The sequence below is a fragment of the Ranitomeya imitator genome, chromosome 2 (assembly GCF_032444005.1).
Source record: "Ranitomeya imitator isolate aRanImi1 chromosome 2, aRanImi1.pri, whole genome shotgun sequence".
NCBI classification, from domain to species: Eukaryota; Metazoa; Chordata; class Amphibia; order Anura; family Dendrobatidae; genus Ranitomeya; species Ranitomeya imitator.
Window position 1 is genome coordinate 158,922,884 of NC_091283.1, and position 144,179 is coordinate 159,067,062.

The following is a 144,179-nucleotide window of genomic DNA, read 5'->3' on the forward strand; positions in this document are numbered from 1 at the left end:
GATCGACCATGTAACACAAATACAGGATCGTATTGCCGCTGTCATGCCCATTGTTAGGGACCATATGTTACAGGCCCAGGGAGCCCAGAGGCAAAGTTATGATAGAGGCGCTAAGGTCCATACATTTGCACCCGGCGATATGGTGTTGGTCCTAATCCCTACGGTGGATAGTAAATTCCTGACGAAATGGCAGGGCCCATTTGAGGTCCGAGAAAGAGTTGGTGAAGTGAACTATAAAGTGTACCAGCCGGGTAAGAGAAAACCGGAACAGATTTATCATGTGAATCTGATAAAATCCTGGAAAGACCTCTCTGCCCTAACAGCGGATCTGCCCCGTCCGGTTTGTTCACCTACTGTACCGGAGGTGCAGGTTGCCGAGACTCTCTCAGAACGACAAAAATCTGAGGTTAAGCAATTTTTGTTACAGAACCGACAGTTTTTCTCCGAAAAACCTGGCCGGACTAAGTTGGTGAAACATGAGATTGTCACAGAGCCTGGCGTCACTGTTCATGTGAAGCCCTACCGGATTCCGGAAGCCCGCCGTGAAGCCGTCTCCTGGGAAGTGATGGCAATGTTGGACTTAGGAGTCATTGAAGAGTCGCACAGCGCCTGGTCCAGTCCAATTGTGTTGATACCTAAACCGGATGGCTCCATCCGGTTTTGTAATGACTTTAGGAAACTGAATGCAGTTTCTAAATTTGATGCGTACCCTATGCCCCGGGTCGATGAGTTGATCGACCGGCTTGGTAAAGCCCGATACATTACGACCCTGGATTTAACAAAGGGGTACTGGCAGATTTCTCTGGCCGAGGCGGCCAGAGAGAAGATGGCATTTGCTACACCGGAAGGTCTGTTCCAGTATGTCTATATGCCGTTTGGACTTCACGGAGCTCCCGCAACGTTCCAGAGACTGATGGATCGAGTCTTGAGGCCTCACAGACAGTACGCTTCTGCCTACCTGGATGACATCGTAATTTACAGCATGGACTGGGAAACTCATCTCCAGAAGGTACAAGCGGTGATTGATGACCTGCGAGATGCAGGTTTAACAGCAAACCCCAAGAAATGCCACATCGGGCTTGAAGAAGCCCGATACTTGGGCTACGTGATTGGCCGAGGAGTGGTTAAACCCCAGATTGACAAAATACAGGCAATTCAGGGCTGGCCACAACCAGTGAACAAAAAACAAGTACAGGCTTTCCTGGGGATTGCCGGCTATTATCGCCGGTTCATACCCAATTTTGCAGCCATGGCTACTCCCTTGACGGATCTTACCAAGGGGAAGGGTTCCGTCATGGTAAAATGGACCTCAGCTGCTGAAGAGGCCTTCCACAGCCTGAAACGGGCTTTGTGCTCTCAGCCCGTACTAGTGACTCCTGATTTCAGCAGCGAGTTTGTGGTGCAAACTGATGCCTCTGATACTGGTGTCGGAGCTGTACTTTCCCAGGTGAGGGACGGAGTCGAACACCCGGTCCTCTATCTCAGTCGGAAACTGAATGTACATGAGCAGAGGTATGCTGTGGTTGAAAAAGAGTGCCTAGCCATTAAATGGGCTCTCGACACCCTCAAGTATTACCTGGCCGGTAGGAAGTTTAGGCTGGTCACAGACCATTCCCCTCTCAAGTGGATGCACCTCCACAAAGACCGTAATAGTCGGGTAACCCGGTGGTTCCTTGCCCTGCAGGCTTACTCTTTTACGGTGGAGCACCGACCTGGGGTGCAGATGGGGAACGCCGATGCCCTATCCCGAGTGCACTGTTTCAAGAGTGTTCTTGCTCGACCGGAGTGGTATGAGCAAGGGGGGGGAAATGTAAGACTCATGCTGGTGTGGTAGTTGGAGGCAGGTATATCTCGCCCAGGTGTTTATCCTATGTGAATTAGGCCACTCAGTATCTTCAGGGTGCTAATGGGTTAATGATTGCAGGAATAAAAGATGACCAGCTGGGGGTTTCCAGCGTCAGCCTGGGGCACACAGATTGCCTGTCTGTGTGAGACAAACGTGAGTGAGAGCTCTGCTCAAGAATTGTGTGATGTTAGCTGGGTGGGAGAAGCCCCCCCAGTTGTTAAGTTAGCAACGTGTTGGTTTAGTTAGTGCCGGACAGGCTAGGATTTATTTTTATGTTTTGTTTTTCTGTGTTGCTTTCACTTTAATAAATCTGACCTGAGGTCAGCCTACTTGGAAACCTGCTGTACGCCTCAGAAATTCAATGCACAAACCACGTGACCTTTGACCCCAGCAAAGGCGATCCCGGAGTGTTTTGTCACAGGGTCCTAGAACAGAGCCTTGGGGGACTCCAACAGAGAGAGGGTGGGATGAGGAAGTAGTGTGGGAGAAGCTGAATGTGTAGGTGGAAAGGAATGAGGAGTTTCAGATAAGGGCGAGGTCTTTGATGCCAAAGGTGGCAGTGGTCAACTGTGTCAAAAGCAGAGGACAGGTCTAGAAGGAGGAGTGTAGAGTATTGTCCGTTAGCTTTGGCTGTAAGTAGGTAGTCATTTTGGTCAGGGCTGTCTTAGTAGAGTGATGGGGGCAAAACAGATTGGAGATGGTCAAAGAGCATGTTAGATGAGAGGTGGGAGGAAAGTTCAGCGTGGACGTGCTGCTCCAGGAGTTTGGAAGCAAATGAGAGCAGCGATATTGGGCAATAGCTGGACATAGCGGTTGGGTCGAGGGTTGGCTTTTAAGGATAGGCGTGATTGTGGCATGTTGGAAAGCAGAAAGGAAGGTACCAGAAGTTAGTGATAGGTTGAAGAGTTGGGTTAGAGATGGGATGAGTGGTGGTGAGGTTGGGGAGGAGGTAGGATGGGATGGGGTCGAATGTACAGGTGGTGAGGTGTGATTTGGAGAGGAGACAATTAAGCTCCCCTTCAGTGATCTTGGAGAGAGAGGTTATGGGGTTTTGACATTGGTCTGGTATACAAAGGGGTTGTGGTTGAACAATGAAAACTTGCCTTGTTTGCCACATACTTCAAAAATAAGATTGACCAAAGTCCTCAGCAGAGATGAGGGAGGATGGAGGGGGCAGTGGGGGTGGAGGAGGGAGTTAAAGGTTTTGAATAACTGTTTGGGTTTGTAGGATAGGGAAGATACGAGGGTTGTGAAGTAGGCCTGCTTAGCAGAGGTGAGAGCAGATTTGAAAGAGTGTTGCCTGTTTGAAAGCAGTGAAATAGTCTTGCGAATGTGTTTTCTTCCAACGAAACTCTACAAACCTGGACACTTGCCGGAGCTTTTTGGTGGTGTTATTGTGACAGGGTTGTCTATTGAAACGTCGCACTCGGCCATGAACGAGAGGGGCGACCGTGTCAATAGCTGATGCAAGAGTGGCATTGTAGAAAGCAGTGGCACTGTGTGTTATGGAGTGAGTACAAAGGAGGGCAACAAAATTAATAAAGGGGATGGGAGAACTACAATACCCAGATAGATTAGCGAAATTAGGATTATTTTGTCTAGAAAAAAGACGACTGAGGGGCGATCTAATAACCATGTATAAGTATATAAGGGGACAATACAAATATCTCGCTGAGTATCTGTTTATACCAAGGAAGGTGACAGGCACAAGGGGGCATTCTTTGCGTCTGGAGGAGAGAAGGTTTTTCCACCAACATAGAAGAGGATTCTTTACTGTTAGGGCAGTGAGAATCTGGAATTGCTTGCCTGAGGAGGTGGTGATGGCGAACTCAGTCGAGGGGTTCAAGAGAGGTCTGGATGTCTTCCTGGAGCAGAACAATGTTGTATCATATAATTATTAGTTCTGTAGAAGGACGTAGATCTGGGGATTTATTATGATGGAATATAGGCTGAACTGGATGGGCAAATGTCTTTTTTCGGCCTTACTAACTATGTTACTATGTTTGTTATTATGAGTGAGGATATGGATGCCAGTGGTAGAATAGAGTCAGAGAGCCTGTGGGTGTCTAGGTGTGCAAGGTTCCTGCGGGGGTGCACTTGTTGCTGGACATGGGTGACCAGTAACGAGGACAGGGACATTTTCCCCACAAAAATGTTATGTTAGCCCCAAACTTTGCATTTTCATAAGGGTAACCGGAGAAACTGCACCATACAGTTCGTTGTGCAATTTATTCCGAGTACACAGTTACCCCATATGTAGGGGAATGCTACTTTTGAGGCACAGTGCAAAGCTCAGAAAGGTAGAGGCGCCATATTGGAGTTCAAATTTTGCTGGAATGGTTTGAGGGTGCCATGTCACATTGGAAGAGCCCCTGAGGTACCAGAACCCCGCCCTCCCCCCCCCCCCCCCCCCCCCCAATATGTGAACTTATTTTACAAACTACACTCCCCAATGAATTCATCTAGTGGTGCAGTGACCATATTGACACCACATGTTACAGAGCTTGGTTTTAACCTGCGAGACTCGGCCGTATCTCGCTGAGTGTGATCCCAGCCTTAGATGCACTGTTGGGCTCAGAAGGGAGGGGCATTTGGATTTGGGAGCGGAGAATTTGATGAATTTCTTTTGGCGGGTGAAGAGCCATTTCTCTTTTCCAGAGCCTTTGTGTTACCAGTTACGTGGAAGCCCCCTATATTTCCATTAACAGATGATAGACCTGAGTGGGGCATGTTTTTTTGTGGATTGAGTTGAAGCTTTTATTGTGAACATTTTACATAACGTTTTGGAACAGATCTCCAGCGTGCTACGCTGAGCACTTTGGGGTTTCCATCTAAATCTGAGTGACGTGATTCAGATGAAACCCCTGAGGTATCCATTTGCTATGAGGCAGCAGAGTTAGGCCGGCTTCACACTTGCGAGTTTTACGGACGTAAGAGCGCAGAAACTATGTCCGTAAACCTCGCAAAACATACGGCACAATTCTCTATGCCCCTGCTCCTATCTGCCGTATTAAACTGATCAGTATTATACGGCTTTCTACAGCCGTAGAAAATCGCAGCATGCTGCGTTTGTCACCGTATTGCGCAAATAAAACGTCAATGAAAGTCTATGGAAGCCCCAAAAATACGGATCACACACGGACCAGCAGTGTGACTTGCGAGAAATACACAGCGGTGTTAGCGAGAAAAGCCGGTAATTCAGTGCGGTGTACAGTAAAATCACACTGATAGCTTCCAGTAGAATAGGTAGAATAAATGTGTACACGTAGAATAGAGAATATATATATATATTTCTTCCAGCGCTAGACAGCTTTAAAGCCGGTAATTCAATTACCGGCTTTTGCTTTCTCCTTCCTAAAACCAGACATGATATGAGACCTGGTTTACATACAGTAAACCAGCTCATATCACAATTGTTTTTGCATATTCCTCACTACTAATGTTAGTAGTGTGTCTATGCAAAATTTGTCCGTTCTAGCTAGTAAATTAAGGGGTTAAATGGCGGAAAAAATTGGCGTGGGCTCCTGCACAATTTTCTCCGCCAGAGTAGTAAAGCCAGTGACTGAGGGCAGATATTAATAGCCTGGAGAGAATCCACAGTTATTGGCCCCCCCCCCCTGGCTAAAAACACCTGCCCCCAGCCACCCCAGAAAAGGCACATCTGGAAGATGCGCCTATTCTGGCACTTGGCCACTCTCTTCTCATTCCCGTGTAGCGGTGGGATATGGGATAATGAAGGGTTAATGCCACCTTGCTATTGTAAGGTGACATTAAGCCAGATTAATAATGGAGAGGCGTCAATTATGACACCTATCCATTATTAATCCAATACTAGCAAAGGGTTAAAAAAATACACAAACACATTATTAAAAATTATTTTAATGAAATAAAAACAAAGGTTGTTTTAATATTTTATTGAACGCCCAATCCAATCACTGAAGACCGTCGTTCTGTAACAAAAAAAACATAATAAACCAACAATATCCTTACCTTCCGCAGATCTGTAAAGTCCAACGATGTAAATCCATCTGAAGGGGTTAAAATATTTTGCAGACACGAGCTTTGCTAATGCAACGTTGCTCATGTCTGCAAAACCCCGGAGAATGTAGGTAAAGTAGGTCATTGACCTATATTTACCTGCATTTGCGGTGAGGCACCCTCTGCTGGCTGTTCCTAGATCGTGGGAACTTTCCTAGAAAGCTCCCTGGCTCGAGTTCATATGAGGACAACCAGCAGAGGGTGCCTCACCGCAAATGCAGGTAAATATAGGTCAATGACCTACTTTACCTACATTCTCCGGGGTTTTGCAGACATGAGCAACGTTGCATTAGCAAAGCTCGTGTCTGCAAAATATTTTAACCCCTTCAGATGGATTTACATCGTTGGACTTTACAGATCTGCGGAAGGTAAGGATATTGTTGGTTTATTGTTTTTTTTTGTTACAGAACGAGGGTCTTTAGTGATTGGATTGGGCGTTCAATAAAATATTAAAACAACCTTTGTTTTTATTTCATTAAAATAATTTTTAATAATGTGTTTGTGTATTTTTTTAACCCTTTACTAGTATTGGATTAATAATGGATAGGTGTCATAATTGACGCCTCTCCATTATTAATCTGGCTTAATGTCACCTTACAATAGCAAGGTGGCATTAACCCTTCATTACGCCATATCCCACCGCTACACGGGAATGGGAAGAGAGTGGCCAAGTGCCAGAATAGGCGCATCTTCCAGATGTGCCTTTTCTGGGGTGGCTGGGGGCAGGTGTTTTTAGCCAGGGGGGGGGGGGGGGCCAATAACCGTGGACCCTCTCCAGGCTATTAATATCTGCCCTCAGTCACTGGCTTTACTACTCTGGCGGAGAAAATTGTGCGGGAGCCCACGCCAATTTTTTCCGCCATTTAACCCCTTAATTTACTAGCTAAAACGGCCAAATTTTGCATAGACACACTACTAACATTAGTAGTGAGGAATATGCAAAAAAAAATGGTGATATGAGATGGTTTACTGTATGTAAACCAGGTCTCATATCATGTCGGGTTTTAGGAAGGAGAAAGCAAAAGCCGGTAATTGAATTACCGGCTTTCTGCTATATCGCGCTGGATGAAATATTAATATATATACATGTGTGTCTACTGCCTTACTCTGGACTCAGTCTGGCCTCTGTTCAGCAGTGTCCTTTTCCTTTCATGCAATCCTAAAAAGACGGACACCACCGGATCACATGTCAGACTGCATTCCTCAGTGCCTCATTATAGGGAATCTTCCGCCGGTGTTACGACTGAATCACGTATTACAAAGACTTAGGCTGTGTGCACATGTTGCATTTTTTTTTTGCTATAAAAATGCATAAAAAATGCATACTTTATGCATCCCATCATTTAGAATGCATTCTGCAATTTTTGTGCACATGATGCTTTTATTTTCCCGCGAAAAAAACGCATTGCAGTAAAAAAATGCAGCATGTTCATTAATTTTGCGGATTTTGGGGGGTTTTCCAGCTATTTAATGCATTGGGAAGCTCCGGAAAATAAAGCGTCAAACGGGCAAAAACCGCATGTGGATTTCTTGCAGAAAATGTCCGGTTTTGCTCAGGAAATTTCTGCAAGAAATCCTGAACATGTGCACATAGCCTTACACAAACCCCGATGCAAGCGCTCAGCGCTGGATAAATGTGCGCCACGCCTTACTGCTATCTTTGAGAGGCAGAATAAAAAAAAAAAGTCAATAACCGGTGAAGAATTGGTTTTATTTTTTTCTGCCGTTACTCATGCGGTATAAGCGATTAGGCGGCTTTATTCTTTGGGTCGGTGTGATTACAGCAATACCAGATTTATATCGGGTTTTTATGTATGGCTGCTTTCACACTAAAATGTGCTTTTTATTGCAAAAAATAGTTTTTGCATCACCATATTTTGAGAGCTATAATTTTCCATATTTTGTCCCACAGAGTCATAGGAGGGGTTGTTTTTTTGCAGGACGAGTTGACATTTTTATTGGTACCATTTTTCGGCACATGAGATTTTTTGATTGCTTTCTATTCCAATTTTTGGGAAGCAGAAGGAACAAAAACCAGCATTTCAGTAATTTTTTTTTTCTTTTTTTCTCTTTGGGGGGTTGGGGGGGCTTTGAGTGTTTTGGTCGTTCCATGTGTGGTAAAATTTATAGGGTAGTTTTATTCTTCGGATCAGTACGATTACAGTGATACCTCACTTATCTTTTTTATATTTTGGCGCTTTTAGACAAAATTATAATTTTTGCATCCCTTTATTCTGAGAGCTATAACTATTTTTCTGCTGAAGGAGCTGTATGGCAGCTTGTTTTTTTGCAGGACATGATGATGTTTTCAGTGGTACCAGCAGGGTCTGCTCCAGGTTTTTGAGGGCCCCGGGCGAAAGAGTCTCAGTGGGCCCCCCCTTTAACACATACCACGATTCATGATCGCATATAAACACAGCCATTTAGTATATAACACAGCCACGTAGTATATAGCACAGCCCATATAGTATATAGCACAGCCACATAGTATATAACACGGCCCACGTAGTTTATAGAACAGCCATCTAGTATATAGCACAGCCCATGTAGCATATAACAGCCCATGTAGTATATAACACGGCCCACATAGTATATAGAACAGCCATGTAGTATATAGAGACACTTGCCCCATATAGTGCTGCACAAACGTTATGGCCCCATAGATGCTCCATACAGACACTTGCCCCATATAGAGCTGCACAAACATTATGGCCCCATACAGACACTTGCCCCATATAGTGCTGCACAAACGTTATTGCCCCATAAAATGCTCCATACAGACACTTGCCCCATTTGCTGTTGCTGCGATAGAAAAAAAATATATAAAATCAGATACTCACCTCTCAGTCACTCAGGCCCCCGGCACTTTCAATATTCACCTGCTCCTCGTTCCAGCCGCCGCTCCATCTTCTTCAGTGTCTTCTGCACTAGCGCTCACGCAGAGGGCGCACACTAACCACGTCACCGTGCCCTCTGACCTGAGCGTCACTGCTGAAGACGAAGCTGTGGCTGGAACGAGCAGGTGAATATCGCGCATCGATGCGCTCCCCTCCCCGTTATACTCACCTGCTCCTGGCGCTGTGCAGTCCCTGCTTCCCGGTGCCGGCAGCTTCTTCCTGTATTGAGCCGTCATAGTTGCCGCTCATTACAGTAATGAATATGCGGCTCCACCCTTATGGGAGGTGGAGCCGCATATTCATTACTGTAATGAGCGGTACCATGTGACCGCTCAGTACAGGAGGAAGCTGGGGAGCCGGGGACCTGCAGGGACCGCGCCAGCCACCAGGAGTAGGTGAGTATAATTAGACAGCCCCCGGCTGCTCCCCTGTTGTGAATTCTGTGGCAGAGCTCCCTCCTGTGGTCACAAGTGGTACTTCGGCTGATTCTCTCTGGGAGCTTCCGTTTGTGGAGGAAACTGGTACTGCTGCTTCTGAGTTTCCTCCCTCAGGTGATCTGATGAGGTCGTTAGGTGCTTCTCTACTTAACCCCACCTAATGCTTTGATTCATGCTTCCTGTCAATATTCCAGTGTTGGACTTGTGTTTCTCTGGATCATTCCTGTGGCCTGCTGCTCTGCATAGCTAAGTGCTTCTTTGCTATTTGTTGCTATTTTTTCTGTCCAGCTTGTCTATTTGTTTTGCTGGAAGCTCTGGGACGCAAAGGGTGTACCTCCGTGCCGTTAGTTCGGTACGGAGGGTCTTTTTGCCCCTTTGCGTGGTTTTCTTTAGGGTTTTGTGTAGACCGCAAAGTTATCTTTCCTATCCTCGTTCTGTCTAGAATATCGGGCCTCACTTTGCTGAATCTATTTCATCCCTACGTTTGTCTTTTCATCTTACTCACAGTCATTATACGTGGGGGGCTGCCTTTTCCTTTGGGGTATTTCTCTGAGGCAAGGTAGGCTTATTTTTTCTATCTTCAGGCTAGTTAGTTTCTCAGGCTGTGCCGAGTTGCATAGGTAGCGTTAGGCGCAATCCACGGCTGCCTCTAGTTGTGTTTGGAGAGGATCAGGGATTGCGGTCTGCAGAGTTCCCACGTCTCAGAGCTCATTCTATGATTTTGGGTTGTTGTCAGATCACTGTATGTGCTCTGACCTCCATGTCCATTGTGATACTGAATTGCCTTTCAGAACACTCCCCCTCCCCTGCCGAGTCAGCTCCGTGATGTGCCGCTAGCTGAGGGCCCCTGGGGGAGCGGTGGTCCTAGGCACTGGCCTGCCTTAACGCAAACCTTGAATGGACCCCCCCGTCTCGCCAGGGCCCCGGCACTTGCCCGGGTACCAGGTTTGTGTTTATCTTTTTAATCACGTTTTATTCCACGTTTTGTTCAGTGGTATGATAAAGCATTGTTTTTTTTGCCTTATTTTATGGTGTTCACTAAAGGGGTCAACTAGTGGGACAATTTTATAGAATGGGTTGTTGCGGATGCAGCGATGCCAAATCTGTACTTTTATTGTTGTTTATATTTTTTTTCAAATATTTATTTATGGATACAATATATTTTGATATGATTTTTTTTTATTTACATTTAATTTTAAATTTTTTTTTACCTAGTCCCATCCCCATGCTGTAGAAACTGTCAGCTCTGCACTGTCACGAAAACTTGCTGATCAAGGCACTGCGCATGATCAGCAAGTTTCCTAGCTCTGGATGATATCGGGTCACCATGGCAACGATCGGGACTCCGCGTCATGCCGCGAAGTCTCTGATCCAAAAGCAGAGGGGCCGTCAGCCCTCTGCCAGCTCCCGTTGGATCGCAGCATATCAGGGGTTAAAGTGCAGGGAGCCATGCATGACCGCTCCTGGCACTTAGTGCTGGGTGTCAGCTGTCAGAATCGACACCCAGCTGTGATTGCCCACACACCACCTGTGTGTGCGGGCAATTGTACGGATGTAATTATCCGTCCCTGGTCAGATTATTATGTCTGATGTCAGCAAGGGGTTAAACAAGTTTTTGATTTTTTTTCTTCACCACTTAAATAAAAAAGAACCTATACATATTTGGTATCTGAACTCGTAATGACCTGGAGAATCATAGTGGCAGGTCAGTTTAGCAAAAAATGTGCAAGAGAAGAAAAAAAATGCAGCACTCACCCATGAGCTGTTTCAACGAAGTCCTTTATTAAACCATTGTGGATCTGTGGACATAGTTCATGGGACAGGCAGGTGCTGGAGGAATGCAGGAAAGGACGACGGCCGTTTCGCGTCCAAGACGCTTCTACGGGTTCATTTAGTGAACATGGTAAAAAAAAAAAAAAAAAACACTGGAATTGCACTTTTGCAGTTTCACCGAACTTGGATTTTTTTTCACGTTTTCCAGTACATGATATGTTCAACCAATGGTGGTGTTCTTTGCGAGACAAGTTGTACTTTTGAACAAGCCCTCACATGGCCATATTGACTGAAAGTTTTTTTTTTTTTTTTTTAAAGCTATGGCTCTGGGAAGAAGGGGAGCAAAAATGGAAAATGGCCCCGGGGGTTAAGGGGTTAATTGAAAAATGAATTTGGTAGGAGTGAAACGCAAACACCACACAAAAAGGTGTGCAGCAAGTGTCTCGTTCTGGAGATGACCGGCCGGGCGACAAGTCAGCGATATCACTCGGCATGAGAAGTTTGTCGCCGAGATTCACTGCGCTTTCACTTCTCATTGACCAAAAGTATGTAAAATCCAAATTTCAGTACGGTCAACTGTCTTTCAGTAGTTACAGCAATCTTTCCAGGCAATGTAGCAACTGAATCACCTGTATAATTAAATATTCGGCAATTCCTTACCATTTAAGATCCCTGCATGCCGTCAGTGAACAGAAACATTCCAGATCTTGACAATTTGTCACAAATCAGTCCTGCAGACACCGCTGTATCGCTAATCGTATTAGTACTTTTTTTGTGACGTGATTTGCACCTGTGCGACCAGGACACTTTACCAATCTGAATGAAAATGACATTTTTTCCATTCACTGACCACAATCAGATCTTCATACAATAGATAGTGTTAAAAAAACAACAACAATCTATTCACCCTGTAGCTTTCTAACATAATACATGCAATTTAAATAATCATAACGCAGCACATAATTAGAACTAGAGTAGATGCACAGTTTTATGACCTTTAATGCCATTCAATAATAACCAACAGTTATAACATTGCTCATGCCCATTTGTTAGAACACTAAAATCATCGGGTAGGAAGACCTGACATAAGCCATGGTCAGCAACCACTGCCCTAATGATAATAAATCTGATATACAGTCTCCATAAAGGGCTGGATTGATGCCACTGGTCAGAGGGTTGCGTCATTCAAAACCTATAAACAGATCCAGATGTAATAATACAGTGTTACAGTAGGTGGCAGTGTTGCACAACAACATAAAAAAAAATCATCCATGTATAGTTAGTTACATTGTGTGGGTATATATAACTAAGTAATGTTATATGCCCTTTATAATCGTGCAGTAAACTTCTTACTACATAAAAATGTGTATTACATTCAGTCCATATGTGGCCTAGACTTCACAATTGCCTCGGTAACAGCATAAGGCTTGGGGGGAAAAAAAAAAAAAAATCACTAAACTAGTATACATATATACATAGGTCAACTATGCGGACTGTAGATGAACCATCTACCCTTAATTTGGCGTTGGTCTACATGGCCTCCCCCATCATTTTATGATCAGATGCCTATTATCACCATGACTATGGCAAAACTTAGGGTATGTGCGCACAGCGTATCCTTCCCAAAACGCTTGCTATTGTAAATCCATTTTGCTGCTGATATGTGGATCTTTACAAGGCTATCTTTTTTCCAGAAGAGATTTAGAAGAACAAAATTGTACGTCACTTCTCTGAGGAATCTCCTGAGGGAGATGTCTCCAGACAAACAGATGCAGAGAAGCTTCAGAAAAAACAAAAATGAAAACTACTTCATAAAAATAACGCTTCCCCCGCACCCCCCTCAAAAAAAAAGTGCACATATAACCTAAGTAAACAATAGTATTCATATACAGGTGCTTCTCATAACATTAGAATATCAAAAAGTTAAACTTCAATACCAAAAGTGAAACTCCTATTCATTACAAACAGTGATCCATTTTGAGTGTTTATTTCTGTTTATGTTGATGATTATGGCTTTCAGCCAATGAAAACTCAAGTAATCTCAGAAAATTAGATTAATAAAAAAAATAAAAAAAAACACCTGCAAAGGCTTCCTAAGCATTTAAAAAAGGTCCCATAGTCTGTTTCAGTAGCTCCACAATCATGGGGAAGACTGCTGACTTGACAGATGTCCAGAAGGCAGTCATTGACACACTCCACAAGGATGGTAAGCCACAAAAGGTCATTGCTAAAGAAGCTGGCTGGTCACAGAGTGCTGTATCCAAGCATATTAATGGAAAGTTGAGTGAAAGGAAAAAGCGTGGTAGAGAAAGGTGCACAAGCAACTGGGATAACCGCAGCCTTGAATGGATTGCTAAGAAAAGGCCATTCACAAATTGGGGGAGATTTACAAGGAGATTACTGCTGCTAGGGTCATTACTTCAAGAGCCACCACACAGACATATCCAGGACATGGGCTACAAGTGTCACATTCCTTGTGTTAAACCACTCATGGCCTATAGACAACGCCAGAAGCAACTTACCTGGGCCAAGGAGAAAAAGAACTGGACTGTTGCTCAGTGGTCCAAGGTGTTGTTTTCAGATGAAAGTAAATTCTGCATTTCATTTGGAAATCAAGGTCCCAGAATCTGGAGGAAGAGTGGAGAGGCCACAATCCAAGCTGTTGGAGGTCTAGTGTGAAGTTTCCACAATCAGTGATGGTTTGGGGAGACATTTCATTCTCCAGCAGGACTTAGCACCTGTCCACACTGACAAAAGTACCAATTCCTGATTTAAAAACAACAGTATCACTGTGCTTGATTGGCCAGCAAACTTGCCTGACCTTAACCCCATAGAGAATCTATGATGTATTGTCAAGAGGAAGATGAGAGACTCAAGAGCCAACAATACAGACGAGCTGAAGGCTGCAATCAAAGCAACCTGGGCTTCCATAACCCCTCAGCAGTGCCACAGGCTGATCGCCTCCATGCCATGCCGCATTGATGCAATAATTAATGCAAAAGGAGCCCCGACCAAGTATTGAGTGCATTTACAGAACATACATTTCAGTAGGCCAACATTTTGTATTTTAAAATCATTTTTCAAGCTGCTGGTGTTATAAAATATTCTAATTTACTGATATAACGACTTTTGGGTTTTCATTGGCTGTAAGCCATAATCATCAACATTAACAGAAATTAACACGTGAAATAGATCACTCTGTTTGCAATGACTCTATAATATACGAGTTTCACTTTTTGTACTCAAGAACTGAAATAAATTAACTTTTTGATGATATTCTAATTTTGTGAGAAGCACCTGTAGATGTAATATACAGCTGCCCTGATATACAAAAAGTCTTCAATGGGGAGAATTGTAATATCCATTGTCCTTATGTACCCATGTAAATAAAATAAGAAAGAATTTAAATCTTGTGAATTAGAGCTATTTTGTGCATTTCCAGGTCCATCTTGGACTCTAGACACATTATAAAACATACCAGCAGCAGAATATAGGATTTTCCAGCTGCCATGCTTTTTTTTATTATTTTTTTTTTTTCTTTAACTTATTTCAAGCATAAATATTTAGCAGGATATGCAAATCTGGATATAGACGGATTTTGGAATGTGTGAACCTATGCACGGGCAGCTTTATTACTCCTCTCCTGTGAGCAGCCATACTTATTAAAAGCCCAAAATACTACCATCAATAGAAGGGCTGTATCCTAACACTTAACACCCAAAACTTGTAGAAATATTTGCACCATAAAAAAAAAAGAAAAAAAATGATGCTTATGTTAGCAACTGATCACATTAACATTGGAAAAGAAATACAATAAAAAAATGTCAATTAAAAGCCTTCTTCCTTCGTAAAACTTATACACATCATTATGGATCTTCCTTGTGGGTGCGGTATAGACATCCGTTGTCACATTCCATGCATGAGCTTCAAATTAAAATATATGAAGTTATCAAACCCAGTTTGGATTATATAGGAACTCAATTAGATATGCAATAATCCTCTCTGTTGGGCAGAGAAAACTAATAAGACGTGACCCATCCATCGTTGTCTGACATCATATAGTTTGCTGCTGTTTACTGGATCTGAAGGTGCTGAAGAAGATAATCAGACCCACAAGAATGATTATCACGAACAGAAAGATGAGAGCAGCCCAGGAGCTAAAGTTGGTGGCTTTGAGAACAGAAGCCTCTTCTGCAGGTATCATGTTGGTGAGGTTCAGCATGTATCCCAGGGCCCAGCCAATGGAAGTGTCACCAGCCTTGTAGAAAACAAGCACAAAATCAATCAGATCAGTAAATAAAAATTGCATATAAAAGTCAGCTTCCGGTAAATCAGGGTTCTCAAACAAGCGGCACGCCGATGTCAGCTGCTGGCATTGGTATTGCTGTTGTACCAATAAAAGTAAAATTAATTGAGATATCAGTAGGTTAAGGGTTTTTGAATATCCATATTGAAGAAGGAGCCCCATATAATGCTCCATACAGTTCATGATGGACCCCATAAGATATTCCATACAAAATCTGGCCGCATAAAGTTTATGATGGGCCCCATAAGATGTTCCATATTAAAATATGCCTCATATAATGCTGCACAAAAGGTTAATAATGGCCCCATAAGATGCTCTATAGAGATATTTACCTCATATGCTGTTGCTGCGATTTAAAAAAAAAAAAAAAAAAGACACTCACCTTTCGTCGCTCAGGCCTCCGGCACTTGCAATATTCACCTGTCCTCGTTCCACCTCCAGGCGCCGGTCCGTCTTCCGCGTCCTCTGCACTGACGTTCAGGCAGAGGGCGCGCACTAACCACGTCATCGCACCCTCCGACCTGAGCGTCACAGCAGAGGACGCGGAAGACGGAGCGGCGCCGGAACGAGGACAGGTGATTATCGCGCAATACTGCTCCCCCCCCTTATTATACTCACCTGCTCCCGATGCGGTCCTTGGCAGCTTCCCTGATGGTCTTCGCCGGGTGCTGACAGCTTCTTCCAGCGTTGAGCGGTCACCGGTACCGCTCATTATAGTAATGAATGTGCAGCTCCACTCCTATGCAAATGAAGTCGCGTCCATATTCATTACTGTAATGAGAGGTACCATGTGACCGCTCAACGCTGGAAGAAGCGGTCAGCGCCCAGAGACCATCGAAGATGCAGGGACCACGCCAGGAGCAGGTGAGTATGTCACAGCCGCCGCTCCCCCTTCCCCGCCGACTTCCCCTGGGGACAATGACTAGAGTATAAGCCAAGAGGGGCACTTTCAGTCTAAAAAAAAAAATGGGCTGAAAATCTCGGCTTATACTCGAGTATATACGGCAACTACAATATGGGGACATGGATGGAGACAAGTATGGGGCAAATTACGACAAGATTGCGTTTAAAAAAAAATAAAATAAAAACTAAAATATAAAACTAAAGTATGCAAAAAAAAAAAAAAAAACTGCGCTGATAGACTCAAAAGCCAGGTGAATAGTGCCAATTTAGGAGACCCGTGTCACCTTAATAAAGAGAATACCCACCTTCTTCTGAAAGCTGATGTCGGGGAAGGTTTCATTATCAAATTTGTATCCGTTGCTGATCAGCAGATATACGAAGTTAGCGGTGGTGCAGTAACCGTTGAGATGCTTTTGCACGCTTGCAGGAGCTTTGCTGGAAAGCTATAGAGGAGAAAAATAAATAAATAAATGGTGATTCCCAGGGTTATATCTTTGATAATACGTACCACACCTAAAATTTTCCTTTTTAGCAAGTTGGAGTTATTGGACCAATACTGGGAGCACCACAAAATCACATGTGACTAGCTAGCCTCCGCATCACTTATACATGGGTTAAATACAGTCCTGCTCATAGGATATTGGCACCCATGAAGTTTAAAGTACATAATTTGGAATATCTCCTGAAAAAAAAATGAATCAGTGATTTTTTTTTTTGTATAGAGCACTTGTGTTAAATACAAGATAGCAAATGATAAGCAATAATTTAAAAAATAAAAAACAACCATGAAAGGGAAACAAAAAAAAAAACCTTGCTGTGGGCACTCTTTACATTAAATTAGTATAGAAACATTTTGACTCGGCTATGGTAAATCACAAATGATAATCACCTGCGATTGTCTGTGCCCGTTTGACATGAATTAGCCAATGAATGGTGATTTCAGTGTTTTAAAAAGCCACATAGTACGCCCTGTTCCTTTGTCAGAATGATGAAGACCAAAGGAGCTGTCCGAGGACATCAGAACTGCTTTATTAGCAAACGCAAAACATCCAAAGGGTATAAAGCCATCCCACAAAGACTTTGGTATCCCAATTTCAGCAGTGTTCAATGGTAAAGAAGTTTGCAAACCATGGGACCGTTAAAAACCTCCCCGGACGGTGTGGGGGTGGGGGAGAATGTAAAATTGGTAAGAGATGTCATTGAAGGTTGGTGCAAAAGCTGAAAAAAAAAAAAAACAACAAAACACTGCTTCAAACATCCAAAGACCTGAAGGCCCACCATGGTTTCAACAAGTACCATACGCTGCACACTAAACCAAGTAGAGCTTTATGGGCAAAGGCCAAGGAAGAAACCATTGATGACGAAAAGACAAAAAGGAATGACCGTTCTTTGCCAAAGAGTACCTTGACAAACCACAATCGTTCTGGGAAAATGTTCTGAGGACAGCTTTTTGGCAATGCAAAGCAACAGTTTGTTTACAGACAGCGCAACAAAGCTTATAAGGAAAATAACACCCTACCAACAGTTAAGCATGGTGGAGGATCCATAATACTGTGGGGTTGTTTTGTTGTGTCTGGTACTGGAGGCCTTGACCGTTATCACAGGAATGATGAAGATCAATGAAATATCAGATATTAGAGCGAAATGTCCTACCCAGTGTAAGAAAACTTAGTTTGAGTCAAAGATCATGGGTCCTCCAGCAAGACTTACAAAAGCACACATCCAAAAGTACACAGGAATGGTTAAAAAAAACAAAAAAAAAAACGAACCTCAATCCCATTGAAAAATCTTTGGGGTGAGGTGAAATCTGATATTGGGAAAAAGAACCCTGCAAACATTTTAAGAGCTTGAACAAACTGCAAGAGAGTGGGCGAAAATACCAGCTGGGCAGTGCAAGAAGCTTATAGATGGCTACAAGAAACGTTTGGAGGCTGTTATCAGTGCCAAAGGGTGCGCAACCAAGTATTAATTAGGGGTGACTATTGCTGCACATGCTGCATATTTTGTTTCTTCTTTGAAATTGCAACATGTAAGCTGAAAAACAATGTTTTATTGTATTACTTTGGACCACTAATTAAAAAATCCCAAGGATATAACTTTGGCACATTTCCATTTATTTCTGAAGATATTGCACAGTCTATGAAAAAAATTAAGGGGTGCCAATAATGATGAGCAGCACTGTACATACTTAGGAATTATTTCACGTAAAAAGTTGAACACCTTAGTCCAGCAAGAAGAACTCCGTAGCTAAGCCAGCGTATCCAAGCCATGGGTGTATGTGCAATACAGCAGCTGCTTTATTATATATTTTAGCACTAAACCCCAGTGCATTTGCAGAAAAAAGGATTTCTACAATTACAGTAAATATGAGTGCTTGCGCATCAAGATTTTCCATAGGGATATTGAGTGACTGAGCTGAGTGGGTTTACAGTGACTCACTTCATTGAAACTGGAGGAGCAGATGGCATCGGTCGCTGTCCGCAGATCATCTAGAGAGTTAACTGGCATGTTCATCACAGATTTTATGAAGTCTACGGTGTAAAAAAAAGCTGCAAAAGCCTGAAAGAGAACAATAACTATTATTGTACTAAGTTGTGAGTTCACAGAATGGACTTTAATACATGATAAAATGCGACTATAAAAGTTTCCATGACAATAGCAGGCTACTCCACTAATTGTATTATTTGTTAAGAATTCAGTATATGGTAACTTTTGAATCAAATATTATTCCTAGTAAATGCTAATTCTCAGAAACAGCCCCACAAAACACTTTCCTATATTTATGCTGGGCTAGGACCCCAGGGGGTAGGGGGCTGTTGTAGCTGCATTGATAGTCAACCAGCTTTCCCGAGATCATACAGAATTAGAACCTCAGAAGTAGATAACTTTTTATAACTTACAATAAAATTCCCAGACACTTTGGGCTGGAAGATTTTATCAAAGGAGCAGGAGGAAAATGGACAGTCAGAAAATTCGAAAAGGGTTTCTACAAGTCTTCGGCACTGTTCTGCGTCCCCGATGCCATTCATTAACAAGGACTTTGATGGGTCATAGTTCGGAGGCCTCTCACTCGCCGTGCATGGACTGTCATACACATCCTCAAATGTTAACGACTTGTTAAAATTCTTTGGCCAGCATGGATTCTGAACATTGGATGAGTAACCTTGTTCCTGAAAGACAAAAACAAACAAAACAAAAACACCACAACTTAATTTGGTGCTAAGTATTATTTACATATAGTCTAGTTTAGCCCCTTAGTGACAGAGCCAATTTGGTACTTAATGACCGAGCCAATTTTTACAATTCTGACCACTGTCCCTTTATGAGGTTATAACTCTGGAACGCTTTAAAGGATCCCGGTGATTCCGAGGCTGTTTTTTCGTGACATATTGCACTTCATGTTAGTCGTAACATTTCTTCGATATTTCTCACGATTATTTATGAAAAAAAATGGAAATCTGGCGAAAGTTTAAAATTTAGCAATTTTCAAACTTTGAATTTTTATGCCCTTAAATCAGAGAGATATGTCACACAAAATAGTTAATAAATAACATTTCCCAAATGTCTACTTTACATCAGCACAATTTTGGAAACAAAATTTTTTTTTGTTAGGAAGTTGTAAGGGTTAAAAGTTGACCAGCAATTTCTCATTTTTACAACAAAATTTACAAAACATTTTTTTTTGGACCATCTCACATTTAAAGTCGCTTTGAGGGGTGTACATGACAGAAGATACCCAAACTTGACACCATTCTAAAAACTACACCCCTCAAGGTGCTCAAAACCACATTCAAGAAGTTTATTAACCCTTTACGTGCTTCACAGGAACTGAAACAATGTGGGAGGAAAAAAAATGAACATTTACCTTTTTTTTCCAGACATTCTACTTCAGAACCATTTTTTTTTTATTTTCACAAGTGTAAAAAGAGAAAGTGAAACGCAAAATTTGTTGTGCAGTTTCTCCTGAATACGCAGATACCCCATATGTGGGGGTAAACCACTGTGTAGGTGCACGGCAGAGCTTGGAAGAGAAGGAGCGCAGTTTGACTTTATCAATGCAGAATTTGCTGGAATTGAGATCGGACGCCATGTCACGTTTGGAGAGTCCCTGATGTGCCTAAACAGTGGAAACCCCCCACAAGTGACACCATTTTGGAAACTAGACCCTTTAAGGAACCTTTTTGTAGATGTGTGGTGAGCACTTTAAACCCCCAGGTGCTTCACAGAAGTTTAAAACGTAGAGCCATGAAATTATAAAATCACATTTTTTTTTTTTTTTTTACAAAAATGATGTTTTCGCCCCCAAATTTTTAATTTTCACAAGGTTAACAGGAGAAATTAGACCACAGAAGTTGTTGAGCAATTTGTCCTGAGTACGTCGATACCCCATATGTGGGGGTAAACCACAGTTTGGGCGCATGGCAGAGCTTGGAAGAGAAGGAGTTCCGTTTGACTTTTTCAATGCAGAATTGGCTGGAATTGAGATCTGACACCATGTCGCATTTAGAGAGCCCCTGATGTGCCTAAACAGTAAAAAAAAGACCAGCAATGACACCATTTTGGAAACTAGACCCATTATGGAACTTATCTAGATGTGTGGTGAGCACTTTGAACCACCAAGTGCTTCACAGAAATTTATAACGCCGTGAAAATAAACAATCCTTTTTTTTCCCCTCAAAAATGATTTTTAGCTCGCAATTTTTTATTTTCTTAAGGGTAACATGAGAAATTGGACCACAAAATTTATTGGGCAATTTATGATAATACCCCATATGTGGGGGATGGGCACTGTTTGGGTGCATGGCAGAGATCGGAAGGGAAGGAGCGCAGTTTTGGAATGCAGATTTTGATAGAATGGTCTGCGGACGTTCTGTTGCGTTTGCAGAGCCCCTGATGTACCTAAACCGTAGAAACCCCCCCACAAGTGACCCAATTTTGGAAATTAGACCCCCCAAGGAACTTATCTAGATGTGTGGTGAGCACTTTGAACACCGAAGTGCTTCACAGAAGTGTGTAATGCAGAGTCGTGAAAATAAAAAAAAAATTTTTTCCACAAAAATTATTATTTTAGCCCCTAATTTTTTATTTTCCGAAGGGTAACAGGAGAAATTGGACCCCAAAAGTTGTTGTCCAATTTGTCCTGAGTACGCTGATACCCCATGTGTTGGGGGGACCACTGTTTGGGCACACATTGGGGCTCGAAAGGGAAGTAGTGATGTTTTCAAATGCAGACTTTGATGGAATGGTCTGCGGGCGTCATGTTGCATTTGCAGAGCTCCTGATGTACCTAAACAGTAGAAATCCCCCACAAGTGACCCCATTGTGGAAACTAGACCCCCCAAAGAGCTTATCTAGATGTGTGGTGAGCACTATGAACCCGCAACTGCTTCACAGGAGGTTTATAATGTAGAGCCAGGAAAATAAAAAATCATTTTTCCACAAAAATGATCTTTTCACCCCCAAAGTTTTACTTTCACAAGGGTAACAGGATAAATTGGCCAATAAATTTTGGGGTCCAATTTCTCCTGAGTACTCCAATAGCCCATATGTGGGGGGGGAGGGACCACTGTTTAGGCTCATGGCAGAGCTCGGAAGGGAAGGAGCGCAGTTTTGGAATGCAGACTTTGATAGAATGGTCTGCGGGCGTTATGTTGCGTTTGCAGAGCCCCTAATGTACCTAAACAGTAGAAACCCCCCACAAGTGACCCTATTTTCGAAACTAGACCCCCCAAGGAACTTATCTAGATGTGTGGTGAGCATTTTGAATGCCCAAGTGCTTCGCAGAAGTTTGACGCAGAGCCGTGAACATAAAAAAATCATTGTTTTTCCCACAAAAATTATTTTTTAGCCCCCAATTTTTTTTATTTTCGTAAGGGTAACAGGAGAAACTGGACCCCAAAAGTTGTTGTCCAGCTAGTACTTAGTACGCTGATGCCCCATATGTGGGGGTAAACCACTGTTTTTGGGTGCACGGCAGAGCTCAGAAGGGAGAGAGCACCATTTGACTTTTTGAGCGCAAAATTGGCTGTCTCGTTTGGAGACCCCCTGATGTACCTAAACAGTTGAAACCCCCCAATTCTAACTCCAACCCTAACATGATCCATAATCCTAATCACAACCCTAACCCCAAAACACCCCTAACCCTAATTACAACCCTACTCAAAACCCTAAACCCAACACACCCCTAATCCTAATCTCAACCCTAACCTCAAACCTAACACTAACCTTAACCCTAATCAAAACCCTAAACCCAACACACGCCTAATCCTAATCTCAACCCCAAACCTAACCCTAATCCCAAACGTAACCCTAATGCCAACCCTAACCCTAATCCAAACCCTAATCTCAACCCGAATCCCAACTCTAACCCTAACTTTAGCCCAAACCCTAGCCCCAACCCTAGCCCTAACCCGAACTTTAGCCCCAACCCTAACCTGAACTTTAGCCCCAACCCTAGCCCCAACTCTAACCGGAAAATGGAAATACATACTTTTTTTAAATTTTATTATTTTTTCCTACCTAAGGGGGTGATAAAGGGGGGGTTATTTACTATTTTTTTTTAGTTTGATCACTGTGATAGGATCTCACAGTGACCAAAATAAAACGAGGAAGAATCTTCATCTGCAGGCTGGCCGATCACGGCGCGCGCACTGCGCATGCGCCCGCCATTTTCTTCCCGGAGGAAGATGCCGGCGGCCAGGAGAAGAAGCAGAAGGACCCAGGGACACCGGTAAGTATAACAGGGTCCCCGATCCCCCCCCCCCCCATTTCTCGTTCCTCTGATGTGCGATCACATCAGAGGACAGAACACCACCACATTTTTTTGGCGGTTGCTGGTAAACGGTTAATTACCGGCGATCACAAAATAGGGGTCGGTAAAAACCGACCCCGATCATGTTCTTTGGGGTCTCGGCTACCCCTGGCAGTGAGTATTGGGGGGCGATCGGGGACCCCATTTCTCTGTCCTCTAATGTGCGATCACATCAGAGGACAGAGAAATTAAATGGCAAATCGTTTTTTTTTGCGACCTGCCGCTAAACGGTTAATTACCGGCGATTGTAACTCGGGGGTCAGTAAAAACCAACCCGAATCATGTTCTCTGGGGAGGGGCGCTATACACTTTTCCCACAGCACGGTAAAAGGCGTATTGGCGGTCGTTAAGGGGTTAAAGGATACCGAGGCTCTACCAGCATGGACTACGTTACTGCACACAAGAGGATTCCCATGTTAAAGGAAATTTGTCAATAAGATCAACCCTTCTAAGCTGTCCATTTGGCCGTGTAGGTCTAGGAAGATAAATAAATTGATAAATTGTCGGCGATCTGACGTTTTATTCCAGATAAATCCACATTTTAATACGTAAATCCGCTGTTAAGATCTATGGGCAGGTCATCGCTCAATCTTAGAATTTTCCTCCAGAGCTTGTACTGAATGAAAGGGTGAATTACCAGTGAGAGACATGTAATGACTGACCGTGATCTACTGTAGCCAATTTCCATGTTAAGAAAAATGTAGATTTTTCTGGAAGGATTCATCAAATCACATGTAAAGATATTTTTATTCAGCTTCCAATGCCCTACATGCCCATATAGACGGTTAGGAGAATTGATCCCACTCTCAGATTTTATTTATTTTATGATAAAGATTCATAACCTTAAACAGGTTGTGGGGGATTCATTTTTATTTTGACACAAGATGGATGCCCAATGCCATCCCATCGGGAGGGCGGTAATGTCACGATGGGGGCAGGCATGTGGCGCTGTTGTTGCCTAATGGCATCCTGTGATAATCTAATGACTTTTGCATCAGGGGACTCATGTGCTTGACGCCTGCGCTTATATGCATTGTTTTTGTCCCAGCGATGCTGTTGCTCTTCAAGAGTCTCATTTGCCTTTTGTGGTCTTCGACGTTGTGCCTTTGCAGCTTTCCTTTCATGGTCATACTTTTTAGGAGGAGCCATGTTGGTGTTAATATTTGCTATTTAAAAGGGGTTTTCCCACGAACAAAAGTTCATTTTAAAAATTGTCTGTGTCTGACCGTGTACCGAACATACCACAGCTCCTGGGAGGAAGCAAAAGACAATACTGACAGTACAGCAGGAGATCGCAGAGGATACATTTTGTGAGGTAAAATATTGTTTAAAAACAGTCAATGCAATATTTTACATCACAAAATGAATCCACTGTGATCCCCTGCTGTAATGTCAGTATTGTCTTTTGCTTCCTCCCCTGGCCAGGAGATGTGGTATGCTCCGTACATGGTCAGACACAGTAAATTTTTAAAATGAACTTTCGTTCGTGGCAAAACCCCTTTAATGTGACCGACTTCCTCTGCCTGTAGACACGTCGCGCATCTGCCGCCGGGATCAGCCGAATGATTCACTGCACCTGCGCGTAATTTGCGCAGTAAATCAGAACGCCGCCATCTTTGTGCAGACAGATTCGCAGCCGTTTTCCATGAGTTTACAGTACCATGTAAACCTATGGAAAACAAAATCCGCAGTGCACATGCTGCGGAAAAAAAAGCTCGGAAACGCTGTGTTGTTTATTCCGCAGTATGTTCATTCTTTGTGCGGATTCCGCAGCGGTTTACACCTGCTCCATTATAGGAATCCGCAGGTGTAAAAATGCAGGTGGAATCTGCACAAAGACTGCATAAAATCTGCGGTAAATCCGCAGGTAAAACGCAGTGCTTTTTACCTGCGGATTTCTCAAAACCGGTGCGGAAAAATCCACAGAAGCTACTTCTACGTGTGCACATACCCTGAGTGTGTGAGTGTGGTGTGTGTGAGGTGCGACTGTTCCGCTGGTGGTACCGCGCAATAGGTTGGTACCAGCAGTAGTTTCCATATTGAGACCCCCATCACTTGGGTGTCCCAATATGGCGGTCGGTGAACTTCCTCCGTTTGGAATTCTGGGATACGGTGACATCTGGACAGAACAGGAAATTAAAACATTACAAGGCAATTATATAAATAGATAGGCTTGCAATTGTAGAACATAATAAGTGCAGACATAGTAATCCTCCCTGGGTCTAGTGCTGCCTCTCCACCCCTGCATCACTCTTCGTGCTGTAGTCACAACATCACCACTGCAGTCTGTCAACAATTGACAGCTGCAGCAAATCACTGGACTCCCACAGTGATGCCGACAAACAGAATGAGCTACCAGTGATTGGATGTAGTGGTCAAGCGTTCTGTAGATGCGACGTCACCAATGCAGCCCGTCAACAAAGACTGGGACAATTCTTGACCTGTGGAGGGCTGCTATAGAGTTGTTTGGAAATTTCTACATCTGACAAAAATCTCACACAATCCCTTTAAAGGGAAGGTGCCATCAAAAAAAAATTTTTTTCAGAAATTGTAAAAATGTAAAGAATTAATGATTACATTTTCTTAAAAAATATTATCATTTGTTTATAATTTAGTAAAATATGAAAAATAATTTGAAAAGTTTTGGAATTTCCACTTTTCAACACTAGGGGGAGCAGCTGCTGAAATTTCAGAAAAACCTAGTGTAGAAATAGCTCACATTACAGCACTGCAGTAATTATGGGCGGAGTCTGCTGACGTGTGATGTCTCCTCTCCTCTCCTTCTGGGTGTTTGCTAAGGGATTAGAGAGGATGAGATTCAGGAACCCAGTGAGCAGCCATTTTGTTTGTGACTGCAGAGTATGGCTGCCGTCACACTATCAGTATTTGGTCACTATTTTACCTCAGTATTTGTAAGCCAAAACCAGGAGTGGAACAATTAGAGGAAAAGTATAATAGAAACATATGCACCACTTCTGCATTTATCACCCACTCCTGGTTTTGGCTACAAATACTGAGGTAAAATACTGACCAAATACTGATAGTGGACGGCAGCCTTAGGCTACTTTCACACTAGCGTTGTTGGCTGTACGTTGCAATGCGTCATTCAGGAGAAAAAACGCATCCTGCAAAGTTGTCTGCAGGATGCGTTTTTTCCCCATAGACTAACATTACCGACGCATTGCGACGTATTGCCACACGTCACAACTGTCGTGCGACGGTTGCGTCATGTTTTGGTGGACCGCCGCCACAAAAAAAGTTACATGTAACGTTTGTGCGTCGAGTCCACCATTTTCGACCGCGTATGCACGGCCGAAACTCCGCCCCCTCATGCCCAGATCTAACAATGGGGCAGCGGAAGCGTCGTAAGACTGCTTCTGCTGCCCACGTCGGACATTTCTTTCACAGCATACGTCGGTACGACGCACTGCGAAAGGCTCGTACCGACGCTAGTGTGAAAGCAGCCTTATACTGACAAGTAGACAGTCACCGAGGATGGCAGGCAGCAAGGATTCTGGGAGATATGTGGTGGAGGGAGCAGGGTGACAGCAGCACAGAGTATTTCAGGAGAGCAGTGTGCTGGTCTATGGGGGCCCCTTGTTTGGTGCGCGGAGCAGCCAGGGATTGTACATAGAGCGCTGTCTTTTATACACATGGATGGACCGTCTGCTCCACAGAAATCCAGGAAACATTTCTGCGGATTGATGGCCTGGTCTGATCCAGACTTTGCATGCAGACCCCATTCCCTCCTCAGATCTTGTCTTCTCCATCCTGTCCTGGCGATGTGTGAAAGCGAGGCGACAGGCGCAGTCCGGGGTGACACTGGGAAGGAAATGTAGCCATATAGTAACGATAAAAATGAGACCCCTCTCTTCAGCTACCTCACCAGCCTTCCCCTGACTACACCTAACTAGAGGTCATGCTGCCCCCTCTATTACCCCAGACCCGCGTGCAGGTGCTCAGCCAGAACCACCATAGAATGGGTCCGCTTTCTGAAGATAATACTGCCATAGTGTTCTCACATAATACCGCCATATAGATCACACACAATACTATCAAATAGATCACACAATACGGTCATACAGTTCTCACATAATACCACCATATAGATCACACATAATACGGCCAGTGTTCTCACATACCGCCATATAGATCACACATAATACTGCCATAGTGTTCTCACATAATACCGCCATATAGATCACACATACCGCCAGTGTTCTCACATACCACCATATAGATCACACATAATACTGCCAGTGTTCTCACATACACCATATAGATCACACATAATACTGCCAGTGTGCTCACATAATACCGCCATATAGATCACACATAATGCTGCCAGTGTTCTCACATAATACCGCCATATAGATCACACACAATACCACCATATAATTCTCACAATACTGATCAAGCATAATACCACCATACAGATCACATAATACCGTCATATAGATCTCACATAATGCCATAATACAGCATGACGCTCGCAGCTCCTGTTATCGTACACATTGAGTTGCGTGTGCAATGGGGAAAGATATGCAGGGGGGAGAGGAGTGCATAGAAGTGGATTAGATACACGGTTCACCAGACAGTATCACACAGGAGAGGATTAGATACACGGCTCAGCAGTCAGTATTTCACAGGATTAGGCTATGTGCACACGTCAGGATTTTTTCCTGACATAATCCTGAGAATTCTGCCAGAAATCCGCATGCTTTTTTTGCGCGGATTTCTTGCGGAATTTGCGCGTTTTTTGCGCGGATTTTTTGCGTTTTTTTTGCTTTTTTTTTTATTTTCCGGAATGTCCTTTTTGATAGGAAATCCGCAAAAAGATAGAGCATGTCCGGATTTTTTGCGGTATGCGTTTTTTTTTGCGGAAAAAACCGCTAACATCTGCACAAAAAATGCGGAATGCATTCTAAATGATAGGATGCATAATGTTAGCGTTTTTTTAGTGGATTTATAGCGTTTTTATGGCGAAATTCCGCAAAAAAAAAACGCTAAAAATCCGGACGTGTGCACATAGCCTTAGATACACAGGTCAGCACAGGATAGGATTAGATACATGGCTCACCAGACAGTATCACACAGGAGAGGATTAGATACACGGCTCAGCAGACAGTATCACACAGGAGAGGATTAGATACACGGCTCAGCAGTCAGTATTCCACAGGATTAGATACACGGCTCAGCACAGGATAGGATTAGATACACGGCTCAGCAGACAGTATCACACAGGATAGGATTAGATACACGGCTCACCAGACAGTATCACACAGGAGAGGATTAGATACACGGCTCAGCAGACACTATCACACAGGAGAGGATTAGATACACGGCTCAGCAGACAGTATAGGATTAGATACACGGCTCAGCAGACAGTATCACACAGGAGAGGATTAGATACACGGCTCAGCAGACAGTATAGGATTAGATACACGGCTCAGCAGACAGTATCACACAGGAGAGGATTAGATACACGGCTCAGCACAGTATTACACAGGAGAGGATTAGATACACGGCTCAGCAGACAGTATCACACAGGAGAGGATTAGATACACGGCTCAGCACACAGTATAGGATTAGATACACGGCTCAGCAGACCGTATCACACAGGAGAGGATTAGATACACGGCTCAGCAGACAGTATAGGATTAGATACACGGCTCAGCAGACAGTATAGGATTAGATACACGGCTCAGCAGACAGTATCACACAGGAGAGGATTAGATACACGGCTCAGCAGACAGTATAGGATTAGATACACGGCTCAGCAGACAGTATCACACAGGAGAGGATTAGATACACGGCTCAGCAGACAGTATAGGATTAGATACACGGCTCAGCAGACAGTATAGGATTAGATACACGGCTCAGCAGACAGTATCACACAGGAGAGGATTAGATACACGGCTCAGCAGACAGTATAGGATTAGATACACGGCTCAGCAGACAGTATCACACAGGAGAGGATTAGATACACGGCTCAGCACACAGTATCACACAGGAGAGGATTAGATACACGGCTCAGCAGACAGTATAGGATTAGATACACGGCTCAGCACACAGTATAGGATTAGATACACGGCTCAGCAGACAGTATCACACAGGAGAGGATTAGATACACGGCTCAGCAGACAGTATCACACAGGAGAGGATTAGATACACAGGTCAGCACAGGAGAGGATTAGATACTTGGCTCACCACAGTATAGTGATAGATGCAGGGTCTGATGTCCTGTGAGGAGCTACAGTGAGGTTGGAGCAGCACAGAGCCTCCCCCATCCCCCTCTGTTACCTCTCTGCAGCTCCAGATAAGAGGACATCAGACCACAGCACTTCACCCTCTCTAGCGATTCTAGAGATTACAGGCAGCAGAGGACAGGGAATGGCCGCTGAGTGTGAGAGGAGACAGATGGAGCTGCTCCTCCAACAGCACGGCTCTCAGTCACAGTGGAGCTCACAGGTACACTCCACTGTGGGCTAAAGCAAGATGGCGCCGACCTCCTGCCTCTGCTGTGATGTGGAGACCGCCCAGGGGGCGTGGCCACATCAGAGCAGAGAAGCTTATAATGATAGCTATGGGGTCGGACGCCGACTGCTGAGTCCTATGCCCAGGGCAGCCGTATGTGAAGACTGTAAGTGTCGTGCAGCTACACTTACAGTCCTGCAAATGAAAATGGCGGCGCCCAGTGGCAGAAAAAAAAATGAATAAAAAAAAAACAATAAATACTATGCACTTGAAAATAACTTATGAAAATAAGGAATTAAAGAGGTTTTTTTTTTTTACAATATTAAAACGCGGCACCTTCCCTTTAAATAGAAACGGTTTATGTAGTGTTCTATTTGCAGCTTATTTTCACCTAGTGTCTGAAAAAATTTACTGTGGTGCATTTACACAGTTTCCACTAGATGGTGCTATAAATCTTATAACTGTTGGTAGCCTGCCATAAACCTAATCTCAATCATTGTCCAACAGTCATAACCATCCTTCTACAAGAAAAATCAGACAGCCCTTGGTTTTTATCCCCTTCCTACCGTAGACAATTTTTGCTATCATTTTTCCCTCCCTTTCTTCCAAAGGTCATGATTTTTAGGACTTTTTTAAAATTTTCAGGCTAAAGCTATACAAATGAGGTTTTTTTTGAGAACACCATTAATTTTATATAATCAAGTACTGGAAATTGAAAATAAAAAAAATCCAAGTGCTGTGAAACAAAAAGCAATTCAACTTCTTGTGTTTCTTCTTTTTTAAAGACTTTATCCTTTGATTGTTTGATCCTTTGTTCGGCAATACTATGGCATCACAATTTACAGTATATGCTGAAAACAATGGCCTATTAGCAGTTACAGGTGTAGGATTGTAGCCATGGGGGCCTTCAGCATGTCACCAACTACCAGGTTAACTCAGCGGCATGCCATCACTGCGTTGCGTGTGGTGGGGTGGTCGATTGGTGCAAGAATTGGAGCAAATGGATTGACAGCAATTTAAGAAATTAAACATCAGCAATTGGTGCTCCCTCACATTCACACGTTCAGTATTTTACTTCAGTATTTGTAAGCCAAAACCAGAACTGGGTGATAAATACAGAAGTGGTGACGTGTTTCTTATAATTTTTCCGCTGATTGTAAGCCGAAATCAGGAGGGGAACAAATACAGGAGATAAAATACTGACCAGGAAACGCCAATACAGCCATTCACAATCACAATATGACGGGGTAGTTTTAGACACTGGCTGGCCTCAGTCTTGGCACAAAAAACATGGACGAAGGCCAAACAGACATGCATAAAAAATGTCCTTGTTTTAAGTGAAAAAAAAAAAAATGCCAAGATGGAGACCATTGTCTAAAATAACTGTAGGCCTCAATAGTGAAAGGCTTCAGCGGGGCCTAGTCTGGGTTACTATTGGAATCCTGGTTTGTTTATAGAGATTTTTTTTTTTGCGACTCCAATGGGAACCACGATACAGTGCTCAGTGGAGATCACTATGTGTGAACCTAACCTTACAGTGTATTAAATATATAGTACCAAATTAGCCCTGAACCTATTTTTGCTATTACTGTGTAAGGATAACCACGTCAGTTAAGGATACAACGTATATTACCTTTACAACATATATTACCTTTAGCACTTTTGACAGGACCCTCCTGAGGACCTGATCTCGCCCGTAGCACAGGAAGCTGTGGGTGTACAGGCGATAGGACTGGCCATACAATCGCAGGTTTACCAAATTCTCCGGATTGTCAATCTTGTCTGAGGTTTCAAAAGTAATTTGTGTTGATGCTCCACCCAGATCCATGGCTCCCAGTGTCCCCTTCTTTGGCCGGAGCCACTGTCCAATCCAGCTGTACTGCAGGACCAATGAAAGAAGAAGGTAGTTCTCACTGTACTTCTGAAGTGTATATATCAGCAGAAACATGTCGAATGTACAAGCCAGCCATCTTACAGGTTTACATTATTATAAACTGGTCCTATAGACAGTGCCACTTCCTCAAAAAAAAAAAAAAAAAAAAAAAAGGGGGGAGGCATATAGTTCCTTCTCTATAGCCTAAATATTTGTAAGGGGTTGCAGCATTAATTGCTCCTCAGTAACAAAAAAGGTCTATGGCATGTTAAGTGGGTTAAATATATAAAATATGCTTTATTTGTAAAGCATTAAAAACAGCACAAGGTAAAGTAAAAGCACCCAACTCCTTTCTGCTGTGTTACGCATGTAGTCAATCACATAGGATCATAGAAACAACATTTGAGATCCATTAAAACCAATCCGCAAATCTGTATACAAGTATTTGAATATGTTGCATTGGTGATTATATGTGCTAGAAGAGAAGGGTCTTGGAAAAGTTATAATGCAATTTTTAAAATAAAACCAAAAACACATGGGCTCCTTGCACAGTGAACAAGTCTGTAGAAACCTGTTCACACCGCCAAAGAATTTGAAGACACAAAAGCGCACAGAGAGGTAAAAAAATACTCTGTTGTAAAAAAGTCACAGTAAATAAGCAAGTGCTAGTCAAAAAAATGAAAAAATACAGGGTATTTAGTTAATACGTTTTTTTGCCAAAAAAAAGTATGTTAAGCTGCTCCACCAATCGCCAAGGTATACCCATAATAGAGCAGTCCTATCTAATGTATATAATCCCTATCTGATGTATTTAAAAACCTGATCATCTGTATAGTACCTGTATGAGCAGGGTTCAGAGAGAAAATATCCATGTAGAACATGCAGGATGGAACAGCTACAATGCAAATGACCCACAGAGGAGTGGTGGACTCCCTAATCTTGTAGAAACAAGAGAACAATTATAAAACCAAAAACACATGGGCTACTTGCACAGTGAACAAGTCTGTAGAAACCTGTTCACACCACCACAGAACTTGAAGACACAAAAGCGCACAGAGGTCAAAAAATACTCTGTTGTAAAAAAAGTCACAGTAAATAAGCAAGTGCTAGTCAAAAAATGAAAAAATGGTAAACAAGGTAAAGTAAAAGCACCCAACTCCTTTCTGCTGTGTTACGCATGTAGTCAATCACAAAGGATCATAGAAACAACATTTGAGATCCATTAAAACCAATCAGCAAATCTGTATACAAGTATTTAAATATTTTGCATTGGTGATTGTATGTGCTAGAAGAGAAATGTCTTGGAAAAGTTATAATGCAATTATTAAAATAGTATTTTTCAATAAATACATCATTTTTGAGATTCATACCATTGGTGTATTTTGTATCCAAAAAACATACAAAATGCCTCCCTTGAAAAGGGCACTTAACTATTTCAATACCTAAATTCCTGATCATTAAATGTTTGACCGCAGCAGAATAAGACTAATTCGCACAAAACTATATTAATTTGGACTTATGTTTCACTATAAATCTGTCTCATTTATATCAAAGAGAATCTGTCCATTAGAGTGTCTATAGAAGCGCATCCCTCACTCCAGAGGACCCAAGACTATTGTGCATTACATTGACAATCCACTATTATACCGGTAAGTAAGAACTGTGGAATGCTGAATTTGTCCTGTGGTGTTGGTGTTGCTGCAGGGAAAACTAACACTTAGGCCGGTTTCACATGTTCGTATATATTTCCGGTCCCGGAGATATCCATGTCCGTGTGTTCACTACGTGTGGCACACGAGTAGCAGTCGTGTGCCACCCATGTGTCCCCTCAGTACCACACGGACAGCCACCGGGGGAAGTAGTAAGCGCTGTTCCCCGGCGGCTGGTGCTGAAGCCGGCTATCAACATTCTCCCCTACAATGTTGGTGAGCAGAAGAGAATGATGAGCGTTATAATAAAGTCCTAACGACAGCAGGTGGTGGCTTTTGGGACTGTTTTTGATGTCACCGCTGGTGAATGACACTGCGCTCTCAGCAGGCTCATTCACCAGTGGTTTTCAGCCGGGAAGGTTGCATCTTGGCACCGTGGGACACAACGATGGACACATATGCTATATTGTTGAATTACTTTATTTTTATTACAGGAGATCAAAGGCGTTTGGGAATTAGGTGTTACAGTAAGTATGGTTTAAATTTAGAATATTAAAGGAGTCTAATTTTTTCAAATAGAGGACTTTATTTTGGCAGTGTCTTTATATAACATTATAACTGTAGGATTAGTAATGGATAGGTGTCTTATACACACCTCTCCATTACAAAGCCGTGGGCTTGATGTCACCTAAAAGGTGACATAATCTTCACAAATATTACCCCACTTGGCACCACTATAGGGCAAGTGGGAAGAGCCGGGCAAAGCGCCAGACAAGGCGTATCTAATAGATGCGCCTTTTCTAGGCAGCTGTTTTTAGGCTGGGGGGGGGGGGCTATATCAATGGCCCCTTACCAGTCTCAGAATAGCATCCCCCAGCTGTGAGCTTCAGCAAGGCTGGTTGTCAAAAATGAGGGGGATCACATGCTTTTTTTTTTTTAAATTTAAAATAATTGGAAAAACAAAAAAACAGCGTGGGGACCCCTCTATCCTTGATAACCAACCTTGCAGAAGCTGGTGGTTGCAGCCCCCAGCTGTGAGTTTTGTCTGGTTGGTTAATAAAATAGGGGGGAACCTACGTCGGGTTTTTCATTCATTTATTTCCGAACGATTGCAGCCGGTGGCTGTGGAGTACCCCCATCCTCCGCACCTACTGCCACTGTTCTTAGTGACAGCAGGTGTCGGATGATGGGGTTAACAGTCCCAAAATCCCACACCTGCTGTCGTTGGGTCTTTTATATATTGCTCATCATTCTCCAGAGCAGAGGAGAATGATGACAGCAGGCTTCAGCACCAGCCGCTGAGGAACAGCGCTTATAGTAGCTCTTCTTCCCCGGCGGCTGTCCGTGTCACACAGAGGACATGAAAGTGTGTTCTCTGTGTGGGACATTTTGCCGTCTGCGCTGAAGGTAAAAAACGGACATGTCAGCGTGTTTTGCCCACGGACACATGGTCCGTGGAAACACACTGACATGTGCATAGACCCATTTATTTGAATGTGTGTACTTGTGAAAACTGTCACCACACGTTCCGGAGATACAGGACGTGTGAAAGGGGCCTTATTGTCAGGTTTTCTCACAGTCAAATCATTCGTCTAAAATTGTGATTGGCCAAAGCTGAAAAAAAAAAAAAAAAAAGTATGTTACTTCTATGGATAAACTGTACGAGTTCACCTATTCAGACCCTATAATTCTCAGTTCAGGAGATACGGTATATTTTCTAATGTTATGCATGTATAAAGAATATACACACAGTTTATCACCCCCTCATACTAGGCATGTATAAATGTAAAAGGTCCCTTTGCACACAAAAAGCAGCATCCCCCAGGTATAGAACCTAAATACAAGGATCTATTTATGCAAGCATATCACATAAATGACCCTATCCACAGAGATGTCCAAGGGATACAGAAACTTATCACTCGGAAAGGAAACACAGACTCTCCTGTTTTGAGACCCTGTAGCTTTAGACACAGTTTATGTGCCAAGAGTAATATACAGGCTCCAACCAGTCGGCCAGGTTATTGCAGTTTTTCACATGACATATTATAAATAATTAGAAACCTGACACCGGCAAATAAATCTAATTGAATGCTAAATCTTTGACTATTCTGAGTACAATGTAGATTGTAAGGAAGTTTACAATTCAAGGTTACAGTCGGGTCCAGAAATATTTGGTGACCGAACCTTTGCGATTTGGGCTCTACATGACACTTATTTAAAATGAAACAACCAAAATGCAATTGAAGTGGAGACTTTCAGGTTCAACTAAAGGGGTTGAACAAAAATGTTAATGTTTAATGCTTTGTAGAGAATCCTTTGCAGGGAATGACTGCCTGAAGTCTGGAAGCCATGGATGTCACTAAACACTGGGTTTCCTCCTTTGCGATGTTTGCCGGCCTTTACTTCATTGGTTTGTGGGTCTTTCTGCGTTAAGTTTTGTCTTAAAGGGTTGTTCGGTCTAAAATGACAAGTCACTGTATGTGACTGCAGACTGGCGAATCCTCCTGGGGCATGTACTGAGTGCTATGTGGATTCACCTACGTCAGCGCAGAGAACGGCGGTCACATGACCATTCTTATGCAATATGCATACTCCAGTAGGGATGAGCGAATAGCTTTGGCTCCCTCCTATTCGACAAGCTATAGCGCTTACCGAAGAAGCTGCAGCCTGAACCCGAATACCTGAAGCGCTCCAATAATCAAGAGTCCCTCGCCGCAGCTGCATGACAGTCACGACACACAGGCTCTCCTTGCATGTGTCATGACTGTCACACAGCCGCGACATGCAGCTGCGGCACCGGACACCTGATTATCAGAGCGCTCCAGGTATCCGGGTTCCCGCTGCAGCTTCTTCGATAAGCGCTACAGCTTGCTGAATAAGTAGGGAGCCGAAGAAATTCACTAATGTCTATACTCCAGGCCAGAAGCCAACTAGACTGTTTCCAGCACACTCAAAACACATGTATTGCACAAAGCCAGAAAGTCACCTGGTTCTGGCTAGGAGTATGCATATCACATACTTCCAGATAACTGACCGCCATTCCCAGCATGGACACCAGTAAATCCTCACAGAACAATGCGTGTACTGGGAGGATTCACAAGTCTGCAGTCATTTTAGATCAGACAACCCCTATTAGCAAGTGAAATGCATGCTTGATAGGGTTGAGATCTGCTGCATTGCAGAATATTCCACTTTGTTGCCTTTAAAAACTCCTGGATTGTCTTCACAGTATGTTTTGGGTCATTTTCCATCTGTCCTGTGAAGCGCTGTCCAAATAAACTTTGCTGCATTTGTTTGAATCTGAGTAGAAAATATCGCCCTATACACTTCACAATTCATCCTTCAGTCACATTATCGATAAACATTAGTGACCCAGCGCGATTGGAAGCCATACATGCTGATGCCATCACACTGCCTCCACCCCATTTTACAGAGGAGATTATGCTTTGGTTTGTTTCACGAGTCATTCAAATCCTTTCACCCTACTTTTCTTCTTCCCATCATTCTGGTACAGGATGACCCCCTGTGGAGACCAAGCAGTGTAACTGCTTCCCCCAGTCAGATAGGATTTCATAAGGAGAATATGGAGTTTTTACTTCCTAGCCACACATTCCTAGCCTAGCTTACATTTTCGAGATCTCCGGAACGGGCCAAAACACACACACACACTTGGAATCGGAAATGTATATACCATATGATCACTGGGAGTTCTCCCAATGACCAACCTAGTAATGGAAGCAGCAGTGTGCTCATCCGTCTCGCCAGTCCACTGTGTAATTGTCCTGACGACTGGAGGCAGCAGGCACGATTCCCCTGGCTGTTATTCGTGACACCAAGCTTTTTTGTAGAATATACCAAACTACTGATTTGGCCACTCCTAACATTTCTGCTCTGATGGATTTTTTTTCCCAGCCTAACGATGGTCTGTTTGTTTCCCATTGAGAAAGCCTCTGACTGCATTTTGTGGGTTCACAGCTTCTAAATGCAAATGCCACATCTGGAACCAGCTCCAGACCCTTTAGCTGCTTGATTGATGAGGAATTAACAAGGGAAAATCCTATAAAAGAGCCTTTGAGGTATCTGTCCAATTCCTTTTAGTTCCTATATTTAAAAAAAAAAAAAAGGCAGCTGCATATTAAATGGTTTTTAAACCATTATTCAAATTAGGATGTGAATAGTCCTAAGTTAAAAGATGAGAGTCTGCACTTTAAGCCTGTATTGATTATATAAAACTGTATGTTGATTATGTTTTGGTAAACAGCCAACATTCCAGAACTTGTGTCACTGTCCAAATATTTCTGGATCCAACTACAGTACAGACCAAAAGTTTGGACATACCTCAAAGATTTTTCTGTATTTTCATGACTATGAAAATTGTACATTCACACTGAAGGCATCAAAACTATGAATTAACACATGTGGAATTATATACTTAACAAAAAAGTGTGAAACTGAAAATATGTCTTATATTCTAGGTTCTTCAAAGTATCCACCTTTTGCTTTGATGACTGCTTTGCACACTCTTAGCATTCCTTTGATGAGCTTCAAGAGGTAGTCACCGGGAATGGTCTTCCAACAATCTTGAAGGAGTTCCCAGAGATGCTTAGCACTTTTTGGCCCTTTTGCCTTCACTCTGCGGTCCAGCTCACCCCAAACCATCTCCATTGGGTTCAGGTCTGGTGACTGTGGAGGCCAGGTCATCTGGCACAGCACCCCATCACTCTCCTTCTTGGTCAAATAGCCCTTACACAGCCTGGAGGTGTGTTTGGAGTCATTGTCCTGTTGAAAAATAAATGATGGTTCAACTAAACGCAAACCGGATGGAATAGCATGCTGCTGCAAGATGCTGTGGTAGCCATGCTGGTTCAGTATGCCTTCAATTTTGAATAAATCCCCAACAGTGTCACCAGCAAAGCACCCCCACACCATCACACCTCCTCATCCATGCTTCACGGTGGGAACCAGGCATGTAGAGTCCATCCGTTCACCTTTTCTGCGTCGCACAAAGACATGGTGGTTGGAACCAAAGATCTCAAATTTGGACTCATCAGACCAAAGCACAGATTTCCACTGGTCTAATGTCCATTTCTTGGGTTCTTTAGCCCAAACAAGTCTCTTCTGCTTGTTGCCTGTCCTTAGCAGTGGTTTCCTAGCAGCTATTTTACCATGAAGGCCTGCTGCACAAAGTCTCCTCTTAACAGTTGTTCTAGAGATGTGTCTGCTGCTAGAAATCTGTGTGGCATTGACCTGGTCTCTAATCTGAGCTGCTGTTAACCTGGGATTTCTGAGGCTGGTGACTCGGATAAACTTATCCTAAGAAGCAGAGGTGACTCTTGGTCTTCCTTTAATGGGGCGGTCCTCATGTGAGCCAGTTTTTTGTAGGGGTTGATGGTTTTTGCAACTGCACTTGGGGACTTGAGATTGCCGTGAAGAGGCGGGGTGGCTCAAAGAATTGATCAATTGTTTGCTAAATGTCTCATTTTGATAATACAGTTAGAAATTAATATGTGCATTTGCACTTTATGTATTGCGTCTTAACCTTAGCTTCTCCCCTTTTTTGCTCTGTTATTGGTAAGTGGCTGACCACCACTGTTGCCGTGCGCCGCGCCTGGTTATGTGCGCCATTCTTTCTGTGTCTCAGTGATTGATAGGCTGTTGTACACACATAGCAGCCCTGCCCTGCCTCAGGCTTTGTTTAATTATGCACCTGTTCCTCAGCCTGTCTCACTCTTCATCTGTGGCTCTGGATGGGCAGTGTGGAGGTTGGATCCGAAATGTCTGTCTGGACCTGGTCAACCTTTATCCTCGCTTGCCTACTCTGGCGCCATGGGGGTGACTCAGTAATGCTCCAGGTACAGCATGCTTTTAATGTGGTCTTGCTTTTAGTTCATTCAGGAGGCCTTTATGGCACAGCGAATATAAAAAACGTAGTGTAGGACTGCCCCAAATATGAGATTGCCGTGAAGAGGCGGGGTGGCTCAAAGAATTGATCAATTGTTTGCTAAATGTCTCATTTTGATAATACAGTTAGAAATTAATATGTGCATTTGCACTTTATGTATTGCGTCTTAACCTTAGGCTGCGCTGGCTTCTCCCCTTTTTTGCTCTGCACTTGGGGACACTTTCAAAGTTATCCCATTTTTTCGGACTGACTGACCTTCATTTCTTAAAGCAATGATGGCCGCTCGTTTTTCTTTACTCAGAATTTAGATTATGGCAAGAAAAAAGCAGCTAACACTCTATTCAATAGTACTATCAGCTGTGTATCCACCAGACTTCTGCACAACACAACTGATGGTCCCAAACCAATTTATAAGGCAAGAAATCCCACTTATTAAACCTGACAAGGCACACCTGTGAAGTGAAAACCATTTCCTGCGACTACCTCTTGAAGCTCATCAAGAGAATGCCAAGAGTGTGCAAGGCAGTAATCAAAGCAAAAGGTGGCTAGTTTGAAGAACCTAGAATATAAGACATATTTTCAGTTGTTTCACGCTTTTTTTTGTTAAGTATATAATTCCACATGTGTTAATTCATAGTTTTGATGCCTTGAGTGTGAATGTACCATTTTCATAGTCATGAAAATACAGAAAAATCTTTGAATGAGAAGGTGTGTCCAAACTTTTGCTCTGTACTGTACATAAAAGCTGAAAAGCAAATGCAGCATTTAGAAAGAATCCATCATAACTTATTAAAAGGGTTTTTCTCAAATAACAAAATTATCCCTTAGCCACAGGCTATGGGATAACTTGCTGATCGCTGGGACCCCCAAACAATCCTGAGATCAGGGCTTTACGCTCTGTTGCCCTGTCCTGCATAGAGAGTAGGTTCACATGCTTGGCCTCCATTCCATCGATTGTTAATGGAACTGCCTGCCAAGCACAGTGTGCAGCCATTTCCTTTAGTCCCATAGAGAATGAATGCCGCTTTAGGCCGAGCATTTGCAGTTGTGCTCCGTCCAGGGCAAGGCTGCCAAGCTTTGTTCTCTGGGTTCTAAAACTCCAATTGCAGGATCGCTATGGATCCCAGTGGTGGGAATACTAGTGACCATCAATTTATACTTTTGTCTTTTGTAGGGGGGCTAACAATCTTTATGCTGGGTGATGTGGATCTGTTGACCTAGCTGATAGCTGCACGTCTCCATCAATGGGGAAGTAGCAGCATATGTGCATCCTGTTGAATCCCATTTATATGGGAATTTGCTTTACAATTTTAACCCTTACAAAAGTAGACCCCTTTAACATATTATACAGCTCATCCAAAACTGCAGCTTTGTAATACCTGTCCCCAATGTTTACAGCCATCCTACAGAATAGTAGCCCTAGACAAGGAGAACTTGTTCAATGCAGATTCACCTGGTAACTTCAAATCTTTCACAAAATCACTACATTACATGCAGATTTGCCACAAATGTGATCACTATTACAATAGCCATCTCCAGAAAGACTTGACATACTGAGAATTTCAAAATCCACACTAACTAAAAATTTGCAGTGTTCTCATTCACATGGTTGGTATCGTATTACACTTTCTGCAAGTAAATCCACTATAAAAAATTAAAAAAAAACAAAAAACGAGCAAGTGCATCAAAAACTAAATCAGCAAATTCAGATCGCTGCCTGCAATCTCAGGCTTGCCTCATACAACTTGGATCTTTACACCTGGCATGAACCCTTATTGTAGTGGTTTGTTCGCATTTGATTTCATTATTCATTAGAACATGACCAACCTACAAATTTCACCAGATCAGACCTCCTGGCGAATTGTGATAGGATGTAAATAGACAGTGCACCTCACCTGCTTCCTGGCATCAGCCACAAAAGCCATGCCCAAACATCTTGTCTGTTTTCAAGCCTTGATAATGCTCCAATAATGTTTTGTTTTATCTTCCATCTTAAAAACATTGGCAAAGCGAAAGACAATCCCAAGGCTAGATGCCAACAGCCCAGAGGCAATGAATAGTTGCTCTTTTAAAGTTTGCACTCTTGACACTACTTGCATGATCAAAGCCAATTGAATCATGCTTATGTTATCAAATCAAACATTGTCACCCATATTAATACATATAATGCTATTTGCATAATGACAGATTGGCCATTTTCTCTTAGAGTACCGTCACACAGTGGCATTTTGATCGCTACGACGGTACGATCCGTGACGCTCCAGCATCGTAACAATATCGCTCCAGCGTCGTAGACTGCTGTCACACTTTGCAATGTACGACGCTGGAGCGATAATTTCATGACGTATGTGCGATGTAGAAGCCGTTGGTTACTATGCGCACATCGTATACGATATATGTTACACCATGCGATCATGCCGCCACAGCGGGACACTAGACGACGAAAGAAAGTTTCAAACGATCTGCTACGATGTACGATTCTCAGCGGGGTCCCTGATCGCAGGAGCGTGTCAGACACTGCGATATCGTAACTATATCGCTCGAACGTCACGAATCGTGCAGTCGTAGCGATCAAAATTGCACTGTGTGACGGTACCCTTAGTGCAGCTCTCCTCACAAATCTACTCTTCTGTCCATGTTAGGCCACATTCACAGGTCAGTATTTTATATTAGCATTTGTAAGCCAACACCAGGAGTTTAACAACTAGAGAAAAAGAACAAATGTAAACATTTGTACCACTTGTGCATTTTGGACTCATTCCTGATTTGGGCCTTCAAATACTAATGGAAAAGTAACAGACCACCAGCCTCTTCCAAAAGAACAACATCTTTCCTCTGTGAGGATTTGTTTTCTTCAATTGGAGGAGTGTGATGGACTGGTCTAGTCACTTGCTTCTCTATCAGCAGCCACTATATGGACAGAAGTTCTTAGAAGTTTGTAAGGAGAGTTTCACAAAAAAGGGAAGAAAAAAAAAGTGGCCAACCATATTAAAAACTGACAGGTAGACAGGCAAAATACACATACACAGGAACTGTAGAAAGCTTACACCGTTATAGTATTGCAATATAGGAGTCATCAAGATGTACTGCACAATACTATATCTGCAAACAGTACTGGTTCATACCTTGATGAAATTCTCCATAAGATAGTTGGCTGTGACCCAGCCGAACACCCCCTCATCCTGACCCGACAGAATCTTGGCCCCGCGGAATTCAAAGGGATAGGACTTCATTGTGTTGCTCACGGCTTCTAGTACATGGTCAGAGGCGCTCTGATTGGTCCAGCTGGGAATAAAAAGGAACAAGCTCAGATGTGCAAGTCACAGATTCGCTTTACATGATGGCCATAAGTGCATGTTACACCTTGTGTGACCAACTTTAGTAAAATTACTGTGTGGCCTTTGTAGGAGGTAGCACTGTAGCAGTTGTATTCTTGTACATGGGGGAAGGGGGGGGGGGGGAGGGTATTATAGTAGTTACTGTATATTCCTGTACATGAGGCAGTATTATAGTAGTTATATTCTTGTACATGGGGCAGTATTATAATAGTTATTCTTGTACATAAAACTAAAACCTAGTTAGTAAGGCATCCTTCATTTAAAAAAACAAAAAAACAAAAAAAAAAACACATACACAATCAAAAAACTTCAGTCATCTTTGTTGGAACAGGAAGTACTGAAATCACGTTATTCTGACACTTGACCGCTGTAGGTAATCACAGGCCATCACTTCTAGAGATGAGCAAATTTGATCTGGTCCCTGCCTATTCGACAAGCTATAGCGCTTACCGAATAAGCTACAGCGAGAACCCGGGTACATGGAGCACACTGACACATGCAGCTGCGGAGCTGATCAGCCGGGGTCACAACACATGCATGGAGAGCCCAACACACAGGCTCTCCATGCATGTGTTGTGACTGACACAGCCGCGACACATGCAGTTGCGGAGCTGAACAGCTGATCAGCCGGCGCGCTCATGTATCCGGGTTCCTGCTGTAGCTTATTTGTGAAGAGTTCTAGTTGTCGAACAAGCAAGGACCCCGATCAAATTCGCTCATCTCTAATCACTTCCTGTCCTGGTGAAAACTTCAGTTGTGGCCTGCGCTTGCTGGTGAATACAGCTTCATTTTGTTATGATCATGTAGCAACTCACTCAGGAAAAATGTCACACACTAAAGACTACAACTGACCCTGCCGGGTCCTCAAAAGACTAGAGATCCTGACCTTGTGGTTCTTGCGTGAGTGGAGATAGTCCTAAACACAGACTCGATGATGGCAACTCAGAGCTATGCTGCCTTAAAGGAAACCTGACACCGGAAAATTAACTCTTAACCTGCAAATATGGGGTTAATCTGCCATTTAACAGTGCTGTAATGCTGCCCGGCGCCTGCACGCAGCAAAGAGAAAGTAAACTTTATTCTCCCCATCAGCATTCGGTTTCAATCACGGACGCTGGGCCAGTGCAGTCTCTTCTCTGAGTATACAGAGTGGCCACCGTAACCGCACCCCTGGCACTAACAGACACTGGCTCTGCATTGGGACGGCTGTCAGTCAGGGTCGGGAGCACAGTTACAACAGTGAACTGGTGCCGCCCCTGCCCCCATGACCAAAACAGAATGTTGGCAGGGAGAATATGGCCATGTACCCACGTTGCGGATTAGTATGCGGATTTTTCCGCACAGTTTTTGAAAAATCCACAGGTAAAACGCACTGCGTTTTACCTGCGGAATACCCGCAGATTTCCTGGGTTTTTTGTGCGGATTTCACCTGTGGATTCCAATTGAGGAGCAGGTGTAAAACGCTGCGGAATCTGCACAAAGATTTGATATGCTGCGGAAATCCGCAGCGTTTCCGTGTGGTATTTTCTGCACTATGGGCACTGCGGATTTGGTTTTCCATATGTTTAATGGTACTGTAAACCGCATATAAAACTGCTGCGGATCCGCAGGCAAATCCGCAACGTGTGCACATAGCCTAAAAATCATTTTCTCCCAACTGCATTCAGGTGCATGCAGGCGCTGGGCAGCATAACGCCGTTAACCTGCAAATTATCTGCAAACCTGCAAGTTACCTTGTCATTTCTGGTGACAGGTTCCCTTTAAAGGGCTTTTAGTGCTCACGTTCCTCCTAAAGCAGAGGTCCCCAACTCCAGTCCTCAAGGCCCACCAACATGTCATGTTTTCAGGATTTCCTTAGTTTTGCCCAGGTAATAATTGCATCACCTGTGCAATGCAAAGGACATCCTGAAAACATGACCTGTTGGTGGGCCTTGAGGACTGGAGTTGGGGACCTCTGTCCTAAAGAACCAAAGGGCAGAGCGTAGAGTGTAAATTACCTACAGAAGGCAAGGTGTGCTGAAATAGAGTGAGTAAAACAAACCATGAATTACAAAATAAAACGATAAAGTACGTACTAGGGTATGTGCACACATCAGGATTTCTTGCAGAAATTTTCCTGACAAAAACCGGACATTTCTGCCAGAAATCCGCATGCGTTTTTTACCGCGATTTTACTGCGTTTTTTCCCCAAATGCATAGAATTGCGGGAAAAACGCAGAAAATCCACAAAAATAATGAACATGCTCATTTTTTTACCGCGATGCGTTTTTTTCGCGGAAAAAAACGCATCCATGTGCACAAAACATGCAGAATGCATTCTAAATGATAGAATGCATAATGTATGCGTTTTTAATGAGTTTTTATAGCGTTTTTAGCGCGAAAAAACCTGTACGTGTGCACATAGCCTTAGAGTATGCCAGCTACTTCCTTAAAGTGAATCTGTCACCTTTTTTGTAAATAAGCTTCGGCCACCGCCATTAGGGGCTTATCTACAGCATTCTGTAATGCTGTAGATAAGCCCCCGATGTAACCTGAAAGATGAGAAAAACAAGTTATATTATACTCACTTGGGGGGGGGGGGGTGGTATTGCGGTCCAGGTCTGGCGCCTCCCATCTTCATGCGATGATATCCTCTTCATTGCTTCCTGTCACGGCTTCTGCGCAGGCGTACTTTATCTGCCCTGTTGAGGGTAGATTAAAGTACTGCAGTGCGTAGGCGCCGTGACAGGAAGCAATGAAGAGGATGTCATCGCATGAAGATGGGAGGCGCTGGACCGCGACGCATATCGGACCGGATAGCCTCCCCAGGTGAGTATAATCTAACTTGTTTTTGTTATCTTTCAGGTTACATCAGGGGCTTATCTATAGCATTACAGAATGCTGTAGATAAGCCCCTAATCGCTGTGGCAAAGCTTATATACGAAAAAGTAGGTGACAGGTTCCCTTTAAAAGAAATAGAAGATAGGTGCAGGAAAAAGAATATAAACAGCAGAGTGATGAACCCTAGCTAGTCTTTCACTGACTGACTTAAACTACAGCAGTATGACTGAACATTCAAATGAGACCATCACCAGCAGGAAATACCAGCAGGGGGAAAGTATATAAAGCTGCACCCAAAAGGTGATAGGGCATACAAATGAGTAAATGAAGACATCTCAAAGTAGATACCTCAGCACCACAAAAAAAAAAAAAAAATTAGACTGTCTTGCTGCAGTGTTTTTTTTATTTTGATCAGGCAAGGAGTCATAACAGGTATGGTTCTACTGCAATTAGTCTTCACCACGAGTCCCTTCTTTGAGCAAACTATACATAAAGAGGATAGTGCTGCTGGTCTCTCTCCTTCATCGCAAATAACAACACCTGTTATCCTTGCTTCAGTCTCTTTAGGGTAACAGAAACGAAACACCCGGAGGAATAGTAAATCTGGTGTGGCTCGGTGGACAGAGAAGCTGACCCCAAAGTACAGGCTCACGGGTTCAAGCCCAGATACATGACACTTATTTAGAAGTGGGACTGCCTCTAACTCATGAAGTTGAAACATCTTCCTATTTTCTATGAAAATGATAGTATCTTTGACTGGTGTTGCCCTTTAATAGGCTTACATTCAGTTATGCACTTTAGGAAGGAGAGTCAGGTGATCACTTGGCAACATTATCCACCAATATAGCCCAAGACCAGGATGTGTCAGAAACATCAGCCCAAGAATGCAGCTCTGTAGGAGGGGGAATCTAATTTATTGTATGAATCGTTAGATAACATTTGTATTTCTTAAAGAATTGGTGCACAACTTAACATCTCAGGAATTCAGTATGGTCTTTGGAGCAGAGACCTTCATGCACTGAACAGAATATTACAAGATAAGCACTGTGCCAGGTATCCTCGTAACGGCAAGAAATTACTAGTGCCGTTACTCAAATAAAAAAAATCAGGTAATGCATAATTTGGCCAGTCTTCCATTCATGCAGAGTGAAGACCTGGACTGTCTGCCGGTACATACTTGAGCAATCTCATCCCCGCCGTTGCGCCTAAGTATAGTGGAGTGATGGAATGTCTATTGGAGGGAATATCGTTCACAGCCTTCTGCAGACAGGTGTCCAGACTCTTCCCTGCATCAGGTGGATTCTGCCAATAGCTGGATATCCCAGGACCTAAGAACAGAAGTCACATGTCAAATCCACAATATGGAGCAATAGTCACCATTGGAATAACATCCTTATACAATAAGAGCATGACAGCAGGAACACTTGTTTATAAATATGATCACCAAGTGTTTCCAGTTATTGGTTTCAAAATGCCTTTGATAACACACCCTGGAGGTACAGTTGTAAAACTCCTAGTTCCTAAATATTTATAGCCATGTCAATTAAGGTAGTACCTTTAACCCCTTCCCGACCTGTGACGCCATGTAGGCGTCATGAAAGTCTGTGCCAATCCGAACTGTGACTCCTATGTGGCGTCATGGAGGGATCGAGTCCCTGCAGATCGAGTGAAAGGGTTAACTCCAATTTCACCCGATCTGCAGGGACAGGGGGAGTGCTACTTCAGCCTAGGGGGGGTGGCTACGATCACCCCCCGTGGCTACGATCGCTCTGATTGGCTGTTGAAAGTGAAACTGCCAATCAGAGCGATTTGCAATATTTCACCTATGAAAACTGGTGAAATATTACAATCCAGCCATGGCCGATGCTGCAATATCATCGGCCATGGCTGGAAACACTGATCTGCCCCCCCCCCCGATCTCCTCCCCAGTCCTTCGTCCTGTGCTCTGCTCCTGTGCCCCTCAGTCGTCGTGTCCACTCCCCCAGTGCTCCGATCCTTCCCCCCGTGCTCCCATCTCCCCTCATACTTACCGAGCCTCCCAGTGTCCGTCAGTCTTCTCCATGGGCGCCGCCATCTTCCAAAATGGCGGGCACATGCGCAGTGCGCCCGCCGAATCGGCCGGCCGGCAGATTCGTTCCAGGTACATTTTGATCACTGTGATAAAACCTATCACAGTGATCAAAATAAAAAGTAAATGAACCCCCCCCCCCTTTATCACCCCCATAGGCAGGGACAATAATAAAATAAAGAAAATATTTTTTTTTTCCACTAGGGTTAGGGCTAGGGTTAGAATTAGGCTATGTGCACACGGTGCGAATTTGGCCGCGGATCCGCAGCGGATTGGCCACTGCGGATTCGTAGCAGTTTTCCATCAGGTTTACAGTACCATGTAAACCTATGGAAAACCAAATCCGCTGTGCCCATGGTGCGGAAAATACCGCGCGGAAACGCTGCGTTGTATTTTCCGCAGCATGTCAATTCTTTGTGTGGATTCCGCAGCGTTTTACACCTGTTCCTCAATAGGAATCCACAGGTGAAATCCGCACAAAAAAACACTGGAAATCCGCAGGTAAAACGCAGTGCCTTTTACCTGCGGATTTTTCAAAAATCGTGCGGAAAAATCTCACACGAATCCACAACGTGGGCACATAGCCTTAGGGTTAGGGTTGGAATTAGGGCTAGGGTTGGAATTAGGGTTAAGATTAGGCTTGTGGTTAGGGTTATGGTTAGGGGTGTGTTGGGGTTAAAGTTGTGGTTAGGGTTAGGGTTGGGATTAGGGTTAAGGTTGTGGTTAGGGGTGTGTTGGGGTTAGGGTTGGGATTAAGGTTACGGGTGTGTTGGGGTTAGGGGTGTGTTGGGGTTAGGGTTGTGATTAGGGTTATGACTACAGTTGGGATTAGGGTTAGGAGTGTGTTGGGGTTAGTGTTGGAGTTAGAATTGAGGGGTTACCACTGTTTAGGCACATCAGGGGTCTCCAAATGCAACATGGCGCCACCATTGATTCCAGCCAATCTTGTATTCAAAAAGTCAAATGGTGCTCCCTCCCTTCCAAGCCCTGACGTGCGCCCAAACAGTGGTTTACCCCCACATATGGGGTACCAGCGTACTCAGGACAAACTGGGCAACAAATATAGGGGGCCAATTTCTACCGTTACCCTTGTGAAAATAAAAAATTGCTTGCTAAAACAATTTTTGAGGAAAGAAAAATTATTTATTTTATTTTCACGGCTCTGCGTTGTAAACCTCTGTGAAGCACTTGGTGGGGGTTCAAACTGCTCACCACATATCTAGATAAGTTCCTTGGGGGGGTCTAATTTCCAAAATGGGGTCACTTGTGGGGGGTTTCTACTGTTTAGGCACATCAGGGGCTGTGCAAATGCAACGTGACGCCCGCAGACCATTGCATCAAAGTCTGCATTTCAAAAGTCACTACTTCCCTTCCGAGCACCGACGTGTGCCCAAACAGTGGCTTACCCCCACATATGAGGTATCAATGTACTCAGGACAAACTGGGCAACAACTTTTGGGGTCTAATTTCTTTTGTTACCCTTGTGAAAATAATAAATTGCAGGCTAAAAAATAATTTTTGAGGAAAGAAAAATGATTTTTTATTTTCATGGCTCTGCGTTATAAACTTCTGTGAAGCACTTTGGGGTTTAAAGTGGTCATCGCACATCTAGATTAGTTCCATGGGAGGTCTAGTTTCCAAAATGGGGTCACATGTGGGGGAGCTCCAATGTTTAGGCACATGGGCTCTCCAAACGCGACATGGTGTCCGCTAACGATTGGATCTAATTTTTCATTCAAAAAGTCAAATGGCGCTCCTTCCATTCCGAGCCCTGCCGCGTGCCCAAACAGTGGTTTAACCCCACATGTGAGGTATCAGTGTACTCAGGAGAAATTGGCCAATAAATTTTAGGATCCATTTTATCCTGTTGCCCATGTGAAAATGAAAAAATTGAGGCTAAAAGAATTTTTTTGTGAAAAAAAAGTACTTTTTCATTTTCTCGGATCAATTTTTGAAGCACCTGGGGGTTCAAAGTGCTCACTATGCATCTAGATAAGCTCCTTGGGGGGGGCTAGTTTCCAAAATGGGGTCACTTGTGGGGGAGCTCCAATGTTTAGGCACACGGGGGCTCTCAAAACGCGAAATAGTGTCCGCTAAAGATTGGAGCCAATTTTTCATTGAAAAAGTCAAATGGCGCTCCTTCCATTCCGAGCCCTGCCACGTGCCCAAACAGTGGTTTAACCCCACATGTGAGGTATCAGTGTACTCAGGAGAAATTGGCCAATAAATTTTAGGATCCATTTTATCCTGTTGCCCATGTGAAAATGAAAAAATTGAGGCTAAAAGAATTTTTTTGTGTAAAAAAATTACTTTTTCATTTTCTCGGATCAATTTTTGAAGCACCTGGGGGTTCAAAGTGCTCACTATGCATCTAGATAAGCTCCTTGGGGGGGAGGGCTAGTTTCCAAAATGGGGTCACTTGTGGGGGAGCTCCAATGTTTAGGCACACGGGGGCTCTCAAAACGCGAAATAGTGTCCACTAAAGATTGGAACCAATTTTTCATTGAAAAAGTCAAATGGCACTCATTCCCTTCCGAGCCCTGTCGTGCGCCCAGACAGTGGTTCCCCCCCACATATGAGGTATCGGCGTACTCAGGACAAATTGTACAATAACGTTTGGGGTCCAATTTCTCTTTTTACCCTTGGGAAAATAAAAAAAAAAAATGTTGCTAAAACATCATTTTTGTGACTAAAAAGTTAAATGTTCATTTTTTCCTTCCATGTTGCTTCTGCTGCTGTGAAGAACCTAAAGGGTTAATAAACTTCTTGAATGTGGTTTTGAGTACCTTGAGGGGTGCAGTTTTTAGAATGGCATCACTTTTGGGTATTTTTAGCCATACTGACCACTCAAAACTGACATCAAATGTGAGGTGGTCCCTAAAAAAAATGGTTTTGTAAATTTCGTTGTAAAAATGAGAAATCGCTGGTCAAATTTTAACCCTTATAACTTCCTAGTAAAAAAAAAATTTTGTTTCCAAAATTGTGCTGATGTAAAGTAAAAATGTGGGAAATGTTATTTATTAACTATTGTGTGTCACATAACTCTCTGGTTTAACAGAATAAAAATTCAAGATTTGAAAATTGCAAAATTTTAAAAATTTTAGCCAAATTTTTTTTTTTTTCACAAATAAACGCAAAAATTATTGACCTAAATTTACCACTAACATGAAGCCCAATATGTCACGAAAAAACAATCTCAGAACCGTTATGATCCGTTGAAGCGTTCCGGAGTTATTACCTCAGAAAGGGACACTGGTCAGAATTGCAAAAACCGGCCAGGTCATTAAGGTCAAAATAGGCTGGGTCATGAAGGGGTTAACTGAAATTAATGAAAGCCTTATGAGAGCCGTCCATAAAAACGGTACAGAAGTTTAACTGATAGAGCAGCTCTGGACAACACACTTCTGATCAAACAGATGAATTGCATCTCAGACTAATGTCATGATCTCATGTAAACTAATAGTGGAGTGGGAGCTTGGGAGGTGTTTTTACTTACCATGTACATCACACATGCTTTGCTCGCTCACAATACCAGTGTCATTTTCTTTATCGGACGGCCACTTGTAAATAAATAGCGCGGTGTGGGAGGAGCCTGCATCCAACACAATACCATACTGTGGGAGAAAACAGCACTTGTAAGTAATGGGGTACATAAGTACACGCAACCTCCGATCCTCACAAGATCTCCTTCTCTATTCCCCTCTTATCTCCTCTTCCCACAATCGCATACAAGATTTCTCTTGCGCATCACCCCTACTCTGGAACTCTCTACCACAACATATCAGACTCTCACCTACCATCGAAACCTTCAAAAATAACCTGAAGACCTACCTCTTCCGACAAGCCTACAACCTGCAGTAACCACTGATTGACCAAACCGCTGCACAACCAGCTCTACCCTCACCTACTGTATCCTGACCCATCCCTTGTAGTTGTGACTTGCATTGTTCAAGATTATTGTACCTGTTTTTATGTATACCCCTCCTCACATGTAAAGCGCCATGGAATAAATGGCGCTATAATAATAAAATAATAATAAGTACGGTATATAGATCAGTAGTTATGTGCACAGGTTGCAGATTTCATGGGTTTTTTCTTCTAGAGAAAACTGAAGAAATCTGAAGCCAGAAAAGTGAATAAGAAACCTGATGAGTCATGCACATGTTGCTTATTTTTGACTTGCAGATTTGGTGCAGAAAATTTTCTGCTGCATTTCAATTCTCTGTGCATTTTTGCACTGCGTATTTCCTGACAAGAACTGCAGAAATTTTACTCAAACGTGTGCCCATAGCCTTATAGTAGTCATATTCTTGTACATAGGGGCAATATTAGCCCATGTTCACATGTTGCGTTTTTGCATGGAAATTTTCAGCTGCATTTTACAGAAGCAGCAAAGTGAGATTTCAGAAATCTCATGGACACATCTGGTTTACAAAGTTCTTCACCCATTGAAAGCAATGGGCAGTGCAAAAACGCAGGTATCAGGTTTGCTGTGTTTTTGGTGCCAAAACCTGAATAAGTTGAATTAGATTTTTCTTTAATGTACAAAACTATCACCATGCACAAGAGATGAATGTAACCTGCTAAAAATGCAGTAGAAAAAAAAATGCACCAAAACCTGTTTTTGTACGCCGCTTAAAATTGGAAAAAAAAAACAAAACGCAACGTGTGTGTGTGTGTGTGTGTGTGTGTGTGTGTGTGTGTGTGTGTGTGTGTGTGTGTGTGTGTGTGTGTGTGTGTGTGTGTGTGTGTGTGTGTGTGTGTGTTTGGCATCTGCACCGTCACAGCTACAGCCACAAAATTTTGCACAGTCGCACGTCTGGACCCTGAGAGCGTCATAGGCTATGTTGTGAGGCAAAATTTTAACCCCGCACGTTCCAATTCACCAAACAATTTTGCCCATATCTACATAATGGGGAAAAAGTGAAAGGAAAAGTGTTGGAGGCAAATTGACAGCTGCCAAATGTGAACGAGGGGGACTTAAAGAATGAGAGCGATGGCGCCAAAGAGTATATACCGTACAATTGCTAAGGTGGGGCCCTGACATGGGATACTCACCACACACGGGGATATGAACACACACACAAAATGCGCCACACACTACCACGTGCTTGAACACATACCACCCATACACCAACCTCGCCACATAAAAGTCGAAACACAAAAGTCGCCGCTAAAAACTCGCCACTCGCAAAACTCACCACATGTGCAAAACTCGCCACATGCAAAACTTGCACACGCGGAAAAATTGCCACATGCACAAAAGTTGCAACACATGCAAAAGTTGCCTCACACAAAACTTGCACACTCAAAACTCGCCATGTGCAAAACTTGCTACACTAACCTGTCACATGCAACTCGACACACAAGAAGTTGCTACACGCATGTCGCCACATGCAACTCAACACACACACACACACACAACTTGACACATGAAACTCGCCCTAAAACACACACAAGTCTGGTATTATCCTTCAAAAATAAAAATCTGATTAATAAGTAGACAAACTACAAGAGCAACAAATGTACCATATAGGAAATCCGGCAACTGTCAGTCACATGACCTGTCTATTATGTGTATGTGTGAGCTAATATATACTGCCGGGGGGGGGGAAGGGCTTCCTGTTGGCTGGGGATTTATCAGGCTGCCAATTTAGCTTACAAATACTGAGGTAAAAATACTGAGCAAATAACGTGTGAACGCGGTCTAATACAGGAGGAGATGACATACAAATATCTATAATATAACGCTGGGAGCGTCACTCTGTCCGAAGCCTTTATAGACTGCGCAAGCGCCGGCGCAGTCTGGCCCCCACAGAGTGACGCTCCCAGGAGATCGCGGTATGCGTAAACACTGGACACACACCGCGATCTCCACCGGAGAGTCAGGGACCGCCAGGAGGGTGAGTATATTTACCTGTCCCCCGTTCCAGCGATGCGTGCGGCTCCGGCTCCCCGATCCTCTGCTGTGACGTTCCCAGTTCAGAGGGCGCGATGATGCGCTTAATGCGCGCCGGCGCACAGCGGTGGAACAGGACAGACAGGTGAGTATAGCAAGTGCTGGGGGCCTGAGCTGGCGGTGACTCCGGCACCTGACCCCCACAGCGTGCCGGTGTCCCCCCTGCTCAGGCCCCCAGCACTAAGCGCCCAGCGACGATAGGCGAGTATGGTGTATTTTTTTTTTTTAATATATGGCAGCAGCATACGGGGCATATATAATGGAGCATCTTATGGGGGGCACATAATACAATGGTGGCGCAGGATGGGAGCAGCACATGACAGAACGGGGGCGCAGGATGGGAGCAGCACATGACAGAACAGGCGCAGGATGGCAGCAGCAAATGACAGAATGGAGGCACAGGATGGGTGCAGCACATGACAGGATGGGGATGCAGGATGGCAGCAGCACATGACAGAACGGGCGCAGGATGGGAGCAGCACATGACAGAACGGGGGCGCAGGATGGCAGCAGCACATGACAGAACGGGCGCAGGATGGGAGCAGCACATGACAGAACAGGGGTGCAGGATGGGAGCAGCACATGAAAGAATGGGGGCACAGGATGGGAGCAGCACATGACATAATGGGGGCACAGGATGGGAGCAGCAAATGACAGAATGGAGGCGCAGGATGGGTGCAGAACATGTCACAATGGGGGCGCAGGATGGGAGCAGCACATGACAGAATGGGGGCGCAGGATGGGTGCAACACATGACAGAATGGGGGCGCAAGATGGGTGCAGAACATGTCAGAATGGGGGCGCAGGAGGGGAGTAGCACGTCTCAATGGGGGCGCAGGATGGGAGCAGCACATGACAGAATGGGGGTGCAGGATGGGTGCAACACATGACAGAATGGGGGCGCAAGATGGGTGCAGAACATGTCAGAATGGGGGCGCAGGAGGGGAGTAGCACATGTCTCAATGGGGGCGCAGGATGGGTGCAACACATGACAGAATGGGGGCGCAAGATGGGTGCAGAACATGTCAGAATGGAGGCGCAAGATGGATGCAGAACATGTCAGAATGGGGGCGCGGGATGGGAGCAGCACGTCACAATGGGGGCGCAGGATGGGAGCAGCACATGACAATGGGGGCGCAGGATGGGTGCAGAACATGTCAGGATGGGGACGCAGGATGGAGCAGCTCATGACAGGATGGGGACGCACGATGGAGCAGCACATACCAGGATGGAGACCATATACCAATATGATGCTAGCCACCCGGGCGTAGAACGGGTTCAATAGCTAGTATACTATATACAGGGGAGATGACAGGTATATACTATATACAGGGGAGATGACACAGGTACAGGGCCGGCGTCAGCACCCGGCGTACCCGGGCAACTGCCGGGGCCCTGAACAAATGGGGGGCCCACTGGTGGCCGGACACCAGGGAGCCCTGGCTACTCCCCCAGCAGCTTCATCACTACTTGAGCTCAGCCGTCACTTAAACAAACATGGTCGCGCACAGTGCACTCTGCAGCTGTAGTAATGATGCGGCCAGGCAGACACACAAGCAAAGTTAGGGTACAGAATCATATAGAGACTGAAGCGTATTTAGAACAAAATATAACAATCTTTATTAGGATAAAAATGGACAAACATATCTAAAAATAGTACCCACAGGGAATGTTTGGTTAATGAGCCAAAAAACAAAGGTGGCACCACTACTGAGCAGATGGTCTGGCAAGACCTAGTGAACTATATGTAATATGGTATGTTGCTATATGAAAAGAGACTCCTGCGATAGGGAACACAGCAACCCACAGGGCATAAATAGCTAAGAGCAAAAATATACAGCCATAGTGGCGTGCCAGAGTTGTCATGCATAGATATATGGTAAACAGCAGGGAAACACACGTTGTGCTTGCAGCAACCGTGACTAACATAAATAGCAGGGTCTTACCAGAGCTCAGGAGATGGTGCCACAGCCCCTACACGCATTTCAGCGACATGCCTTCGTCAGGGGGAGTGGCATCATACTCCAAACATGCTCCTTTTAAACTGCAGTCAACCAATGGTAGTCAATTAGTGTCCAATGAATCAGGAAGTGCACTTCAGGTAGGATACATGCCGGTATATGTAGTCCCGGATCTGTGTACATTCATGAGTCGGCGCATGCAGCACCGAAAGTCTTATGAAAGGGAAAGACACGCCCACACGCCACCGGAGGTAAGCGATGTGCCGGGCACAGGCCGCCAACCACGCGGCCGCACACGGATGGAGACCCAGCCCAGCAACCCGCCCACCCCAATGACGAGCGCCGCAGCCAGACACACCCAAAGTTAGGGTATGTGCACACGCTGCGGATTCCATTGCGGAATTTTCCGCAGCGGATTTGATTAAATCCGCAGTGCAAAAAGTCCTGCGGTTTATCGCGGTTTTTTGTGCGGTTTCCACTGCGGTTTTAGACACCTGCGGATTTTTAATATGCCAAACCTCTGCGGATTCCGCATAAAGAATTGACATGCTGCGGAAAATAAACCGCAGCATTTCCGCACGTTTTTTTCCGCAGCATGTGCACAGCAGTTTTTGTTTTCCATAGGTTAGCATTGTACTGTACACCGCATGGAAACTGCTGCGGATCCGCAGCGTCAAAAACGCTGCGGATCTGCAGCAAAAACCGCAACATGTGCACATAGCCTTAAAGGCACAGTGCCGGCCCGACCGCATCATTTAGTAGCAGACACAGCTGCAGAGTGCACTGTGTGCGGCCATGTCTGACTGCCAAACAGCGCGCCCTCCATAGCCACATGCCAGAGCAGCCTGATGAGCGACAAGCCAGGGGGAGGTGAGTGAGGCTTGTGTCTGTCTGTGTATGCATGTATGATGTGCATAGGTGTGTATATCAGTGTGTATGACTGTATATATTTTTGTGTATTTGTCTTCAAATATATGTATGTACATATCTGCGTATTGTGTGTGCATGTCGGCGTACTGTATGTGTGTGCATGTCTACGTACTGTGTGTATGTCTGAGTACTGTATGTGTGTATGTCTGCGTACTTTGTGTGTGCGCGCATGTCTGAGTACTGTATGTGTGTGCATGTCTGCTTATTGTATGTTTGTGCATGTCTGCGTACTGTATGTATGTGTACGTATTGTATGTGTACATGTCTGCGTATTGTGTGTGCGCGCAGATCTGCCTATGTGAAGGATGAGGGGGAAGGCTAAGCCCTGTGTAGTATATCTACAGTATATTTCTCCTCCGTATCTGTGCATCATGAAACGTGGTATGTGGGCCCACTGAGACTCTTGCCTGGGGACCACAAAAACCTGGAGCCGACCCTGCACAGGTATATACTATATACAGGAGGAGATGACACACTGGTATATACTATAAACAGGGGAGATGACACACAGGTATATACTATATACAGGAGGAGATGACATACAGGTATATACTATATAAAAGGAGATGACACATAGGTATATAGGAGGAGGAGATGACATACAGCAGGTATATACTATATACAGGAGGAGATGACACAGCAGGTATATACTATTTACAGGGGAGATGACATACAGGTGTATAATATATATATATATATATATATATATATATATATATATATATATATTGACAAACATGTATATACTGAGGGGAAAATGAGAGGGGTGAGGTGAAAATGAAAAGGTGTGAGTGCAAAATGAGAGGAGTGAGGGAAAATAGTGGAGTGATCGGAAAATGACAGATGTGAGGTCGAAATGACAAGTGTTAGGGGGGAATGAGAGGAGTGAGGGAGAAAATGAGAGGTGTGAGGGGGAAAATGAGAGATGTGAGGGGGAAAATGAAAGATGTGATTGGGAAAATGAGAGGCGTGATGGGAAAATAAGAGAAGTGAGGTGCTATAACTAACCACAGATATTTACTATGCCCAGGCAACACCGGGCTCTTCAGCTACTAGCCTTATATTCTTGTAAATAGGAGGTAGTAAGTTAGACTGAAAGTGCACTTACCAAATATGTTTTATTACCAATTTTTCCCCCCACAGTCTGGATGAGATTTTAACCAAGCATCTTTTGTAAATTATTCCATGTAGGCACGAGTTTCATGGTTTTTGAAATTAAAAATAAAGATTAAGAACACACAGTGTTTATTTGTAAAACTTGCTAGTCAATCTGACATTATCAGCCAGAATGTATCATTTTTATTTTTTTTACTACATGGGTTACCTTCAAGTTTCTCAGTGCATTTTTATAAGCTGTATTAAAAAAAAGGGAAGATGCCATATTTAAAAAAAATATATATATATATTACAGAGATAAATTTTTTTTATATTTTACATTATTTAAAAAAAGATATTTTAAAAAAGTTTTGCATTTCCACTTTTGAACACTAGGGAGAGCAGCTGCTGAAATTTGCCAGGAATACTAGTGTAGTGCTAGCTCACATTACGACTGCAGTAAAAGTGGGCAGAGTTTATGCACATGTATCTGATGTCTCCCCACTCCTCCCCTTTTTGCAAGTTTAGGATCACAGCGAGGAGCCATTTTGTTGGCAACTGCCAGTGATACTGACAGGTAGACTGTGTAACCGAGGACGGCTGGCAGCACCAATTCTGTTAATGATAAAGCGAGTAGCACAAACTAACTGGAGTTAGATACGTGGAGTGTATCACGTGCACGATTAGATATGCTTAGAGTAACGAGCTTGGATTAGATACAGGGCTAAGTGTAGTTTATCACAATGGGATTAGATATTGAGCTCAGCGGCATGTATCACACAGGATGGGATTAGATACGCAGTATCTAATGTATGCAAGAGGTAACCCCACATCTATGGGAACAGTGGTGTAATGTGTGACCCGCTCCATCCACTATATTACTGCTCCCACAGAAGTAGAGCGAGCATGGTCAGGTTATATCACTGCTCCCATAGAAGTAGATGGGAGCGGGGGTCACGCATTACACCACTGCTCTCACAGAAGGCAACGTAGAGGGAGGGGTCACATTACACCACTGCTCCCTTAGAAATGTGCAACCCTGTTCTGTCCACTTCTATGGGTGCAGTGGTATACAATTCACAAGCCCCCTACAAATAAGCTTGCACCCTTAGGCTATGTGCACACATTGCGGATTTTGATGCATTTCAGCATTTTCAATGCGCCATTTTCAGATACCCGTAGCGTCTCCATTTTTCAGGATCTGGGGTCAGGTGAGGGCTTATTTTTTACATGCTGACCTGGCATTTTTAATGATAGCATTTTGGTGCATACACGTTCTTTTGATCGCCCGTTATTGCATTTTAATGCAATGTCACGGCGACCAAAAAAACGTAACTCTGGCGTTTCGAATTTTTTTCTCACTACGCTGTTTAGCGATCAGATTAATCCTTTTTATTATTGATAGATCGGGCGATTCTGAACACGGCGATACCAAATCTGTGTAGGTTTTTTTTTTATTGATTTATTTTGAATGGGGCAAAAGGGGGGGGGGGGGCGATTTAAACTTATATTTTTTTCAACTTTTTTTTTTTTTTTTTTTTTTTTTACTTTTGCCATGCTTCAATAGCCTCCATAGGAAGCTAGAAGCTGGCACAACGCGATCGGCTCTGCTACATCTGATCTTATGATCGCTGCTATTCAGCAGAAATGCAGGTGTGCTATGAGCGCCGGCCACAGGGTGGCGCTCACAGCTGCCGGGGATCAGTAACCATAGAGGTCTCAAGGACCTCTATGGTTACAATGCAGAAGCATCGCTGACCCCCGATCATGTGACGGGGGTCAGCGATGCGCTCATTTCCGGCCGCAAGCACCGGTTAAATGACACAGTCAGCGTTTGACAGCAGCATTTAGCTAGTTAATAGCGGCGGGTGAATCGTGATTTCACCCGCCGCTATTGCGGGCACATGTCAGCTGTTCAAAACAGTAAGAGTAAAGATTAATAAATTAAAAAAAAAAAAAAATTAGAAATAAAGTGGTGTTTAACTTTATTAAAAAACACCGGATTACGTACCGGTAATGCTCTTTTATAGAGCCACGACAGCACCCACTGAGAGAGGGGATCCGCCCCTAGGAACAGGAAACCCTACGGAGAGATAAAAGGGGCGGTCCCCCTCGCTCCCACAGTTTGGGTTACAGAGATTGCGAGGAACCGCCCACCAGTTTTAGTAAACAATTCTTTATCATCATTCATTATAATTTAACTATGTATAAGTACAAGAATCCACCACCCTTAACAGTGCTCATATGTACACTAATATATGTAAATGGGAGGGAAGTGAAGGGGTGCTGTCGTGGCTCTATAAAAGAGCATTACCGGTACGTAATCCGGTGTTTTCTCTTCGCCACGACAGCACCCACTGAGAGACTTTCAGAGATAGTTATTTGGGGGGGATTATCGTATTAAGGACTGATCTACCGAAACACAAGTCAGTGGAGGCAGATAGATCTAATCTATAGTGACTATAGAAGGTAGAAGGAGAGGACCAGGTTGCGGCCATACATATGAGTTCTATAGGAACCTCTGCTCGTTCAGCCCAGGATGATGCCATCGCCCGGGTGGAATGTGCCTTCACAGTCTCAGGTGGATTCTCCCCTTTAGATTAATAGGCCAGGTATATCACCTCCCGAATCCATCGGGATAGTGTGCCTTTTGTAACACCAGATCCTTTCCTTTGACCCTGGAAGGAAACAAAGAGAGCCCTGCTCTTCCTCCAGGCGCTAGTCCTATCCAGATAAGTTATTATAGCCCTTCTCACATCTAAAGTATGGTACTTCTCTTCTTCCTGGTCTGTAGGATTATTATAGAAAGAAGGAAGAAGGATCTCTTGAGACCTATGGAATTTTGTACACATTTTAGGTAGGTAGGGTCGGTCTGTTTTCAGGACAATTCTATCAGGAAATATTGACATAAAGGGAGGATCTACTGATAGCGCCTGTATGTCACCTACTCTTCTTGCCGATACTAACGCGACAAGAAGAACGGTCTTAAGTGAAATATATTTAATGTGAGCTAAGTCTAGAGGCTCAAATGGATGACCTGTTAAGGCTTCCAGGACCAAATTAATATCCCAAGGAGGCATCTGCGGAATCTGAACTGGCTCTGATCTCTGGCAAGCTGAAATAAATCTAGCTATCCATCTATTACCCGCAACATTGTGACTATACAAGGCCCCTAGAGCAGAAACTTGTACTTTCAGAGTATTAACTGAAAGACCTAGGTCACGTCCTTTTTGAAGAAATTCTAGAATAGTGGAGACGGGAATTTCACTAGATAACGCCGATGGATAGAGATTTAGAAATTTCTTCCACACTCTCACATATATGTCAGTAGTGGATCTTTTTCTACTTGTTAACAAGGTATTAATTACACTATCGGAGAAGCCTCTTAGTTTTAACAGCTGCCTCTCAAATTCCAGGCTGTCAACCTTAGTTCCTTCACATGAGGGTGGTTGAAGGGCCCCTGGGAAAGAAGATCCTGATCCTCCGGGAGGATCCACGGATCCGAGATGGACATGGCTCTGAGCAGGGAAAACCATGGTCTTTTTGGCCAAAATGGGGCAATCAGGATTATATTTGCCCGGTCCTCCCTTATCTTCCTGATTACTGTTGGTAGAAGAATCAGAGGAGGAAAAGCGTATGCTTTCTTAAATGTCCAAGGAGTCTGAAGGGCATCGAGAATGTCGGGATTGTCGGCCCGGAACATTGAAGCAAATCTTTTTAGTTGTCGGTTTTGTCTTGTGGCGAAGAGATCTATGTCGGGTGTACCCCATTTCATGGTTATCATTTTGAAAATTTGATGATTTAGGACCCACTCTCCTTGGTGGAGGGTATGACGACTGAGGAAGTCTGCTCTTGAGTTGTCCACTCCTCTGACATGTAGCGCTGACAGGGACAGAAGATGTTCTTCGGCTATGGTTAGAATGTCTTCGGTTATAGACATGAGCGTTCCTGATCTTGTTCCTCCTTGATGATTGATATAGGCGACTGAGGTCATGTTGTCGGACAGAATTCTGGTAAGTGTCCCGTGTAGCTGCGGAAGGAATTCACATAGAGCATGATATATAGCTTTTAGCTCTCTTATATTAGAAGAGTCGTCTGACTCCGTGACTGACCATAATCCTTGGACTAAATGGTCTTTTAAATGTGCGCCCCAGCCAGTAGGACTGGCATCAGTATATATTATATTTGAGGGTTTAACTACCCAGGGGACTCCACTGACCAGGTTTTTTGGATCTAGCCACCATATCAGAGATTGGATTACATTATTAGAAAGGGAAATTTTAATATTTAAATGACCATGAGATTTTTCTTCTTCATGTAAAATTGCATACTGTAAATGCCTCGAGTGAAATTGGGCCCATGGAACCGCTGAAATACATGACGTGAAGGAGCCAAGAAGGGACATGGACATGCCTTCTTTCAAAGAAATTAGGGGTTTATCTATTACTGACTGAACTTTATTCCTGACCGTTATCTGTTTATTTTCCGGAAGGAAACATTTCTGGCTTGTAGAATCTAATATAATCCCTAGGAAAATTTGCCGAGTTGTTGGGATAAGTCTAGAATTCTCCCAGTTTATTATCCAACCCAATTTTTGCAGAGATGCTATCATATCACACAACCGTTGTTGACATTGCGAAGGAGAATTTCCTACTACTAAGATGTCATCTAAGTAGGGAATTACGAGAGTGTCTTTTAGTCTTAGATATGACATTACCTCCGCCATTAGTTTAGTGAATACTCTTGGGGCTATAGATAGCCCAAAAGTCATTGCAGTATACTGAAAGTGTCGGACACACCCATTCAATACAATCGCTACGCGTAGATATTGTTGATGCTCTGCATAAATAGGTAGATGGTAATACACATCTTTAAGGTCGAGAACTGTCATAAAGCAATAGGGAAACAGGAGTTTAATGGTGGACCGGATAGATTCCATCTTAAAGGTTTGATTTTCTAGGTAGATGTTTAATTTTTTAAGATTAATAATAGTTCTGAATGTTCCATCTGGTTTTGGAATCAAAAATAACGGGGAATAGAATCCCTTTCCCTCCTGTAGGAATGGAACCTCCACCAAGACTCCCTTAGCTAGGAGATTTATTACCTCCTGCTCCAATGCCTCTTGTTGTAACTGAGACTTTAATGAAGTCAATAGAAATGAGTCCGGAGGGACTCGGGAAAATTTTAATTGTAACCCAGAGGCAATAAGGTTATTTGCCCAAATATTTGCTGTTATGGCCCGCCATTCATTAGCGAAGGAGGACAATCTGCCTCCCACAGGTAGATCTGTCCTAACGGGGTTTTTCTTCAAACTTGAAAGGGCGCTTCCCAAAGAACGCACCCTTTTGTTTTGTGTCTCTTGTGGCCCAGCGATCCTGGTTCTTAAACTCCTTCCTTTTATTAAATGCGGGCTTTCGGAACGCTCTCCTATAAAATGGAACGTAATTATTACTATTTGGAAAGCCTTTCTTCCTTTCCCCTGCTTTAGTTAAGATCTCATCCAGTTTGGTACCAAACAGGTACTCACCCTGACATGGAAGGCTGCATAACTTAGACTTGGTCTGAGGGTCACCTTTCCAGCCCTTAAGCCATAGGGCCCTACGTGCTGCATTGGTTAATCCTGCCGACTTGGCTGCCAGGCGTATAGAGTCGGCAGATGAGTCCGCTAGAAAGGCTGTGGCACCTCTAATTAGGGGTATAGAGGACAATTTCTCTCGAGAGAGAGACCTCCTTTCAGCCCTTCTTCCAAGTCACTCAGCCAAACAAGCATGGATCTTGCGGTGCATGTGGCTGAGATTGCCGGTTTAAAGGCCCCTGCCGAAGTCTCCCATGCTCTTTTAAGGAGCGAATCGGCTTTGCGATCTAGAGGATCTTGTAAGGAGCCTGAATCCTCTACAGGCAGTAAGGATTTCTTTGATGTAGACGCCACAGCTGCGTCTACTTTTGGGGCTTTTGACCATGTTGTGAATTCTTCATCATTAAAGGGGTAGCGTCTCTTTGAGGATGGTGGTAACCCCCTCTGCCCCTGGCTTTCCCACTCTTTTTTGATCAGACTTTTTACTGCCGTTATTACCGGAAAAGAGGGTCTCTTCTTTTCGGATAGGCCAGCAAACATAATGTCTTGCTGTGTTTTAGGGACTTTAAGATCTTCTATGCCCATGGTATTGCAAACTGATCTCACCAGATTGTCAATGCTATCTGTGGGGAAGCACGTATCCTGATCCTCATCTGAGGATATCTCCTGCTGCGATCTATCTGAGTTTGCTTCCTCTAACTCAGACGGCTGATCGGATACAGGTGAAACGTATCCTCTTTTCTCCTTAATACGTGGCTCTCTGTCAACGCTTTGTAGGGCTCGTAATTCTTCCCTAATCATGGCCCTTATATCCTCTGATTTAACTGAGGCTTCCTCACGTAACGTTGATTTTATACATGAATCACATAGCCTTTTAGTGTAACTATCCGGAAGGGGCTGGATACATAACGCACACTGCTTGTGTTTCGCTTTTTCTTTCCTTTTTGCCTATTATAAAGGGAGAGGGACAATAATCAGACTAGTGGGGTAGATGCACACTCACCCAGAAGCTGACCGATCAGGTACCGGCTGAGGAGGAGACACAGATGCAGGTGGCTTCCTTTTGGACGATCCGCTCTGCCTAGAGCGGCTGCTGCTGCTGGCATGGCTGCGAGGGGTGACGTGGTAACCTCTAGAGAAGGTACCGCAGGCTCTCTTACAGAATCCATTCTGGACGCCGGGATGCAGCGCCGGCGTCCTTTTCACATGGGGGCCGCCATGTTCTTCCTGTTGAACCCGGAAGTGCTAACCACTTCCGGGCCGCGGCCATATTGGATACTCCGGAGCTGTTACCGGCTTCAGCGCCGGCGTCGTCTCACTCCTCCGCACCCCGGAAGCTTACCAGCACTTCCGGGGGCATACACTGGGCTCCACACCGCACAGGCGTCCGCCGAGGACGGCGCAATGCTACCACCTGGTGCTTGCCCCGCAGACCGCCGGACATCTGCCGCGAACCGGCCCCCCACGACCTGGTCTCGCGACATCTGCCAGCAGAGGGGGGAAAACTGAATCAGCACCCCCGACGCTGCATCCAGTCCTGGAGCCCTTGCCGTCCTCACAGGTAAACTGCGCAAGCGGCGTCCAGGCTGGGAATCCTCTTCTCCGTGGATCTTCCCGTAGGAACAGGAAACCAAACTGTGGGAGCGAGGGGGACCGCCCCTTTTATCTCTCCGTAGGGTTTCCTGTTCCTAGGGGCGGATCCCCTCTCTCAGTGGGTGCTGTCGTGGCGAAGAGAAAAATATCAATTATTAATACAAAATACAAATTTTAACACCTTCAATTTAAAAAGTAATCCTTTATAAAACATTTGAGGGTCCAATACTTGAGACCGCCACTATTCAAAAATTCCTCCAAGAGGGGTGCGCAGCTTCTTTGAGCGCACATACATAGGAGGGTACGGATTCAAAATAAAGCTTTCGATTAGCAGCGGTGTTGTGCTGTCGTCCGAGCTGCAAACCTCTCAATGTGAGGTGAGGGAGATTTTTGAGCAAATTGATTGTGGGGGAAAAAAAAAAAAAAATCACCTTGAGGCTTCATTCATATGTTTTTGCATCAGTGTTTTTATATGCCAAAACACAGAACAGGTGTCAATCTTTCAGTTAGTTTTTCTTTGTAAGTTCCACGCATGGCTTTGGTATAAAAACACTGATGCAAAAATACTGACATGTGAATGAGGGCTGACAGATTAATTTAAATCTGCTTGGTTAACAGTGTATGAGCCCATGAATAGACAATGACAACCCTTAATGAGAGAAATAATCACAAATTGGCAGTTTGTTTTCAAAGAAATTCATATGACTAAGAGCCATCTGCCAATAATTTAACAAATAAGGACAAAAAAAAAAATACATTGCAGGATATTTAACACATTTTCTATATGTTTCCTGTGCCAAGTGGGAAAAGAAAACATAGAATTCTTTCCATGTTTTTTTTTTTATTCTTCCAACAAAAATTGTTTTTTTTTTCTCCACCCAAATTCTCTCATCCAGCAGCTGTGGGCCTGTTATCTTATTCAGATATTTCCAGCCAAGATTGGACACAGTTCTGGCTCCACTGACCTTGTCCTCATTGACATCCCCTCTGAGATCCAGAAATATAGTAGATGAGGAGCTCAATTGTGACAGTACTGAGCTGGAATGTGGAGAACCCCAGACCGCTAAAAGGGGCTTCTTGTTTAGGGGAATGGCAAAATTAAAAAAAAAAAAAAAAATCATAATATGATCCTGGAATGTGTGAAATGAATTGTACATGAATTACACACAATGCAGTTTATTATAAAATTTCCAAAAATAGGTTGAGGCCAGTGAATAGAATGGACCAATTAAATCAGCGACTGCAGCAGAGAGTGATGTAGTGGTTACAGGATAATTCCCCACTTTTTTTTTTTTTTTTTGCCAGTTAAATACTTTCTCTGGACCGGTTTGTTACAGTACAGGTAAAGTGCCACGGCATTCCACGTCTCGGAGTGAATTGAAGTATTAACGCTCCAAAACAGAAGCTTAAGGCTATGTGCCCACGTTGCAAAAATGCTGTGGAAAGGTCCATTTCCGCAACTCCCTTCCCGCAAAAACACAAGCGTTTTGCAAGCGTTTTTAGCTTGTTGAATGCTTGCACTTTTCCAAGCGATTGGAGGCATCGCTTGGAAAAGTGATTTACAGGTTGGTCACACTTGTCAAGCATAGTGCTTGACAAGTGTGACCAACTTTTTACTATTGATGCTGCATAGGCAGCATCTATAGTAAAAGATAGAATGTTAAACTAATAATAATAATAGAAATAATGAACATGCTGCGGATTTTACCACTATGAGATTCCGCAGCAGGAAAATCCGCAGCATGGGCACAGCAACTGCTGAATCCCATAGGATTGCATGGGAATGCATTTAAGAGTTTTCACTGCGGCAAAAATGCGGCTGAAACACAAAAAAAATGCAACGTGGGCACACAGCCTAAATGAGAATTAGGAACAGCCAATGAACATTTGTGCCCCGAGTCATTGAGGGAATGCTTTTCCCGTTCATGTTTAGTCGACCTCCGCAATTGTGGGCCCAGATGAGGCACCGCTTGAGGGAGCGCCGCCTGCTCCTGGGAAGCCGCCAGGCATTCCTCCTGGCATGCCACCAGCACTCTGGTACAGCTTGGTGATTATGGGGTTGCAGATCTTCTCCAGCTCCTTCTGTTGATGCTCAAAATTCATCCCTCTCTGCAGTCTGGTTCTTGTCCAGCCAGGAGATGATCTTGTTGCATTTGTCCAGGATCGTTTGCTTGTCCTCATCGCTGATCTTTCCCTGCAGCTTCTCATCCTCTACTGTGGCTTTCATGTTGAAGGCGTAAGACTCCAGGGAGTTCTTGGTGGAGACCTTGTCCCTCTGTCATCCTCCGCCTTGTACTTCTCAACCTCTTCAACCATGCGCTTGATCTCTTCCTTGCTGAGACTACCTTTGTCGTTGGTAATTGTGATCTTGTTCTCCTTGCCGGTGCTCTTGTCCACTGCAGACACATTCAGGATACCATTGGCATCAATGTCGAATGTCACCCGATTCTTTGGAACACCACGAGGAGCAGGAGGGATGCCAGTCAGCTCAAACTTGCCCAGCAGGTTATTGTCCTTTGTCATGGCCCTCTCACCTTCATATACCTGAATGAAGACACCACGCTGTTTGTCAGAGTAGGTGGTGAAGGTCTGTGTCTGCTTTGTAGTGGTGTAACACTTGATTAGGACAGTCATACTACCACCAGCAGTCTCGATACCCAGAGTTTATGGGTGGGGTCATATTAGTCCTTCCTCCTCGCCTATAGCTGCTGGATTTATTTTATGGAAAATAGATGGTGGCTTCCATCTGTGCCTCGATTTTGGTGAATTAACCCCTTTCTGACATATGACGTACTATCCCGTCGAGGTGGGGTGGGCCCGTATGACCACCGACGGGATAGTACATCATATGCGATCGGCAGCGCTCAAGGGCGGACCGCCCCCGGCACATTAAACATCGGCACACCACGATCAAACATGAGCGCGGTGTGCCGGCAGTATAGGGAAGCATTGCGCAGGGAGGGGGCTCCCTGCGGGCTTCCCTGAGCCCCCCGCAGCAACACGATGTGATCGTGTTGCTGCGAGGGTCTCCCTACCTCCCTGCTCCAGGCCCGGGTCCAAAATGGCCATGGCATCCGGGTCCTGCAGGGAGGGAGGTGGCTTCACAGCGCCTGCTCAGAGCAGGCACTGTGAAGCCTGCAGCACTGTAAGTCAGATCGGTGATCTGACAGAGTGCTATGCAAACTGTCAGATCATCGATCTGTGATGTCCCCCCCTGGGACAAAGTAAAAAAAAAAAAAAATTCCAAATGTGTAAAAAATAAAAAAAATAAATTCCTAAATAATGAAAAAAAAAAAAAAAAAATAATATATATATATATATATATATATATATATATATATATATATATATATATATATATATATATATATATATATATATATATATATATAATTCCCATAAATACATTTCTTTAATCTAAAAAAAAAAATAAAATAAAAGTACGCATATTTAGTATCTCCGCGTCCGTAACGACCCCACCTATAAAACTGGCCCACTAGTTAACCCCTTCAGTAAACACCGTAAGAAAAAAAAAAAAAACAACGAGGCAAAGGTAGGTATTATCATACCGCCGAACAAAAAGTGGAATAATACGCGATCAAAAAGATGGATATAAATAACCATGGTACCGCTAAAAACGTCATCTTGTCCTGCAAAAAACGGGTAGTCCTGAGAATAAAGCGATGCCAAAATAATTATTTTTTCTATAAAATAGTTTATCGTATAAAAGCGCCAAAACATAAAAAAAAAAAAAAGAAAAAAAAAAAAAAGATAAATGAGCCATCGCTGTAATCGTACTGACCCGAAGAATAAAACTGCTTTATCAATTTTACCAGACGCGGAACGGTATAAACGCCTCCCCCAAAAGAAATTAATGAATAGCTGGTTTTTGGTCATTCTGTCTCACAAAAATCGGAATAAAAAGCGATCAAAAAATGTCACGTGCCCAAAAATGTTACCAATAAAAACATCAACTCATTCCGCAAAAAAACAAGACCTCACGTGACTCTGTGGACCAAAATATGGAAAAATTATAGCTCAAAATGTGGTAACGCAAAAAATATTTTTTGCAATAAAAAGCGTCTTTCAGTGTGTGACAGTTGCCAATCATAAATATCCGCTTAAAAAAAAATGCTATAAAAGTAAATCACCCCCTTAGTTAGGGAAAAAAAAAAAAAATATTTATTTATTTCCATTTTCTCATTAGGGCTACAGTTAGGTTTGGGGCTAAAGTTAGGGTTGGGGCTAAAGTTACGGTTAGGGTTTAGATTACATTTACGGTTGAGAATAGGGTTGGGATTAGGGTTAGGGGTGTGTTTGGATTAGGGTTTCAGTTATAATTGAGGGGTTTCCACTGTTTAGGCACATCAGGGGCTCTCCAAACGTGACATGGCGTCCGATCTCAATTCCAGCCAATTCTGCGTTGAAAAAGTAAAACAGTGCTCCTTCCCTTCCGAGATCTCCCGTGTGCCCAAACAGGGGTTTACCCCAACATATGGCGTATCAGCGTACTCAGGACAAATAGGACAACAACTTTTGTGGTCCAATTTCTCCTGTTACCCTTGGGAAAATACAAAACTGGGGGCTAAAAAATAATTTTTGTGGGAAAAAATTTTTGTTTTATTTTTACGGCTCTACATTATAAACTTCTGTGAAGCCCTTGGTGGGTCAAAGCGCTCAAAACACATCTAGATAAGTTCCTTAGGGGGTCTACTTTCCAAAATGGTGTCACTTGTGGGGGGTTTCAATGTTTAGGCACATCAGGTGCTCTCCAAACGCAACATGGTGTCCCATCTCAATTCCAGTCAATTTTGCATTGAAAAGTTAAATGGCGCTCCTTCGCTTCCGAGCTCAGCCATGCACCCAAACAGTGGTTTACCCCCACATATGGGGTATCAGCATACTCAGGACAAATTGTACAACAACTTTTGGGGTCCATTTTCTCCTGTTACCCTTGGTAAAATAAAACAAATTGGAGCTGAAGTAAATTTTTTGTGAAAAAAAGTTAAATGTTCATTTTTATTTAAACATTCCAAAAATTCCTGTGAAGCACCAGAAGGGTTAATAAACTTCTTGAATATGGTTTTGAGCACCTTGAGGGGTGCAGTTTTTAGAATGGTGTCACACTTGGGTATTTTCTATATATAGACCCCTCAAAATGACTTCAAATGAGATGTGGTCCCTAAAAAAAAAAATGGTGTTGTAAAAATGAGAAATTGCTGGTCAACTTTTAACCCTTATAACTCCCTAAGAAAAAAAATTTTGGTTCCAAAATTGTGCTGATGTAAAGTAGACATGTGGGAAATGTTACTTATTATTTTGTGAGACATCTCTGTGATTTAAGGGCATAAAAATTCAAAGTTGGAAAATTGCAAAACTTTCAAAATTTTCGCCAAATTTCCGTTTTTTTTCACAAATAAACGCAGGTAATATCAAAGAAATTTTACCACTATCATGAAGTACAATAGTTCACGAGAAAACAATGTCAGAATCACTGGGATCCGTTGAAGCGTTCCAGAGTTATAACCTCATAAAGGGACAGTGGTCAGAATTGTAAAAAATTGGCCCGGTCATTAACCTGCAAACCACCCTTGGGGGTAAAGGGGTTAAACAAAATTCCAGTTAAAAAAATACCCACTTATCCCTGACCTGCATAAGCAGTTTATGGGGTCAAATTATTATTATTATTTTTTTTTTTTTTTTTTTTTAAACTGGATCTTAAAAAAGGGGCTTATAATTTGATACACTCCTCAGCCTCCTGGATGGGTAAGATGAAGTTTAACATCTGGAGGGGTTATCTGAAAATTTTTCCATGCCCTTTTGGGCTAAATAAATAATGCACCAACAGTATTTTAAAGTTTTATAAACAATAGCTTTGATTGTATTGGAAGGTTTATTGTGGTATACCTTGATGATATTCTATCTGGATTTGCACAAGGAACATGTCAGTATTGCTTTACGAAAGCTTAAAAAGAATTCTTTATTTGTTGAACTGAAAAAAAATGTACCGTACCTTTTCTGTTCAAGAGATATCGTTCCTAGGATATATTGTATTGTAGTTGACTGAAGGGTTTAAGATGGGTCCTGTGAAGGTGCAGGCCTTAACTGATTGGGTTCAACCTTGTGACCTTAACCCCTTTCTGCCATTAGACGTACTATTCCGTCCATGTGGGGTGGGCCCTACTTCTCATGGACGGAATAGTACGTCATAAGTGATCGGCCGCGCTCACAGGGGGAGCGCGGCCGATTGCCATTGGGTGTCAGCTGATTATTACAGACCGCTCCCGTCACATTAACCCCGGGAACACTGCGATCACACATGATCGCAGTGTTCCGGTGGCATAGGGAAGCATCGCGCAGGGTGGGGGCTCCCTGCGTGCTTCCATGAGACCCTGCAGGCCCCGGATCCAAAACGGCCGTGGGGGGCCTTCCGGGTCCTGCAGGGAGGTGGCTTGTAAGCGCCTGCTCAGAGCAGGCGCCGGCAAGCCTCCTTCAGTGCCTGTGTGATCGCTGATCTGACACAGTGCACTGCAAAGTGTCAGATCAGCGACTCACCTCATGGAAAACTCGCCACACGCAAAACTTGCACACGCGGAAAAATTGCCACATGTACAAAAATTGCAGCACATGCAAAAGTTGCCTCACACACAACTTGCACATACTCAAAAGGCACCACACATAAAACTCACCATGCGCAAAACTCGCCATGCGCAAAACTTGCTGCACACAACTTGCTACACTAACCTGTCACATGCAACTCGACACACAAAAAGTTGCTACATGCATGTTGCCACACGCAACTCAACACACACAACTTGACAAACGAAATTCGCCCTAAAACACACACAAGTCTGGTATTATCCTTCAAAAATAAAAATTAGATTAAGAAGCAGACAAACTACAAGAGCAATAAATGTACCATATAGGAAATACGGCAGCTGTCAGTCACAGGACCTGTCTATTATGTGTATGTGTGAGCTAATATATACTGCCAGGGGGAGGGCTTCCTGTTGGCTGGGGATTTATCAGGCTGCCAATTTAGCTTACAAATACTGAGGTAAAAATACTGAGCAAATAATGTGTGAACGAGGTCTAATACAGGAGGAGATGACACACGTATATACTATATACAGGGGAGATGACACACAGATATATACAGGAGAGATGACACAGGTATATACTATATAGAGGAGATGACATACAGGTACATACTATATACAGGAGGAGATGACAGGTATATACTATATACAGGAGCAGATGACCTACAGGTATATACTATATACAGGAGGAGATGACACAGATATATACTATATACAGGGGAGATGACATACAGGTATATACTATATATAGAAGGAGATGACATACAGGTATATACTATATACAGGTGAGATGACACACAGCAGGTATATTATATATACAGGGGAGATGACATACAGGTATATACTATATACAGGAGATGACATACAGGTGTATACTATATATAAGGTAGATGACAAACATGTATATACTGAGGTGAAAATGAAAAGGTGTGAGTGCAAAATGAGAGGAGTGAGGGAAAATAGTGGAGTGATCGGAAAATGACAGATGTGAGGTCGAAAAGACAAGTGTTAGGGGGGAATGAGAGGAGTGAGGGAGAAAATGAGAGGTGTAAGGAAGAAAATGAGAGATATGAGGGGGAAAATGAAAGATGTGATTGGGAAAATGAGAGGCGTGATGGGAAATTAAGAGAAGTGAGGTGCTATAACTAACCACAGATATTTACTATGCCCAGGCAACGCCGGGCTCTTCAGCTAGTGTGTATATATAAATATGTGTATATGTATATATATATATATATATATATATATATATATATATATATATATATATATATATATATATATATATATATATATATACACACATATATATATATATATACATACATATACATATATATATATACATATATACATATATACATATACATACACACATATATACACACACAAAAAAAAAAAATCCATTATACATATACATACATATTTCCACTAAATACATTTCTTTATCTAAATTAAAAAAATAAATAAATAAAAGTACACATTTAGTATCGCCACGTCCGTAACGACCAGACCTATAGAACTGTCCTACTAGTTAACCCCTTCAGTGATCACCGTAACAAAAAAAAAGGCAAAAAAACAACGCTTTACTATACCGCCAAAAAAAAGTCGGATATAAATAAACATGGTACCGCTGAAAATGTCATCTTGTCTCGCAAACAAACGAGCCGCCATACAGCATCATCAGCAAAACAGTTATAGTCTTCAGAATAAAGCGATGCAAAAATAATTATTTTTATATAAAATAGATTTTATCGTATAAAAGCGTCAAAATATAAAATTATATAAATGAGGTATTACTGTAATCATACTGACCCGAAGAATAAAACTGCTTTATCAAATGTGAAACGGTATAAAGGCCCCCCCCCCCGGGGTCTACTTTCCAAAATGGTGTCACTTGTGGGGGGGGGGGGGGGGGTTTAATGTTTAGGCACATCAGTGGCTCTCCAAACGCAACATGGTGTCCTATCAATTCCAGTCAAATTGCACAGCAGCTTTTGGGGTCCAATTTCTCCTGTTACTCTTGGTAAAATACAAAAAAACAAATTGGAGCTAAATTAAAAAATTTTTTTTTTTTTTTTTTTAAACATTCCAGAAATTCCTGTGAAATACCTGAAGGGTTAATAAACTTCTTGAGTGTGGTTTTGAGCACCTTGAGGGGTGCAGTTTTTAGAATGGTGTCACACTTGGGTATTTTCCACCATATAGACCCCTCAAACTGACTTCAAATGTGATGTAGTCACTAAAAAAAAAAAAAAAAAAAAAAAAAAAAAAAAAAAAAGGTGTTGTAAAAATGAGAAATTGTGGTCAATTTTTAACCCTTATAACTCCCTTACTAAAAAAAAAAAAAAAACTTTAGTTCCAAAATTGTGCTGATTTAAAATAGACATGTGGGAAATATTATATATATATATATATATATATATATATATATATATATATATATATATATATATATATATATATATATATATATATATATATATATACACACACACATACACAGGTCCTTCTCAAAAAATGAGCATATAGTGTTAAATTTCATTATTTACCATAATGTAATGATTACAATTAAACTTTCATATATTATAGATTCATTATCCACCAACTGAAATTTGTCAGGTCTTTTATTGTTTTAATACTGATGATTTTGGCATACAACTCCTGATAACCCAAAAAACCTGTCTCAATAAATTAGCATATTTCACCCATCCAATCAAATAAAAGTGTTTTTTAATAACAAACAAAAAAACCATCAAATAATAATGTTCAGTTATGCACTCAATACTTGGTCGGGAATCCTTTGGCAGAAATGACTGCTTCAATGCGGCGTGGCATGGAGGCAATCAGCCTGTGACACTGCTGAGATGTTATGGAGGCCCAGGATGCTTCAATAGCGGCCTTAAGCTCATCCAGAGTGTTGGGTCTTGCGTCTCTCAACTTTCTCTTCACAATATCCCACAGATTCTCTATGGGGTTCAGGTCAGGAGAGTTGGCAGGCCAATTGAGCACAGTAATACCATGGTCAGTAAACCATTTACCAGTGGTTTTGGCACTGTGAGCAGGTGCCAGGTCGTGCTGAAAAATGAAATCTTCATCTCCATAAAGCATTTCAGCCGATGGAAGCATGAAGTGCTCCAAAATCTCCTGATAGCTAGCTGCATTGACCCTGCCCTTGATGAAACACAGTGGACCAACACCAGCAGCTGACATGGCACCCCACACCATCACTGACTGTGGGTACTTGACACTGGACTTCAGGCATTTTGGCATTTCCTTCTCCCCAGTCTTCCTCCAGACTCTGGCACCTTGATTTCCGAATGACATGCAAAATTTGCTTTCATCAGAAAAAAGTACTTGGGACCACTTAGCAACAGTCCAGTGCTGCTTCTCTGTAGCTCAAAAGTGGCTTTACCTGGGGAATGCGGCACCTGTAGCCAATTTCCTGCACACGCCTGTGCACGGTGGCTCTGGATGTTTCCACACCAGACTCAGTCCACTGCTTCCTCAGGTTCCCCAAGGTCTGGAATCGTTCCTTCTCCACAATCTTCCTCAGGGTCCGGTCTCCTCTTCTCGTTGTACAGCGTTTTCTGCCACATTGTTTCCTTCCAACAGACTTACCATTGAGGTGCCTTGATACAGCACTCTGGGAACAGCCTATTTGTTGAGAAATTTCTTTCTGGGTCTTACCCTCTTGCTTGAGGGTGTCAATGATGGCCTTCTTGACATCTGTCAGGTCGCTAGTCTTACCCATGATGGGGGTTTTGAGTAATGAACCAGGCAGGGAGTTTATAAAAGCCTCAGGTATCTTTTGCATGTGTTTAGAGTTAATTAGTTGATTCAGAAGATTAGGGTAATAGGTCGTTTAGAGAACCTTTTCTTGATATGCTAATTTATTGAGACAGGTTTTTTGGGTTATCAGGAGTTGTATGCCAAAATCATCAGTATTAAAACAATAAAAGACCTGACAAATTTCAGTTGGTGGATAATGAATCTATAATATATGAAAGTTTAATTGTAATCATTACATTATGGTAAATAATGAAATTTAACACTATATGCTAATTTTTTGAGAAGGACCTGTACATACACACACACATACACTGGAGGACTCAATAAAATTTCTGTATTGGTCTTTAATCAATGTGTTCTGGTCAATGTATATTCTGGATTATGGACACTTTTAGTTTAATAATCAGTGGTCTTTTGGTGTTACTTGCCGTGGGCTGAGTGGAAGAGGGGTTTAATCGCCTCCTTTTTCGCTCGGGTCCACGCTTTCGACACAGGGGACCCCTCTTTTAAGAGTGGGGTGTTCCTGTGTCTTGTAACACTGTTTTAGGCTTATGCCGTGACCCTGGTTTTCTTTACATTTCTTATATGTCCTTATTCTGATCTTATTAATGTCCATTTGAAAGAACAGAAATTATTTTTTAATGATGTCCTCATAATATGGCCTGCGTGCCGATAGATAATGGAATTCATGGATCCTTTTAGTTGGATGGTAGAAGGTATTCCATATATGCTCTGTGCAGGTACATTCCTTGCTTTAGCATAGTTTTTGAAGTGACAGCTGTATATATGTGGAGCAGTGACCGGAGAGTAGTGGAATACCATAACAAAGATGGCGTCCGGCACCTTAGATGCCATCTGCGCAGGCGCGGAGAGTGGCGCTATGATTCATGGGTAATTGCGTCATGGACATGCATGGACGTCTGGGAACACCGTGGATATGGCGTTTTGCAAGCAGGAACATGTGTGAGTGTTTTTTGATTGCGCTTCATATGGAGGGACACCTGGTCGGTTCAATGATTGCGATTAGGTACTTAATGTACTTTTATATAATATGACAGATCGCTTTATATTATATGCTTATTAATGAGATGTTTTAAAGGGATCTTTTATTACTGCACTTTGTCACTTGGCACTTTTACAGTGCTGTATATTATTTGACAATTGATGTAATGATATTACTAATGAGATTTATATGTGGTTTGTATAAAAACCTGACACTTCTATGTATACACTGCTTGAGAGAGGATATTACATCCGAAACGTTGCCACGCCCTTCACGCATTAAAGTCCACTTTTTTTTTTTTATTTGGTTGTGCGGTTTTCCTATTTTCATCTTTATATTTATAACCACCCACAACAGTGGTTTGGAAAGCTCTGCACGTTTTTCAAGGTAGTATTTTGAGTATAATATATATATATATATATATATATATATATATATATACATATATATATATATATATACATATATATATATATACATATATATATATACATATATATATACATACATATATATATATACATACACACACACACACACCCACCCACATACTCGAGTATAAGCTGTCCCGAGTATAAGCCGACCCCCCCTAATTTTGCCACAAAAAAACTGGGAAAACTTAATGACTCGAGTATAAGCCTAGGGTGGAAAATGCAGCAGCTACCGGTTAATGTCAAAAATAAAAATAGATACCAATAAAAGTAAAATTAATTGAGACATCAGTAGGTTAAGTGTTTTTGAATATCCATATTGAATCAGGAGCCCCATGTAATGCTCCATAAAGTTTGATGGGCCCCATTAAATGCTCCATATTAAAATATGCCCCATATAATCCTGCATAAAGGGTAATAAGGGCCCCATAAGATGCTCCATAGACACATTTGCCCAATATAATGCTGCACAAATGTTGATTATGGCCCCATAAGATGCTCCATACAGTGACTTGCCCCATATAATGCTGCACAAACGTTATGGTCCCATAAGATGATCCATACAGTCACTTGCCCCATATAATGCTGCACAATGGTTATGGCCCCATAAGATGCTCCATACAGTCACTTGCCCCATATGCTGTGGCTGCGATAAAAAAAAAAAAAAAAAAAAAAAAAAATCATATACTCAACTCTCCATCGCTCAGGACCCCGGCACTTTCACCTGATCCTCGTTCGGGTGCGGCTCCGTCCTCAGCACTGACGTTCAGCAGAGGGCGCGCACTGACAACGTCATCACGCCTTCTGACCTGAGCATGAGAGCCAGAGGACGCTGATGATGGAGCCGCACCAGAACGAGGAGAGGTAAATATCGCGCAGCGCTACGCTCCCCCTCCCCGTATAATTACCTGCTCCTGGAGCGGTGCAGTCCCTGCTTCTCCCGGCGCCGCATATTCTTCCTATACTGAGCGATCACCGTTACCGCTCATTACAGTAATGAATATGCGGCTCCACCAGGGCTGCCACTAGAAATTTCGGGGCCCCATACTGGAAAAATTTTTGGGGCCCCCTTGAGACTCCGCCTAGGCTCCACCCCAGCCCCGCCTCCAGGCTCCACCCCAGCCCCGCCTCCAGGCTCCACCCCTCGAACTGTCCACAGTCCCACCGCTCTCTCTTTGAAAAACTCCACTTCTCACCAATCACACATTAACAGTTCCCATCACCAGATCACACATATAGCAGGCAGCTTTTGTTTTGGCCAAAAGATTTTTTAAGCCGCCACCATAACACGGTAGACAGTTTTGGCCAGGCCCTACTCTACTGTAACCTATTAAATATTTGTTAAAATATGCAATACAATTTAGGTATATTTTTATTTATTTTTCAATTTTTAAAATGCCCAATAATATCACATAGAAGGAACAAATACCACAACACCATGACCAGATGACATATTACCACCACAGTGATCGAATAATATCACATACAAGGAACAAATACCACAACACCATGTCCAGACCACATATTACCACCACATAGTGACTGAATACTACAATTCTGATCAGTAATTTAAAAAAAAGCACCATACTAACACCATAAGTGCCATTATACACAGGAGATCTGTACTTAGTATGCAGTGTCTGTGTACAGAAAATATAGTGATCACTAGTGAAATTATACACAGGAGCTCTGTATACAGTGTATAGTGTCAATGTATAGGTAACACACTGACTCACCAGTGACGTCTCTAGGTGAAGTCCTTCATCTTTCATCCAGCACAGACCGCCATCATTTCATCCAGCCAGGACTTCTCTCTGCAGGAAATAACACAGTTATCTCGAGCTCCGCTTGCAGAACACATTACTTAATTTTTCACAACTTCTACATTACACCACATGAAGAAGGCGACATAGTATCACTCTATACAGTAACAGGACCGCCCCCCATTTAAAACAGTATACTCAAAAAATAAAATAAATACATCACTGCAGTAATAATATCCCTAAATTAGCCCCTATGGTATTAATAATATCCCCCAGCCTGGCCCCGTGTGTCTCATTCCTGGCGTCAGCCAGATGTTCTCCCATCCTGCCCTCATGAGTATCCATCCTGCCCCATCTGTCTCCATCATATCCATCCTGCCCCATGATCCTGCACGATCTGTCTCCTATCATGCCCCATATCAGCATTCTGCCCCACTGTCTGTCCAGCATTCTGCCCCACTGTCTGTCCAGCATTCTGCCCCACTGTCTGTCCAGCATTCTGCCCCACTGTCTGTCCAGCATTCTGCCCCACTGTCTGTCCAGCATTCTGCCCCACTGTCTGTCCAGCATTCTGCCCCACTGTGTCCACCATTTCTGCCCCACTGTGTCCACCATTTCTGCCCCACTGTGTCCACCATTTCTGCCCCACTGTGTCCACCATTTCTGCCCCACTGTGTCCACCATTTCTGCCCCACTGTGTCCACCATTTCTGCCCCACTGTGTCCACCATTTCTGCCCCACTGTGTCCACCATTCTCTGTCCCACTGTGTCCAGCATTTCTGCCCCACTGTGTCCACCATTCTGTCCCACTGTGTCCACCTTTCTGCCCCACTGTGTCCAGCATTTCTGCCCCACTGTGTCCAGCATTTCTGCCCCACTGTGTCCAGCATTTCTGCCCCACTGTGTCCAGCATTTCTGCCCCACTGTGTCCAGCATTTCTGCCCCACTGTGTCCAGCATTCTGCCCCACTGTGTCCAGCATTCTGCCCCACTGTGTCCAGCATTCTGCCCCACTGTGTCCAGCATTCTGCCCCACTGTGTCCAGCATTTCTGCCCGTGTGTCCATCATCCTGCCCCCCGGGCCCCCCTGGATCGCAGCAGCTCTCAAAGAAAAAAAACAAAAAACCACGACTTCTTACCTGGCCATGCTCCTGCGCTGGGCGAAGATCCCCCCAGGCTCCACACAGACGCACTCGCCGGGCCCGGCGGCTGACAATGACGTCAGACGCCGGCGAGTGCGCACTGCGGCCTTCAGCTGCCAGCCTCAGACTGGCTGGCGGCTGTTAACTATTGACGTGCGGGCGCGGGCCCGCACGTCAATAGTGTGCCGCTGCCGCAGCGCCTGCAGGGGGGGCCCGGTGACCAGATGAGACGGGGCCCGATGCGGGCCCCCTCTGCTCACCGGGCCCCATACGCCAGTCACGGCTGTCATGCCCTGATGGCGGCCCTGGGCTCCACCCCTATGGGACGTGGAGCCGCATACTCATTACTGTAATGAGCGGCACCATGTGACCGCTCACTACAGGAAGAATATGCAGCGCTTGAAGAAGCAGGGATGCGCAGGGACCGCGCCAGAAGCAGGTAAGTATAATTAGGCAGCCCCCGCTCCCCCTCCCCTGCGTGTGACTCGAGTATAAGCCGAGAGGGGGACTTTCAGCCCCCAAAAAATAATGTGCACATATCTATGTATACTTCTACTTTGAGGGGACAGGGATGTGGTTTGTCATTTTCCCATATTGGGATATGGGAGTTGTGGAGTTGTGCTGTTTGTTGCACTTTTAAATGTTTTTAGACAGGTTTTCTGTGTGAATTGTTTTTGCTGTACATATTTCTTGTGAGATTCATCAATAAAAATTTTTTTGCATTTTCGATATTTGTTTGTGGTGCTCCCATATGTGTGGACATGATATTTTGTTCTTTTTCCTGGTCAGTTATCTCAAGGCTTGCGATCATGTGCATTTTTTCTAGGAAATTTTTGTCGGCAGAGAGAAATTATGGTTTTGGAAATTGCAGGCTGCTCACAGTTATCTTTGAGGAATGGAAACATTCTTGGAGGGGTCCATTCATCAAATCACGTGACAAAAAAAAAAAGTATCTTATATTGAAATCAGTTAAATGTTTAACACCAATATAGCAAAACTAGTATAGTGGAATACAAAACAGTCCCCCACATAGTAACCATCAAAATGTCATTTATATCTTATTGAACACCATGAATCATGAATATGCGGCTCCACCTCCCATAGGGGTGGAGCCGCATATTCATTACTGTAAATGAGCGGCCCCACGTGACCGCTCATACAGTAGAAGGTGCGGCCAGGAGAGGAAGCAGCGCCAGCGAGGGAGCCAAGTGAGTATTTTAATAACAGCGGGGGGGTGCACAGGGGGTGGGAGGGCGGGGGGGGCACATGGAGCTTTATTTTAAACACGATTATTCATATCTTCTCTACAGCAAACGCTGCTGCAGGGAAGATATGAATGGCGGCTTCAGCACCAGATGCAGGGGACAGCGCTAAACTTTAGCACTGTCTCCCGCACGGTGCGTGTGGTACCCAGTGGGCACACGTGTGCCACACTGATGTGCCACAGAAACGCACCGGCACACGGATAATTCCGGTACCGATTTTTCCGGTACCGGAATTATCTGGACGTGTGAGACTGCCCTTAAATGATTTATTACTGCCTGACCTTGGACCTCTTCTGACAATTCGTTTGCCTAGCTTCTTTGTTCTTATCCGCCATCTTTCTGATATACTGACCATGATCCGACTTTGCCTTTCCCTTTTGTTTACCATTTGCTCTCTTCGTATCGGACCCCGGAACGTTTCAATACCCTGCTTCACGGCTTGTCGATGAGTAGTGAATAGCGTCACATGCACACTTTGTTTTTTTGTCATTTTTATTGAAAAAAATATTTAAAAAAAAAAAAAAAAACCACTTTTCAGGAAAATAAAAAAATTAGCCATTTAACTTTTTCACTATCATTTATGGGTGAACAACCAATCTTATACTATAGTAATAAACATTTTCAAGTAAAGAGTAATATTTTCCAAAACAAACACACTCAGACAAAAAGGAAAAAGGGGGAAATTAACGACATTTTTTTATGATTAAGTATGTTTGTTATGCTTGCTACACTTCTGAAAGACCTGTATGCCTGTATACCCTAAATAGATTCAGACATTTGAGGAGTCGTTAGAAATAAAATAAGGGTGCACATCCATGTGAAGTGTCCCAGTGCTGCCTGTTGGTTTTTTTTTTGTTTATTTAAATCCAGGAATGAGATCCATAAAAACAAAGAGCATGTCCTTTTCTGATCGGATTTTGATGATCAGAATGGGACAGGCTCCGGGGGATCCGTTTGCTCTCCAATAAAATAAATTGGGCAACACGCAGGATGCATACAGAGTGATTTTTCTTTTTCTCTTCTTGATTTGAAGAGTTTCTGGTCCTTATCAAAACTAAATTTTATCTCCAAAAACTCAAAAAAAAAAAAAATGAACATTCCCTTAGGAAGCTGCCCTACTTTATACACTCCCCATCCACTATATTGGCACTTAGTGGCCATTTTTTATTGCGCACATGGTGCAAGGTCACTACCAAGACTTAAGATGCCTCTAGTGACACCATTCTCTGCACTAAAATGATTGAATACTGGATTCACAGGTACAGGAATCCAGGCAAGTCTTAACATAATGTGGAAGAGATCTTCAAGGCACAAAACATGATGAGTCTGACAGGCTAGTAAACATGGTCAGAGTTCAGGGGGAAAAAGGCTTATGTCTCTAAAGCAAATTGGTGCAGCTATAAACAATGGTTCTTTGCAGGTTTGTTTGGTAAGCATATAGTGCCATTTGACTTCATAGCAGTTTTAGTCATTTACTACATCACATTATGTTGTCACTAAATGGCCATATAACAGAGGCTTGCAGGTGAAGAGGACCCTTGCAATCAGGGGCACAATACCCATAGTGGTGAACCACACAGCCACTATAGGGCCAGTCAAGATTACAAGCGGGAGTGAGGAGTGGCTTGGTGTCATGCAGCATTGGGCCCCTCACTGCCACCCATAATCATTCTGATACCCAGAGCCGGGGAGAGATCGATGCGCAGAATGTAGGAATTAAAGGGGGAGTATCATGCAGGAAGAGACGCTGGCCAGTGAACACTTTCCCCTCCAGCCTGATGAGAGCGCTCACTGGCTGCTGTCTGTCCTGCATGGCACATCCCAATGGCCAGTTTTACCTGTAGTCAGGCCCGGCCACAGGGCATGCTGGAGACAATAGTGGAGGAAGAGCAGGACTTGGCAGATTGCCCTCATAATAAGCGGCGTGCCAGGCAAGGAGGGGGGGGTCCAGACACTTCTTGCACAGGGGCCCCAAGCGGTCAGTGTCCACCCCTGCATATAGCAGTGTTATGTGCGGGCTGTGAATACTGTTATTTGCCAATGTAAGGTGGTGTTTTGGGGGGTACTGTATACTACTCATATTGACCATATGGCACAACCACAGACACTATAACACCACCATGTCTGCCATTTCAGTTTGGAACCTTAGAAATTAAATACAGTAGATTAAAGCACAAGCGTGGCATAAACATTACATTTCATGCAATCACAGCCACTTTCCTGGCCCCTTCCAATCTTCACCTACACGTCACCTCTTCCAATCCCTCCAAATGTAAATTTAGGTGTTGCCTAATCCTCATGAACCTTGCTTTTCTGGAGGTTTTGGGCGAGTCAGTGGCAAAAGGGAGGTCTGACATCACCTACAAAAAGCTATGAGGTCCTCTTTTTTTTTTTTTTTTTGAATTGTGAAAGTACTATTTATGCAGTTTTCAATGAACTACCAAAGTCCCATCCTAGGGTGAGGATCTTGTGAGATCGCAATGATGCGCAAGTTACTGTAGTTCCATCCAGCAGATTGGAGAACGCAGGGCCTGGAAATTTGGCATCTACCCATACAATAACAGTCTCAGCATTCTCCAATTATTGTGTTATTTCTGGAAAAGTACAATGGAGAGTTGAAAAGGACCAGACTAGCATCAGGAAAATATTGACAATTACTACAATTCTGCAGGGCACAGAAATGAATCATTCATTTGTGGAATCCTGGCAAATGATTTAAAAGTGCAATTCCATTTTTTAATAGCATCTAAATGGAAATCTACACAAAGTCAAGGAATACTGCAAACACTCCTCTGTTTATGTGCGTATTTTCATATCAAAGTTCGCCCAATGACATCCAAAGCTCTATACCTTTGTAAAACGTGACCCAACAGCTTCATATCACTGGCAACCGGGCTGTATCAGTGCTTCACTCAACGGCCACAGAAGGCCAGTGGGATCTGAAATACAGCTGTACACAGGAGTTGAGAACTATGTATGTATGTATGTATGTATGTATGTATGTATGTATGTATGTATGTATGTATGTATGTATGTACAGTGGGGCAAAAAAGTATTTAGTCAGTCAGCAATAGTGCAAGTTCCACCACTTAAAAAGATGAGAGGCGTCTGTAATTTACATCATAGGTAGACCTCAACTATGGGAGACAAACTGAGAAAAAAAAATCCAGAAAATCACATTGTCTGTTTTTTTAACAATTTTTTTGCATATTATGGTGGAAAATAAGTATTTGGTCAGAAACAAACAATCAAGATTTCTGGCTCTCACAGACCTGTAACTTCTTCTTTAAGAGTCTCCTCTTTCCTCCACTCATTACCTGTAGTAATGGCACCTGTTTAAACTTGTTATCAGTATAAAAAGACACCTGTGCACACCCTCAAACAGTCTGACTCCAAACTCCACTATGGTGAAGACCAAAGAGCTGTCAAAGGACACCAGAAACAAAATTGTAGCCCTGCACCAGGCTGGGAAGACTGAATCTGCAATAGCCAACCAGCTTGGAGTGAAGAAATCAAAAGTGGAAGCAATAATTAGAAAATGGAAGACATACAAGACCACTGATAATCTCCCTCGATCTGGGGCTCCACACAAAATCCCACCCCGTGGGGTCAGAATGATCACAAGAACGGTGAGCAAAAATCCCAGAACCACGCGGGGGGACCTAGTGAATGAACTGCAGAGAGCTGGGACCAATGTAACAAGGCCTACCATAAGTAGCACACTACGCCACCATGGACTCAGATCCTGCAGTGCCAGACGTGTCCCACTGCTTAAGCCAGTATACGTCCGGGCCCGTCTGAAGTTTGCTAGAGAGCATTTGGATGATCCAGAGGAGTTTTGGGAGAATGTCCTATGGTCTGATGAAACCAAACTGGAACTGTTTGCTAGAAAGACAACTTGTCGTGTTTGGAGGAAAAAGAATACTGAGTTGCATCCATCAAACACCATACCTACTGTAAAGCATGGTGGTGGAAACATCATGCTTTGGGGCTGTTTCTCTGCAAAGGGGCCAGGACGACTGATCCGGGTACATGAAAGAATGAATGGGGCCATGTATCGTGAGATTTTGAGTGCAAACCTCCTTCCATCAGCAAGGGCATTGAAGATGAAACGTGGCTGGGCCTTTCAACATGACAATGATCCAAAGCACACCGCCAGGGCAACGAAGGAGTGGCTTCGTAAGAAGCATTTCAAGGTCCTGGAGTGGCCTAGCCAGTCTCCAGATCTCAACCCTATAGAAAACCTTTGGAGGGAGTTGAAAGTCCGTGTTGCCATGCGAAAAGCCAAAAACATCACTGCTCTAGAGGAGATCTGCATGGAGGAATGGGCCAACATACCAACAACAGTGTGTGGCAACCTTGTGAAGACTTACAGAAAACGTTTGACCTCTGTCATTGCCAACAAAGGATATATTACAAAGTATTGAGATGAAATTTTGTTTCTGACCAAATACTTATTTTCCACCATAATATGCAAAAAAATTGTTAAAAAAACAGACAATGTGATTTTCTGGATTTTTTTTTCTCATTTTGTCTCCCATAGTTGAGGTCTACCTATGATGTAAATTACAGACGCCTCTCATCTTTTTAAGTGGTGGAACTTGCACTATTGCTGACTGACTAAATACTTTTTTGCCCCACTGTATGTATGTACCTGGTATGGCTTTAGGGCTAAACAAGTCATCTCATTATATTAGCAGGTCAGGGTAAGCAGTCATCTCACCATCATTAAAAGGCGGGATATATTCAATGGCATAACCTGAAGCTTGTGGCACTCAATTATTGCAAATCTGTAATAATAATGATGGTCTTTTCATATGGGCATGAGTGATCTTTTGGGCCCCCTAGGCTCAGGTGTTATTGCAACCCTTACACACTTTATAACTATGCCCCTGGATATATTGACAGATGACAACTCTATACTGCTTAAGGCATAGACAAGAGAATAGCAACTCTTCTACACAAATACCACCCTGTACCAAGTTCTTGACACTCCCTGATCTCTTCCTAAAGACTTTTAGTCTAGGAATACTTTTCTGGTCATTATTCAACCCCTGTCCATTGTGATTGCCATAAAGCGCACATAAAAGAGTTCACTTTGTAGTACACACAATTGACAACAAAATATGGAAGGTTACACTGCGCAACAAGTTTCAGGGAAGTTCTTGTCCCCTGAGAAAAGGTTATTGTATCTTATAGATTTTGATATGCTGAACACTCCAAAAGTCTGTATCACGTAAGGTTTTTAACCCCTTCATGTCTTTTTTCCCGCTCCCCTTCTTCCAGAGCCATAACTTTATTTTTCCGTCAATATGGCCGTGTGAGGGCTTATTTTTTGCGGGACGAGCTTACGTTTTTAATTATACCACTTATGTGCAGATACGTTCTTTTGATTGCCCGTTATAAGATTTTAATGCAATGTCGTGGCAACCAAAAAAACGCAATGCTGGCGTTTTGATTTCTTTTTATCACTACGTTGTTGAGCGATCAGGTTAATTCTTTTTTATTGATAGATCGGGTGATTCTGAACGCGGCGATACAAATATATGTAAGTTTGATTTCTTTTTTTTTTTTTCTTTTTTTTATTTTGATTGAGGCGAAGGGGGGGGGGGAATATTTGAACTTTTGTTTTTGTTTGTTTTATTATATATCTTTAAAAACACTTTTTTTTTCCTTTTGGCATGCTTCAATAGCCTCCATAGGAGGGTAGAAGCTGCCATAGCGCAATCGCCCCTGCTACATAGAGGCGATGCTCAGATCACCTCTATGCAGCTGAATTACAGGCTTGCTATAAGCGCTGACCACAGGGTGGCGCTCATGGCAATCTGCCATCAACAACCATAGAGGTTTCGAGGAGACCTCTGGTTGTGATGGCAACGCAGCGATGACCCTAGATTATGTGACGGAGGTCGTCGCTGCGCATATTTCCGGAACGGCATCTGGAAGTGCATTTAAAGGGACACTGTCACCTGAATTTGGAGGGAACAATCTTCAGCCATGGAGGCGGGGTTTTTGGGTGTTTGATTCACCCTTTCCTTACCCGCTGGCTACATGCTGGCTGCAATATTGGATTGAAGTTCATTCTCTGTCCTCCGTAGTACATGCCTGCACAAGGTGCAATCTTGCCTTGCGCAGGCGTGTACTATGGAGGACAGAGAATGAACTTCAATCCAATATTGCAGCCAGCATGCAGCCAGCGGGTAAGGAAAGGGTGAATCAAACACCCAAAAACCCCGCCTCCATGGCTGAAGATTGTTCCCTCCAAATTCAGGTGACAGTGACCCTTTAAATACCCGCTGTCAGAGTTTGACAGCGGATTTAACTAATAGCGGGCGGATTGCGATTCTGCTCGCGCCTATTGTGGGCACATGTCCGCTGTTAAAAACAGCAGACATGTCATGGCTTTGAGGTGGGCTCACCACTAGAGCCTACCTCAAAGCGGGAGATACTGCCAGCTGACGAACTATTCCGTCAGCTGGCTGTAAGGGGTTAAGAAACAACAGTTTATAGTCTACATTATGACGTCCGAGACACTACATACATGTGCATCGATGTCAGTAGCAAAAGCAATTGTTCAAAAGTGTTTTCCAGACGACTTTAATTTATAATCCGTGTCAGATGCTTCTCTCATAAGATTCCAGCAATAGTCAGCCAGCATTGACGTATTCCACTTTCCCTGGTACCTTTTCTCCAACAGCGCAATGTCTTGTGAAATCTTTCACCGTGTTCATCGCTAACGGCACCAAGATTGGCTGGAAAAAAAAAGTCCAAGTGAGAATGCAGAAAATGCATTTTTAGTGACATATTGCATTTCATCAAATGATATGCTGTGAGTATGTTGTCCAAAGTTCGGTGCCCCGCTGTTGCCAAGGAAGTTGAAGGTCACATCTTTAAGGCTCTCCATGCCACTTGTTCATACACCTTGCAAAAGGCCATCAAAGCTACTGTCATTCATTATCTCTCTGATCTGTGGGTCAATAAAAATACCTTCTTTAATCTTTGCATCACTTATTAGAAATTTCTGTCGCAAGTAAGAAAAGGCTTCCGATTCTTTGTTCATTGCTTTGACAATTTTTCATAAGCCCAAGTTTAACATGGAAATCCAAAAGGAAAAACAAGGATCCCTAAAAAGTAACTTATTATTTATATAGCACCATTAATTCCATGGTGCTGCAAACGAGAATGGGTTACATCAAAATACAAATATCACTTAAGGTACCGTCACACTAGACGATATCGCTAGCGATCCGTGACGTTGCAGCGTCCTCGCTAGCGATATCGTCCAGTGACAGGCAGCAGCGATCAGGCCCCTGCTGTGCTGTCGCTGGTCGGGGAAGAAAGTCCAGAACTTTATTTCGTCGCTGGACTCCCCGTAGACATCGCTGAATCGGCGTGTGTGACACCGATTCAGCGATGTCTTCGCTGGTAACCAGGGTAAACATCGGGTAACTAAGCGCAGGGCCGCGCTTAGTAACCCGATGTTTACCCTGGTTACCATCCTAAAAGTAAAAAAAACAACCGCTACATACTTACCTACCGCTGTCTGTCCTCGGCGCTCTGCTTCTCTGGTCTGGCTGTGAGCACAGCGGCCGGAAAGCAGAGCGGTGACGTCACCGCTCTGCTTTCCGGCTGCCCGGCGCTCACAGCCAGACCAGAGAAGCAGAGCGCCGAGGACAGACAGCGGTAGGCAAGTATGTAGCGTTTGTTTTTTTTACTTTTAGGATGGTAACCAGGGTAAACATCGGGTTACTAAGCGCGGCCCTGCGCTTAGTAACCCGATGTTTACCCTGGTTACCGGGGACATCGGGATCGTTGGTCGCTGGAGAGCGGTCTGTGTGACAGCTCTCCAGCGACGCTGCAGCGATCCGGATCGTTGTCGGTATCGCTGCAGCGTCGCTATAGTGTGACGGTACCTTTACAGTAAGCCGACTAACAATGAGACTGATACAGAGGGGAGTGTCGCTGTCCGTTTTTCCGATGGACACAAAAAACGTTACCATATCCGTTTTCTCCAGCCACCAGAACAACAATTTGACGGATCCGGCGAAAAACAGATAAAACGTGAGGCCGTCTGTCGCAAATACAAAGTCTATGAGAAAAAAAAACAAAAAAAAAAAAAAAACAGATCTGGCGTCAACTTTTGTAGGATCCGTTTTTTTTCTTCAAAATGTGCTGGATTGTGCCAGATTGACAGCAAAAAAAAACAAGTGTGAAAGCCTTATTACTGTAGGAAAATAAATATATTTCGGTAGTGTGTCCTACTGTGCCCTGCAGGTCCACTGTACTGACCACTGTGCCTGGCAGTGGAGGTTGGCACCCTAAGTTTCAGCGGAAGGTGCCCCCACTCAATGGCGGCTTGCCCTGATGTCCCTACAAATCTTTATAGCTACCAAAATTGTGTCCCAATACACCCATGTGGAAAAAAAAAAAACAAAAAACAAACCACCAATAAGTAAGAAGGGATATTTTTTTTCTTGATATTTCAAGCTATAATGTACGATTAGCCACCATAGATCTAAACACTATAGATATCCCTTTAATAATAATAATAATAATCTTTATTTTTATATAGCGTTAACATATTCCGCAGTGCTTTACAGTTTTGCACACATTATCATCGCCCGATGGGGCTCACAATCTAGAATCCCTATCAACAATGTCTATATAAGCCAATGTAAAGTGTGAGCGAATAGGATACAATAGTTGTGCATTTGCCTCATTGTCCTGATGCATGGCGGCAAAAAAAGGGGAGGGCTCCGCTATCAACAGCTCTTCAGCCATGTATCACCCATAATAGGGCTATGCATAATACATGCAATAAATGGTTGCAATAGCCATATACTCATCTGAGCTGTAGTGCATCAAAGTAGAAGCGGAGATAAACGTCCACATTGAGGTCACTGGTCAGACTTTATTCAAAAGAGACATCCCTGAACAATGCCTGACGCGTTTCCCCCTCATGGGAATAACAGGGTGGGGGGGGGGGGGGGTTCATCAGGGGATACTGGCCATCAAGATAAAGAATGGGCCTTTCTTCAGCCGCTCATTTTATACCAATCTGCATGGAAGCGCACGCCATATCATATCGTATTCCGGAAGTGAGGTGACAAGAGTGGCGACATGGAACGCAAATGCACTCCCACGATGCAATGAAAGCGGCGCTTCAGAATAAGGGCTAAATTAGCCGTACCCATGATGCCGTGAGTGATACCACATAGCTCCGTGGAGCACAGTGCGTTGTAGGCACTATAATATAAAGTTCTCTGGGAAGGGCATGTAGCCCCATTAGTAATAATTAGCTTACAAGACGGTTGAGTAAACTTATTCAGCTCAAAATAAACAAGTGCACAAAAGACTTGTGCAGACAAAAACAAAAAAAAGGAACATAGAGAATACAATTATCATTCAATATGACGAATAAAGTATAGGGCTATGTGCACACGTTCAGGTTTTTTTGCACTAAAACGCTATAAAAACTCATTAAAAACGCATACATTATGCATTCTATCATTTAGAATGCATTCTGCATGTTTTGTGCACATGGATGCGTTTTTTTCCGCGAAAAAAAAACGCATCGCGGTAAAAAAAATGAGTATGTTCATTATTTTTGCGGTTTTTCTGAGTTTTTCCCGCAATTCTATGCATTTGGGAAAAACGCACAAAAAACGTGGTAAAATCGCGGTAAAAACGCATGCCGGTTTCTGGCAGAAATGTCCGGTTTTTCTCAGGAAAATTTCTGCAAGAAATCCTGACGTGTGCGCATACCCTATCTGGCAGAAAAAAATCTGATACATTAATGAGTGGCCCTTGAAGCTCGTAAAGGACAACTGCTCATTGAGCCCAAGAGGGCTCATTGACTTAAGGTACCTTCACACTGAACGATATCGCTAACGATCCGTGACGTTGCAGCGTCCTGGCTAGCGATATCGCTCAGTTTGACGGGCAGCAGCGATCAGGATTCCGCTGTGCCATCGTTGGTCGGAGCAGAAAGTCCAGAACTTTATTTCGCCGCTGGACCTCCTGCAGACATCGCTGAATCGGCGTGTGTGACGCCGATTCAGCGAGGTCTTCACTGGTAACCAGGGTCAACATCGGGTTACTAAGCGCAGGGCCGCACTTAGTAACCCGATGTTTACCCTGGTTACCAGCGTAAACGTAAAAAAAAAAAAAAAAAACAAACTACATACTTACATTCCGGTGTCGCGTCCCTCGGCGTTCTGCTGCTCTGCACTGTGATCGCCAGCCAGCCGAAAAGCAGAGCACAGCGGTGACGTCACCGCTGTGCTTTCTGGCTGGCGCTCACAGTCAGTGCAGAGAAGCACAGCGCCGGAGGACAGACACCAGAAGGTAAGTATGTAGTGTTTGTTTTTTTTACGTTTACGCTGGTAACCAGGGTAAACATCGGGTTACTAAGCGCGGCCCTGCGCTTAGTAACCCGATGTTTACCCTGGTTACCAGGGGACCAGCATCGTTGGTCGCTGGAGAGCTGTCTGTGTGACAGCTCTCCAGCGACCAAACAGCGACGCTGCAGCGATCGGGATCGTTGTCTGGATCGCTGCAGCGTCGCTAAATGTGACGGTACCTTTAAGCAGATAGATCCATCTGGTTTCTCTTTGGATAATCTTTTTATCCAAATCCCCTTATCTTGCTGAGGGGGAAATGACCTCTACGACGGCAAAGGATATTGAGCCAAGATCACCCTGATGTATCTCATTCACATGTCACGCGAGAGGCGTATCCCTGCCGTGCCTGATGTCCCCAAGGTGTTCCCCAATACGTACACGCAGTTCACGTTTTGTTTTGCCAACATAGTCCTTGGGGCAAGTGCACCTGCAAAGATAAGCCACCCCCGCCGTCTTGCAATTAGCAAAATAGCTCATGTGAAAGCTCCTATCAGTTACCGAACTTTTAAATGTTTTGGAGGGCTGCAGATATTTACAAAAAGAGCAGTGCCCACATTTAAAAGTCCCGTTGGATCTACTTGCCAACCATGTGCTTGTGTTTTTGTTTTTAGGGGGATCATAGTGGCTGTGAACAACAATATGTCTTATTGACCTCCCTCTCCTGTAGGTGACAGATGCATATGCAATCACAAATATCTGGGTCTGATCTCAGAATCTGCCAGTGTGTCTTAAGTATATCATACACCTTTTTTGATTGGTACTTTTGATGACCAATGTGACGTGTGATAGGTTTCGTGTCCATTCTCGTTTTAGGTACCAAAAGAGAGGCTCTGTTAGAGTTAGATGCATCACCATAAGCGGAATTAATGATGTCATTAGGGTATCCCCATGTCTCTGAAGCAATATTTCAGATCCAATGATTTGGTTTCAAAGTCTCCTAATGAGGAACAATTCCTTCGTAATCTAAGGAACTGTCCCTGAGGAATACCTCTCTTCAATGGAAATGGATGGTGGCTTTCCCATCTTAACAGGCTATTTGTAGCCGTGAGTTTTTGAAAAATCGTAGTATTCAATAAACCATCTTTTTGTCTAGAAATTAGGACATTCAGGAATGTAATACTACCTATGCCGATCTCGTAAATGAATGCCATACCCACAGTATTTGTATTAAGGTACTGCATAAATCCAGTGAAAGACTCGACATCTCCTTTCCAGATGACAAGGATGTTGATATAGCGGCCCCAGAAAATATTGGGGTCCCAAACCTCATCCTCGTCTCGGAACATGAAAGTGTCCTCCCACCAGCCCATCGCTGTCAACACTGAGCTGGTGGTAGAATTTACCATTGAAGAGAAAATAATTCCGCTGCAAAACAAAGCCCCGAAGTTCAAATCAGAAACAGGTTGTGTGGCCCAAGATGAATCCCTCTACCACCCAGGTAAAAATGTCATGGTTTTAAAGGCTATCCTGATGTGGGATACTACTATACAGTGCCTCCACATCTATGGAGGCAATGATAGTGTCCGAAAGCGATTGTAATCCCCTCCAATTTGGTCAGGAGGTCACTAGTATCCCTGATGTAGGAGGGAAGGGCCAACAGATGGTCGCAATAATCTATCCAGATACACGCTAGAATTTTGAGATAGGGCATCAACCCCTGAGACAATAGGACATCTTTTTAAGGGGCTGAAGCCCTTATGGACTTTCGATAGGCTTATTTAAAAAAAAAAAAAAAATGAATTACCTTTTATGCACTAAGTTGGAGGGCCCGTGTAACAATCTGATAATTCCAGGGTGTATTATTTTATTGGATCATTCTTAAGGACTTCATATGACAACCTGATAAAATTGCAAGACATGTCCACATATTTGCAATTATCCATTATAACGAAGTTTCTGACTATCAGAAGTGTTATGATAAGGTAATTCAGTACCACAATGGACATAGAGGTCAGAGCACATACAGTGACCTGACAATAACCCAAAAACATAGAACGAGCTCTGAGACGTGGGAACTCTGCTGACCGCAATCCCTAATCCTCTCCAACAACACTAGAGGCAGCCGTGGATTGCGCCTAACGCTCCCTATGCAACTCGGCACAGCCTGAGAAACTAGCTAGCCTGAAGATAGAAAATAAGCCTACCTTGCCTCAGAGAAATACCCCAAAGGAAAAAGGCAGCCCCCACATATAATGACTGTGAGTTAAGATGAAAAGACAAACGTAGAGATGAAATAGATTTAGCAAAGTGAGGCCCGACTTTCTGAACAGAGCGAGGATAGGAAAGGTAACTATGCGGTCAACACAAAACCCTACAAAAACCACGCAAAGGGGGCAAAAAGACCCTCCGTACCGAACTAACGGCACGGAGGTACACCCTCTGCGTCCCAGAGCTTCAAGCAAGCAGGAAAATACAAATAGACAAGCTGGACAGAAAAAAAACAGCAAACAAAATAGCAAAGCGGAACTTCGCTATGCAGAGCAGCAGGCCACAGGAACGATCCAGGAGGAAACAGGTCCAATACTAGAACATTGACTCGAGGCCAGGATCAAAGCACTAGGTGGAGTTAAATAGAGCAGCACCTAACGACTTCACCACATCACCTGAGGAAGGAAACTCAGAAGCCGCAGTACCACTTTCCTCCACCAACGGAAGCTCACAGAGAGAATCAGCCGAAGTACCACTTGTGACCACAGGAGGGAGCTCTGCCACAGAATTCACAACACAGAAGGCTTGATTACAATGGAGTTATTTTTCAAATCCTAAAGTGCTTTCCTTTCAATGACAGACATTTTAGTGTGGGTTGACTCAAAACAAGGATTTAATCTTATCGATTTCCTCGGTCACCTATTTCAGAAAAATCTCAACACTTCTGTAGTCACTAGGGGTGGCAGTCTTCTACTAATAGGTTTTAATTCCGAAAAGGGGCCCTTGCCAATTCCTCTACTCCCTTTTGCTGCCAAACTAGTGAGTACCTCCAAGTCAACCAATTCACCATGCGATATCACCAAATTATTGACACTTCTAGAGATTGTTTTTTTGAAATAAACATCTCCACTTAACTTTTCTAGTGAAAAGATTTAGGTCCTTAATCCAATTGAAAGGATCAAATCTTGTGGTGGGGACAAAAGTAAAAGGTCGCTCAGTTAACATTCTTCTCCATCATGGTAAGGTAATAGGAAGAAAGATTAATTTGGTTTTTGTTTGGAAGTACCCCTATTTCTGTTGATTGTTGGGAGTTTGATTTCTCAAATGATAGGGAAGACCCCCCGATCCTCTAAAAAAAGATGAAGAGGAGTCAGAGGGAAATACCCTCTCTGAACCATGAGCCTGCCATCTGTGGCCCCGTTTTCCCATGTCCCCTAGAGGTAGGTAGTTGTCTGGATAGAAATCCCCTAGGTGCAGTCTACTTCTGAAGAGGATACTTGTGTATTTGATGTAGGTTTTACCTGTAGGGAGGGGTAAGCTCGCTTATCTTTGAACTCCGAACAGTCTTTTAAAAACCGTTTATGTTTTCTGTCTTTTATCTAAGTGGAATCTCTCCACTGCTGTTTAACACTAGAACTACTGATGGAGTCATTTTGACTCCTTTCGTTTTTTATTTCTCTTCTGTGACTACATTTTTCAGAATTCCGGCTTGAAACTCGGTGACTTTTCCTCAAATATGATGTGAAAAAAGATTTTGTGAGAATAAATAATTTTGGTGAAAAATTTGCGCGTTTTTTTCAAAATTTACCAAGAACTACTGAAGGGAGTCATTTTGACTCCCTACTATATTTTGAGGTCCTTTTGTCACTAAATGTTGCTATAAAGTTTTGTGCATAATTTTTTCACTCTGTCTTATTTACCCTGATGTTCATGTAGATGTAGTTCAATTTACATGTCAACTTTTCACATTTTCCTTGTGTTTTACCTGCTTGTATTACTGTGTAATGCTGAACAAAATAGCTTGTTTACTCTAGGCTCTTATCTTATGCTAATGAAGGGTGGTGTTTTTCTAAGGTCCTAGCAGGAGACAGTATTCTGGATAGTAACTTTACTTTCAGTTCAGCTGAAGAGACAAAGAACAGACGCAGACATACGAGCTCTGAAGACTCATACAGGTATGAATTGTTATGAAATAGTTCAGCTGTCTGTCAACTGATTCAGCCCACCTACTTTTGAAGGTGGCAGAACAGTTATTATTTCTTTTAGTTTTCATTTCATTTCTATTTTTCAGCAGGGAACTATATAGAATTATGGAATTTGTGAGGAATATGGAGAGAAGACGTTTGATAAAGCCTCAGGATATTCTGGCTACTTTGCAATCCATACCGGAGGATGAATCGGAATCCGAATTGCAGGAACATGTATTTGATTCTGACAGTGATGAAGATTTCATTCCTCAGAACATATCAAGTGAATCTGAAGACTCAGAAGGAACAAATCCAGAAGTAGTTATGTGTATTTATTTGTTCTTCCACACACTGAGTTAGGGCCTGTGCACACTAGCAGAATTCTGGCTGAATAGCCATCTGGATATTCTTGCCGCAATACAGGCCGTACCTGCCCGCTCATGCCTGAAGCTCCGCTCCGAACCCCGGGCTGGAGCCGCTGTCAGGGACAGAACAGCGCTTGCTTACGCGCGAGCACGGCTCCGTCCCAGACAACGGCTCCAGCCCGGGGTTCGGAGCGGAGCTTCAGGTATGAAACTCCGCTCTGTACCTGAGCGGGCAGGTACGGGCCGGATTGTGGTGAGAATATCCAGTCGGATATTCCGCCGCTAATCCAGCCAGTGTGCACGGACCCTTACAAAGCAAAAATTCTAAATATTCATCAACTTTTTTCCAGATATTCCAAGCACATCAACTGGGGATCGGGCTCATGCAGTTATGTTGCCTCGTGACCATCCTCCTGGTCGTGGACAGAAAAAAAAAAAAATCAGCAAAACGTCCCAGAAATGAAAGAACAACAGATAACGATGGCGGCGAAGGTAATGCAACAACAAACACCAGAGAAGGCGAATCTGAAGGAATACTAGTTTCAGCGGATGGTATTCAATGGAAACCTGTTGAAATTGGACAACACTTGCCTGGTAGGCGTGACAGCCAAAATATTCTTCGAGAAGCACCTGGCCCTACAGGATGCGCCAGAAGAAATATCATTATCGATAGTCCTTTGAGCGCATGGCGTTTATTTTTTGATTCATATATATTGACACATATAAAGAACTGTACGCTTGCAGAAGCATGCAGGAACAATAATTTACAGTTTACTCTATCTGATGAGGACCTAGATGCATTCATTGCGATATTCTATGCTCGTGGAATATCTGGCACGAACCGTCACTCGATTAGCAGTATTTGGTGTAATGACTGGGGAATACCGTTTTGCAAAGCGACAATGTCTAGGGACCGCTTTGTTGAAGTTATGAGGTTTCTCAGATTTGATGAGAAATCTACTTGATCGGAGAGACTGCAAACGGACAAGTTTGCTCTATTTTCTACTGTGTGGGACAGGTTTATTGAAAATTGTATTGCGTGTTACAAACCTGGCCCATACATAACGGTGCATGAGCAACTTTTCCCAAGCAAAACTAGGTGTCCATTCACGCAGTACATGCCTTCCAAACCAGATAAATATGGCCACAAATATTGGCTAGCTGTTGATAAGGAGAGCAAATATCTGGCAAATGGCTTCCCTTATCTAGGCAAAGATGACACACGCCGTGCTGAGGACCGTTTAGCTGACCATGTGGTAATGAAGTTATTGGACCCGTTTTTGAAAAAAGGTCGCAATGTTACAACCGATAATTATTTTACTTCATTAAAATTAGCTAAACAGCTAAAAAGCAAAGGAACAACCATCGTGGGAACACTGAATAAGATAAGGCGAGAAGTGCCTAAAGAAATAAAATCCATGAAAGAGGAATTGTACAACACTAAAGTGTTTAGAAATGAAGACAATTTTACACTTACAGTATATCAAGGAAAGCCCAACAAAAATGTTGTCATTTTGAGTTCCGTCCATCCAGATGTTGTTGTTGCGTCTGATTCCGCTAAAAAAACTCCAGAAACGGTAAAGTTTTACAATGAAACAAAATATGGAGTAGATGTAGTGGATCAGATGGCACGAAAATATACCACACGAACATCCACAAAGAGATGGCCTGTTCATGCATTTGAAAATGCCTTAGACTTTGCGGGTATAAATGCATGTATAATATTCAAGGAGATTACCCACCAAAAAATGTCACGCAAGGCATTTTTGCAAACGCTTGTGAGAGAGTTGAGTGGTCCTTATGTCACAGATAGGGAAAAGGGTTCCACGTCCCAAGTTTCTACATGTTCAGAAGTGATGGTTCAAACAAAATTTTGCCAGATCAAAGAAAAGTGCAAGAAAAATAGATCTGTCGGCAATTGTAAGACTTGTGGTAAGTCTTTGTGTGGGCAATGTACTGCCATAAATCAAAGGCAATGCCTAAAATGCGAAACACCAAATGTTTAGAAGGTGAATTCTGCGCCATATTTTCATTTTTATGCTCCTCCACCTACATTTTCTCTGCTTTTTGTTCTTCAGTTGTTGTTTATATGTGTGCACTTGAATAAAAAAAAAAGTTTGAAAAACGTCTATTATAATTATTATTATTTTCTGTAGAAAAATAAGAAAAGCAGAAAAAAAAAACAATCAAAAGCATTACTGTTGGATCTCACAATAATAATACATTACAAAAAATATAATTATTAATAAATAACCACAAATGAAACTCTAAAAATAAACGAAAACAAGCAAGGAGTCAAAATGACTCCTTTCAGTAGTTCTAGGCGGGGTCACGAGTCCAGTAGTCCTAGTGTTAAAGTGTATCCTCCCTATTCGTGAATTCAGAGTCAGTCTTAATTTTTACATTTTACAGTCAGGTCTGAGTATAATGGAGGTATTTTCAAACGTCCTTTTTTCTTTGTCTACTAGAATTTGCATAAATCTCAGAGACGATGAAATTGATTCCTCCTCCCACCTTGCAAGAAGTGTCGAAGAAATACACCTAGGGGCTGGTACAAGATGTATCCCTAGTCCATATGGTATATACTTATGTTTAATGTAATTCTCCTACGATTGTACTTCCAACCATAACTTTATATTGTTTTTATAAGCAATTAGAAGGTCTGTGAAGAGGGATTTTAAAGTAGGAGTAGTCAATGAGTCGCTAGTCCCTTCAATGTCAGAAAGGCCTCCTTCGCATCATCCAACCACTTAGTGTCCAATGGTCCTGAAAAGAAACCTGCCATATCAATCTATATGCCAAGCAAAATCAAATCTATTGAGATCCCAGACAAACAAAGGAAAAACAAAAGGATCCCTAAAAAAGTAACTTTTAATGAACAAAGTTTCAGGGTATGTGCACATGTTCAGGTTTTTTCGCGATTTTTTTCGCGATAAAAACGCATTAGAAACTGCAGACATATGCATCCTATCATTTAGAATGCATTCTGCAATTTTTGTGCACATGATGCATTTTTTTCCCCCGCAAAAAGAAAAAAAAAAAAAAAAAACGCATTGCGGTTAAAAAAAAAAAAAAAAAAAAAAAGCAGCATGTTTATTAATTTTGCGGGTTTTTTTTCGTGTTTTTCCCGCTATTCTAAGCATTGGGGAAAAAAAATGCGTAAAAAACGCATGCGGAATTCTGGCAGAAATGTCCGGTTTTTGTCAGGAAATTTCTGCTAGAAAATCCTGACGTGTGCACATACCCTAAAGGGAACCGGTCACCCCCCCAGGCGTTTGTAACTAAAAGAGCCACCTTGTGCAGCACTAATGCTGCATTTGGACAAGGTAGCTCTTTTAGTTATGCTCCTTCCACACGCTAAATACTTATAACATGTGCCCCCTCATACCGTGAAATCGCCAGGGAGGCGGGAATTTCCTTCCTAATCAGGCGCAGCACAGCCGTCATTCATACCCCCTTGGCGCCGGGCGCCACCTCCTCAGCGTTGTTTGAATCTGTCCCGGAGCCTGCGCTGTTATGTTATCCCTTGGGCATGCGCAGTTAGCGCTGCCCGTCTTCTGACATCATTTGATGTCAGGCTGACTGCGCCTGTGCGGCCGCGCTGCCCGAGATTCCGCCCTGCAGTGTCTTCTGATTTATTCATAATGCGGGGCTGGGATTCATGGGCATGCGCAGTGCATATCTTCGCCTCTCACTCATCTCCCTCCGCCTTCTTCAGACTGCGGCGTTAGCCGATCCCTAATCATATGCCACGGTGATTAGGGATCAGCTGACGCACCACAGGCATTGTTCAGGGATGTCGGATTTGAACAGAGTCTGACCAGTGACCTCAATGTGGACGGTTATCCCCACTTCTATTTTGATGCACTACAGCTCAGATGAGTATATGGCTATTGCAACCATTTATTGCATGTATTATTTGGTATAACCCTATTATGGGTGATACATTCCTAAAGAGTTGTTGATTGCGGAGCCCTCTCCTTTTTTGCCATCATGCATCAGGACAATGAGACAAATGGACCTGCAGGGCACAATAGGACACACTACTGAGATACATTTATTTTCCTACGGTAATCCCTTCAATACTTGGTTCTGTGTCTCAAATGTTGGAATGTTTTTAAACTTTGTTCATTAAAAGTTACTTTTTAGGGATCCTTGTTTTTCCCATTGTTTGTCTAGGATCTCGATAGATTTGATTTTGGTTGGCATACCCAAGTTTAATATGCAAAGGAGGGAGAAATATCTTTGCAGGATCAACGAGAGGATTATATTTAACATTCTTCTGTCCAGCAACCAGGTTTTTGCGGCGTGGCCAGTCCTTTCTGAAATAGTGCATTTCTCGTGCATGACTGTCCCACTCACAAATATAACAATACTTGGTATATCCAAGCTGCGGTCCAAGAAGTGGTGCAACAAATTTTAGATCACCACATACTGTATGTTCCAGTTATAATGTCTATAATTATGTGGGTCAATAGCTCCATATTCTCATATGTTTCTTTCATGTGCACAGCATGTCCAATAGGTATAGAAGGATAGATATTTCCGTTATGTAGTAAAACTGCCTTCAGACTTAAAACTGACGAGTCAATAACCAGTCACCATTCCTTCGGGTCATGTTCGCATCCAAGAGCACCAAACAACCCCAAAACATTGTTGCAAAAGGTTAAACGGTCGACATCGTTGAAAAATTGATTAAGGTCTTCTTGAGGACTGCGAAAACCGGAAACTCTTGTTAATGGTAATAAGAGATTCCGTTCTTGTAGCCTTGATCCCAATAATTCTGTCTGCCTCTTGACAATTTCAAATCTCTGACCAAGTCACTCAGATCAGCTTGACTGAACAGATGTAGAAGGCTCAAAGTCTGGGTCTGCAGCAGTTTCATTTTCCACTGATATTATTAGTTAATCTTCGGCGTCCTCCATTGTCCATACTCTGGGCGGCTTTGGAACACGAAGACTTCCATCGTGTGGCCCTGGTCTTATGACTGAAGGAAGATTAGGTTATTCTATTGATTTCTTGTTTTTTTGCTGAATATCCTATTACATTTGTAAGGCAGAAGTAGCAATCTGTTACATGATTTCTCTGCTCTCGATATCGTTGGGACAGCGAATGGCATTGAAGGTCGTGATCCATTCAGCCATGCTCTAAGGCTTCTAGAACAAGATGCCCAACATATGAGGTGCCTACTGTTTGTCCCCATCTCCAATTGAACATTCAAAGTATAATTCATTTGCTTTCTTAAGTGGAGTAATTTCCTTCTTTTGTGCTTTCATTGTATATTCTCAGCATATGTAGCAGAAATTATCCCTGCTGTCGAGACACTGACATTTCGAAATCTTCAGTTTTTAAAATGGTAAAGTATTCAGGCAAATCGCATATATGATAGCAACTAGATGGAGGCCCGATGCCATCACATCGGGAGGGCGGTAATGTCACGATGGGGGCAGGCTTTGCAGCGTGAGAATCTCTCCCCCCCACCCCATGTGCTCACCCACCTATCCACGCTTTCCCCATGTGAAAGGTCTGTAAAGGGATAGAGTTTGTGTTTGTGACGCCACCTGTGGTATTCAGTCAGGGTGACCGGCGCTGCTTTAAGGGGTCCGCTGGAGTGATATTATGGCAGCTAGATGGTATACCTTCCCACAGGTGAAGTATATCCTCAGGGCTTTCCAGGGTGTAGATGGTGGATGGTGAGAGGTGCAGAGAAGAACGAGGACACAAGGTTGCAGTCTCTTTACCTTTACTGAAGACTTCAGCATCCACAGTCCAGGGCACCAGATCACAGGGCAAGCAGAGTCCGGCCGGTTTGGAGGCAAGTCCAGAGTCCCCTTGTCCAGGTGGAAATCAATAGACTTCCCTTGAGCTGTAGTCCCTTACTGCCTATGGCTTCACATAAGGGTCTCACAGATGTGGTGGTGTCTTTCTCTCTGTTCCCCATATAGGATAGGACAAACCCGTATGACTGGTGGCTTGAGGCTGTTTATAGGGACTCTAGAACACCCCGGCCTCCGAGGGTTGCCACCGTGCCTCCTGGGTGTAGGACGGACAGGTAACTTGCAATTAGCTGTCCTGCCGGTCTCTGGAGCAAAGCATTAAAGTCCTTACTCTCTCGGTTTTCCAGCTACTGGGATTCTGCGTCTCAGAAGGAGGCAGCCTGTGCAGGGCTGGTCCCCTTCTGGTATCCTCTCCTTTGCTCTGACTTCCTTCACACTCGCTGCAATACAGTTCTGCCTTCTGTGTGTCTCATTCTGGGAGCTGCAGGTCTGAGGGCATGCACAGCTTCTTTAACCTTCCATCCTCCTCAGACTCTGGTCTGGAACTTTCTAACATTCCCTACAGACTACCAAATATATAATGTGACCCAATAGGGTCAGGAGCTCCCCCTGGTGGTCTGGAATGTGAAATGTGTTGCATGTTTGTGATACCTGGATGCAGTTATCCTTCTTTGCCTCCAAACGTAGCATCACTCTCCCCGAGAGGAAAGCAATACCACTGCGATGACCAGGACCCTCAGGCGCTGCACACTAAATGTGCCATGATTAATTTATAGGCATTTTCCTCTCCCTCCCCCAACAGTGGAAGTGTCTGTTAAGTGATCCATTCTTTATGAATGGGGAACACTCAGGCTCTCGCCTAATTAATCATTAATGTATGGATTTTCTCAACACCTAATGTAATTTCTGCCTGAGTGCGCTATTTCCATCAACCTCAACCCTTCCCGAAACACTTACAAAGATTCACAGAGTTATTTCCTGGATGCTGCGTAGTGGAGAGGTGTGATGAGATCTTACAGCCTCAGAAGGATTCCCAGGACTATTTTTGGATTAGGTTATGGAACAATATAGAAGTAGAACGCTATACTCCACCGCTCCTCTCCATTGTATGAGCCACCATTATAAAGTTTCAGGAAATTCTTCATAGATCTTGGGAACTTAAGTGTGTAAAAATAGTACAAAAATATTCAAGGTTTACTGGGAAAACACTTTGTTTCTTAATGCCATTTGTTTATACATTATTTATTGCCTATAATTATTTATAGTGTTGAATTTTATATTGTAGTTTTACATTCCTGTAAGCCAGTGACTATAGTTGAAATTGTTTTTTTGTTTGTATTTTTGTTTGCAATTTTTTTTTAATTTTGAACTTTTACCTCCAAGTAAACAAAGAAAGGGGGGGGGGGGGAGGTGTCGCCCAATTTTAGTTTTAAAGCGGATGTAATAAAATACCAAGATATAAAAGGTAGCCCAGCGTTGATGCTCCAGCAGTACTCCTGCTCTTTGTGTACAGGACATTGGCACTGATGGGCTGCAGCGGTCACATGCCAAATTACTGGCATCATGGCTTCCATTGACAAGTGAGGATGCAGCCAAAGATTGCTCTGTGCAGATGCTCGTTAAGGCTGGGTTCACAATGCGTTGGGCGCATCCGTTAGGCTACGTTCACACTAGCGTTTGGCTAGTGTGCGTCGCGCTAGCGTCGGGCGACGCAGCGGCGACGCACGCGTCATGCGCCCCTATGTTTAACATGGGGGACGCATGCGTTTTTGCTTGTTGCGTTTTCCGACACGTGCGTCTTTTTTGACGCTAGCGTCGGACCAAGAAAATGCAACAAGTTGCATTTTTCTTGCGTCCGATTTTCGTTAAAAAACGACGCACGCGTCGAAAAACGCAGCGTTTTTGCGTGCGTTTGCACGTGTTTTTCGGTGCGTTGCGTCGCCGACGCAGCGGCGCACAACGCTAGTGTGAACGTAGCCTCAGACGGACTACGTTACACCGCGGCATTAACGCGGTGTAATATAGTCCGTTAACACCGCCATTGAGTCCAATGTCGGACGCATCACTAGCGCACGCCCACAATGGGTGTGCGCTAGTGATGTGCCGTCATTGAGTGACGGACCCCGAGACGCGGGCTGCAGCGTTTCCGGGTCAGTCACTGCTAGCGCAGATAGAGCATCTGCTAGCTCTATCTGCGTAAGCAGTGCTGTCATAACGGCACTTGCGTTAACATCAGCCTGTTAACGTATGTGTTGAACGGGCTGCTATTAACGCAATGTGAACCCAGTTTAACACAGGCGAGTGGGATCGAATTGTGACTCGCAAAATACTGCAACATGCATGTTAAGAAGATGAAGAAGAAATGAAACTCGTGAAAAATGACACAAAAAAAAAAAAAAGAGAAGTTTCCAGAGGAAACGGATGCAAGCCACAAAGTAACAACTCGTACAATAGGGGAAAATGCAGCTGTATCTAGTGAAAACAGCCATAAAGCAATGTAGCCCTTAGAGGACAGGAGAGTATAGAGTCACCCACACGCAATGTACACAAACAACAAACTTCTGGCAGCCCAGTCCCGAGTCTGCTGGATGAAGAAAAGGTCATTCAAGCTCTGAAGCACTGTTATGGTTGTCACCCAGCCTCAGAAACATGAGGACAAATCCAGGATTACAAAGAACATGATATTAAGAAGGATAATATGAACTTTGTTTATATATTGAGAAATCTAATTGCTTGCAGACAAGCAGCGCCTCTTGTCTCACGGATATTTGTATCTGAGAGAATGCGAACAATCTCCCAGTGTTTATTTCCCATCACTTCCCCACCTAGTGAAAAGATGTCAAGTTGTTTAGAAGAATGTCCAAACCCCGATATATGACATGGAACTTGCTATACACAGATCTCCCCCATCACCCCAGGGAACAATAGCAGGGCTTTCCTGGTGTATTGTGGAGGGTTTGCATTTATAAAATTCAGAGCATGTCTCATTGTATTCTTCTAACAGTGAGAGCAGGCGGTGGCTGATGGGAGTAATTATCATCCGCCACGTGCACAATAAATAAATACAGTGTGGGTTCCCCTGTATTTGATAACCAGTCAGGCAAAACGGACAGCTGCAACCCTCAGCAATGCCGGATATGAAGAGTAGAGGGGTCCCCAAGCTATGTTGCGTTTTTTTTTGTGATGTCCCGATACAGTGTGTATTAGACTGTTCGTGATACGGTTTATGATTCTTTAATAAACCGCAGAGACTGTGTTAAGTGTTCCTGTGTACCTTGAATCCCGTTGCTGAGCGTGTATGTGTGTGTATGTATGATAGATAATTATATCTGGTAAGGGTTCATGGATATTGACCCCCCACATTATTAGATGTGCCAATTCTGGCACTTTGGCTGGCTCTTCCGACTTGTGAAAGTAAGGTAATATTTGTGGGGTTGATGTCACATTTCTATTGTCTGGTGACAAAGCCCACAGATTAGTAATGGAAAGGTGTCTGTACTAATTGCCAGTACAATGCACACTGATGTTATCCGTGTGTGGGACATTTTGTGGCTCATGCTGTGACATGTCAATGTATTTTGCCTGCGGACACACGGTCCGTGGAAACACACTGACATGTGCACAGACCCATTCATTTGAATGGGTCTACACGTGAAAACTGTTACCACACGTACCGGACATACTGACATCTGAAAGAGCCCTTAGTTTTTGGATTTCTCCAGGTCTTCTTGGTATTCCAGACTCATGCTGAATCCCTTGAAGGCGAAACTTAATCGAATTTAAACCTTAGAGAACATGATTTATGTCCACCTCTGTATCCTGGACAGACTATTGTAGTCACTGATGCATGTTAGAGGATAAAAAAAAAAAAATAAAGTGTAGAAAAAGGAGGTGGCAAGCCAAGTCTGACCATGGGTACAGTAGAGATTATGCCAAACAAAAAAATAAAATAAACTGATCAAGTTCCAAAATACATATAAAGTATAAATAACTATTAGAATTGGTCAGTCCATATACAAACGCAGTATATTGCTTACCCATGGTAGAATCAGCAGACAATAAACATTACCACAACCGGGTAACAACCGAGGTGGTTGTGGTAACATTTATATTCTGCTGATTCTACCATGCTGATTCTACCATGGGTAAGCAATATACTGCGTTTGCTTCTATATGGACTGACCAATTCTAATAGATATTTATACGTATTTTGGAATTTGATCAATATTTAGAATTGAGAGTCCTCCAGTGGTTGATACCCTTTAATGGCTAACTGAAAAGATGGTAGCAAATTGCAAGCTTTCGAGACTACACAGGTCTCTTCATCAGGCACAGACTAAAAGAAATTCTGAAGAATCACATGTTTATGCACAACATAGCACAGAAAATAAAAATATATGGAAAAATCATGGATAAGACAGGTAATATAATAATAATAATTTTTATTTATATAGCGCCAACATATTCCGCAGCGCTTTACAAATTATAGAGGGGACTTGTACATACAATAGACATTACAGCATAACAGAAATACAGTTCAAAACAGATACCAAGAGGAGTGAGGGCCCTGCTCGTAAGCTTACAAACTATGAGGAAAAGGGGAGACACGAGAGGTGGATGGTAACAATTGCTATAGTTATTCGGACCAGCCATAGTGTAAGGCTTGGGTGTTCATGTAAAGCTGCATGAACCAGTTAATTAATTTTTTTTTTTTTTTTTTAATATAGGCCACACAGGGATCGTTAGGTTAATGCATTGAGGCGGTAGGCCAGTCTGAACAAATGAGTTTTTAGGGCACGCTTAAAACTGTGGGGATTGGGGATTAATCGTATTATCCTAGGTAGTGCATTCCAAAGAATCGGCGCAGCACGTGTAAAGTCTTGGAGACGGGAGTGGGAGGTTCTGATTATTGAGGATGCTAACCTGAGGTCATCAGCGGAGCGGAGGGCACGGGTAGGGTGGTAGACTGAGACCAGAGAGGAGATGTAGGGTGGTGCTGAGCCATGGAGTGCTTTGTGGATGAGGGTAGTAGTTTTGTACTGGATTCTTGAGTGGATGGGTAACCAGTGTAATGACTGGCACAAGGTAGAGGCATCGGTGTAACGGTTGGTGAGGAATATGATCCTGGCAGCAGCATTCAGGACAGATTGGAGCGGGGAGAGTTTGGTAAGAGGGAGGCCGATTAGTAGAGAGTTACAATAGTCCAGACGAGAATGAATAAGTGAAACAGTAAGAGTTTTTGCAGAGTCGAAAGTAAGAAAAGGGCGAATTCTAGAAATGTTTTTGAGATGCAGGTAAGAAGAGCGAGCCAGTGATCGGATGTGGGGGGTGAATGAAAGGTCAGAATCAAGGATGACCCCAAGGCAGCGGGCATGTTGCTTTGGAGTAATGGTGGAACCGCAAACGGAGATGGCAATGTCAGGCAAAGGTAGGTTAGTAGAGGGAGAAAACACGAGGAGTTCAGTTTTTGACAGGTTTAGTTTCAGATAGAGGGAGGACATGATGCTAGAGACAGCGGTAAGACAATCACTGGTGTTTTCTAATAAGGCAGGCGTGAGATCAGGAGAAGAAGTGTATAGTTGGGTGTCGTCAGCATAGAGATGGTACTGGAAGCCAAATCTACTGATTGTTTGTCCAATAGGGGCAGTATACAAAGAGAAGAGGAGGGGGCCTAGGACTGATCCTTGAGGAACCCCAACAGTAAGGGGAAGGTGAGAGGAGGAGGAACCAGCGAAACATACAGTGAAGGATCGGTCAGAGAGATAGGAGGAGAACCAGGAGAGAACGGTGTCCTTGAGGCCGATGGAGCGGAGCATAGTGAGGAGGAGCTGATGATCCACAGTATCAAATGCTGCAGAGAGATCCAAGAGAATTAGCATGGAGTAGTGACCATTAGATTTAGCTGTTAGTAGGTCATTAGAGACTTTAGTGAGGGCAGTTTCAGTAGAGTGTAAAGAGCGGAAACCAGATTGAAGAGGGTCGAGAAGAGAGTTATCTGAGAGATAGCGGGTAAGACGGGAGTGGACCAGGCGTTCGAGGAGTTTAGAGATGAAGGGAAGATTAGAGACAGGTCTATAAGGTGACATGAAGCAGAATTACCATTCAATTGCAATTTGTTACCATCTTTTCAGTTAGCCATTAAAAGGCATCAACCACTGAGGACTCTCAATTTGAAATATTTTTCTATCCACTGGCTAACACGGTACCAAGATATATATCTTTCCTTTATCAGAAATTGATCAGTAATTTTTTGCTTCACATTGCATAATAATCTCTACTGTACCTATGGTCAGACTTCACTTACCACCTCCTTTTTCTACACTTGATTTACCGTCCTTTTTTGAAGCCCCTATTATGCATCAGTTATGATCTGGTTCATATTTAATTTATTTTTTGTTTTTGTAATAAAACTACATTTTATGTTTCCGGAGCGGTGTTTTTTTGGATACTTTGTATTCATATGTAGGTTGTACAATGTAGTATCCCACTTTCTAGAAATTGAATATTAATGGGGAGACTAATACTGACATGTCTCCAACCACTATAATCATGAGTATATGTTTTTTGAATATTTGTATAACTATTGTAGTCACTGTAAACTTCAGCTCCAGATGTTGCAATGCTAAACAGTTCGTGAATAGAATCCCATCGTCTATTTCCTGCCATTGTGAGATGTCAGTTATCTGCAGGGCCCATGGGGTCCGAAGGACAGATGAGTATTGTGAAGAGACTCAGTGGTGCAGCGGTCAAGCACTTCGTTGCTTCGCTGTAGAGAGATTTCCCCATTCATTGCTTTTCAGCACATATAAACCATTACAACCATGACCATGTTTACCAAGTAATTGGCATCAAAGAAAAAATAACCAAGACCATGAACCCTTGTCCTCACAAAGCTTTGCCCCACAGTTACATTATACCAAGGCTTTATAATCATAGGTCATAGAGCACCCAAATAAACTAAAAAGTGGTCCTCAAAAACAGCTGACAGATGCCCACTGGGATGAAGGGTCATCTTGTAAAAAAGGATCCTCCAATGATTACAGCTAATCACGTCGATACCCAGGAGAAACTAGGTACTGAGGTTCCTAAAATGTGGTGGACCACCAACAAATAGAAATAAACTTGCTTATAATAGTTATCTATAAAATAGAGGAGCAGCAATGATACTAGCAGTAACGAGGAGTACCACTGTATTATTGTCAGTATCTGGGGATAGGAATCTCTAATAAGGTTGATCGATGGTCAACAACCAAGATCTTAAGCAACCAAGTAAAGAATCAACAATGGGAGACTGGAAGTAATTAATGCAAGTGTGGCACCTTGGTGAGGAGTCTTTTATAGGCCATCAGTTAAACCAGCTGATATTTTTCACCAAGTGGCAGAATTGCTTTCTAATTACTGATAGGTTTGTGCTGCTGTCATGACTTTCTGCTCAATACTTTTTCCCCTGTGTCATCTCTCATTATTACACATAACACCATAAATTAGGTTCTTTATTTTCCTGTGCGGATTGGATGGATTGTTACAGACATCTATTTGATGAGATTTTCATGTCACTAGTAGCTTTAGAAATACTTAGAAAATTGGTGACGTGTAAAATACTTCTCACCTGCTGTAGCTGTTGGCTAAGCGTTTGTGTACATGAGGGAGTCAGGAGATATAGCTGTTGGCCAAACATTTTTCTTCATGGAGGAGTTGATAGAAATAACTTGGCTGAGTGTTTCTATGCATTGGGGGGAGTCTGTACAGATAGCTATTGGCCAAGTGTTTTTCTTCAAGGGGGAGCTGGAAGAGTTAGTGAACGGACAAGGAGTGGTTTGGCCGACAGTTATGCAATGTGTGGAGCAGGTCATGTACGGTCAACGCTATCCTCCAGATATTTTGTTTTTGTAAAAAGAGATGGGCGCTACCATTACTGTAGTACAAGTCATCATACATTACATGGCAATGTTGTCATGGTCTCAACTTGTGCGACAAAAAAAAAAAAAAAAAATACATCAAAAAACAACCTCCGTCAGTTGTCCTTTATCCATTTTTCCTTTGCGCCTTTCTTAAATCCTTTATTTGCCATTTCTTTTCATGTTTGTCATTTTGGGCACGGCTTTCCAGGATGTTTTTGGACGATTTGTCAATTGTCACTTTATAACAAGTTGCAAAGTTTGGCGTAGATGTCCTCCACTTCTTCCCTGGAGTGATTTTACATAGGCCAGCTTTTTTGGGGGCGCAAAATTTTGCGTCATGTAGTGAAACGTGTGACTTTTAGCACTAAAAGGTTGTAAAATCGTTCAAACATAGAATTTGTTTTACAGTATTTTGCCCAAAATTCATGAATAGGTTCCAGTATTAGAGGGATTTATCCTGTCCTGATACATTACACTATTGTATCGTTCTGGAGTGCAGACCCTTTAGCTCTGAGAACTGTCTCCACTGGATACAGATGAAACAAATGCTCAGCTGTGAGAAGCATATAACATAATGAGACATTTCCATTCACTGACAGCAAGCAGACATCTTAAAAGTTGTGGATTAAAAACACCAAAAATATTTTAGTTGCAGTATAACACACACACGAAAAGTTGCATGAGCAGCTTTGTCGCCATTCACTTCTATTCAGTTGCAAATCGCACCAAATGCAAGTTGGGTTGCAACTTAACGCATTCTTGCAGCAGTGTAGCTGGATAGTGTGACTTCAGATCTTTACCAGGACATGCTAGAACCTGTGGTGTCCTATAGTTTAGTATACATACTGTATGTGACCACTGTGCTAACTTCTGGTGTGTACTTTACCTGCGTGGAATCGTCCCCTGCTCGCACACAGTCTACCTGCGTGGAATCGTCCCCTGCTCGCACACAGTCTACCTGCGTGGAATCGTCCCCTGCTCGCACACAGTCTACCTGCGTGGAATCGTCCCCTGCTCGCACACAGTCTACCTGCGTGGAATCGTCCCCTGCTCGCACACAGTCTACCTGCGTGGAATCGTCCCCTGCTCGCACACAGTCTACCTGCGTGGAATCGTCCCCTGCTCGCACACAGTCTACCTGCGTGGAATCGTCCCCTGCTCGCACACAGTCTACCTGCGTGGAATCGTCCCCTGCTCGCACACAGTCTACCTGCGTGGAATCGTCCCCTGCTCGCACACAGTCTACCTGCGTGGAATCGTCCCCTGCTCGCACACAGTCTACCTGCGTGGAATCGTCCCCTGCTCGCACACAGTCTACCTGCGTGGAATCGTCCCCTGCTCGCACACAGTCTACCTGCGTGGAATCGTCCCCTGCTCGCACACAGTCTACCTGCGTGGAATCGTCCCATACATTGCTTGCTGTGGGTGTGAACCTCACATGTTGCCTGCTGGAGACCAGCATTGCTATAGCAGAACGTACATGCAATTCCAAGCTGCTGTCAGGTGCTCCTGACCATGCAGTCTTTGCACTCACTCACCTTGTATTTGGGGGGCTCATTGATGTCCTTCGCAGGCAGAGACAACAACAGGATCCCTATCACCCCAATGAGGCAGAGGAGAATGGGCAGGAACACAGCTAGCAGCTTCTTAGCCATCTCTAACAGCTGTGAGCTGTGTCTGGTCCCTGCAGCTCTTACAAGGAGGTGGGAGGAGGCAGCAGACAGGCTATTGGGTGGGAAGGTGCACAAGGTACAAGAAGGCAGAGTCTGGGGTGTAGCACACACTCTGCAGAGAGAACATGCCCACCACAGAAATATACAACACACAGACGAAGTGCAGAGCTGACCATATACACAACCCACCACATACATATTACAGACCTCCCTAGTCAAACTCATGTTAACCAGGTACTCCCATGGCTGCTGTCCATTGCATCCTAAATAAAGTAAAGCTACATTCCCACAATGAGATTTGGTGAGTTTTTGACGCTGCAGCATTTTTGGACGTATTAATGAATTTGGGCTACTTGTATTTTTTCATTGCGTTTTTTGACACTGCAGGCTCTGTCTATTTATGGTGTGTTCTGCTTTAAATAAAGCTGCTTTGTTTTTGATACTTGTATTTGACTTTGTCAAAACTTGAGTGACATACTTGGGTGCAGACTACATGCGTTTTAGGCTATATGCACACGTTGCAGATTAGGCTTAGGAATTTCTGGTGCGGATTCTGCCTCTCCTGGCAGAAAACGCACCTGCGGATTTGTCACGTTTTTTGTGCGGTTCCGCAGCGTTTTTTGTGCGTTTTTGCTGCGGTTTTCTTGCAAATTTGCTGCGGTTTTTACCCCTGCGGTTTTCTGTAATGGAATGGGTACAAAAACGCTGCAGATTCTCAAAAAAGAAGTGACATGCTACTTCTTTTAGGGTATGTGCAAACGTTGCGGATTCTCTGCGGATCCGCAGCATTTTTTGAGGTGCAGAAACGCTGCAGGTCCGCAATTAAATTACAGTACAATGTAGATCAATGAGAAAAAAAATGCTGTGCACACTTTGCGGAAAATCCGCTACGGAAACGCTGCGGTTTAAGGGTATGTGCACACGTTGTGGATTCTCTGCGGATCCGCAGCGTTTTTTTGAGGTGCAGAAACGCAGATCCGCAATTAATTTACAGCACAATGTAAATCAATGAGAAAAAAAAATGCTGTGCACACTTTGCGGAAAATCCGCTGCAGAAACACTGTGGTTTAAAAGAAGTAGCATGTCACTTCTTTTTTGTGAATCTGCAGCGTTTTTGTACTCATTCCATTATAGAAAACCGCAGGGGTAAAAAAACGCAACAAATCCGCAAGAAAACCGCAGCAAAAACGCACAAAAAATGCGACAAATTCGCAGGTGCGTTTTCTGCTAGGAGAGGCAGAATCTGCACCAGAAATTCCTAAGCCTAATCCGCAATGTGTGCACATAGCCTTAAACCGCAGCGTTTCCGCAGCGGATTTTCCGCAAAGTGTGCAAAGCGTTTTTTTTTCTCATTGATTTACATTGTACTGTAAATCAATTGCGGATCTGCAGCGCTTCTGCACCTCAAAGAATCCGCAACGTGTGCACATACCCTCAGGCTAAGTGCACAAGTTCAGGATTTCTCGCAGAAAATTCCTGAGAAAAACCGGACATTTTCTGCAAGAAATCCGCAAGAAAACCGCATGCGGTTTTGCCGCGGTTTTGACGCGTTTTTTTCCGGACACTTCCCAATGCATTTTGTAGTGGGAAATCCGCAAAAAAAAAAACGCAAAATTAATGAACATGCTGCGGTTTTTACCGCGATGCGTTTTTTTCACGGAAAAAAACGCATCATGTGCACAAAACATGCGGAATTCATTCTAAATGATGGGATGCTTATTGTATGCAGTTTTATTGCGGTTTTATAGTGTTTTTATCGGGAAAAAACGCAAAAAAAGTGCAACGTGTGCACACAGCCTCAATGTGTTTCTGCTGCAGAAACGCACTAAAACTGCATTTGTGCTTTTTTTTTTTTTTTAGGGGGGGGAGGGGTTGCAGATTTTCCGCATCTAATGTAAGTCTATGGGGAAAAATTAGCACAGAAAATCCAGCATACCACCAAAAGAAATTGACATGCTGCGGATTTGGAGAATACACCGCAGGTCAGTTTATGTTGATTAAAATAAAAGCAGAGAGGGCAGGAGATCTCTATAAATCCCATCCACTTTGCTGGAACTGGAAGACGCTGCGTTTGTGACATATCATGAAAAACGCACCAAAGCCCGTGGTGGGAGCGCAACCTCAGGGTGCTCAGCAGGCACGAGATCACACTGCTAATTTGCCAGTAGATCATTTTCCTGCATAAATATTCCCAAATAGTGAAATACAAAAAGCGACAACAGAGAAAGTGAAAGTTACAGTGCCGGCAAAAAAAATCTCTACAAGTTCAATGAAACCACAAAATCTTAATATTCAAGTGGATTCAAGTGTTTTATTGTGTATATTTTATTACAATTAGTATTTTGTCATGTCACCCTTACATTTTATCACCACTGCAGTCGTTTAGGCATGGATTCAGCGAGGCTGGCTAAGTATGTGGAGTCCATGTTTACCCACAGTGTCTTCAGCACCTCCTTTAAGGCCGGCTTCACACTCAGCGTATGAAAATACGGTCCGTATATTACGGCCGTAATACGCTGAAAAGTCCCGAAAATAGTGTTCCGTAGCTCCTCCGTAGGCAGGGTGTTTCAGCGTTTTTTGCGCATGGCATCCTCCGTATGTAATCCGTATGTCATCCGTACTGCGTGTTTTTATCGCAGGCTTGCAAAACCGACATACGGCTATACAAGGGATCCATGTGTTAAAAAAACAAACAAACATATATACTGTATATATATATATATATGTCAGTAGACACATATATGTATATATATTAATATTTCATCCAGCGCGATATAGCAGAAAGCCGGTAATTCAATTACCGGCTTTTGCTTTCTCCTTCCTAAACCCGACATGATATGAGACCTGGTTTACATACAGTAAACCATCTCATATCACCATTTTTTTTGCATATTCCACACTACTAATGTTAGTAGTGTGTATGTGCAAAATTTGGCCGTTCTAGCTAGCAAATTAAGGGGTTAAATGGCGGAAAAAATTGGCGTGGGCTCCCGCACAATTTTCTCCGCCAGAGTGGTAAAGCCAGTGACTGAGGGCAGATATTAATAGCCTGGAGAGGGTCCACGGTTATTGCCCCCAACCCCCCCCCACCCCCCGGCTAAAAACATCTGCCCCCAGCCGCCCCAGAAAAGGCACATCTGGAAGATGCGCCTATTCTGGCACTTGGCCACTCTCTTCCCATTCCCGTGTAGCGGTGGGATATGGGGTAATGAAGGGTTAATGTCACCTTGCTATTGTAAGGTGACATTAAGCCAAATTAATAATGGAGAGGCGTCAATTATGACACCTATCCATTATTAATCCAATACTAGTAAAGGGTTAAAAAAATACACAAACACATTAAAAATTATTTTAATGAAATAAAAACAAAGGTTGTTGTAATATTTTATTGAACGCCCAATCCAATCACTGAAGACCCTCGTTCTGTAACAAAAAAACATAATAAACCAAGAATATCCTTACCTTCCGCAGATCTGTAAAGTCCAACAATGTAAATCCATCTGAAGGGGTTAAAATATTTGCGCAATACGGTGACAAACGCAGCATGCTGCGATTTTCTACGGCCGTAGAAAGCCGTATAATACTGATCAGTTTAATACGGCAGATAGGAGCAGGGGCATAGAGAATAATTGTGCCGTATTTTTTGCGAGTTTTACGGACGTAGTTTCTGCGTCCGTAAAACTCGCAAGTGTGAAGCCGGCCTAATACTGTATATTTTGGGTCATACCGTGACACGGTACTCGGATGATGCACAACCTTTGAGACTCCCCTTACCAGCCTGAAAGTGCTCTCATCACTAAATATCACTTTCTTCCACTCTTCAGATGTCCAATCTTGATATTTCTTACAAAAGGCAAGCCTTTTCTTCTTCATTGCTGCTGTGAGCAGGGGCTTCTTTGCGGCACGGCAACTTGGTAGACCCAGGTCCTTCTGCAGGCGGTGACAAATTGTCCTAGTTGCGATGTTCTGGAGGAGCATAGGGTACTTGTTTTTTTAGTTCAACGGCAGTTATAGAAGGATGTGACATCACTTTACGCTTCAGAAGCTTATCAGTCCTTGGTGAAGTCTTCTTAGGTGCGTCAGAGCCTGACTTCCTCTGCGGTACCATCCCAGGAGGCAATGATGCCGCCGACCGCTTCAGCTGATAAATTGCTTCTCTTGACACTCCCAGATCTCTAGCTACAGCAATCACCGAATCCCCCTTCTCGAGCAGAGTCAATGCACGGGATTTCTCTTCCATTTTAAGCTTCTTTCGACCCATTGTGTGAGATAAAAAACTGAGGGAGATAATAAAAGACTGCCTAATAGCAAAACTGGCTGAGCTGCACATAACAACCAATCAGAGTGCAGCTTTCGCTTAACCAGAGAAGTGAAAACTGAGCGTTGATTGTTTGATATTTGCAACAAAGCCAGCTTTAATATTAGACAGTTTTTTATTATCTCCCCCATTGTGTACACTTTTAAAAAGTGAAATTATGATGTGGATTTTATATGTAAAGTTTTTTTTTGCTGCGCAAGTGTAAAGATTTTTTTTTGCCGACACTGTAAGGCTGCGTGTCCACTTTCAGGATGGCCGGCGGTATCGTCGGAGCGGCTTTGCCGCTCTGCGCTAAGCCCTGCCCCCTTCTGGGACGCGATGATGCCGGATGTGTTCACAGCACACATTCGGCATCATCGCATCCATCGCATAGGGCCCTGTGCTATATCTTGCGGCGACGCAGCATCGCCGCAAGATATACGGTCATGCTGCGATCTGAAAAGACGCGCAGCATGTCCGGAGTCGCAGGGCCGCCGCGTGCGTGTTACCATGCATAGTAGAGACGGGATTTCATTAAATCCCCTCCACTATGCTGTAACATCTGGACGCTGCGTGTCTGACGCTGCGGCTCTATGCAGCGTCAGACACGCAGCGTTTCCTGCACGTGGAAACATACCCTAATATGAAGGGCCAAAGTTTTTTGACTATTTATATTACCAAACATTGTCTGCTCAGTGCCCCATAACAATGCGTAATTAATGCTCCACAGATAATTAACTTACTAATGCACCCATTAATAACGTATGATGCCAGGGACATTATCAGCAGTACAATTAATGCTGCTATTTAGTTGTCACATATAGGGCGCAGTCAGACAGCCGTATAGACAGACATGAAGGTGTCACGCTGCGGTCGGGAGAGTCCAGGCAGTCCGAGCATTGCGTCCTGATCTCTGACTACGTACGTCCATAATGCCACTATCCACAGTTCAATCAGTGTCACCCACTCCCAGTGTTAATATACTGCCAGTTATATGGACTTCAAGTAATGTCACAATCTACCCTTAACACAAATAATGCCGCCATTACCTCCAGTGCAATTTATGCCATCTTCCACCTTCAGTACAAAGTATTTACCATGTACGAGAAAAACAGATGGATTATTCTGATCAGACTTTGATCAGAATGCAGTCCGAGTATCACCAGTTTGTCGTACGTGGAGAGAAAAGAAAGTTTTACCACATTCCCCTTTGTGACTGTCAGTAAAAATCAGACTGCACTTAGATGTCATTTAAATGCAGTCTGATCTTTTTCACAGACTCCTAGACTTGCATTGCCGATATAGATCCGGCCCTCATATCAAAAGGGGACAGGTCTACGATATCTTCCACGGACCACTCGGTCTAAGGAAAAAATCGGACATGTGCCCTGTAGGTACAAGTGCTATCGTACGAGAATATCGGATGTGTGCACAGCCCTGTAGGTACGAGTGCTATCGTACAAGAATATCGGATGTGTGCACAGCCCTGTAGGTACGAGTGCTATCATGTGAGAATATTGGACGTGTGTACTGCCCTGTAGGTACAAGTGCTATCGTACGAGAATATCGGATGTGTGCACAGCCCTGTAGGTAGGAGTGCTATCGTACGAGAATATCGGATGTGTGCACAGCCCTGTAGGTACGAGTGCTATCATGAGAGAATATTGGACGTGTGTACTGCCCTGTAGGTACAAGTGGTATGGTACGAGAATATTGGAGGTGTGCACAGCCTTGTAGGTACGAGTGGTATGGTACGAGTATATTGGACGTGTGTACAGCCCTGTAGGTACAAGTGCTATGGTACGAGTATGTTGGACGTGTACAGCCCTGTAGGTACGAGTGCTATGGTATGAGAATATTGGACGTGTGCACTGCCCTGTAGGTACAAGTGCTATGGTATAAGAATATTGGATGTGTGCACTGCCCTGTAGGTACAAGTGCTATCGTACGAGAATATTGGACGTGTGCACAGCCCTGTAGGTACGAGTGCTATGGTATGAGAATATTGGACGTGTGCACTGCCCTGTAGGTACGAGTGCTATGGTACGAGAATATCGGATGTGTGCACAGCCCTGTAGGTACGAGTGCTATCGTACGAGAATATTGCACGTGTGTACTGCCCTGTATGTACGAGTGCTATTGTGTGAGAATATCGGATGTGTGCACTGCCCTTACGTACGAGTGCTATGGTACGAGAATATCGGATGTGTGCACAGCCCTGTAGGTACGAGTGATGTTGTACGAGAATATTGGACGTGTGCACAGCCCTGTAGGTACGAGTGCTATCGTACAAGAATATTCGACGTGCACTGCCCTGTAGGTACGAGTGCTATGGTACGAGAATATCGGATATGTGTACAGCCCTGTAGGTATGAGTGCTATGGAACAAGAATATCGGATGTGTGCACTGCCCTTACGTACGAGTGCTATGGTACGAGAATATCGGATATGTGTACAGCCCTGTAGGTACGAGTGCTATGGAACAAGAATATCGGATGTGTGCACAGCCCTGTAGGTACGAGTGCTATCGTGCGAGAATATTTCACGTGTGTACAGCCCTGTATGAACGAGTGCTATTGTGCGAGAATATCGGATGTGTGCACAGCCGTGTAGGTACGAGTGCTATGGTACGAGAATATCGGATGTGTGCACAGCCCTGTAGGTACGAGTGCTATTGTGCGAGAATATCGGATGTGTGCACAGCCCTGTATGTACAAGTGCTATCGTACGAGAATATTGCACGTGTGTGCTGCCCTGTATGTACGAGTGCTATTGTGCGAGAATATTGCACGTGTGTACTGCCCTGTATGTACGAGTGCTATTGTGCGAGAATATCGGATGTGTGCATTGCCCTTACGTATGAGTGCTATGGTACGAGAATATCGGATATGTGCACAGCCCTGTAGGTACGAATGCTGTCGTACGAGAATATTGGACGTGTGCACAGCACTGTAGGTACGAGAATGTCAGACGTGTGCTCAGCCCTGTAGGTACGAGTGCTATCGTACGAGAATGTCGGACGTGTGCACAGCCCTGTAGGTACAAGTGCCATCGTACGAGAATATCGGACGTGTGCACAGCCCTGTAGGTACAAGTGCTATCGTACGAGAATATCGGATATGTGTACAGCCCTGTAGGTACGAGTGCTATCGTACGAGAATATTCGACGTGTGCACTGCCCTGTAGGTACGAGTGATGTCGTACGAGAATATTGGACGTGTGCACTGCCCTGTAGGTACGAGAATATCGGACGTGTGCACAGCCCTGTAGGTACGAGTGCTATTGTACGAGAATATCGGATATGTGTACAGCCCTGTATGTACGAGTGCTATTGTGCGAGAATATTGCACGTGTGTACTGCCCTGTATGTATGAGTGCTATTGTGTGAGAATATCGGATGTGTGCACTGCCCTTACGTACGAGTGCTATGGTACGAGAATATCGGATGTGTGCACAGCCCTGTAGGTACGAGTGCTATTGTGCGAGAATATCGGATGTGTGCACAGCCCTGTAGGTACGAGTGCTATCGTACGAGAATATTGCACGTGTGTGCTGCCCTGTATATACGAGTGCTATTGTGCGAGAATATTGCACGTGTGTACTGCCCTGTATGTACGAGTGCTATTGTGCGAGAATATCGGATGTGTGCATTGCCCTTACGTATGAGTGCTATGGTACGAGAATATCGGATATGTGCACAGCCCTGTAGGTACGAGTGCTGTCGTACGAGAATATCGGACGTGTGCACAGCCCTGTAGGTACGAGTGCTATTGTACGAGAATATCGGATATGTGTACAGCCCTGTATGTACGAGTGCTATTGTGCGAGAATATCGGATGTGTGCACTGCCCTTACGTACGAGTGCTATGGTACGAGAATATTGGATGTATGCACTGCCCTTATGTACGAGTGCTATGGTACGAGAATATCGGATGTGTGCACAGCCCTGTAGGTACGAGTGATGTCGTACGAGAATATTGGACGTGTGCACAGCACTGTAGGTACGAGAATGTCGGATGTGTGCACAGCCCTGTAGGTAGTCGACGTGTGCACTGCCCTGCAGGTACGAGTGCTATGGTACGAGAATATCAGATATGTGTACAGCCCTGTAGGTACGAGTGCTATCGTACGAGAATATTTCACGTGTGTACAGCCCTGTATGTACAAGTGCTATTGTGCGAGAATATCGGATGTGTGCACAACCCTGTAGGTACGAGTGCTATCGTACGAGAATATTTCACGTGTGCACAGCTCTGTAGGTACGAGTGCTATGGTACGAGAATATCGGATGTGTGCACAGCCCTGTAGGTACGAGTGCTATCGTACAAGAATATTTCACGTGTGCACAGCCCTGTATGTACGAGTGCTATTGTGCAAGAATATCGGATGTGTGCACAGCCCTGTAGGTACAAGTGCTATGGTACGAGAATTACAGATGTGTGCACAGCCCTGTAGGTACGAGTGCTATGGTACGAGAATATCGGACGTGTGCACAGCCCTGTAGGTACGAGTGCTATCGTACGAGAATATCGGATGTGTGCACAGCCCTGTAGGTACGAGTGCTATGGTACGAGAATTACAGATGTGTGCACAGCCCTGTAGGTACGAGTGCTATGGTACGAGAATATCGGACGTGTGCACAGCCCTGTAGGTACGAGTGCTATCGTACGAGAATATTGCACGTGTGTACTGCCCTGTATGTACGAGTGCTATTGTGCGAGAATATCGGATGTGTGCACTGCCCTTGTGCACTGCCCTTACGTACGAGTGCTATGGTATGAGAATATCGGATATGTGTACAGCCCTGTAGGTACGAGTGCTGTCGTATGAGAATATTGGACGTGTGCACAGCCCTGTAGGTATGAGAATATTGGATGTGTGCACTGCCTTGTAGGTACGAGAATATCGGATGTCTGCACTGCCCTGTAGGTACAAGACATGTGAACAAGCCTTAGGAAGGGGTCACACTTGCGATTTCAATGCGAGAAACTCGCACAAGTCTCGGCACTGCCGCCTACACTCGGGAGTGGAGCGTTCAGCTGCATAGAAATACATGCAGCCGCATGTTCCGGTCTTGCATTACACTCGCAAGTGTGACCCCAGCCTTAAAGCCAAATTCAGACATTCATATGTCACAGTCCAGGTACTGATTGCTTTGAGCTGACCATGGGTCACCTGACCTGAAGCCTGTAGTCAGCCTGTGTTTCATTGGTGCCTGGATTTGGACGAATTAACAAAGTTTTGATTTGGGGGATTCTAGTATGAAATTATTTATCTGTAAATTCAATATACTTTGAACAGTGTATGACGACATTCTAAGTATTGGAAGTGGGTGGTGACATCAACTGTAATGGAGTGGATGAAATAAATTTTATGAATGATGGTGACATTAATTGTACTGTGGGTTGGAGAGTTAATTGTGATATGTGTTAACACATCTATTAAAACTATGAAGCTAGGTTAAAGGGGTGGCTGGTCCAAATTGATAATAATAATAATCTTTATTTTTATATAGCGCTAACATATTGCACGCAGAAGTTGCAGTTGGTAGGAATATAATCGTGTGCTGACAGCATGACCCTGCAGCGCTCTGACCGACTGTAACTATCTTACCCGCTATAACGTTACCACCGATCAGAACCGCCAGTGTTTCTTGCACTGTCGTACAGATGACAGCAAGGGACACACCATAGCAAGTCCATAAAAACTCAGCAAGTTTTGACATTCTGCAAAAAAAAAAAGCACTGCAAATACTCAAGGGAAAATAACTGATCGTGTGTACAACACTTGAGGATTCTCATTGAATTAGCTGGCATAAGGATTCCCTAGCGGTTTTGGCCTGTTTCCATGCAGAAAAAGCACTGCAGAAACGCAACGTGTGCACACAGCCTTACACTGGCACCTTTCAGATGATTGTGTTTTATCTTCCTATACGACTGTAGGTGCCATAATAAATGGACTCAATTTATCTCGCCCTACTGACTTTCCAAGCAGTCATAACCCACTTTATATATACATTCAGTAGGGTGAGAATATTATGAGCTGCTATTACAGTCCGGCCTCCATCATTTATGAAGCGTACCTAACATTTGAAGTGCAGTAGCTCTAACTCCTTCTTGACTTATGACGTACCGGTACGTCTTGTGTCAGTACAGTTCTATAGAGCAACCTCAGGAGCTGAGCCAACTCCGCATAGTCGGCGCCTATCATTTCATTCATTGCTTTTTAATTATTTTAGATGACCCAATCACTCAGACATTAAGGCCGGCATCACACTAGAGAGTTTTACGGATGTATGAGAGGCGCAAAAACTACGCATTGCACACGGACCAATGTTTCTCTATGGGGCAGCTCCTATCTGCCGTATATTTCTCAGCTGTATTTTACGGGCGTAGAAAATCTCAGCATGCTGCATTTGTCAGCGTATTGCACTAAAAATCTGACAATGAAAGTCTATGGGGGCGAGAAAAATACGGATTACACACGGACCATCAGTGTGACTTGCGAGAAATATGTACCGGTGTTCTATAGAAAAGCCGGCAATTCAGCGCGGTGTACAGTAAAATCACACAGACAGGTTAGAATAGAATAGCTAAGATAAATGTCTACACATAGTATAGGTGTGTGTATATATATATTTAATACAGCGCTGGATAGCAGAAAAGCCGGTAATTCATTGCCGGCTTTTGCTATCTCCTTCCCAAACCCGACAAGATACGAGACATGGTTTACATACAGTAAACCATCTCATATCCCTTCTTTTTTTGCATATTCCTCACTACTAATGTTAGGAGTGTATGTGTGCAAAATTTTGTGGCTCTAGCTGTTAAAATAAAGGGTTAAATCACGGAAAAAATTGGCGTTGGCTTCTGCGCAATTTTCTCCGCCAGAGTGGGTAAGCCAGTGACTGAGGGCAGATATTAATAGCCTAGAGAGGGACCATGGATATTGGTCCCCCCTGGCTAAAAACATCTGCCCCCAGCCACCCCAGAAAAGGCACATCTGGAAGATGCATAGTTACATAGTTACGTAGTTACATAGTTATTAAGGTTGAAGGAAGACTTTAAGTCCATCTAGTTCAACCCATAGCCTAACCTAACTTGCCCTAACATGTTGATCCAGAGGAAGGCAAAAAAAACCCATGTGGCAAAGAGTAAAGGTACCTTCACACTAAACGATATCGCTAGCGATCCGTGACGTTGCAGCGTCCTCGCTAGCGATATCGTTTAGTTTGACACGCAGCAGCGATCAGAATCCTGCTGTGATGTCGCTGGTCGGGGCTAGAGGGCCAGACCTTTCTTTGGTCGCTGGCTCTCCCGCTGTCATCGCTGAATCGGCGTGTGTGACACCGATTCAGCGATGTCTTCGCTGGTAACTAGGGTAAACATCGGGTTACTAAGCGCAGGGCCGCGCTTAGTAACCCGAAATTTACCCTGGATACCATCCTAAAAGTTAAAAAAACAAACGCTTCATACTTACCTACCGCTGTCTGTCCCCGGCGCTGTGCTTTCCTGCACTCACTGTGAGCACAGCGGCCGGAAAGCAGAGCGGTGATGTCACCGCTCTGCTTTCCGGCCGCTGTGCTCACAGCCAGGGCAGAGAAGCAGAGCGCCGGGGACAGACAGCGGTAGGTAACTATGAAGCGTTTGTTTTTTTTACTTTTAGGATGGTATCCAGGGTAAACATCGGGTTACTAAGCGCGGCCCTGCGCTTAGTAACCCGATGTTTACCCTGGTTACCGGCATCGTTGGTCGCTGGAGAGTGGTCTGTGTGACAGCTCTCCAGCGACCAAACAGCGACGCTGCAGCGATCCGGATCGTTGTCTGGATCGCTGCAGCGTTGTTTAGTGTGAAGGTACCTTAAGCTCCACCTTGGGGAAAAAAATTCCTTCCCGACTCCACATACGGCAATCAGACTAGTTCCCTGGATCAACGCCCTATCAAGGAATCTAGTGTATATACCCTGTAACATTATACTTTTCCAGAAATGTATCCATTCCCCTCTTAAATTTAAGTAATGAATCACTCATTACAACATCATACGGCAGAGAGTTCCATAGTCTCACTGCTCTTACAGTAAAGAATCCGCGTCTGTTATTATGCTTAAACCTTTTTTCCTCCAAACGTAGAGGATGCCCCCTTGTCCCTGTTTCAGGTCTATGATTAAAAAGATCATCAGAAAGGTCTTTGTACTGTCCCCTCATATATTTATACATTAACATAAGATCACCACTTAGTCTTCGTTTTTCCAAACTAAATAGCCCCAAGTGTAATAACCTATCTTGGTATTGCAGACCCCCCAGTCCTGTAATAACCTTGGTCGCTCTTCTCTGCACCCGCTCCAGTTCAGCTATATCTTTCTTGAGCGGGTGCAGAGAAGAGCGACCAAGGTTATTAGAGGACTGGGGGGTCTGCAATCTCTTCAGGCATCTCTTCAGGCACGTAGCCTCTCTCTTCCCACTCATGTGTAGCGGTGGGATATGGGGCAATAAAGGGTTAATGTCACCTTGCTATTTTAAGGTGACATTAAGCCTGGTTAATAATGGAGAGGTGTCAATAAGACCCCTATCCATTATTAATCCAATGTTAATAAAGGGTTAAAAAAACACACACATTTGGAAAAAAGTATTTTAATGAAATAAATACACATGGTGTTGTAATATCTTTATAATACGCTCAATCCAAAAGAAACCCTCTATCCAAATGTCAAAAAAAAAAACCAGGGAAGGAAAAAAGAACTAGAATAAACACCAAAAAAAGGAATAACCAATCCCAAGATGGGTTAAAAATACATTTTTATTAAACAATTTCATAAATACATAGTAATGATCATATAAATAATCCAATAGATATAACACAAAAGGGAATCCATAAAAACAGGAACAGGAATAAAGGTGGGACACCTGGAAATAGCAAAGCAATATGCAAACAACACCACAATAGTGAGATAAATTATCTGCTTCCAAAGGGATATAGTGTGTCTATATATAACATATCAATATAATTATAAATAAGGTGCATGTGCCATAAGTATAATAGAACAAGAAATTAAGACAAAATACCCCCAAATATCCCTTTAGATAGCAGAGACAGACACCAGTGAAACACAATGTCACATGATTCAGACCAAAGGTCCTATAGATGTTGTCAAAACGCAAGTAATACATGACAAAGAGTCAAATAAAGCAATGCATATTTACCTCAAAATATAGGTATCCAGGTGCCCACCACACCCGACGCACGTTTCGCTCTGGGAGCTTCGTCCAAGGGAAACGTGGAATTTAAGTCCGCAAGGACAGGGTCCTCTCCCCTCTGCACCAGTCTGTCATTGTAAATTTGTTTACTGTAAACGTTATCTATAACCTTGTACGTAACCCCTTTTCTCATGTACAGCACCATGGAATTAATGGTGCCATATAAATAAATAATAATAATTCCCTTAGGCTAGGTTCACATTGCGTTAATGGGTGTCCGCTAGCGGACTCCGTTACATGGCGCAATTGTTGCAATTAACGCTATGTAACGGATCAGTTAGCGCACCCATTGACTGCAATGTGCTAACGGATCCCTAACGCATTGAAAACGCATGTCATTTTTGGCATGCGTCTGCGATGTGCCGTTAGTTTCGGACGTACATCGAACGCTGCTTGCAGCGTTCAGGGTCCGTTCCTCGCTAGCGCAGTTCGGGCATCTGCGCTAGCGGGATTGCCGAACGCAATCCCTTTTTGGACATTGTGTTAGCGCAATCCATTAGCGTATCCACTAAACGGATTGCACTAACGCAATGTGAACCTAGCCTTAGTGTTGAGGAAGATTCGGGAGGACAGAGCGAGGGTGATTGTAATAGCCCCCTTTTGGCCAAAGACGGCATGGTTTCCGTGGCTGAGAATAATGTCCATAACAGACCCATGTGTTCTCACCGACATTCCGAACCTACTGTCTCAGGGGCCGGTAATTCGTCTGCAAATAGAAAACTTGCATATGACGGCCTGGAATTTGAAAGGAAGCTTCTGATTAAGAGGGGGTTCTCTTCAAACCTAGTCTCTACTCTTATTCTAAGTAGGAAACCTGTGACTACCAGAGCATATGGGAAAGTCTGGAGGAGATTCTTGTCAGTCTCGGGTGCCAGTCTAGCAGGGAAGATTCCAATCAAAAAAAATTCTGGAGTTCCTTCAGAAGGGGCTGGAAAAGGGATCAGCAAAAAGCACACTTAAAGTCCAAGTTGCAGCTCTTTACAACTGCGACATAGCCAGGAATCGCTGGGTGGCAAGATTTATTAGGGCCTCAAGTAGATCTAGGCCCATTTTCCATCACACTATTCCTCCCTGGGATTTAAACTTAGTACTCTCTGCTTTAACCAAAACGCCCTTTGAACTACTGTCATGCCTCATAAAAATCATATCTCTCTACAGTACTAGTTGCTCTAACATCAGCTCATAGAATTAGTGATATACAGGCTTTATCAGCGTACCCGCCTCTAACCCAGATACTGGATGATTGAGTTGTCCTTAAGACCGACCCAACCTATCTTCCGAAAGTTGCATCACAATTCCACAGGTCACAAGAAATCTCCCTGCCCTCATTCTGTCCCAACCCTAGAAATGGAAAAGAGGAACTCCCACACACGTTAGACATTAAAAGATGCCTGGTCTAGTGTCTGATAGCCATGAGGGAGTGTAGGAAGGATAGGTCTCTTTTTGTGTGCTTCCAGGGTCCAAAAAAAGGACAGAAAGCATCAAAGGCCCCACTGGCAAGATGGATAAGAGGCACTATTATCCTTTCATATTCCTTGTGTAACGCAGCCGTGCCAGAAGGGGTCAGAGCCCATTTGACCAGATCTGTGGCGACCTCCTTGGCAGAGAGAGCCGGAGCAGATATGTAGAGCAGCTACTTGTTGTTCCCCCTCTACATTCTTTAACCATTAGCGGCTAGATTATTATCATTATTATTATCATTATCATTATTTCTTATTTTTAGTGACTCTATAGCGACAGGGTCTGTTCCGCAGGACTGGCGCATAGCAAATGTGGTGCCAATATTCAAAAAGGGCTCTAAAAGTGAACCTGGAAATTATAGGCCAGTAAGTCTAACCTCTATTGTTGGTAAAATATTTGAAGGGTTTCTGAGGGATGTTATTCTGGATTATCTCAATGAGAATAACTGTTTAACTCCATATCAGCATGGGTTTATGAGAAATCGCTCCTGTCAAACCAATCTAATCAGTTTTTATGAAGAGGTAAGCTATAGACTGGACCACGGTGAGTCATTGGACGTGGTATATCTCGATTTTTCCAAAGCGTTTGATACCGTGCCGCACAAGAGGTTGGTACACAAAATGAGAATGCTTGGTCTGGGGGAAAATGTGTGTAAATGGGTTAGTAACTGGCTTAGTGATAGAAAGCAGAGGGTGGTTATAAATGGTATAGTCTCTAACTGGGTCGCTGTGACCAGTGGGGTACCGCAGGGGTCAGTATTGGGACCTGTTCTCTTCAACATATTCATTAATGATCTGGTAGAAGGTTTACACAGGAAAATATCGATATTTGCAGATGATACAAAACTATGTAAAGCAGTTAATACAAGAGAAGATAGTATTCTGCTACAGATGGATCTGGATAAGTTGGAAACTTGGGCTGAAAGGTGGCAGATGAGGTTTAACAATGATAAATGTAAGGTTATACACATGGGAAGAGGGAATCAATATCACCATTACACACTGAACGGGAAACCACTGGGTAAATCTGACAGGGAGAAGGACTTGGGGATCCTAGTTAATGATAAACTTACCTGGAGCAGCCAGTGCCAGGCAGCAGCTGCCAAGGCAAACAGGATCATGGGGTGCATTAAAAGAGGTCTGGATACACATGATGAGAGCATTATACTGCCTCTGTACAAATCCCTAGTTAGACCGCACATGGAGTACTGTGTCCAGTTTTGGGCACCGGTGCTCAGGAAGGATATAATGGAACTAGAGAGAGTACAAAGGAGGGCAACAAAATTAATAAAGGGGATGGGAGAACTACAATACCCAGATAGATTAGCGAAATTAGGATTATTTAGTCTAGAAAAAAGACGACTGAGGGGCGATCTAATAACCATGTATAAGTATATAAGGGGACAATACAAATATCTCGCTGAGGATATGTTTATACCAAGGAAGGTGACGGGCACAAGGGGGCATTCTTTGCGTCTGGAGGAGAGAAGGTTTTTCCACCAACATAGAAGAGGATTCTTTACTGTTAGGGCAGTGAGAATCTGGAATTGCTTGCCTGAGGAGGTGGTGATGGCGAACTCAGTCGAGGGGTTCAAGAGAGGCCTGGATGTCTTCCTGGAGCAGAACAATATTGTATCATACAATTATTAGGTTCTGTAGAAGGACGTAGATCTGGGTATTTATTATGATGGAATATAGGCTGAACTGGATGGACAAATGTCTTTTTTCGGCCTTACTAACTATGTTACTATGTTACTATGTAGATCTGACTTCTTCAGACCTTGCCTTTGGGAGAAGGGTTCTGGAGGCTGTGGTTCCCCCTAAATATACAATCTATGTAATTCTCTCCGAGGTGCTGTCATGGGGGAAAGAGAAAATCGTAGTTACTTACCGATAACGGTATTTCTCTGATCCCATGACGACACCCGTACATTCCCTCCCTTCACGTGTGGGTGTGCACAATAGATTCAGTTATTAGTAATTTGTCACGCGGTGCCTCTGTTAAGCTTGAATTAAATATTTTGTTTGGTATAACCATTTGAGTTGCAGCTGAAGTTCTGTTTAATGCTCTGTATACCAACTGATGTGGGAGAGAGGTACCGCCTTTTTTACCTGTAGGTTTCCTGTCCCTGAGGGCGGATCCCTCTCTCCGTGGTGCCGTCATGAGATCAGAGAAATACAGTTATCGGTAAGTAACTACGATTTTTGGAGTGTGGGAGGAAACCGGAGTGCCCTGAGGAAACCCACGCAAACACGGGGAGAACATACGAACTCCTTGTAGAATATATGTTGTCCTTGGTGGGATTTGAACCCAGAACTCCAGCACTGCAATGCTAACCACTGAGCCACCGTGCTGCCCGATAAGTCTGCAGTCCACTCTGTGTGTCTGCAAACTTATGAATTCCCAGAGCTCATACTGTGCGCTGCGGGGATTCGTTGGTTTCAGACCCAGGCCTGGTGTGTATGTATGAGTTATACATATTCCCAGCTAGAGCCTGTCTAGTGGGTGTGCGCTCCCTCCATACACTTGTATTGAGCAAGGCTGCACCCCGCCTAGTGATGTGAGCTTCCAGTGGGCTCCCGTCTAGTGATGTGGGTGCCCGTCTAGTGAAGTGGGATTCCAGTGAGCGCCCTTCTAGTGATGTGGACTTTTAGTGGGAGCCTGTCTAGTGATGTGGGCACCCGTCTAGTGTTGTGGGCGCCTGTCTAGTGATTTGAGCTTCCAGTGAGCGCCCTTCTAGTGATGTGGTCTTCCAGTGTCCGACTAGAGGGTGTGGCCTCACTCCACTGACTTAGAAACTGGCAAATTCCCCACAGCGCACAGTGCGAGCTCTGGGGGGGGGATTCATAAGCCTGCAGACACACAGAGTGACAGCAGACTTATCGATTTGGACCAGACTACCCCTTTAATTATATAGTGGATAGCAGCACAGAATGAGCAATAACGCCATTAATTAATAATCCTCACAGGCTGAGGACCACTGATGTATGACTCTCACATACCATGTACACCGCCTTCAAATATATCATACATATAAAATATTCCCACCATATGCAGTTATATAACACTGGAAGACCACATCACTAGACGGGCGCCCACATCACTAGACGGGCGCCCACATCACTAGACAGGCGCCCACTAAAAGTCCACAACACTAGAAGGGCTGTTCTCCTCTTCCCACAGGTATGCACTGACTTTACCCAGCTCTCCCTGGCTCCAGAATATCTCTGTATACTGCATTGATTTTCCATGGTATGCACTGACTTTACCCAGCTCTCCCTGGCTCCAGAATATCTCTGTATACTGCATTGATTTTCCATGGTATGCACTGACTTTACCCAGCTCCAGAATATCTCTGTATACTGCATTGATTTTCCATGGTATGCACTGACTTTACCCAGCTCTCCCTGGCTCCAGAATATCTCTGTATACTGCATTGATTTTCCATGGTATGCACTGACTTTACCCAGCTCTCCCTGGCTCCAGAATATCTCTGTATACTGCATTGATTTTCCATGGTATGCACTGACTTTACCCAGCTCCAGAATATCTCTGTATACTGCATTGATTTTCCATGGTATGCACTGACTTTACCCAGCTCTCCCTGGCTCCAGAATATCTCTGTATACTGCATTGATTTTCCATGGTATGCACTGACTTTACCCAGCTCTCCCTGGCTTCTGAATGTCTCTGTATATTGCACTGGCTTTTCTATGCTTCCCCTGGATCTGAGTGTCTTGGTGCAGCACATATAATCCTTTTAGTATGCTTTCTCACCTATGAGCTTGTTTCCACGACCTGTTTTCATGTCTCTCATTGTGTGATCCTGGCATCTCTTTGAGTGGTCAGTCTTACCCCTCCCTCACTTTATGACCTTTGCTTAACTCTCTACATCTGGTCTCCCATACCCAGCCACCCCCTCATTCACACCTGATTGCCCTTAACTGGGGATATATTCACATGCAGGAGTCTGCTATAGACTCAGTCTGCTGCAAATCATCTTTTAAATTACATCTTTTTAATTATGATTCTGAATTAGACTGAATTGGACTGGAATTGACTGGAAGGTAACAGAACACCGACCACTACAATGTTTCGGTTTCTTTTCTCTTTCACCCCCATACTACTTTCCTTCTTACAATCTCCTGCAATCCCTCCTCCTAGTAAGGAACTAGTCATTTCTTCCTCCATACTCCCCAGCCATCTCACCTTCCCCTCAGAACTGTTCCTCCACATACAATCCTTTTTATCCAGACACACACGGCCACATCATGTCCTATCCTGCTCCCACCTTCTAATGATCTGTCTGTTACTCCTCTTTGCTGGTGACATATCCCCAAATCCCGGCCCTCCCCAATTCATCCCCACACTCGTTTCTAACCCCCTGCCACGATCCTCCGTACGTTTTCCCAACCACGACAACCTCATACCCATTCATCCAGCCCCCACTCCCCAGCTCCCCCTACTTGGAGCACTATGGAACGCACGCTCCATCTGCAACAAACTGACATTTATCCATGACCTCTTCATCACAAACAAACTCTCCTTCCTCGGCCTCACTGAAACCTGGCTCACCCCCTCTGACTCGGCCTCTCCAGCTGCGCTCTCCTATGGCGGATTCCACCTCTCTCACACCCCTCGCCCCAGCAACAAACGCGGTGGAGGAGTTGGCTTGCTCCTGTCCGACACCTGCTCCTTTACTCCAATCCCGCTACCACCCTCCGCTACTCTTCCCTCGTTTGAGGTGCACTCTGTCCGCATCTATTCCCCCTCCAACCTCCAGCTGGCTGTCATCTACCGCCCCCCAGAACTAGCCATCTCCACCTTTCTCGACCACTTCACCACCTGGCTACTTCATTTCCTCTCTGTTGACATCCCCACTATCATCATGGGTGATTTCAATGTCCCCATTGACACTTTCACCTCAGCTGCCTCTAAACTTTTATCACTGACTGCCTCCTTTGGCCTCACTCAATGGTCCTCTGAGGCCACTCACAAAGATGGCCACACGCTGGACCTCATCTTCACCCGCCTCTGCTCCCTTACTAACCTCACTAACACACCCCTCCCCCTGTCTGACCACAACCTACTGACATTCTCGTCCCTCTCCTCTCCTAGTGTGCAACCCCCACTCCACAAACTCACTCACCCTCGCAGAAATCTCAAACATCTCAACTTACAATCACTCTCTGAGTCCCTTCTCCCTCTCACAGACATAGCCTCCCTTCATGACACAGATGCTGCTGCCACTTTTTATAACACCACAATAACAACAACACTCGATTCGGCCGCCCCACTCATGCATAGTAAAACTCGTACAATTAACAGGCAGCCCTGGCTGACCAGCCTGACCAAAGAATTGAGACGGGCTTCCAGGATTGCTGAGCGGAGATGGAAGCGATCCCACTCTGCCGACCACTTCACTGCATACAAGCAGTCCCTCGCCAGCTTCAAGTCTGCGCTCACTGCCGCAAAACAAACTTACTTCTCATCCCTCATATCCTCCCTGTCCCACAACCCTAAACAGCTTTTCAACACTTTCAATTCTCTACTCCGTCCCCCCGCACCTCCTCCCTCCCCCCTCATTTCTGCTGATGACTTCGCCTCTTTCTTTAAACAGAAGATCGATACGATCAGAGAAAGCTTTGGCCCACAGCGCCCACTGCCCCTCTTAGCTGCTCAACCCTGCTCCTCCAAAACCAGCTTCTCCACCATGACAGAAGATCAGCTCTCCACCCTCCTGTCAAGATCACACCTCACCACCTGCACGCTTGACCCGCTCCCATCCCACCTCATCCCTAACCTTTCCACGGTCTTCATCCCAACCCTAACGCACCTCTTCAACCTCTCACTCACAACAGGTGTCTTTCCCTCATCCTTCAAGCATGCCAAGATCACACCCATCCTCAAAAAGCCCTCCCTCGACCCATCTTCTGTGTCTAGCTATCGCCCAATATCTCTTCTCCCTTATGCCTCCAAATTGCTGGAGCAACACGTCCATCTTGAACTGTCCTCCCACTTCTCCTCCTGCTCCCTCTTTGATCGGTTACAATCAGGCTTCCGTTCCCATCACTCAACTGAAACTGCCCTAACTAAAGTCACCAATGACCTACTAACTGCCAGGAGCATGCGACACTACTCTGTCCTCCTTCTCCTGGACTTGTCTTCTGCCTTTGACACTGTAGACCACTCCCTTTTGCTACAAATCCTCTCATCCCTTGGCATCACAGACTTGGCCCTTTCCTGGATCTCGTCATATCTGACAGACCGAACATTCAGTGTCTCCCTCCCCCACACCACCTCCTCACTTCGCCCCTTGTCAGTCGGTGTTCCTCAAGGCTCTGTTCTAGGACCCCTACTCTTCTCCATCTACACTTTCAGCCTGGGACAGCTCATAGAATCCCACGGTATGCAGTACCATCTCTACGCTGACGACACGCAGATCTACCTCTCCGGACCTGACCTCTCCTCCTTGCTTACCAAAATCCCGCACTGTCTGTCTGCCATTTCAGCCTTCTTTTCTGCTCGCTTTCTACAACTGAACATGGACAAAACAGAATTCATCATCTTTCCCCCATCTCACTCTACCCCTCCACCAGACCTATCCATCAATGTCAATGGCTGCTCACTATCCCCAGTCCCACAAGCCCGGTGCCTCGGGGTGATCCTCGACTCTGCCCTCTCTTTCAAGCCACATATCCAAGCCCTTGCCTCCTCCTGTCGTCTCAAACTCAAAAATATTTCCCGGATCCGTGCTTTCCTTGACCGCAACACTGCAAAAACGCTAGTGCATGCCCTTATCATCTCCCGCCTCGACTACTGCAACCTCCTACTCTCTGGACTCCCCTCTAGCACTCTGGCACCACTCCAATCCATCCTACACTCTGCTGCCCGACTAATCCACCTGTCCCCCCGCTATTCCCCAGCCTCTCCCCTGTGTCAAGCCCTTCACTGGCTTCCTATCGCCCAGAGACTCCAGTTCAAAACCCTCACACTGACATACAAAGCCATCCACAACCTGTCTCCTCCATACATCTGTGACATGGTCTCCCGGTACCTACCTACACGCGACCTCCGATCCTCCCAAGACCTCCTTCTCTACTCCCCTCTCATCTCTTCTTCCCATAACCGCATCCAAGACTTCTCCCGTGCTTCCCCCATACTCTGGAACTCTCTACCCCAACACATCAGACTTGCGCCTACCATAGAAACCTTCAAAAAGAACCTGAAGACTCATCTCTTCCGACAAGCCTACAGCCTGCAGTGATCCTCAACCTACTGAACAGCCGCACAGCCAGCTCTTCCCTCTCCTAGTGTATCCTCACCCACCCCCTGCAGACTGTGAGCCCTCGCGGGCAGGGTCCTCCCTCCTTATGTACTCATGTGCCTTGTTATCTGCTCATGTTTAATGTATTTGTCTATATTTGCCCCGTATTCACATGTAAAGCGCCATGGAATAAATGGCGCTATAAAAATGTATAATAATAATAAAATAAAATAATAAGGGCACTCACTGGAATCCCACTTCACTAGACGGGCACCCACATCACTAGACGGGAGCCCAGCGGACACAGGGTGGTGAACACAGGACGCTCATCCACACTGTACACACCAGCAGAACACACTCCTCATATATTATGCATATGTAATCATTTAATGGGCTGCTGGTGATTGGTGGAAATGGTGAAACTTGGACCCCCCACAATCTAATCAATTGTTTGGCCCAAGTGCTCGTGTACATACCGTAATCATTTTGTGTTCGAGTGCGATCCAACAAAAGTCAATACATCCATGGAAAAAAAATCAGACTGCACTCGGATGACACCTTACTGTAGTCCTATTTTTATGGACTGAAAGAATGGAGAAATGTTTTTTTTCTTTCAAACTATGATCAGAGTGTGATTAGCATAATCAGCCCAACGCTTCCTGAGAAAATACGCTGGTGTGACCCCGGCCGAAGGGAAGGCCGTCCGGGCGAGATCCTGACCCAAACTAATGTTTCCAACTACATCATGTAATGAGGGGAAAGTGTCATGGCGGCTGGGTGGCCACTAGTGTTGGGCTTTTTTTCTAATTATTAGGAAAGATAAGCATGCATTCACTTTTACAATTGGGGCATTAAGTACTAATACTTAAGGGTGGGAAGCAAAATGTTTTCAGTACATCCTATCTCAGTCCCACCGAGTCCACTGGCATGTCTTTTTATAGATATCCTGTGTGAGATATTCAGTAATAAGAAGGTGTGAGGAGTCGGAGCTGTGACATCTGTTTCATTTTAGGACACAATCGCAGGTCTTGTGATTTAGATGCCAGAAATTGTCCTATTGGAACCGAAAAACTGGCAAATTCAAGAGCCCATCCAGGGACCAAGAAAGGGTTAATCGCCATTGTAAAAAAAAAAAATCCTCATAAAACATGACCGCTTTCTTCCAGAAATAGCACCAGCCCAATCCATAGGTTGTTTTTTTCCTGCTTTACGGCATGATGCATTGGGCTGTGCTGCAATACCAAGTGCTACCTGAAGACAGGTGTGGCGCTGTTTTAGAGGACAACTGCCAGATTTTTCTAATCCTGCACAATGCCTCCAATAATTCAAGCTTTTAAGTACTGACAAGATTGATATGGAAAAAAAAGACCAAACAAATTCCTAATCTTATTAGTGATAAAACTCCACATAACTGTAGGGAGTTGGATCCACGATCTGTGCTTCCTTCGAAGATGTTGCACCTACATGAGTCCCTGCCAATAAGTTGATCATTTGTTGCGTTTCCTGTAATCTCTTGGGGAATCAGTCAGAAAGAGTTAATTACCAATTAGGAAAAAAGTAGCATTACACAGTTCAAAGAGGAAATCATAGGGCTGTGACCGGTCCTGCAGGGCAAGTAACAATGCTAAATAAACTTACCAGTCACATCATATGAATTGTTCATAGTTACATGCAGAAAATATAAAACATATAGGTGTATAACGTTGTCTCCCGCGATCATTTCGTGCTAGTTTTAAAAACGCTTGATTTTCATTGACGATGTTTGAAATCACAGCAGGCTGATCCGCCCAACGGGACAATTAGGTGGCTGGAAAATAGCATTCTGCCTGTGTCCCTCGCCACTGCCCCTTGCCTCTGCCAGCCCTTATAGCCATTCTGCAGAGAGGAGTCACATGGCTAGCTGCTTCTCATCAGTGAGAAGACTCCCCTGATGGCCTCTGCCTCCTTTGATAAACCATACACATGACATAGGGTATACGTGAGTTCCGTGACCTGGAAAAAATTACCCCAACCCCCTTAAACAGATCTCTTAACAATCTAAAGAATAAACTTCTAACGTACTCAAAACAGCAGACGGAGACATATGTTGGATTTAATTGGCCACAGCAGCCATTTTATTAAATAAAAGATAACAGAACTTTTATGACAACCCAGAATAGGAGGGGCGGTCCTCGAAGCCCCAAAGTTATAAAAAACTCAGTATCCCAAAAACTCCACAATGTTCAGCCCAGGATGAGTCTTACCCCCAGCCGTAAAGCACCAGCTCAGGGATAGATAACAACCAATCCTGGTCCACCGAACCCACCCCCATGCCAGGGGTCCATAAATCCACCTCACGCGGAATAACCGTACCGCGCCTTGTTAAATTCTCTCATGGGGTGTCCAGGACCTCTCAAGATCCCCACCCCATTGAACCACGATTTACCATTTCCACCGACTTCGAGGACCTCCACCCCCGCCACGAACACGAATGGCCTGACACCTTAGCCATTCATGTCCCTCCACACCTTCAAGCTTAATTCAATGCCACTACGGATAGCCAAACACCACATATCATTACCCACCGCGTTCAGGTGCACGCCATCAGCTCTCCAGTAAGCTCCTTGACCCGATTCCAAGTCCACATGTCTCACGGCCAACGCGCCATTCCTCACCATAAACCGAGATATGGCCCTGTTTATTTTAATCCGGGCCCTGTTCACCCCCTCGTGTGATCTAGCACCTCTCCATCTTTTACGGGGAATAATGTCGGACCACACCAACAACACTTTTGGAAACATGACCCAGAACCTCAGGATATCGAATTTGATATCCTTAATCAGCTCCCTACAAGACCGTTTAGCCAAATCATTCCCCCCTAAATGTATCACCACGATCTCCGGCACTCTATCCAGTCTAACAAAACGATGAAATTCAGGTAACCATTCCTTCCACACCATCCCCCTTTTACCGATCCATCGTAAAGTCACTGTCTCTCGAGAAAGACCCAACTGACGACCGTCCGGACGAACCGCAGCACGCAACGCAGCCCATACAACATACGAATGCCCCATGATCCAGACGAGCATCGGATCAGGCCCTGCAACACAGAAAGAAAGGCAACAAACAATTAACTTAACACAGCTTCTAACTCACAATAGGTTTGGGCGAACATACGACTGGAATCTTGAAGATTCCCACCTCCCAATTCTCCGAACCACATCCTCACCAAGGCCCCACCTAGCGGCCTCAGTCGCTGCCCCGATCCTGAAGGAGTGACCACTATATTGTGTTGCAGGTAAGCCCGCTGCCGCCAAACATTTCCTAAAAACAGAAATGAACTGAAAACGGGACAAGAAAGACCCATTTTCGTGCACCAAGAATGGCTCGTCTAACACCCCGCCTTTTGCCATGTACTTCTTCACGGATGCCACCGGGCACACCGGGGATCCTTCAACATTGAACAACACCACTTTGCACCCTTTCCCATACACGTCCGTTTTGGAAGCCTTAATAAACACTAGCACCTTATTCCCTTCGACATCCACGTTTTCTCTTAACAAAATACCTTTTTTACTAACGGACGGGCTAACCAACTCACCTAACCGAAATGCCCCAAAGAAGGCCAAACAAAAGGCTGCACAGAACAGAACCACTTCCCATTCGGAAAAACACACCTCTTGCAACTTCCGCTCAATGGCTGAGAGCACCTCATAAGATACGGGTCGGCGACCGTCCGAAGCCTTCCAGCCTTTCTTCCAACCCCGAACAACTTGCCGAACCAAGAAGGATTTCGTTATATCCTTACCCCCCCTCCATTTAAGGTTGAAGGCTAGCCCCGCCAGAAACTTATTCAAACGTGTCACAGACCAACCTGCCTCCCAATGATGACCTAAGAACAACAACAAACCATACTCCTCCTCCATATCCTGGTCCATACTTGACATCCAGGATTCCCACAAGCTCCAAGCCTGATTATAATGAGACCAAGATGAATCCGCGAGCGATTTGGTAAATAACTCTGTTACGGCCCTCGCGGCAGGTTCCACAACTCCACTGGACAATCCCGGCCCGCGCTCTCCGCCTGTGGTGCCAAATCCCGGAAAAGCTGCCACTGAAATTGAGAAAGAGCAACAACTATTGGATCAGGCGCTGACAAGCTAACTTCAGATACAATCCATAAGTTAAACTTAAGACCCAGGAAAACCAAGTGCTGCAAGACCTTCACTACTGCAGGCGTAGCCGCTGACAACGAGTTTACCGCCGTCACCGTTCCAACATGCTCACAATGAAAAGAAATCTTCAAATTCCTCAATTTGTCACCCCACAGGGCCAACGCAACTACCCTGGGGAACAAATGCAACAGTAGCCGGTTGTTTGTTAACCCCTCCTCCTTCCATTCTTCCGGCCAAGCCGCTGCTGACCAGCTACCATGAAAGAAAAGACCAAAGCCACTCATTTCAACGACATGCACCAAAATGCCCAAGGAGGTAGCATCTGCCACCGGCTGAATCCACAGAGATCTGCCATTGTACTCGTCCAGAAAATCCGCCCACATCTTCAAATCGTCCCGAAACTCTTTCTTTATCCTGATGAAATGCAAAGGGGACTTTACCCCTACTGTTGCCAAGGATAGGCGGCGGCAGAACGCTCGACCCATCGGCATGATCCTACATGCAAAGTTCAGTTTCCCTAACAACGATTTCAAACTGCGCAAATTTATCTTCTTCAAACCAATCGTATTAACCACATCTTGGCGCAACGCGGTAACCTTGTCTGCAGGTAGCCTACATTCCATTGCTACCGTGTCGATTTCAATGCCTAGGAAGCTCAACACTGTCACCGGACCAACTGTTTTATCCTCCGCCAAAGGCACCCCGAAGTTTTTTGTCACACTCTCCATTGTATGCAACAAAATCGAACAATCTGCTGATTCCGCTGGCCCTATAAACAGAAAGTCATCCAGATAGTGCGAACATGAGCGTATCCCAGACACATCTTTCACCACCCATTCTAGGAACGTGCTGAAGGCCTCAAAGTAAGCACATGAAATCGAGCAACCCATGGGAAGACAACGATCAACAAAGAAGCCGCCATCCCAAAAACAACCCAATAAATGCAAACTGTCAGGATGAACTGGCAACAAACGAAAGGCCGCTTCGATGTCGGTCTTAGCCAGCTTAGCCCCCTTTCCACATGCTCTAACCCACTCCATCGCTGAATCGAATGATAAGTACGACACCGAACTCAACTCGGGATCAATACCATCATTAACCGAAGATCCCTTCGGAAATGACAGGTGATGGATTAACCTAAATTTATTAGGTTCTTTCTTAGGGACCACGCCAAGAGGTGACACCCTCAGATTTGCAATCGGAGGGGCGACAAACGGGCCTGCCATTCTTCCCAGAGCAACTTCCTTATTCAACTTCTCCGACACGACCTCCGGGAATTGTAACGCCGATTTCAAATTTTTTCTTTTTAAACTAACATCCTGCTCAACATAAGGGATTTTGAAACCCTCCTTAAAACCGTCGCGCAATAAAACTGCAGCTGACCTATCAGGGTATCTACTTAGAAAGGCCTCCATCACGACCCACTGCACCGGAGTCACCCCTTTTGTCAGCTGAATCTCCAACTTTTTGCCTGTTACCCCTGAAACATTTTGAAGCGCTATGCACCCCCCCGCAGGTTGAACACTCGTGCCTATATTTACACTTGCTTCCGAATCTGCATATGCCATCATTGAAGGCGAAACACAGTCCCTTCTGCAAAGCCGCCGAGTGTCCTGACTGCCCTGAACTCCCGGCGCCCCCGTGAAAAGGCTGGCTAGTCTGACCTAAACGGGACGGGACCATAACTCTCATCCACAACGCTATGTCCTTGTGATCCCACCTGATACTTGGCCTAAAAGCCTTACGCTGACGAAACTGTTCGTCATAGCGTAACCAACCCTGTCCCCCATAGGTCCTGTAAGCCTCCCCTATGGCATCTAAGTAACAAAATAATGCCGAGCAATGTTCCGGGGCCTTCTCCCCGATTACGCTAGCCATAATAGCGAAAGCTTGCAGCCAATTTGAAAATGATCTGGGAATCAGCCTATATCTCCGTTTCTCCTCATCTTCTTTTTTAGAGTCCTCCCTTCTAGGTCTATCCAAATTAAATCTCTCTAGGGGTAAAAGAGAAAATATTTCTATGTACTCCCCTTTCCAGATTTTTTCCCTAACCTCTTGTTTTAAATGTGCCCCTAACGGGCCCTCGAAGCAGACATAGACCTCCCCCCTAGCCGCATCGTCTAGTTGCGGTACATCCTCCTTTTCCTTATCCTGCAAAGCTCCCTCACCTGGTGCATCAATTCCTGACCCAGGCCCTGGTGCTGTTCCGTCCTTCTCCCTTGATGAGCTCCCCGTGTCTGCCGCAGGACCCGCACTGCTGGATGTACCCGTAACTTCAGACAACTGTCTAGACCCCTCAAACGACCCCGTATTTCCCAACCAAGCAGCTGACGGCAAAGACCCCCTGCTAAGACCGGACCCCCACAAGCCCGCTAGCTCCCCTAAACCTCTAAGGATTAAACCCATACCCCCGCTAGCAACTCCCGAAGTAATGTCACTATTCCTAGCTTCAGGGGAAACTATGCCTGGCAAATTAAAGATAGGGAAAATGTTCTCACCTAGCTGCCTGGGTGCTGTGAGCCCAGCAGCCGAAGATCCAGCTCCCAGCCGAAGGTGTCCTGCATCCCGACCGGCTTGATCCGCGATGTTGCCCGCCGAACTCCTGGCGGCCGTATCCGTGTCCTGGCGACTCGGTGATGCCGTCGACTGCCCTGGTGCTGCGGAAAGGGAAAAGGCCGAGCCAGCATCCTGCCGCCCGATGGAAGATGTGTGGCTCCCTGCCACGGATACGTCCCCGGCACTGCGTACCGAAGCGACGGAATGTCGCCTGCCGGAATCCGGAAAATTTCCGCCACCACCAGCAGAGGACGCAGATCCAGGAAAGTTCCGGCCATCACCAGCAGAGGGCGCAGATCCAGGAAAATCCCGGCCATCACCAGCAGAGGGCGCAGCTGCAGGAAAATCCCGGCCAACACCAGCAGAGGGCGCAGAACTTGCAATATCCAGGCCACCACCAGCAGAGGGCGCTGCTGCGTTGAAGACTCCAGAGCTGTGCACTGCAGAAGGCCGCACGCTGATGCCAGGGCCAGCCGACTGCCGCCCGCATAATCCTCGGCGCTGAGGGGCCACCGCACCTGACCCCCGTCTCCTCGGCTGTCGCTGCCTCCCACGCTGAGCGGCGCCAGCGGGCATGCTGGCGGCCGCCGTACCGGCTCCTGCTCCTGCCGCCCCACGTCGCCCGGACACTGAAGGAGGGGAGGAAGGATCCACCCCCCGTTGTAGGCCCCGCCGCACTGGAGGATTCCTCCCGGCGCCGCGCTGTGAGGTGGAGGGAACAGCGCTGCTTACCGGAGGGTCCGCAGAGGGGCCCTGGGGATGCCGGGCGCCGGGCCCTGGGGATGATGTCCGGGCTTAGGCGCGCCGGAGGCCTAGTCCTCCGCGGCCGGCGCCCGTCCTGCGGTGCCTGCGATGGTGCTCCCGATGTCCCCTGGAGAAGGCTGTTAACGGATGCATTCAGCCAATCTGTCCCCTGGGAGCTGGCTGCCGTCCGGAGACGCTGGAGGATCGCTTCAACGTCCATTCTGGTAAGTGTGACAGAGATTCCTCACTTGTCACGCAGGCACCTAAAATGGATGCCTGCGTGAGGAGCGTGCCCCTTTTTATGTGCCCCCTCCCCACAGTCCCCTAGTTCCACCCCTTATTTTCAAAAAATGCCCCTAAAGCCACCCCTCAAGTTCCCAGTTAACCCCTTACCACCGTATCCCTTCTAACTGCTCCAGCTCCCCAGGTCCCACGTAACCCCGTCATGGCGGCCTCCCTTTACGTGCCGTGGGCCCCCAGTACGGCCTTTCTTGCTTGATGTAGAAAAACCTATATGGGTGGTCCGTTCTTCTATGAAGTGAACTTTTGAACTTGTTTTTCACGTTTGATCTAAACATAGGACTAATTCCAAAATTGTCAGAATTCTAAAATTGTAATTTTGGCCAATGTGTGTTCTGCTAGTTTTGTGGTCTCCATTGCTATGAATTGCCAGCAATGATCTATGTCTTTTGTTTTTATCTAGTGGTTTGTAATACATGTGATTACAACGCATTAAAGGAAAGTCATTGTAACATGGATTACTACAAGAGGTGTCTTGTTCTGTTATACAGAGAGCGGCTTTGTACCAGTGACTAGACAGACGTTTTATCTCAAAATCTCTGTGTGATTGTAAATTATGCCAACCTCGCTGCCAGGGGCCTGAGGGCCCATATCCAGAAGTTCCTTTATAAGGCTAAGGGCAGCACATAGGGGTCATATATAGGTCTGTCTTAGAAGCCAATCACACACCATTCATTTCAATCCAGCATATTCTAGAAGGGTAATCCTTTAGACTGAAATGCACAGAATGGTTTTCACAAATACAATACACTAAATGCTACCGTCACAAACAATAATTAATCCACTAGAATACTGTCCCATAAATGCTGTATGTATTATGATTAATATTGTCTGCCAAAGAGAAAAGCAGGGGAGATCACGCAGATTCCACCGCTTTGACTGATAAGGGATGGACGAGGCCACATTTGCTTCAACTACTAGGCCAGTTATTGGGGAACACACTGAGCATATAGTATATACACCCAGGGCCGCCATCAGGGCATGACGGCCGTGACTGGCGTATGGGGCCCGGTGAGCAGAGGGGGCCCGCATCGGGCCCCGTCTCATCTGGTCACCGGGCCCCCCCTGCAGGCGCTGCGGCAGCGGCACACTATTGACGTGCGGGCCCGCGCCCGCACGTCAATAGTTAACAGCCGCCAGCCAGTCTGAGGCTGGCAGCTGAATAGGGCCGCAGTGCGCACTCGCCGGAGTCGCCGGTGTCTGACGTCATTGTCAGCCGCCGGGCCCGGCGAGTGCGTCTGTGTGGAGCCTGGGGGGGATCTTCGCCCGGCGCAGGAGCATGGCCAGGTAAGAAGTCGTGTTTTTTTTTTTACTTTGAGAGCTGCGATCCAGGGGCAGAAATGCTGGACACCTTGGGACAGAATGGTGGACACACAGTGGGGCAGAATGCTGGACACACAGGGGCAGAAATGCTGGACACAGTGGGGCAGAATGGTGGACACAGTGGGGCAGAAATGCTGGACACAGTGGGGCAGAATGGTGGACACACAGGGGCAGAAATGCTGGACACCTTGGGAGAGAATGGTGGACACACAGTGGGGCAGAATGCTGGGCACACAGGGGCAGAATGGTGGACACAGTGGGGCAGAATGGTGGACACAGTGGGGCAGAAATGCTGGACACAGTGGGGCAGAATGGTGGACACACAGGGGCAGAAATGCTGGACACAGTGTGACAGAATGGTAGACACAGGGGCAGAATGGTGGACACACAGGGGCAGAAATGCTGGACACAGTGGGGCAGAATGGTAGACACACAGGGGCAGAAATGCTGGACACAGTGGGGCAGAATGCTGGACACAGAGGGGCGGAAATGCTGGACACACAGGGGCGGAAATGCTGGACACAGTGGGGCAGAATGCTGGACACACAGTGGGGCAGAATGCTGGACACACAGGGGCAGAAATGCTGGACACAGTGGGGCAGAATGCTGGACACACAGGGGCAGAAATGCTGGACACAGTGGGACAGAATGGTGGACACAGTGGGGCAGAATGCTGGACACACAGGGGCAGAAATGCTGGACACAGTGGGGCAGAATGGTGGACACAGTGGGGCAGAAATGCTGGACACAGTGGGGCAGAATGGTGGACACACAGGGGCAGAAATGCTGGACACAGTGTGACAGAATGGTAGACACAGGGGCAGAATGGTGGACACACAGGGGCAGAAATGCTGGACACAGTGGGGCAGAATGGTAGACACACAGGGGCAGAAATGCTGGACACAGTGGGGCAGAATGCTGGACACAGAGGGGCGGAAATGCTGGACACACAGGGGCGGAAATGCTTGGACACAGTGGGGCAGAATGCTGGACACAGTGGGGCAGAATGGTGGACACAGTGGGGCAGAATGCTGGACACACAGTGGGGCAGAATGCTGGACACACAGGGGCAGAAATGCTGGACACAGTGGGGCAGAATGCTGGACACACAGGGGCAGAAATGCTGGACACAGTGGGACAGAATGGTGGACACAGTGGGGCAGAATGCTGGACACACAGGGGCAGAAATGCTGGACACAGTGGGACAGAATGGTGGACACAGTGGGACAGAATGCTGGACACAGTGGGGCAGAAATGCTGGACACAGTGGGGCAGAAATGCTGGACACAGTGGGGCAGAATGGTGGACACAGGGGCAGAAATGCTGGACACAGTGGGGCAGAATGCTGGACACAGTGGGGCAGAATGCTGGACACAGTGGGGCAGAATGCTGGACACACAGTGGGGCAGAATGCTGGACACACAGTGGGGCAGAATGCTGGACACACAGTGGGGCAAAATGCTGGACACACAGTGGGGCAGAATGCTGGACACACAGTGGGGCAGAATGCTGGACACACAGTGGGGCAGAATGCTGGACACACAGTGGGGCAGAATGTTGGAGACAGTGGGGCAGAATGCTGGAGACAGTGGGGCAGAATGCTGGACACAGTGACAGGGGCAGAAATGCTGGACACAGTGGGGCAGAATGCTGGACACAGTGGGGCAGAATGCTGGACACAGTGACGGGCAGAATGCTGGACATTGGGGCAGAATGCTGGACACAGTGGGGCAGAATGCTGGACACACAGTGGGGCAGAATGCTGGACACAGTGGGGCAGAAATGCTGGACACAGTGACAGGGGCAGAATGCTGGACACAGTGACAGGGGCAGAATGCTGGACACAGGGGCAGACTGTGAGACCCGGGGCAGAATGCTGGACATTGGGGCAGAATGCGAGACACGGGGCAGAATGGAGATACGGGGCATGATTGGAGACACTGGGGGCAGAATTGGAGACAGATCGTGCAGGATCATGGGGCAGGATGGATATGATGGAGACAGATGGGGCAGGATGGAGAGATCACATGGGGCGATCATATGGGGCAGGATGGGGAGATCATATGGGGCAGAATGGATACTCATGAGGGCAGGATGGGAGAACATCTGGCTGACGCCAGGAATGAGACACACGGGGCCAGGCTGGGGGATATTATTAATACCATAGGGGCTAATTTAGGGATATTATTACTGCAGTGATGTATTTATTTTATTTTTTGAGTATACTGTTTTAAATGGGGGGCGGTCCTGTTACTGTATAGAGTGATACTATGTCGCCTTCTTCATGTGGTGTAATGTAGAAGTTGTGAAAAATTAAGTAATGTGTTCTGCAAGCGGAGCTCGAG

At 44.4% G+C, this 144,179-nt stretch overlaps 1 protein-coding gene across 3 annotated transcripts; it reads right to left on the reverse strand.

Annotated features, from left to right (window-relative positions):
• Positions 1-11,972: 11,972 nt before the first annotated feature.
• On the reverse strand, positions 11,973-110,502 carry ENTPD2 (ectonucleoside triphosphate diphosphohydrolase 2). 3 transcript variants are annotated; one of them, XM_069747632.1, is made up of 9 exons: positions 110,345-110,502; positions 50,635-50,752; positions 46,248-46,398; positions 42,038-42,197; positions 31,140-31,367; positions 19,101-19,370; positions 18,640-18,759; positions 16,506-16,643; positions 11,973-15,249 (listed from the first exon to the last, which is right to left on the reverse strand). In XM_069747632.1, exons 1-9 carry the CDS (start codon positions 110,459-110,461, stop codon positions 15,046-15,048), a joined length of 1,506 nt encoding a protein of 501 aa, XP_069603733.1. In that variant the 5' UTR covers positions 110,462-110,502; the 3' UTR covers positions 11,973-15,045. The 3 variants fall into 3 exon arrangements, with proteins under 3 accessions (XP_069603733.1, XP_069603731.1, XP_069603732.1); XM_069747630.1 differs by lacking the exon at positions 110,345-110,502 and adding an exon at positions 77,813-77,886; XM_069747631.1 differs by lacking the exon at positions 110,345-110,502 and adding an exon at positions 72,963-73,092.
• Positions 110,503-144,179: the final 33,677 nt, after the last annotated feature.

What these genes read in the sequence shown, in the direction of transcription:
- ENTPD2 (XM_069747632.1), bottom strand. Translation starts at nt 110,461, where the DNA reads ATGGCTAAGAAGCTGCTAGCTGTGTTCCTGCCCATTCTCCTCTGCCTC. An exon ending in AAGCATGTGTGATGTACATG is followed by an intron (nt 46,399 to 50,634) that starts GTAAGTAAAAAC and finishes TTCTGTTCTTAG; the next exon opens with GTCCTGGGATATCCAGCTAT. An exon ending in TTATGGAGAATTTCATCAAG is followed by an intron (nt 31,368 to 42,037) that starts GTATGAACCAGT and finishes TTGGTCCTGCAG; the next exon opens with TACAGCTGGATTGGACAGTG.